This window comes from Argopecten irradians, chromosome 5 (genome assembly GCF_041381155.1).
Source record: "Argopecten irradians isolate NY chromosome 5, Ai_NY, whole genome shotgun sequence".
Classification (NCBI taxonomy): domain Eukaryota; kingdom Metazoa; phylum Mollusca; class Bivalvia; order Pectinida; family Pectinidae; genus Argopecten; species Argopecten irradians.
Window position 1 is genome coordinate 28799147 of NC_091138.1, and position 139008 is coordinate 28938154.

The 139008-nt window shown below is 37.0% G+C and overlaps 1 protein-coding gene across 1 annotated transcript; it reads left to right on the forward strand.

Annotated features, from left to right (window-relative positions):
* Positions 1-34759: 34759 nt before the first annotated feature.
* Positions 34760-118869, forward strand: LOC138323446 (voltage-dependent calcium channel gamma-5 subunit-like). The gene is made up of 4 exons (XM_069268071.1): positions 34760-35808; positions 107228-107320; positions 110417-110557; positions 112765-118869. The coding sequence occupies exons 1-4, from the start codon at positions 35616-35618 to the stop codon at positions 113421-113423; spliced, it is 1086 nt and encodes a 361-aa protein (XP_069124172.1). The 5' UTR covers positions 34760-35615; the 3' UTR covers positions 113424-118869.
* Positions 118870-139008: the final 20139 nt, after the last annotated feature.

The window sequence follows — 139008 nt, forward strand, 5'->3', positions numbered from 1 at the left end:
TTTCGGATAGTTTTTATACACAATATCGCTCATTGTTTCTGATGTTTTTTATACAAATATCGTTTATTGTTTAGGATAGTTTTTTGTACAAATATCGCTCATTGTGTCGGACAATTTTTATACACAATATCGCTATTGTTTCGGATAGTTTTTATACACAATATCGCTCATCGTTTCGGATAGTGTTTATACACAATATCACTCATTGTTTCGGATAGTTTTTATACAAAATATCACTGATTGTTTCGGATAGTTTTTATACACAATATCACTCATTGTTTCGGATAGTTTTTATACACAATATCGCTCATCGTTTCGGACAGTTTTTATACACAATATCGCTCATTGTGTCGGACAATTTTTATACACAATATCACTCATTGTTTCGGATAGTTTTTATACACAATATCGCTCATTGTTTCGGATAGTTTTTATACACAATATCGCTCATTGTTTCGGACAGTTTTTATACACAATATCACTCATTGTTTCGGAAAGTTTTTATACACAATATCACTCATTGTTTCGGATAATTTTTATACACAATATCGCTCATTGTTTCGGTCACTCATTGTTTCTGATGGTTTTTATACACAATATCACTCATTGTTATCCCCCGCCAAACGAAGTTGGCGGGGGTATACAAATGGGTTCCGTCCGTCCGTCCTTCCGTCCTCACGAATGGTTTCCGGAGCATAACTCTAAAACCAGTAGAGATATTTCCACGAAACTTCATACACACATTGGTCTTATGGTCTAGTAGTGCCTTTTGCTATTTTTAGGTTTTCATTTTTTGGATTTTTTCCGTAACCATGGAAACATTGCTGAAAATATCATATTTTTGTACCAGATTCGTTTCCGCAGCATAACTGGAAAACCGGTTGAGATATATGCATAGGCACATTAGTCTTATGGTCTAGTAGTGCCTTTTGCTATTTTAAGGTTTTCACTTTTTGTAATTTTTTCTGTAACCATGGAAACATTGCTGAAAATGGCAGATTTTTGTGTAAGAATCGTTTCCGGAGCACAACTCTAAAACCAGAAGGGATAGTTCCATGAAACTTCATAGACACATTGTTCTTATGGTCTAGTAGTGCCTTTTGCCATTTTTTAGGTTTTCACTTTTTGTGCTTTTTTCCTGTAAACATAGAAACATGGAAATATCATATTTTTGTAACAGGTTCATTTCCGGAGCATAACTCTAAAACCAGCAGATATATTTCCACGAAACTTCATAGACACATTCTTTTTATGGTCTAGTAGTACCTTTTGCTATTTTTAGGTTTTCACTTTTTGTATTTTTTTCTGTAACCATGGAAACATTGCTGAAAATGGCAGATTTTTGTGTAAGAATCGTTTCCGGAGCACAACTCTAAAACCAGAAGAGATAGTTCCATGAAACTTCATAGACACACTTGCACTTTTTCCGTTACCATGGAAACATTGCTGAAAATATCATGGTAAATGGGAAATGTTACTTTGCAAAACTCCATCCATCTTTGTGTATATAGTCTAATATAAATGTCAAGGCTGTATACCTGATTCAACAATTGCAGCCCCGCTCTACTTGAATTATACTCCATCTTTCTTTAGCTCAACTTACTTTTTCCTGTTTTTTTCCATACACATAAGTCTCCACAATCAAACTTACTTCAGCTTTGATATCTCCATTGGCGGGGGATCTGAATGACTATGTCCTTGTTTCGGATAGTTTTTTAAACACAATATCGCTCAATGTTTCGGATAGTTTTCATACACAATATCGCTCATTGTTTCGGATAGTTTTTATACAAATATCGTTGATTGTTTAGGATAGTTTTTTTGTACAAATATCGCCTATTGTTTCGGATAGTTTTTATACACAATATCGCTCATTGTTTCTGATGGTTTTTATACAAATATCGTTGATTGTTTAGAATAGTTTTTAGAGGATTATACGTTATACTTGATCATGTATGTGTCCATGTATGCGTCAGTATGTCACCAATTATCATTGTCTAGATCTTATTACTTTGTGTGTCTTTTCAGACCGTGTTCATTGCTGAATAAACACCTTATGAAGTAAACGGTCTTGGGTCCTATTTATGAACACGGTGAGATCTCGACAGTTCATCCTACCACATCGCCACAATGCCAGCTGTTGCCTGCCCTATCCCCGACTGCGACTTTGTCACGGAGGACCTGAACGTCACTATCGTTGCGGCACTCATCACGGCTCACTCCGCTGTACACAACTCGGGACAAACAGCAAAAGTTGAGAAAGTCACACGACAAATGCTCAGCGCTACAGGAACTAGTGAAGAGTGGGCCTACTTTGAATCACGCTGGTCTGATTACGTTAGTGCCAAAAAAATAACCACTCCGCAAGGATTTAACTCGATCTGCTGGTGGTAGTCTCGCGGACAAACCTGTTGAAGAGGTTTTAACCGCATTAAAAAGCTAGCAGTGTGCGAGGAAAACACAATGGTCGCAAGAGTAGCGTTATATAACATGCGACAGGATCGCGTTGAAACCGTCCGAAGCTATGGTGCCCGTCTTAAAGGACAAGCCGGTGTCTGCAAGTTTGTAATGAAATGTCCTGGATGTGCGAACGACGTCAATTACACTGATGCTATGATACGCGATGTACTAACACGCGGGATTTCTAACCCGGAAATACAACTTGATCTGCTCGGACACAAGAATCAGGACATGACTCTCGGGGAAGTATTCCGATTCGTTGAGGCAAAGGAAGCCGGTAAACATTCTGCTTCTAGACTATCCGACTCCCACCCGGCTGAGGCTGCCAACAGTTCATACAGGAGAGGCAAGTTTGACAGATCAACACCAAAGGATTCATCTAACAAGACAGATCCATGTGCGTATAGTGGAAAGAAGGGTCACGGCAAATCGGCCCCTGCTCGAATTCGCAAAACTGAGTGTACAGTGTACGAACACACGTGAGAGCATTGTCATCGACAACATCATTTTGAAATTGTGTGCAGAAGTAAGTATAATCCAAAACCATCTGATCGAGGCGAGATTTCTGGAAGTGCATTATTTGACGCTCTGTGTACTGCTCAAGACTACCATTGTACCGTTAGCGAGTCCGGCATGGAACGTTCTATACGTATTGATCATCACATCTACGATGAACTGACAAATTCCTGGGTGAAAAAAAGATCACAACCACAACCATTCGTGAATGTCAAGGCTCGTGTTACACGTGAAGATTATGCGGCTTTAGGCTTCAAGCTACAACGTGCTATCCACACCATGCCATTACAGGCTATGGCCGACACTGGATGCCAGAGTTGCCTAGCTGGCCTCAAAGTCATCCGCCGTATTGGTTTACGTGAATCTGAACTCATACCGGTTACAATGCAGATGCACACTGCTACATACAGTGGCATCAAAATTCTCGGAGCAACAATTCTTCGTTTGGCGTCCGAAGACAAAACAGGCAATATCAAGGAGAGGAGACAAATGACTTACGTTACAGACTCCATAGACAAGCTCTTCCTCAGTCGCGAAGCCTGCGTCGTCTTAGGTATCATTCCAGAATCCTTTCCGCATGTTGACACTCATACACCTCTGCATACATCAATGCTACTTCGTCTCCCGTTAATCGCCAGGATGCACCATGCGATTGTCCTACACGTGAACAACCTCCACCGCCTCCGACGAAACTTCCTTTCCCAGCTACAACGAACACTGTCGGCCGGCTAAAAGATTACCTCCTCGAGTATTACAAGTCGAGCACATTTAATACGTGTGAACATCAGACCTTACCTCTAATGAACGGACCACCCATGAAACTCATGGTAGATCCCGACGCGAAACCGGTTGCCCATCACACACCTGTACCCGTTCTGATTCACTGGCAAGATGCAGTGAAGGCTGGATTAGATCAGGACGTCCGTCCATCCAAGGATTTCCAACCCTTGAACGCGCACGCCACTCGCGAGACTCCCCACACTCCATCGCCATTCCACCAAGCGCGATCTATTCCACACGGAAAGAAGAAGACCTTATTTGATGCTTGGAACGGTTATCACAGTGTACAAATTCGCGAGGAGGACAGACACCTGACTACATTCATCACACATTGGGGAGGGTACCGCTACAGAACTGCGCTCCAAGGCTACATCGCTTCAGGCGACGGGTATACTAGACGTTATGACGAACTTGTCTCGGATATCCCTAACAACACCAAGTGTGTCGACGATGTGCTCTTGTGGTCAGACACTGTTGAGGAGAGTTTCTTTCAGGCTGTACAGTGGCTTGACATATGCGGCCGTAACGGGATAACCCTCAATCCTGAGAAGTTCCTATTCGCAGAAGACACTGTAGAATTTGCGGGATTTGAAATCACCAGCGATAGTGTTCGACCATCACAGAAATATTTACGTGCTATCTTGGACTTCCCTACGCCGAAGAATATCACGGATGTGCGATCATGGTTCGGACTAGTCAATCAGGTATCATATGCCTTTAGCATGGCCGAGAACATGCATCCATTTCGTGAACTACTCAAGCCTGATCAACCATTTAAGTGGACTGAAGATCTCCAACGAATATTCGAGGAATCTAAAATCGTCATCGCAAACGAAATTGAAATGGGTGTTCGAATTTTCGATCCAAGTAAACCAATGTGCCTCGCGACGGATTGGTCGAAGTCTGGAATAGGATTTTGGTTGCTGCAATAACACTGTGCGTGTACCAATGAGAGTCCCCTGTGCTGTCGCGATGGATGGAAAGTGACACTTGTCGGAAGTCGGTTCACGCACGCCGCGGAAATGCGCTACGCGCCAGTTGAGGGAGAAGCTTTAGCCGTAGCGGATGCTCTAGATAAGGCTCGACAATTCGTTCTCGGGTGTGACAACTTGATCATAGCGGTCGACCACAAACCGCTTTTGAAGCTATTTGGAGATAGATCTTTGGAAGATATTCCGAACAATAGACTTCGCAACCTCAAGGAAAAGACACTACGTTATCGGTTTAGCATGCTACACATACCTGGCATACAACATCGCGCTGCTGATTGCAACTCAAGACATCCTATTGGCGATCCCGATAAACTCGTTTTCGAAGATGACATTGCAACTGTGTTCTCATCAACCACTGACTTCAGTGTACTACATGGTTTACGCACACCGTCCTCCGGATTGGCTTTTGTCGAGGAGCATGTCATAGCGGCAGCTTCTACAACACTGAATGTCATCGATTTAAGTTCCTTAACATGGGGTCGTGTCAAAACAGCCACCACAAGCGATGACAACATGCAGGCGTTACTCACGTTGATAGAATCCGGTATGCCGAACACTCGGCATGAACTTCCGAAGTCACTACAGGAATATTTCACACTCCGTGACGACCTTCATACAGTAGATGGGGTGGTTCTTTACAAGGAGAGAATAGTCATTCCACCATCACTTCGACAGGAAATATTGGCCTCTCTACATTCAGCACACCAGGGGGTTATATCTATGACTTCAAGAGCTGAGGCTTCAATATTCTGGCCTGGGATCACACATGCCATCGCGTTGGTTCGGGCATCATGTAATCACTGCAATCGTAACGCCCCGTCCAACCCGAGTGCATCACCAATGCCTTTGACCACGCCTAACTATCCGTTCCAATGTGTATGCGCCGACTACTTTCATTACATGGGATGTAACTATCTCGTAATCGTCGATCGTTATTCTAACTGGCCAATAGTGGAGAAAGCGTCCGATGGTTCTAGCGACTTGATAGAAAGCCTCTGAAGGACATTTGTTACTTTTGGCATTCCAGATGAACTAGCCTCAGATGGAGGTCCCGAGTTCACTGCCATTAGCACACGACGATTCCTCGAAAACTGGGGCGTTCACCATCGACTATCATCAGTCGCCTTTCCCCACAGTAACTGTCGCGCTGAAGTGGGAGTCAAAACAGTGAAGCGATTGATTATCGGCAATACAAGCACCAGTGGCTATCTTGATACTGATGCGTTTCAACGTGCTATTTTCCAGTATCGTAATACACCTGACAGGGACACAAAACTTTCCCCTGCTATGTGTGTGTTCAGTCATCCTATACGGGACTTCATCCCTATACCATCAGGTCGGTATATTCCACATACCACATGGATTGAAACACTAGCAGCCCGCGAAGAAGCCTTAAGGAACCGACATATGCGTGATAGCGAACGTTGGTCTGAACATACTAAACGTCTTTCGCTACTGGTAGTTGGAGATCATGTGCGTATAAAAAACCAAGTCGAACCCCATCCCCTCAAATGGGACAAGACCGGTGTTATCATCGAGGTTCGCCAATTTGACCAATATGTAGTTCGGGTTGATGGGTCTGGACGTGTTACCCTGCGCAACAGGAAATTCCTCCGAAAATACATCCCTGTTATTACCCCTCCAGCGCGTCTGACGATCGATAAAGACGTTGCCATTGGCTTTCCTCATCGTGTATCGCTAACTACCTCAAATGTTCCATAAACTGCAATTGTTGAGAAAGGGAAAGCTTTTAGTAAAAACACAATCGCGAGTCCTACTCCTTTTACACCGATGGTCGCTAGAAATGAAGAACACTTATTTCGCTCACCATCTGATGTAAATCACGATACTCCGCGATCCGTAACACGCGATACCCAAAGTCGTCGTCATATAGAATTCAACTCTCCATCAAGCCAAAGGGACAATCGTAACCGAACTCCGCTCACAGTGCTCCCTAGTCCTATACCTATACCACAGACTCCATCACTCACACCAGTCCGTAAATCTGGTCGTACAACAACAACACCGGCGTGGCACTTGGACTATGATATGTCTGGATGATTTGACATTCCACTACTCAGGACATTTGTGTTGTACTTTTTACAGACTTTATGTTCATTTTATGTTCACTTAGACAAGTAGTCTGACATGTTAGTGATCATTGTATATCAGTCTTTGCCAATAGTACCCATATCATTGACACTTCACCGCCAAAGACTTGGGGTGGAGATACAGGATTATACGTTATACTTGATCATGTATGTGTCCAAGTATGCGTCAGTATGTCACCAATTATCATTGTCTAGATCTAATTTACTTTTTGTGTCTTTTCAGACCGTGTTCATTGCTGAATAAACACCTTAGGACGTAAAAGTACTTGAGTTCCATTTAGTTTTTTTGTACAAATATCGCCTGTTGTTTCGGATAGTTTTTATACACAATATCGCTCATTGTTTCGGATCGTTTTTATACACAATATCATTCATTGTTTCGGATCGTTTTTATACACACAATATCACTCATTGATTCGGAAAGCTTTTATACAAATATCGCTCATTGTTTCGGATAGCTTTTATGCATATATCGCTAAATGTTTCGGATGATTTTAATGAAAATATTACTCATTGTCTTGGATAGTTTTTATACTCATTTTTTGGGTAGTTTTTATACACAATATCACTCATTGTTTCGGATAGTTTTTATACAAATATCGCTCATTGTTTCGGGTAGTTTCTATACACAATATCGCTCATTATTTCGGGTTGTTTTTATACACAATATCGCTCATTGTTCCGGATAGTTTTCATACACATTATCACTTATTGTTTCGGATAGTTTTTATACATAATATCACTCATTGTTTCGGATAGCTTTTATACAAATACCCCTCATTGTTTCGGATAGTTTTGATGCATATATCGTTATTGTTTCGGATGATTATTATGAAAATATCACTCATTGTCTTGGATAGTTTTTATACACAATATCGCTCATTGTTTCGGATAGTTTTTATACACAATATCGCTCATTGTTTCAGATAGTTTTTATTCACAATATCGCTTATTGTTTTCAAAGGTTTTCATGCACAATATCACTCAAAGTTTCGTTTTTTATACACAATATCACTCATTGTTCCGGATAGTTTTTATACACAATATCGCTCATAGTTCTGGATAGTTTTTATACACAATATCGCTCATTGTTCCGGATAGTTTTTATACACAATATCGCTCATAGTTCATGATAGATTTTATACACAATGTCGCTCATTGTTCCGGATAGTTTTTATACACAATATCGCTCATAGTTCCGGATAGATTTTATACACAATATCGCTCATTGTTCCGGATAGCTTTTATACACAATACGGCTCATTGTTTCGAATAGTTTTTATACACAATATCACTCTTTGTTTCTGATAGTTTTTATACACAATATCGCTCATTGTTTTGGATAATTTCTAAACACAATATCACTCATTTTTTGGGATAGTTTTTATGCAAATATCGGTTATTGTTTTTAATAGTTTTTATACACAATATCACGCATTGTTTTTTATAGTTTTTATACACAATATCACGCATTGTTTTTTATAGTTTTTATACACAATATCACGCATTGTTTTTTATAGTTTTTATACACAATATCACTCATTGTTTCGTTGGTTTTTATGCACAATATCACTCATTAATTTGGATAATATTTATACATACTATCACTCATTGTTTCGGGTAGTTTTTATACACAATATCACTCATTAATTTGGATAATATTTATACATACTATCAATCATTGTTTCGGGTAGTTTTTTTTCACAATATCACTCATTGTTCTGGATAGTTTTTATACACAATATCACTCATTGTCCTGGATAGTTTTTATACACAATATCGCTCATTAATTTGGATAATATTTATACATACTATCACTCATTGTTTCGGGTAGTTTTTATACACAATATCACTCATTGTTCTGGATAGTTTTTATACACAATATCGCTCATTAATTTGGATAATATTTATACATAATATCACTCATTGTTTCTGATTGTTTTTATACACAATACACTCATTGTCTTGGATAGTTTTTATACATAATATCGCTCATTAATTTGGATAATATTTATACATAATATCGCTCATTGTTTCCGACAGTTTTTATACACAATATCGCTCATTGTTTCAGATAGTTTTTATACAAATATCGCTGATTGTTTAGGATAGTTTTTTGTACAAATATTGCCCATTGTTTCGGACAGTTTTTATACACAATATTGCTATTGTTTCGGAAAGTTTTATACACAATATTGCTCATTGTTTCGGATAGTTTTTATACACAATATCATTCATTGTTTCGGATAGCTTTTATACACAATATCGCTCATTGATTCAGATAGTTTTTATACATAATATCGCTTATTCTTTCGGATATTTTTTATGAAAATATCGCTTATTGTTTCGGATAGTTTTTATGCACAATATCACTCATTGTTTCGGGTAGTTTTTATTCACAATATCACTCATTGTTTTCAATGGTTTTTATGCACAATATCAATCAATGTTTCAGGTATTTTTATACACAATATCACTCATTGTTCCGGATAGTTTTTATACACAATATCACTCATTGTTCCGGATAGCTTTTAAACATAATATCGCCCATTGTTCCGGATAGTTTTTATACACAATATCACTCATTGTTCCGGATAGTTTTTATACACAATATCGCTCATTGTTTTGAATAGTTTTTTTTACACAATATCACTCATTGTTTCGGAAAGTCTTTTATACACAATATCGCTCATTGTTCCGGATAGTTTTTATACACAATATCACTCATTGTTCCGGATAGTTTTTATACACAATATCACTCATTGTTTCGGATAGTTTTTATACACAATATCACTCATTGTTTCGGATAGTTTTTATACACAATATCGCTAATTGTTTTGGATAGTTTTTATGCATATATCGCTTAATGTTTCGGATAATTTTAATGAAAATATCGCTCATTGTTCCGGATAGTTTTTATACACAATATCACTAATTGTTTCGGATAGCTTTTATACACAATATCGCTCATTGTTTCGGATAGTTTTTATGCATATATCGCTTATTGTCTCGGATAATTTTTATGAAAATATCACTCATTGTTTTGGATAGTTTTTATACAAATATCGCTGATTGTTTTGGATAGTTTTTATACATAATATCACTCATTGTTTCGGATAGTTTTTATACACAATATCACTCATTGTTCCGGATAGTTTTTATACACAATATCACTCATTGTTTTGTAGGGTTTTTATACACAATATCGCTCAATGTTTTGGATAATTTTATACATGATATCGCTCATTGTTTCGCACGGTTTTTATACACAATATCGCTCATTGTTTCGGATAGTTTTTATATACAATATTACTCATTGTTTCCGATACATGTGGTTTTTATACACAATATCGCTAATTGTTTCGGGTAGTTTTTATACAAATATCGCTGATTGTTTTGGATATTTTTTTATGCAATATTACTCATTGTTTCCGCTACATGTAGTTTTTATACAAATATCGCTCATTGTTTCTGATAGTTTTTATTCACAATATCACTCATTGTTTTCAATGGTTATTATGCACAATACCACTCAATGTTTCAGATAGTTTTCATACACAACGAATACATGACTATAACGAATATAACATATGAAAATTATTAGATCTGCCGTGCATGAAGGGCCTTACATATATTTTTTCTCAAAATCGTGGTTATTTGGTAACTTCGAAAGTTACAGCAAATAATATCTAACGGAGTTTTTAAAATATTTCTAATATTCATTTTATTGAGGGTTATCAAAAATGTCATAGAAAGAAGAAAGTCATTTAAGGGGACGATTTGTTAACGTGATTTAAGTATAATAACATCGGTCGAAATATTCTGTTCTCGCGGCCCTGCAGGTAGGGCGTTAGAATTGTACCTGTAGATCCCTTTGCATGATCGTAAAAGGCGACTAAATTTAGTATATTTCTTTTAATTATACTAATACATGTAATTCTAACGAACTTTCCTCTTCCTTACATATCGCATCGACACCGCCTCAATTGTGGCCTTCAGTTGAATTTTGCACCTCCACGGTGAGGAAGGCTCAGAGTTCTGTTCCATCGCCGACACACACCATATTTTGTAAAAAGAGGTCGTTTTTGCTTCTGCGTAGCGTTAAGCATAAAAAGAGTGGGACGACTAGTTTGACCATTGCCAGTGTAATGTGAGGTTCCTAACACGAGACAAAAATATGGAGCTTGCCAATATATATAGACATCCGCGAGACAAAAATTTGGAGCTTGCCAATATATACAGACATACGCGAGACAAAAATATGGAGCTTGCCAATATATACAGACATCCGCGAGACAAAAATATGGAGCTTGCCAATATATACAGACATCCGCGAGACAAAAATATGAAGCTTGCCAATGTATACAGACATCCGCGAGACAAAAATGTGAAGCTTGCCAATATATACAGACATCCGCGAGACAAAAATATGCAGCTTGCCAATATATACAGACATCCGCAAAAAAAAATATGGAGCTTGCCAATATATACAAACATCCGGACAGCCAATACACTGCACACAAGGGAGGCCATGCGTAGCTGTTAGAACGACGTTTGTCCTAGCAAGCATACTACAGGGTTATTATTACTTAATACTGTAACAATAAAACTGCCTAAGCTACAACCTCTGTAGAAAGGTCACCTGAATAATAAGACCACTTTTAAGGTCCTAGATAACCAATTTCAAATCACAGATACATTACAGCAGGGGTATTACAGATATTTTACACATTTAACATATTTTACAAAAGGGTGATTTTAGATATCTAACAATGTTAGATGGTTATCAAATATGCTTTGAAAGCAACTTTTAAAAGATTACTCGCATGGGGATTATTGCAGAATCTTTACAGAGAGTAAAATATCTTACAAGAAGGTTATATATCTTTCATGAGAGCTATTATATATCTTATAAAGGAGTTATTATGTTCATTTTGCATTAGGGTTCTTACAGCAAAATATCTCACAGAAAGGGATTTTAGATATTTTTTAAACGGCTTTACTACAAATATCTTGCTGGTGGTATATCTCTTACACCTGGCGTTATTACAGTTATCTTGCAGGATCACAGATATCACAGATAAAATGTACAGAATGGTCATCACATGGGACTTCACTTACAGGAAGTAGACATCTTTTAGTGGAAGATATTTAGACAACACTTAGAAAGTTAGTACTGTAAGCCCTTTATTTTTGCGTACACTACATTTCGCGTCTTCGTTAGTTGACGAAAACTTTAATTCGCTATCAAGTGTTGTTTTATACATTTAAATTTTTATATTACATTTTATTCAATTATTCGCTTTAAATTTGAATTCGCGTTTGAGCTCTCTCGTAAAATTACGCAAAAATTTGCGTCTCGCGCAAATGAAGTAAATGACAGTATCTTGTCCATACTAGTGGATAGACGTATGTATGTTGATGTCGGTACTTCTGTTCATTGTAAATGTTTTCTTGTAACTGTTCTGATGTAATTGAAGCCAGACGATAAAATTTAATTGTCATTTGCTTAGATATGTAATGAAATCAGTCTTCTGTAGGACAACAAGGGTGAGACAGAAGAGGGGCACAGGTTGTCACCTACTGGATAAGAGTGTGATGTCCCCTTCCACTGAGTCAAAGGTTAACAGTGAACACGTGTTATTTATAAAGCTGTGCCTTCTCATCGGGATAATGTTAACTACATCTGAGCACATTCTGATATTAGGAATTTGTTGACATCAGTGATTTCATTTCCCCCCTCTCTACAAATACACAAGGCGATTTCGTCAATCTCTTCAAAATAGTCGCGCCATAATTGTGTGCTCACTAGCCCGCACGCTCAACAGTGTTCATTGTGATGCTGGCACATAGGGGAGCTACGATCACGTGATGTAAGAGAGAGTATCTGGAGGCTCTTGGAAGTTTTCAGAGAGAGTGTATTAGGAGACATAGGCGCCAGAGAAAATGCTTTTTTGAACGGATGTACAACACAAAATAATGTTAATATATATACAAGATAAAATGATAAATGCAGAGATTTTGTGTTTCAAATAATGTCCAGTTCAGTTAGAGATTCGGTTTAGGTAACATAAACAGGAAACAATTACAGGACAATCTCTGGATTTAGAATACACTTTAATTTACCAAAAATGAAGGTTATACATTTCATTCGATTTGTATTTGATAAAAAGTAAACTTTTATGGAATTCAAATTATATCCCAATTATTCTTTAACAGATACCCTAATCGACGTTTTCTTCTGTTGTCATTCAAAACCACAGCATTGATGAGCAACCTACACCGTTTATTCCAGTCAAACTAGGTTTCAACGTCAAACTAATTACAACAGAAATTACTTTTGTTTTTAGATTTCGACTATAAGTAACTACAGTAGTCTGATAAAGATGGATCCGGTAAAGATTCCTGTGTCGATGTGCTTTGACAAAATGAAACTATTGTCCAAAAACTTCGAAATTCGCTTCATAGAACCCTAGAACATATGCAAGAAACGGTTTAAACAAAGCTTAGGACTCGAATTAACATCTGACTGTGTTAGTGTAATTCTGTTGTGTTGAATTCTTAAAATAATAATTGAAAATCACGGGAAGCGCATCGCTTATACAATGTTAAGTATTTACTACATCTAACCTTTCGGTAAATTGTTCTGATCAACAAGAAATCTAGGAATCAAACTACCACCATGGTAACCAAATCCATAGAAACGATTTCCTGTCGAGATTAAAGATGCTACACCGCTGACAAATGGTATATTTTCACTATCAAAAACAGGAGCAGACGAATTTCGTATTTTTCCTCAGTTACAAATGTTACTTACTTTTCACCATTATCACCATTGAAAAGTTTGAGCTTCTAAATTTACAAGTTAAAAATATAAAAAAAAAATAATTGCATCCCGAAAAAAATCCGTGGAACTATATCCTATTTGGAATGAAGTACTAATTCCGCATGCACAAAAACCAAAATAAATTATTTGATATTATTTCTGTGTCAATAAGACATACATATACACGATAAAACACCAATTATTGTTCAAATGATGGGCATCATTTATGCTCTGTCGGCGGTAGAGCATCTTTAAGACTTACCATAACTCAAAATATCTGATTTGGTTTCAGAACATGATTTCTCCCATAATTCACAGGGATATCCCGCGGTTGCTAGGGAAAAGATTAATAGAATCTTACATGGGTTTGTGAAGTGGACAGGGATGTATATCTCAACCCTCGTGAAAGATTTTGGCCGGTCAACCCGAGGCTTGCCAAGGGTTGACGGCCAAAATCTTTCACGAGGGTTGAGATATACCTGTCCACTTCACAGACCCATGTTTGATTCTTTTTCTCCCATACGTAGTAGAAAAAAATGTCGAAATTCCAATTGGTTTGTAGCTTTTTCATAGCGCCATTATCGTCGTTATGCGTCAAAATTGATGACGTTATCTACAATGCGCGCCGCAGTTACGCCGCATGTATTGATGACGTCACGTGATTGTCTAGCGCGTGTGAGCTGTCTTACACCTGTGTAAGATAGAGATATCTTTTCCTAGCAATCATGGGATATCCCTGTGAAGTATGGGAGAAAACTCTATCTTACACAGGGGGGTGTAAGACAGCTCACACGCGCTGGACAATAACATGACGTCATAAATACATGCGGCGTAACTGCGCCGTGCATTGTAGATGACGTCATCAATTTTGACGCATAACGACGTTTCTGCGATAATGGCGCTATGAAAAAGCTGGAAACCAAGTGGAATCTCATCATTTTTCTACTAAGTATGGGAGAAAAAGAATCAAACATGGGTCTGTGAATTGGAAGATTTTGGCTGTCAACCCTCGGCAAGCCTCGGATTGACCGTCCAAAATCTTTCACTCGGGTTGAGATATCCCTGTCTACTTCACATACCCATGTAAGATTCTATTAATCCATTGAGTGTGAGAAGCTATAAGAGCGCAACACTGAGGTAAAGACACACATACTGACACTATGGCACGGACAATACTGGATGAGGGAATCATTGATAACCATTTTATTGTATGGAAAATGACTGAATAAATAAAAGGACGCTTTATGACCTGTGTCACCATGTCAGTCCTGTTTATAGCATATGACGGTAATATCTGCTTTAGCTGTGTTTTTCTGGTGACATATAGTGAAGACCACTTTCATTTAAGCGAGATGCAATTCTTTTTTGTGTAGTTTTGCGAGAAATCTTGAAAGCGAATGCCAAGGGTTGACGGCCAAAATCTTTCACGAGGGTTGAGATATACCTGTCCACTTCACAGACCCATGTTTGATTCTTTTTCTCCCATACGTAGTAGAAAAAAATGTCGAAATTCCAATTGGTTTGCAGCTTTTTCATAGCGCCATTATCGTCGTTATGCGTCAAAATTGATGACGTTTTCTCACATAGCTAGCCATGTAAGATAGAGTTGTCCCATGAAAGACAGCTATGTAAGATAAATCTATCTTACATAGCTGTGACGTCACAATTGAAAAACAATGAGATGACGTCATATCAGCCAAAGTTGACGTCATTTTTTTCTATTTCGACTGATTTGCCGGATTCATTTACCATTTCATTAGTTTAATTTGCATTTCAAACCGTTTTACCTAAAATTTCTTGTTTATATTTACAATATAAACCAATCTTTGATGAGCTCTTTCGAATGGCGTTCTTATTTTTAAAATCGATCAATTATTTAAGAAGTTAAGATTTTGTCACCAAAATGGCTGCCTCACTTTTCGTGCAAATAATTAGACAAACAATGTGAGAAAATAACTCTTTCATATGTAAATTATGTAGGATAGAACTATTCCACCCTCGGGTACAGAATTTTGGGTCAGAAACCTCGGCAAGCCTCGGTTCTGACCCAAAATTCTGTACCCTCGGGTGGAAAAGTTCTATCCTACATATGTACATATGAAAGAGTCATATAATCTACAATGCGCGCCGCAGTTACGCCGCATGTATTGATGACGTCACGTGATTGTCTAGCGCGTGTGAGCTGTCTTACACCTGTGTAAGATAGAGATATCTTTTCCTAGCAATCATGGGATATCCCTGTGAAGTATGGGAGAAAACTCTATCTTACACAGGGGGGTGTAAGACAGCTCACACGCGCTAGACAATAACATGACGTCATAAATACATGCGGCGTAACTGCGCCGTGCATTGTAGATGACGTCATCAATTTTGACGCATAACGACGTTTCTGCGATAATGGCGCTATGAAAAAGCTGGAAACCAAGTGGAATCTCATCATTTTTCTACTAAGTATGGGAGAAAAAGAATCAAACATGGGTCTGTGAAGTGGAAGATTTTGGCTGTCAACCCTCGGCAAGCCTCGGATTGACCGTCCAAAATCTTTCACTCGGGTTGAGATATCCCTGTCTACTTCACATACCCATGTAAGATTCTATTAATCCATTGAGTGTGAGAAGCTATAAGAGCGCAACACTGAGGTAAAGACACACATACTGACACTATGGCACGGACAATACTGGACGAGGGAATCATTGATAACCATTTTATTGTATGGAAAATGACTGAATAAATAAAAGGACGCTTTATGACCTGTGTCACCATGTCAGTCCTGTTTATAGCATATGACGGTAATATCTGCTTTAGCTGTGTTTTTCTGGTGACATATAGTGAAGACCACTTTCATTTAAGCGAGATACAATTCTTTTTTGTGTAGTTTTGCGAGAAATCTTGAAAGCGAATTCAAATATTCCGCGAATAATTGTGTAAATGTATATATAAGAAGTGCGCGAATGTTTCTAAAGCCAATGATAATAAATTTACGTATTCGGAAATATTGTAAAAATGACGAAAACGCGAAAAAAAGTGCTTCAACATACAGGGAATGGAACGACTGGTTCGCCCTTTGTCAGAATAATGTGACCAGGTGGGTGTGCTGCTTGGTGTCTTTGGTGACATACTGCAGGGATATATCACTTTTAAAAGGGCAATTGTACATATACAAAAAGAAACAACATGTATATACCGCAGTCTCCCAAAACTCGCACTTCGCAATTCACACACGGTACACACCCCCTGCATGGGAGGCCACCCTTACATGATCATAGGCTGTTAATATGACGTAAATTTTAATCAGTCAAACAAACAAACAGTTTCACAGAACCGGTACCAGTAGTGACATTCACGAAGTTCATTTTGCTGTTTTTTTTTCTTCAACATGTGCATGGTTGTTATGGTATCTTAGTTTACACACGGTGAGATGAACATCTTATGTGGAATTGAAAGACATTTTCATGTGGATATGAAGGATAGCCCTGCAAGTAGGGCGTTTGAATTGTACATGTTGCACTTATTACATGATCTTTAAAGGCGACTAAATTTAGGATATTATCTTTTCTCTTCTCCCTACCTAACTTTGTTCTGCCTAACGTCTCCTTTGTCACCGCATTTTAGCCTTCTGTTGGGCGCTCGCCCATATCTGGTAGGCTCTTGCTTACGTCCACTGGCCGAGACACACCAAAGTCTATAATAGAGGTAGTTATTGCTCCTGCATAGCACTCATCATACAGGGATTAGGACGAGTGGTTCGCCCGTTGTCATTATGATGTGACCGGGTGGGGTGTGTTGTTTGGTGTCTTCGGCAGCATGCTTCAGTGATATAGCACTATACAAATTCACGCACAACACACTACATACACGCTACACACCGCATACATTGGAGGCCGTCCTTTTCGCAGGTAATTCGCAGGTTTTCGGCCTCATTGGAAGTCAGGAGACTTATGGAGAGGCATTGATGGGCTCCGTGATTGCGGTGACTGATAGGGGTTTTTTAACCCCTCCCTACACCGACTAGAAATTGAGTTCCGGTTGCGCGCGCAATTAAAACGTAGTATTTACAGTTCATATAATACAAGTTAGAAATGCTAGTATAGCATATTAAGTGGACACACTTTAACTTAAATTCTAGATTAATATGTATGAAAGATAGGGATATTCTACCAGTGCCGCATAAGAAAAACTGCATTATATATATGTATAACGCATATCCCATTATTTGTATCTTTTTATAGTAAAACAAGCCTAGTTTCTGATTTTTATAAAAATTGATCTACCAAGAAAATATTAATTTTGTTGACGCAGTGACGTCACGAGGATGGATAGCATGTGTAGCCATATGATACAGCCTCAGACGACAAGGATATATTGCATGTATGTAACAACACGTGAACTGACTGTGTTAGTGTATATCAGAAGACTCTTTCATATGTGGATATGAAGGATAGGGATATTCTACCCGAAGGTCACAAAATGTAGTAAAACCCGAGGCTTGCCGAGGGTTTTGCAACATTTTGTGATCCCGAGGGTAGAATATCACTATCCTTCATATCAACTTATGAAAAACTATTTTTCTTTCATACCTCGACGTTTTATTGCAATTTTACAACTATAATGTCCATTTTGAAATAAATTCGAAGAAATCCACGGCTGAAAGTCACTTTTTCATACATGAAAAATTACGTGATATTTTCAACAAAAAAAAAATTGTTGTTTGCATCTTTATTAGTAAAACCAGTCAAGTTTGTGAAAAAAAATGTTAAAATTTTGACGAGGAAATAGAAATTTTGTTGACGACGTGACGTCATGAGGATTTAGTGCATGGGGTAGCCATGCAATACAGCCTCAGGCGGCATGACTGTGTATTATACCCTAGACCAGCTAGTACTACATACCCGTAGGTATTAAGGAAAACAGTGTATTGACTGTGTTAGTGTAATACACAACCACAGTTACACCGTTGTTATATACACTAACACAGTCAGTACACCTGTTGTTATATACACTAATACAGTCAGTACACCTGTTGTTATATACACTAACACAGTCAGTACACCTGTTGTTATATACACTAACACAGTCAGTACACCTGTTGTTATATACACTAACACATCAGTACACCTGTTATATACACTAACACAGTCAGTACACCTGTTATTATATACACTAACACAGTCAGTACACCAGTTGTTATATACACTAACACAGTCAGTACACCTGTTGTTATATACACTCACACAGTACACCTGTTGTGATATACACTAACACAGTCAGTACACCTGATGTTATATACACTAACACAGTCAGTACAGCTGTTGTTATATACACTAACACAGTCAGTACACCTGTTGTTATATACACTAACACAGTCAGTACACCTGTTGTTATATACACTAACACAGTCAGTACACCTGTTGTTATATACACTAACACAGTCAGTACACCTGTTGTTATATACACTAACACAGTCAGTACACGTGTTATATACACTAACACAGTCAGTACACCTGATGTTATATACACTAACACAGTCAGTACACCTGTTGTTATATACACTAACACAGTCAGTACACCTGATGTTATATACACTAACACAGTCAGTACACTGTTGTTATATACACTAACACAGTCAGTACACCTGTTGTTATATACACTAACACAGTCAGTACACCTGTTGTTATATACACTAACACAGTCAGTACACCTGTTGTTATATACACTAACACAGTCAGTACACCTGTTGTTATATACACTAACACAGTCAGTACACCTGTTGTTATATACACTAACACAGTCAGTACACCTGTTGTTATATACACTAACACAGTCAGTACACCTGTTGTTATATACACTAACACAGTCAGTACACCTGTTGTTATATACACTAACACACAGTACACCTGTTATATATATACTAACACAGTACACCTGTTGTTATATACACTAACACAGTCAGTACACCTGTTGTTATATACACTAACACAGTCAGTACACCTGTTGTTATATACACTAACACAGTCAGTACACCTGTTATATACACTAACACAGTCAGTACACCTGTTGTTATATACACTAACACAGTCAGTACACCTGTTGTTATATACACTAACACAGTCAGTACACCTGTTGTTATATACACTAACACAGTCAGTACACCTGTGTATATACAACACAGTCAGTACACCTGTTGTTATATACACTAACACAGTCAGTACACTGTTGTTATATACACTAACACAGTCAGTACACCTGTTGTTATATACACTAACACAGTCAGTACACCTGTTGTTATATACACATAACACAGTCAGTACACCTGTTGTTATATACACTAACACAGTCAGTACACCTGTTGTTATATACACTAACACAGTCAGTACACTTGTTGTTATATACACTAACACAGTCAGTACACCTGTTGTTATATACACTAACACAGTACACCTGTTGTTATATACACTAAACAGTCAGTACACCTGTTGTTATATACACTAACACAGTCAGTACACCTGTTGTTATATACACTAACACAGTCAGTACACCTGTTGTTATATACACTAAACAGTCAGTACACCTGTTGTTATATACACTAAACAGTCAGTACACCTGTTGTTATATACACTAACACAGTCAGTACACCTGTTGTTATATACACTAACACAGTCAGTACACCTGTTGTTATATACACTAACACAGCTCACCTGTTGTTATAACACAGTCAGTACACCTGTTGTTATATACACTAACACAGTCAGTACACCTGTTGTTATATACACTAACACAGTCAGTACACCTGTTGTTATATACACTAACACAGTCAGTACACCTGTTATATACACTAACACAGTCAGTACACCTGTTGTTATATACACTAACACAGTCAGTACACCTGTTGTTATATACACTAACACAGTCAGTACACCTGTTGTTATATACACTAACACAGTCAGTACACCTGTTGTTATATACACTAACACAGTCAGTACACCTGTTGTTATATACACTAACACAGTCAGTACACCTGTTGTTATATACACTAACACAGTCAGTACACCTGTTGTTATATACACTAACACAGTCAGTACACCCGTTGTTATATACACTAACACAGTCAGTACACCTGTTGTTATATACACTAACACAGTCAGTACACCTGTTGTTATATACACTAACACAGTCAGTACACCTGTTGTTATATACACTAACACAGTCAGTACACCTGTTGTTATATACACTAACACAGTCAGTACACCTGTTGTTATATACACTAACACAGTCAGTAATGTACACAACCTGTTGTTATATACACTAACACAGTCAGTACACCTGTTGTTATATACACTAACACAGTCAGTACACCTGTTGTTATATACACTAACACAGTCAGTACACCTGTTGTTATATACACTAACACAGTCAGTACACCTGTTGTTATATACACTAACACAGTCAGTACACCTGTTGTTATATACACTAACACAGTCAGTACACCTGTTGTTATATACACTAACACAGTCAGTACACCTGTTGTTATATACACTAACACAGTCAGTACACCTGTTGTTATATACACTAACACAGTCAGTACACCTGTTGTTATATACACTAACACAGTCAGTACACCTGTTGTTATATACACTAACACAGTCAGTACACCTGTTGTTATATACACTAACACAGTCAGTACACCTGTTGTTATATACACTAACACAGTCAGTACACCTGTTGTTATATATACACTAACACAGTCAGTACACGTTGTTATTACACTAAACAGTCAGTACACGTTGTTATATACACTAACACAGTCAGTACACCTGTTGTTATATACACTAACACAGTCAGTACACCTGTTGTTTATCAAACACTAACACAGTCAGTACACCTGTTGTTATATACACTAACACAGTCAGTACACCTGTTGTTATATACACTAACACAGTCAGTACACCTGTTGTTATATACACTAACACAGTCAGTACACCTGTTGTTATATACACTAACACAGTCAGTACACCTGTTGTTATATACACTAACACAGTCAGTACACCTGTTGTTATATACACTAACACAGTCAGTACACCTGTTGTTATATACACTAACACAGTCAGTACACCTGTTGTTATATACACTAACACAGTCAGTACACCTGTTGTTATATACACTAACACAGTCAGTACACCTGTTGTTATATACACTAACACAGTCAGTACACCTGTTGTTATATACACTAACACAGTCAGTACACCTGTTGTTATATACACTAACACAGTCAGTACACCTGTTGTTATATACACTAACACAGTCAGTACACCTGTTGTTATATACACTAACACAGTCAGTACACCTGTTGTTATATACACTAACACAGTCAGTACACCTGTTGTTATATACACTAACACAGTCAGTACACCTGTTGTTATATACACTAACACAGTCAGTAAACCTGTTGTTATATACACTAACACAGTCAGTACACCTGTTGTTATATACACTAACACAGTCAGTACACCTGTTGTTATATACACTAACACAGTCAGTACACCTGTTGTTATATACACTAACACAGTACACCTGTTGTTATATACACTAACACAGTCAGTACACCTGTTGTTATATACACTAACACAGTCAGTACACCTGTTGTTATATACACTAACACAGTCAGTACACCTGTTGTTATATACACTAACACAGTCAGTACACCTGTTGTTATATACACTAACACAGTCAGTACACCTGTTGTTATATACACTAACACAGTCAGTACACCTGTTGTTATATACACTAACACAGTCAGTACACCTGTTGTTATATACACTAACACAGTCAGTACACCTCATGTTGTTATATACACTAACACAGTCAGTACACCTGTTGTTATATACACTAACACAGTCAGTACACCTGTTGTTATATACACTAACACAGTCAGTACACCTGTTGTTATATACACTAACACAGTCAGTACACCTGTTGTTATATACACTAACACAGTCAGTACATCTGTTGTTATATACACTAACACAGTCAGTACACCTGTTATATACACTAACACAGTCAGTACACCTGTTGTTATATACACTAACACAGTCAGTACACCTGTTGTTATATACACTAACACAGTCAGTACACCTGTTATATACACTAACACAGTCAGTACACCTGTTGTTATATACACTAACACAGTCAGTACACCTGTTGTTATATACACTAACACAGTCAGTACACCTGTTGTTATATACACTAACACACAGTCAGTAAACTACACTGTCACCGTTGTTATATACACTAACACAGTCAGTACACCTGTTGTTATATACACTAACACAGTCAGTACACCTGTTGTTATATACACTAACACAGTCAGTACACCTGTTGTTATATACACTAACACAGTCAGTACACCTGTTGTTATATACACTAACACAGTCAGTACACCTGTTGTTATATACACTAACACAGTCAGTACACCTGTTGTTATATACACTAACACAGTCAGTACACCTGTTGTTATATACACTAACACAGTCAGTACACCTGTTGTTTATATACACTAACACAGTCAGTACACCTGTTGTTATATACACTAACACAGTCAGTACACCTGTTGTTATATACACTAACACAGTCAGTACACCTGTTGTTATATACACTAACACAGTCAGTACACCTGTTGTTATATACACTAACACAGTCAGTACACCTGTTGTTATATACACTAACACAGTCAGTACACCTGTTGTTATATACACTAACACAGTCAGTACACCTGTTGTTATATACACTAACACAGTCAGTACACCTGTTGTTTATATACACTAACACAGTCAGTACACCTGTTGTTATATACACTAACACAGTCAGTACACCTGTTGTTATATACACTAACACAGTCAGTACACCTGTTGTTATATACACTAACACAGTCAGTACACCTGTTGTTATATACACTAACACAGTCAGTACACTGTTGTTATATACACTAACACAGTCAGTACACCTGTTGTTATATACACTAACACAGTCAGTACACCTGTTGTTATATACACTAACACAGTCAGTACACCTGTTGTTATATACACTAACACAGTCAGTACACCTGTTGTTATATACACTAACACAGTCAGTACACCTGTTGTTATATACACTAACACAGTCAGTACACCTGTTGTTATATACACTAACACAGTCAGTACACCTGTTGTTATATACACTAACACAGTCAGTACACCTGTTGTTATATACACTAACACTGTCAGTACACCTGTTGTTATATACACTAACACAGTCAGTACACAGTACAAAGTACAGTTGTTATATACACTAACACAGTCAGTACACCTGTTGTTATATACACTAACACAGTCAGTACACCTGTTGTATATATACACTAACACCAGTCAGTACACCTGTTGTTATATACACTAACACAGTCAGTACACCTGTTGTTATATACACTAACACAGTCAGTACACCTGTTGTTATATACACTAACACAGTCAGTACACCTGTTGTTATATACACTAACACAGTCAGTACACCTGTTGTTATATACACTAACACAGTCAGTACACCTGTTGTTATATACACTAACACAGTCAGTACACCTGTTGTTATATACACTAACACAGTCAGTACACCTGTTGTTATATACACTAACACAGTCAGTACACCTGTTGTTATATACACTAACACAGTCAGTACACCTGTTGTTATATACACTAACACAGTCAGTACACCTGTTGTTATATACACTAACACAGTCAGTACACCTGTTGTTATATACACTAACACAGTCAGTACACCTGTTGTTATATACACTAACACAGTCAGTACACCTGTTGTTATATACACTAACACAGTCAGTACACCTGTTGTTATATACACTAACACAGTCAGTACACCTGTTGTTATATACACTAACACAGTCAGTACACCTGTTGTTTATATACACTAAACACAGTCAGTACACCTGTTGTTATATACACTAACACAGTCAGTACACCTGTTGTTATATACACTAACACAGTCAGTACAACTGTTGTTATATACACTAACACAGTCAGTACACCTGTTATATACACTAACACAGTCAGTACACCTGTTGTTATATACACTAACACAGTCAGTACACCTGTTGTTATATACACTAACACAGTCAGTACACCTGTTGTTATATACACTAACACAGTCAGTACACCTGTTGTTATATACACTAACACAGTCACAGTCAGTACTGTTATTCACAACAGTACCTGTTGTTATATACACTAACACAGTCAGTACACCTGTTGTTATATACACTAACACAGTCAGTACACCTGTTGTTATATACACTAACACAGTCAGTACACCTGTTGTTATATACACTAACACAGTCAGTACACCTGTTGTTATATACACTAACACAGTCAGTACACTGTTGTTATATACACTAACACAGTCAGTACACCTGTTGTTATATACACTAACACAGTCAGTACACCTGTTGTTATATACACTAACACAGTCAGTACACCTGTTGTTATATACACTAACACAGTCAGTACACCTGTTGTTATATACACTAACACAGTCAGTACACCTGTTGTTATATACACTAACACAGTCAGTACACCTGTTGTTATATACACTAACACAGTCAGTACACCTGTTGTTATATACACTAACACAGTCAGTACACCTGTTGTTATATACACTAACACAGTCAGTACACCTGTTGTTATATACACTAACACAGTCAGTACACCTGTTGTTATATACACTAACACAGTCAGTACACCTGTTGTTATATACACTAACACAGTCAGTACACCTGTTGTTATATACACTAACACAGTCAGTACACCTGTTGTTATATACTACACAGTATGTTATATACACTAAACAGTCAGTACACCTGTTGTTATATACACTAACACAGTCAGTACACCTGTTGTTATATACACTAACACAGTCAGTACACCTGTTGTTATATACACTAACACAGTCAGTACACCTGTTGTTATATACACTAACACAGTCAGTACACCTGTTGTTATATACACTAACACAGTCAGTACACCTGTTGTTATATACACTAACACAGTCAGTACACCTGTTGTTATATACACTAACACAGTCAGTACACCTGTTGTTATATACACTAACACAGTCAGTACACCTGTTGTTATATACACTAACACAGTCAGTACACCTGTTGTTATATACACTAACACAGTCAGTACACCTGTTGTTATATACACTAAACACAGTCAGTACACCTGTTGTTATATACACTAACACAGTCAGTACACCTGTTGTTATATACACTAACACAGTCAGTACACCTGTTGTTATATACACTAACACAGTCAGTACACCTGTTGTTATATACACTAACACAGTCAGTACACCTGTTGTTATATACACTAACACAGTCAGTACACCTGTTGTTATATACACTAACACAGTCAGTACACCTGTTGTTATATACACTAACACAGTCAGTACACCTGTTGTTATATACACTAACACAGTCAGTACACCTGTTGTTATATACACTAACACAGTCAGTACACCTGTTGTTATATACACTAACACAGTCAGTACACCTGTTGTTATATACACTAACACAGTCAGTACACCTGTTGTTATATACACTAACACAGTCAGTACACCCGTTGTTATATACACTAACACAGTCAGTACACATGTTGTTATATACACTAACACAGTCAGTACACCTGTTGTTATATACACTAACACAGTCAGTACACCTGTTGTTATATACACTAACACAGTCAGTACACCTGTTGTTATATACACTAACACAGTCAGTACACCTGTTGTTATATACACTAACACAGTCAGTACACCTGTTGTTATATACACTAACACAGTCAGTACACCTGTTGTTATATACACTAACACAGTCAGTACACCTGTTGTTATATACACTAACACAGTCAGTACACCTGTTGTTATATACACTAACACAGTCAGTACACCTGTTGTTATATACACTAACACAGTCAGTACACCTGTTGTTATATACACTAACACAGTCAGTACACCTGTTGTTATATACATAAACACAGTCAGTACACCTGTTGTTATATACACTAACACAGTCAGTACACCTGTTGTTATATACACTAACACAGTCAGTACACCTGTTGTTATATACACTAACACAGTCAGTACACCTGTTGTTATATACACTAACACAGTCAGTACACCTGTTGTTATATACACTAACACAGTCAGTACACCTGTTGTTATATACACTAACACAGTCAGTACACCTGTTGTTATATACAATAACACTGTCAGTACACCTGTTGTTATATACACTAACACAGTCAGTACACCTGTTGTTATATACACTAACACAGTCAGTACACCTGTTGTTATATACACTAACACAGTCAGTACACCTGTTGTTATATACACTAACACAGTCAGTACACTGTTGTTTATATACACTAACACAGTCAGTACACCTGTTGTTATATACACTAACACAGTCAGTACACCTGTTGTTATATACACTAACACAGTACACCTGTTGTTATATACACTAACACAGTCAGTACACCTGTTGTTATATACACTAACACAGTCAGTACACCTGTTGTTATATACACTAACACAGTCAGTACACCTGTTGTTATATACACTAACACAGTCAGTACACCTGTTGTTATATACACTAACACAGTCAGTACACCTGTTGTTATATACACTAATACAGTCAGTACACCTGTTGTTATATACACTAACACAGTCAGTACACCTGTTGTTATATACACTAACACAGTCAGTACACCTGTTGTTATATACACTAACACAGTCAGTACACCTGTTGTTATATACACTAACACAGTCAGTACACCTGTTGTTATATACACTAACACTGTCAGTACACCTGTTGTTATATACACTAACACAGTCAGTACACCTGTTGTTATATACACTAACACAGTCAGTACACCTGTTGTTATATACACTAACACAGTCAGTACACCTGTTGTTATATACACTAACACAGTCAGTACACCTGTTGTTATATACACTAACACAGTCAGTACACCTGTTGTTATATACACTAACACAGTCAGTACACCTGTTGTTATATACACTAACACAGTCAGTACACCTGTTGTTATATACACTAACACAGTCAGTACACCTGTTGTTATATACACTAACACAGTCAGTACACCTGTTGTTATATACACTAACACAGTCAGTACACCTGTTGTTATATACACTAACACAGTCAGTACACCTGTTGTTATATACACTAACACAGTCAGTACACCTGTTGTTATATACACTAACACAGTCAGTACACCTGTTGTTTATATACACTAACACAGTCAGTACACCTGTTGTTATATACACTAACACAGTCAGTACACCTGTTGTTATATACACACACAGTACACTTGTATAAACTACACAGTACATACCTGTTGTTATATACACTAACACAGTCAGTACACCTGTTGTTATATACACTAACACAGTCAGTACACCTGTTGTTATATACACTAACACAGTCAGTACACCTGTTGTTATATACACTAACACAGTCAGTACACCTGTTGTTATATACACTAACACAGTCAGTACACCTGTTGTTATATACACTAACACAGTCAGTACACCTGTTGTTATATACACTAACACAGTCAGTACACCTGTTGTTATATACACTAACACAGTCAGTACACTGTTGTTATATACACTAACACAGTCAGTACACCTGTTGTTATATACACAACACACAGTACACTGTTGTTAGTACACTAACACATGTACACTGTTATATACACTAACACAGTCAGTACACCTGTTGTTATATACACTAACACACAGTACACTGTTATAACATAAACAGTCAGTACACCTGTTGTTATATACACTAAACAATCAGTACACCTGTTGTTATATACACTAACACTGTCAGTACACCTGTTGTTATATACACTAACACAGTCAGTACACCTGTTGTTATATACACTAACACAGTCAGTACACCTGTTGTTATATACACTAACACAGTCAGTACACCTGTTGTTATATACACTAACACAGTCAGTACACCTGTTGTTATATACACTAACACAGTCAGTACACCTGTTGTTATATACACTAACACAGTCAGTACACCTGTTGTTATATACACTAACACAGTCAGTACACCTGTTGTTATATATACACTAACACAGTCAGTACACCTGTTGTTATATACACTAACACAGTCAGTACACCTGTTGTTATATACACTAACACAGTCAGTACAACTGTTGTTATATACACTAACACAGTCAGTACACCTGTTGTTATATACACTAACACAGTCAGTACACCTGTTGTTATATACACTAACACAGTCAGTACACCTGTTGTTATATACACTAACACAGTCAGTACACCTGTTGTTATATACACTAACACAGTCAGTACACCTGTTGTTATATACACTAACACAGTCAGTACACCTGTTGTTATATACACTAACACAGTCAGTACACCTGTTGTTATATACACTAACACAGTCAGTACACCTGTTGTTATATACACTAACACAGTCAGTACACCTGTTGTTATATACACTAACACAGTCAGTACACCTGTTGTTATATACACTAACACAGTCAGTACACCTGTTGTTATATACACTAACACAGTCAGTACACTGTGTACCTGTTACACTGTTGTTATATACACTAACACAGTCAGTACACCTGTTGTTATATACACTAACACAGTCAGTACACCTGTTGTTATATACACTAACACAGTCAGTACACCTGTTGTTATATACACTAACACAGTCAGTACACCTGTTGTTATATACACTAACACAGTCAGTACACCTGTTGTTATATACACTAACACAGTCAGTACACCTGTTGTTATATACACTAACACAGTCAGTACACCTGTTGTTTATATACACTAACACAGTCAGTACACCTGTTGTTATATACACTAACACAGTCAGTACACCTGTTGTTATATACACTAACACAGTCAGTACACCTGTTGTTATATACACTAACACAGTCAGTACACCTGTTGTTATATACACTAACACAGTCAGTACACCTGTTGTTATATACACTAACACAGTCAGTACACCTGTTGTTATATACACTAACACAGTCAGTACACCTGTTGTTATATACACTAACACAGTCAGTACACCTGTTGTTATATACACTAACACAGTCAGTACACCTGTTGTTATATACACTAACACAGTCAGTACACCTGTTGTTATATACACTAACACAGTCAGTACACCTGTTGTTATATACACTAACACAGTCAGTACACCTGTTGTTATATACACTAACACAGTCAGTACACCTGTTGTTATATACACTAACACAGTCAGTACACCTGTTGTTATATACACTAACACAAGTCAGTACACCTGTTGTTATATACACTAACACAGTCAGTACACCTGTTGTTATATACACAAACACAGTCAGTACACCTGTTGTTATATACACTAACACAGTCAGTACACCTGTTGTTATATACACTAACACAGTCAGTACACCTGTGTTGTTATATACACTAACACAGTCAGTACACCTGTTGTTATATACACTAACACAGTCAGTACACCTGTTGTTATATACACTAACACAGTCAGTACACCTGTTGTTATATACACTAACACAGTCAGTACACCTGTTGTTATATACACTAACACAGTCAGTACACCTGTTGTTATATACACTAACACAGTCAGTACACCTGTTGTTATATACACTAACACAGTCAGTACACCTGTTGTTATATACACTAACACAGTCAGTACACCTGTTGTTATATACACTAACACAGTCAGTACACCTGTTGTTATATACACTAACACAGTCAGTACACCTGTTGTTATATACACTAACACAGTCAGTACACCTGTTGTTATATACACTAACACAGTCAGTACACCTGTTGTTATATACACTAACACACACCTGTTGTCAGTCAGTACACCTGTTGTTATATACACTAACACAGTCAGTACACCTGTTGTTATATACACTAACACAGTCAGTACACCTGTTGTTATATACACTAACACAGTCAGTACACCTGTTGTTATATACACTAACAGTCAGTACACCTGTTGTTATATACACTAACACAGTCAGTACACCTGATGTTATATACACTAACACAGTCAGTACACCTGTTGTTATATACACTAACACAGTCAGTACACCTGTTGTTATATACACTAACACAGTCAGTACACCTGTTGTTATATACACTAACACAGTCAGTACACCTGTTGTTATATACACTAACACAGTCAGTACACCTGTTGTTATATACACTAACACAGTCAGTACACCTGTTGTTATATACACTAACACAGTCAGTACACCTGTTGTTATATACACTAACACAGTCAGTACACCTGTTGTTATATACACTAACACAGTCAGTACACCTGTTGTTATATACACTAACACAGTCAGTACACCTGTTGTTATATACACTAACACAGTCAGTACACCTGTTGTTATATACACTAACACAGTCAGTACACCTGTTGTTATATACACTAACACAGTCAGTACACCTGTTGTTATATACACTAACACAGTCAGTACACCTGTTGTTATATACACTAACACAGTCAGTACACCTGTTGTTATATACACTAACACAGTCAGTACACCTGTTGTTATATACACTAACACAGTCAGTACACCTGTTGTTATATACACTAACACAGTCAGTACACCTGTTGTTATATACACTAACACAGTCAGTACACCTGTTGTTATATACACTAAACAGTCAGTACACACTGTTATATACACAACAGTCAGTACACCTGTTGTTATATACACTAACACAGTCAGTACACCTGTTGTTATATACACTAAAACAGTCAGTACACCTGTTATATACAATAACACAGTCAGTACACCTGTTGTTATATACACTAACACAGTCAGTACACCCGTTGTTATATACACTAACACAGTCAGTACACCTGTTGTTATATACACTAACACAGTCAGTACACCTGTTATATACACTAACACAGTCAGTACACCTGTTGTTATATACACTAACACAGTCAGTACACCTGTTGTTATATACACTAACACAGTCAGTACACCTGTTGTTATATACACTAACACAGTCAGTACACCTGTTGTTATATACACTAACACAGTCAGTACACCTGTTGTTATATACACTAACACAGTCAGTACACCTGTTGTTATATACACTAACACAGTCAGTACACCTGTTGTTATATACACTAACACAGTCAGTACACTTGTTATATACACTAACACAGTCAGTACATCTGTTGTTATATACACTAACACAGTACACTGTTGTATATACACTAACACAGTCAGTACACCTGTTGTTATATACACTAACACAGTCAGTACACCTGTTGTTATATACAATAACACAGTCAGTACACCTGTTGTTATATACACTAACACAGTCAGTACACCTGTTGTTATATACACTAACACAGTCAGTACACCTGCTATATAGAATGTTGTTGTTATATACACTAACACAGTCAGTACACCTGTTGTTATATACACTAACACAGTCAGTACACCTGTTGTTATATACACTAACACAGTCAGTACACCTGTTGTTATATACACTAACACAGTCAGTACACCTGTTGTTATATACACTAACACAGTCAGTACACCTGTTGTTATATACACTAACACAGTCAGTACACCTGCTGTTATATACACTAACACAGTCAGTACACCTGTTGTTATATACACTAACACAGTCAGTACACCTGTTGTTATATACACTAACACAGTCAGTACACTGTTGTTATATACACTAACACAGTCAGTACACCTGTTGTTATATACACTAACACAGTCAGTACACCTGTTGTTATATACACTAACACAGTCAGTACACCTGATGTTATATACACTAACACAGTCAGTACACCTGATGTTATATACACTAACACAGTCAGTACAGCTGTTGTATATACACTAAACAGTCAGTACACCTGTTGTTATATACACTAACACAGTCAGTACACCTGTTGTTATATACACTAACACAGTCAGTACACCTGTTGTTATATACACTAACACAGTCAGTACACCTGTTGTTATATACACTAACACAGTCAGTACACCTGTTGTTATATACACTAACACAGTCAGTACACCTGTTGTTATATACACTAACACAGTCAGTACACCTGTTGTTATATACACTAACACAGTCAGTACACCTGTTGTTATATACACTAACACAGTCAGTACACCTGTTGTTATATACACTAACACAGTCAGTACACCTGTTTACAGTCAGTACACCTGTTGTTATATACACTAACACAGTCAGTACACCTGTTGTTATATACACTAACACAGTCAGTACACCTGTTGTTATATACACTAACACAGTCAGTACACCTGTTGTTATATACACTAACACAGTCAGTACACCTGTTGTTATATACACTAACACAGTCAGTACACCTGTTGTTATATACACTAACACAGTCAGTACACCTGTTGTTATATACACTAACACAGTCAGTACACCTGTTGTTATATACACTAACACAGTCAGTACACCTGTTGTTATATACACTAACACAGTCAGTACACCTGTTGTTATATACACTAACACAGTCAGTACACCTGTTGTTATATACACTAACACAGTCAGTACACCTGTTGTTATATACACTAACACAGTACACCTGTTGTTATATACACTAACACAGTCAGTACACCTGTTGTTATATACACTAACACAGTCAGTACACCTGTTGTTATATACACTAACACAGTCAGTACACCTGTTGTTATATACACTAACACAGTCAGTACACCTGTTGTTATATACACTAACACAGTACACCTGTTGTTATACACCTGTTATATACACTAACACAGTCAGTACATCCGTTGTTATATACACTAACACAGTCAGTACAGCTGTTTTTAATATACACTAACACAGTCAGTACACCTGTTGTTATATACACTAACACAGTCAGTACACCTGTTGTTATATACACTAACACAGTCAGTACACCTGTTGTTATATACACTAACACAGTCAGTACACCTGTTGTTATATACACTAATACAGTCAGTACACCTGTTGTTATATACACTAGCACAGTCATTACACCTTTTGTTATATACACTAACACAGTCAGTACACCTGTTGTTATATACACTAACACAGTCAGTACAGCTGTTGTTATATTTACTAACACAGTTCATATACTTGTATTTAATACATAATAGCTATTAATAGAAATACATAATTGCTATATTGTTTAATAATCTATCGTTTTCTTCATTAGCACTACGTGTTAAATTATCGGCATAAATGAACGGCATTTTCTTCTCCATTAATGTTCCTGTGACGGGTTAATTTCTCAGCAATTGAGAATTTCTCATGGCTTCCTATATGTGCGAAGTTACATATTCATATTGATAGACAATCGGTTCAGCTATTGTTTCAGTTTTAATAAAGACACAATAGGTTATCTGTCTGGGCGCCTTTTGTTGAAATTGAAACATAAGCAAGGTTGCAGCCAATTAAGAAAGGTTTTCCAGTCCATATTTCTCGGAGACATATCTGAAAGTAATCAGAGGCATTGGTGTACACAGTAGAGCAACACATTTTTACAGCCGTGTCCCATGTTTTCAATTGAAAGAAACACTACATGCAATTAAGAAGCATTTTTATTTCAAAATTACACAGCCCTTTTCGTGTGAAATCGACGAAGTATGGCTCGGCTAATTACATTATCGCTATTTCGCCGTGCGTATAATCGCTATGTGATGATTTGTTTTTCTTTCCAACTGTCAGTTCTGTAAACCAAAAAAAACCAGCCAAGGTGATAAAAGGTTCAGTTTTGCAAATCTACAAACCTGAATGTTCATTTTCAGACAACCAAGCTTACGTATGCGGTGAAAGTTTTGTTGAGCTATGACTTTGTCACGGCGTCCAGGCAAGATTAACACCCTCGACAATAAACCCGAGCAGTACCGGAGAATTACCAGCGGGGAAGCCATTGCCCATCTAACGGAATATTCGATCGATTCTTTTATTTCTCAATGATTCCACCGAATTCTGCAATGTGCGCATGCCAAAATCAACAATATTACATGTCAAATGACAGTACGAGCACTGTAAAAGCACACGGAAAGACAGAAATCCTGGCACGTGTGTAAACTGATGTGACACGCGTGCACACGTACGTAAGGAGGGTGTGTGACGCCGGAGGAACCGTGTGTGCATGCCTCCGCCGAGCTCTATCTTTCCCGACTGTTTCCGATGGCCAAGGCACGACTGAGCTATCGATTTTTGGGGGAAAGACGCGTTATGGAGATAAAACGTCGAAAGCATTCTTCATGTGATTTGCTTTAGGGAACGAGTCCATTCAAGCGGTTCATTGCAATGGTCTTCAAATAGTGAAAATGACCACTCTCTTCTCACAGTGAACTACTTGTTTGTGACAGGGTACATCAGCCTCGCCCCCTCCGTTTAACGGCTACTTACAGGAGAAATGGCTCTCTTTGCGCTATGTGTGTTTTTGAAAATATCGTCAGCAGCATTCAAACGTGGGTATGAAACAGATTTGAGTTGATTGAGAAAGGCTCGGAGTACCTACAAGCAGTGCTACATGAAAGTAAGGGTTCTTGAGTTGGAATCTGGAGGAAGGAGCTCTACCTCGCAGTTATAAGTATCTGGCGGGCCCCGGCGAATGGAAGGGAGGTTTACCTCGTGTCGTTCGCGGTGTGTGTATGGTCTCTTAGCTTCGCTCATGTTCAGAGGAAGGGAGAAGGACCGGTCTCAAGGAGTTGTTGTTTCTTGCTTTTGTTACATGCACGTAGTCATACTGGATTCCCGTAAGTGTTTACCATGGATTGCTGTAGTAAGAAACGGTTGTTGATGATAATGACCAGTGCTTGTGCATGTGCCGCCTTTGGCTTGCTGTCTATCGCCGTTTCTACTGATTACTGGCTCTTTACAATGGATAAACAGAAAGATACCAGTAATGGATCAGTGTATGATCGCTTCTGGTCGGGCCTTTGGCGGAAGTGCAGAATAACAGGTAAGAATCCCTATTCTCTTACATTGATGTTTTACAGAAACAACTATGGCGCACACTCTTTCCAGCGCCAACCCGACAGCACAGCCTAATGCTCGCCGGTCTACTTCGCTACTTAAAAGCCACAACTGCCTAAAATCTGCTCTGTCTACCAATGTAATCTGTGTACTGTTTGTTGGCTATTGCTCTTGGCAGAGATTGTATGTAGTCATCAAATAATCACGAAATTAATATGGCCTTTCATACTGGCCAGCCAGCTAAGTCCCTAGTGGGAAGACGGGCGTCAAGGAGCAGCATTACGGTACCACGTGGGTCGGTCTCTGGTCGTATTTTGTACGGCAACCGAAAACCCCCGAAGGGGCTTGAACAAGGGTTCCAGCTCAAACCCAATTACGTACAGGCATATCGATTTGAAACGACACCAGCAGTAAACTGTATGTAAACTAACGCTTCATGTTACTCATTATTTGATTCCTATGCCTTCCCTTAAAATATTCAGTTTCCTACCAGTGACACCGTGTGTTAAACACCATGCGTGTCCCCGGTATGTCCCCAGCTGACCACCTTGAATATTTATATATATTGTGTCTCTTCACCACAAATGGGTTGTGTGTCCTTCCCTCACTGCTTAAATGACGTACCTCCCAGCGGACCTCAGCCGTGTGCCTTCTGATTATATCGACACAAGTCTCATCGTCCCTCTCTTACTCATTATTCAACCTTTGTTATCATATGATGATTCAGATTGTAATCATTTCTCATCAAACTGTACCTCCCTTCACTGATTTTATAAACATGTCCGACATAAATTAAAGATTTCTTTCACATAAATTATACTTATATGCACTGAATCCTTCTGAAGCAAGTTGGACATGTAGTGTCACCGAATAATCACTATCATATATTCCTTACAGGTGTTAATGGTTAATAACATGACCTGTGGTCCATAAAAATTATATAGGCCGTGTCCCTTAGTGATTATAGACTGTGTCATCGACTGATTATATAGACTGTGTCCCTGACGGATTATCCCTGACTGATTATAGACTGTGTCCCTGACTGATTATATAGACTGTGTCCCCGAGTGATTATATAGACTGTGTCCCAGAGTGATTATATAGACTGTGTCCTTGACTGACTATAAAGACTGTGTCCTTGACTGATTATATAGACTGTGTCCTTGGCTGATTATATAGACAGTGTCCCCGAGTGATTATATAGACTGTGTCCCCGACTGATTATATAGACTGTGTCCCTGACTGATAATATAGACTGTGTCCTTGACTGACTATATAGACTGTGTCCCTGACTGATTATATAGACTGTGTCCCCGACTGACTATATAGACTGTGTCCCCGACTGATTATATAGACTGTCTCCCCGACTGATTATATAGACTGTGTCCCTGACTGATTATATAGACTATGTCCTTGACTGACTATATAGACTGTGTAACTGACTGATTATATAGACTGTGTCCCCGACTGATTATATAGACTGTGTCCCCGACTGATTATATAGACTGTGTCCCCGACTGATTATATATAGACTGTGTCCCTGACTGATTATATAGACTGTGTCCTTGACTGACTATATAGACTGTGTCCCCGACTGATTATATAGACTGTGTCCCCGACTGATTATATAGACTGTGTCCCCGACTGATTATATAGACTGTGTCCCTGACTGATTATATAGACTGTGTCCTTGACTGATTATATACACTGTGTCCTTGACTGATTATATAGACTATGTCCCCGACTGATTATATAGAATGTCCCCGACTGACTATATAGACTGTGTCCCTGACTGACTATATATACTGTGTCCCAGAATGACTATATAGACTGTGTCCCCGACTGATTATATAGACTGTGTCCCTGACTGATTATATAAACTGTGTCCCCGACTGATTATATAGACTGTGTCCCCGACTGATTATATAGACTGTGTCCCCGACTGATTATATAGACTGTGTCCCTGACTGATTATATAGACTGTGTCCTTGACTGACTATATAGACTGTGTCCCTGACTGATTATATAGACTGTGTCCCCGACTGACTATATAGACTGTGTCCCCGACTGATTATATAGACTGTTTTCCCGACTGATTAGAAAGAATGTCCCCGACTGATTATATAGACTGTGTCCCCGACTGATTATATAGACTGTGTCCCCGACTGATTATATAGACTGTGTCCCCGACTGATTATATAGACTGTGTCCCCGACTGATTATATAGACTGTGTCCCCGACTGATTATATAGACTGTGTCCCCGACTGATTATATAGACTGTGTCCCCGACTGATTATATAGACTGTGTCCCTGACTGATTATATAGACTATGTCCCCGACTGATTATATAGAATGTCCTCGACTGACTATATAGACTGTGTCCCCGACTGATTATATACATTGTGTCCCCGACTGATTATATAGAATGTGTCCCCGATTGACTATATAGACTGTGTCCCTGACTGATTATATAAACTGTGTCCCCGACTGATTATATAGACTGTGTCCCCGACTGATTATATAGACTGTGTCCCCGACTGATTATATAGACTGTGTCCCTGACTGATTATATAGACTGTGTCCTTGACTGACTGTATAGACTGTGTCTCTGACTGATTATATAGACTGTGTCCCCGACTGACTATATAGACTGTGTCCCCGACTGATTATATAGACTGTTTTCCCGACTGATTAGAAAGAATGTCCCCGACTGATTATATAGACTGTGTCCCCGACTGATTATATAGACTGTGTCCCCGACTGATTATATAGACTGTGTCCTTGACTGACTATATAGACTGTGTCCCCGACTGATTATATAGACTGTGTCCCCGACTGATTATATAGACTGTGTCCCCGACTTATTATATAGACTGTGTCCCCGACTGATTATATAGACTGTGTCCCCGACTGATTATATAGACTGTGTCCCCGACTGATTATATAGACTGTGTCCCTGACTGATTATATAGACTGTGTCCCCGACTGATTATATAGACTGTGTCCTCGACTGATTATATAGACTGTGTCCCCGACTGATTATATACATTGTGTCCCCGACTGATTATATAGAATGTGTCCCCGATTGACTATATAGACTGTGTCCCAGACTAATTATATAGACTGTGTTCCCGAGTAACTATATAGACTAAGTCCCTGACTGATTATATAGACAGTGTGACTGACTGATTATATAGAATGTTCCCGACTGATTATAAAGACTGTGTCCCTGACATATCATTTAGACTGTGTCCTTGACTGATTATATAGACTGTGTCCCAGAATGATTATATAGACTGTATCCCCGACTGACTATATAGACTGTGTCCCAGACTAATTATACAGACTGTGTTCCCGAGTGACTATATAGACTTTGTCCCCGAGTGATTATATAGACTCTGACCCCAACTGATTATATAGACTGCGTCCCCAAATGATCGTGTAGACTGTGTCCCTGACTGATTATTTAGACTGTGTCCCCGAGTGATTATATAAACTGTGTCCACGATTGATTAAATAGACTATATCCCTAACTGATAATATATAGGCTGTGTCCCCGACTGTTTTATAGAATGTGTCCCTGACATATCATTTAGACTGTGTCCTTGACTGATTATAAAGACTGTTTCCCCGACTGATTATATAGACTGTGTCCTTGACTGATTATATAGACTGTGTCCCCGATTGATTATATAGACTGTGTCCCCGACTGACTATATAGACTGTGTCCCTGAGTGATTATATAGACTGTGTCCCCGAGTGATTATATAGACTGTATCCCCGACTGATTATATAGACTGTGTCCCCGACTGACTATATAGACTGTGTCCCTGAGTGATTATATAGACTGTGTCCCCGATTGATTATATAGACTGTGTCCCCGACTGACTATATAGACTGTGTCCCTGAGTGATTATATAGACTGTGTCCCCGAATGATTATATAGACTGTTTCACCGACTGACTATATAGACTGTGTCCCTGAGTGATTATATAGACTGTGTCCCCGAATGATTATATAGACTGTTTCCCCGACTGATTATATAGAATGTGTCCCCGACTGACTATATAGACTGTGTCCCTGAGTGATTATATAGACTGTGTCCCCAAGTGATGATATAGACTGTGTGTCCGACTAATTATATAGACTATGTTCCCTTCTGATTATATATACATTTCCTCTGATTGATTATGTAGACTGTGTCTTTTTCAGATTGCTTTATGGTGAAACTTTAGCTCGTGACCTACCCAGACTCACAAATTATAGTTAATTGTGAGAGTTAAGTTAGTGTTCAACCCGGTCTCACAAGCTATAGTTAATGGTGAGAGTTTACCCCGTATCCTACCCAGACTCACAAGCTCTAGTTGATGGTGAAACGTTATCTCGTGTCCCACTCAGACTCACACGCTATATAGTTAATGGTGAGAGTTAAGCTTGTATCCTACCCAGACAAACAAACAATTGTTACTAGTGAGAGATTAGCTCATATCTCAATCAGACTAACAAACTATTGTTAATGGTGAGAATTTAGCTCGTGTCTTACCCAAACTCACAATCTATAGTTAATGGTGAGAGATCAGCTCGTGTCCTACCCAAACTCACAATCTATATTTAATGATGGGAGTTTAGCTCGTGTCCTACTTAGAATCACAAGATAAAGTTATTGGGGAAAAATGAGCTCCTATCTCCCCAAACTCACAAGCTATGTTTAATGATGAGAATTTAGTTTCTGTCCTACCCGGACTCACAAGCTATAGTTAATGGTGAGACTTAAGCTCGTATGCTAGCCGGACTCACTAGCTATAGTTAACTGTGAGAGTTTAGCTCGTGTCCTACTCAGACTCACCAGCTATGGTTAATGTCGAGTGTTTTGCTCGTATCGTTAAGTGCGTATCCTACCCAGACTCACCAGCTATGGTTAATGACGAGACTCAAGCTCGTGTCCTATCCAGACTCATAAGCTTTAGTTAATGGTGAGACTTAAGATCGTATCCTACCCGGACTCACAAGCTATAGTTAAGGGTGAGACTTAAGCTCATGTCCCACTCAGACTCACAGGCTATAGTTACTTAAGCTCATGTCCCACTCAGACTCACAGGCTATAGTTAATGGTTAGACTTAAGCTCGTGTCCTACCCACACTCACAAGCTATAATTGAAGGTGATACTTCAGCTCATGTCCCACTCAGACACACAAGCTATAGTAATTGTGAAACTTAAGCTCGTGTCTCACTCAGACTCACAAGCTGTAGCTTATTGTGAGAACTTATCTCGTGTCCCACTCAGACTCACAAGCTCTAGTTAATAGTGAGAGTTTTGCTCGTATCCTAGCCAGACTCATAAGCTATAGATAACGGCGAGACTCAAGCTAGTGTCCCACTCAGACTCACAAGCTATATTTACGTGTGAGATTTTAGCTCGTATCCTAGCTCGACTCATAAGCTATAGTTAATGGTGAGAGATCAGCTCGTGTCCTACCCAAACTCACAATCTATATTTAATGATGGGAGTTTAGCTCGTGTCCTACTAAGAATCACAAGATAAAGTTATAGATGAAAATTTAGCTCGCGCTACCCAAACTCACAAGCTATGTTTAATGATGAGAATTTAGCTTCTATCCTACCCGGACTCACAAGTTATAATTAATGGTGAGACTTAAGCTCGTGTCCCACTCAGACTCACAAGCTATAATTAATGGTGAGCCTTAAGCTCGTATGCTAGCCGGAATCACAAGCTATAGTTAATTGTAAGAGTTAATCTCGTATCATAGCCGAACTCATAAGCTATATTAATTTACTGGGGAGAGTTTAGCTCGTATCCGAGCCAGACTCACAAGCTATTGTTCATGGGGGACTTAAGCTCGTATCCTAGCCAGACTCACAAGCTATATTGTTTATGATGAGAGTTTAGCTCGTGTCCCACTCAGACTCACAAGATATAATTAATGGTAAGACTGAAGCTCGTATCCCACTCCGACTCACAAGGTATAATTAATTGTGAGACTTAAGCTCGTATCCCACTCCGACTCACAAGCTATAATTAATGGTGAGACTTAAGCTCGTGTCCCACTCAGACTCACAAGCTATTGTTAATGGTGGCAGTTTATCCGCAGTTTAGCTCGTATCTTACCCAGACTAGTTTACACCGCCTCCTATCAATCTCACGACCAGTAACTAATGTTGGGAGTGTATTAGCTCGCATTCTACCTAGACTCACGAGCTAGTAGTGCGTGAGCTTAGCTCGCGTGACGTTGTTGTTTTGATATCAGAAACTGAGAACAAAGTAAAGTCATTTTTACACTAACTGGTCGGGTAGGCAATCTCCCAGCACGCCATATCAGACGGCTGGAGGCGATGCCAATGTTAACGTTGCTACAATACACACTCAGTTCGCGCTTCTGGTATACAGAATTTATTTCTGGTCTTTTACATGGTGAAACAAAGATTTGTTTGAGATGCGACTGAACTTGTATCTAAAAAAGGGAAAAGAAATGTTAGCATATGCTTTGGAATCGTGACGTTCTACAGAGATCATCGGCCATACAATAAATGTATATTGAAATTCTACTTATTCTATTTGTGATGAAACATTATTTTAAGAGCCTCTGTTTTAGTCATGCCGTTAAATGTTATCGGAGTTGACATTAATATGGTCCTATAACCAAGTATATTGATTAAATAAATCAAAACAGTTTGTGCTGTACATTTCATAGCTGTATAAATCGCTGCATATGGCACAGTACAGTTCGTTGTAATATGAATTGCTATTTATATTTTGATGTTTCGTGGAGGTCCATAGATGCTTGGTTTTCATAGTCGTAAACATCACATGGTATTATACATTAAAGTATATGTCAACTATTCGACTGTGACTTTGACGTTTACAACATTATACGGAACATTTCTTTCCATATCGTCTGGTTACTGCCGGTGTAACGTTGAAAATGGACCTCCGTTGAAAATTGACCTCGGGTCAGTTTTCAACGTTGAAAACGGACCCCGAATGCCGTTGAAAATTGAACATGCCGTTGAAAATTGACAGTGCGTAGGGTCAATTCTCAACGGCAGGTCTGTTGAAAAATGACCGTTGAAAAATGACCTTGGCAAACTGTCAACGGATGGTCTGTTGAAATATGACCCAAGTACATTCACATATATAACTGTTGCACAAACATAATTCTCGAATTCTGTTATCGCCATTCCTAATATAAGCGACCCTTCTGTGCTGGTATTTACATTACGTAATCACCTCGATTTGAATTGAAATTTGGTATTGTTATCATCGTAACAAATACCTCATTTAAATATTTTAGGTGCTTGTATGTTTATTATGGAGAATACGGCACTACAAAACTTTCATTTTTTCTATAGTCATTTTGTTCGTCCGTGTAGATAATGTTAATTTAATTGTTCTCAAACTGAGGAATTGCTATATAACACTGAGGTAACGTAGTAAATAAAAAGGAATTGTTGTTATCAACTGCATGCAAAGTTTGTACTATGTGGTGTTCACTTCCGAGTACCAGTGGATAGTGTTACAAAACTATGATTATGGGATTTTTATGATTATATTTTAGACGATTTTACGTTTGCCAGATATTCAGTAATTGTTAATATATATTTATTCCCTGCAATACAAAAATGGATGTATTACATATCTGCTTATGGATCAGTTATGTTGTGTTCTGCGTATGGTTATGTTGTAATGTGTTGTTGTGTTGTTTTATATTTTTGTGTTGTTTGTTGTGTGGTGTTGTTGTGTGTTGTTTTGTTGTTTTGTTGTTGTGTGATGTTGTGTTGTTATGTGATGTTGTGTTGTGAGATGTGTTGTGTTTTTGTGGTGTTGTGTGTTGTTGTTGGGTGGTGTTGTGTTGTTGTTGCGTGTTTGTGTGATGTGTATTTGTTTTGTGTGTGTGATGTGATGTTGTGTTATGTTGTGTTGTGTGATGTTGTGTTGTGTGATGTTGTGTTGTGTGATGTTGTGTTGTGTAGTGTTGTTGAGTGTTGTTGTGTTGTTGGATGTTAATGTATTGTTGTTGCGTGGTTGTGTGTTGTGGTGTGGTTGTGTTGTGTGGTGTTGTGTTGTGTGATGTTTTGTTATGATGTTGTGTCGTGTTGTTGTGTAATGTTGTCTTGTGTTGTGTGGTTGTGTGTTGTGTGATGTTGTGTTTAGTGTGATGCGTTGTTGTGTTGTGTGATGTTATGTTTTGTGATGTTGTGTGATGTTGTGTTTTTTTTTGTTGTGTTTTGTTTTTTAGTGTGATGTGTTGTTGTGTGGTGCTGTGTAGTGTTGTTGTGTTGTTGGTGTGTTGCTGTGCTGTGTGATGCTGTGTGATTTTGTGGTGTTGTGGTGTCGTGTTTTGTTGTTGTGTAAAAACGAGTTCTTATGGGGTCACTTTTCAACGGGGTCAATTTCCAACGGGTCGATGTAAAAAGTGCGCTGAAAGTTCAGTTTTCAACGGTTTTCGGGGTCATTGTTCAACGTTGAAAAATGACCCGAGGTCAGTTTTCAACGGGGGTCCATTTTCAACGTTACACCGGCACCTCCCATAGCAATGTACCGTTCATTGCAACAAAAAACAGAAGTGTACGACATCTTACTACAAAACACATTTGACGTTTTGTGTATAAATCACTCTAAGCGGTAATGCACACTATATTGCAGCATAATGATTACTGTGATGTAAATTATTATCGCAATATAAGGTTTATTATAATATGAACTACATAAAATGACAACATATTGTCTATTGTAACAAGAATAACATTATATAGTACTTATATAATACATAATGGTTTATTACAGTATACACCATTGGATATTTATTGTAAAAATTGAATCTGTACAGTAAATTGTATATAAACTTATTCAGATTGTATATAGTAAAATTACCGTTTATGGTACTACTGAACGGTTGGAGTTTGTTAGGCTATTTAAGGTTCATTTAAGAATGAAATATCATTTATATGGTGCTGAACGGTTAATTTGAATATAAACCATAATACATGCTAGTGTTTAATGCTTACTCTGAGGGATTTACGATACCATGAATGGTGTTTAGTGATAAATTTGAATAGTCACGTGTGTGTGTTGATACAGAGTGTGACAGCACTGATCACTCGTGTAAAACGATAATTACGAGCACATGTGCAGTGACTCCATAATCCGTCTATCGATCGCAGACTCAGATGAAAAGACAGCCGCGCTTTGTCACCTGACCTGGTATTCCGTCAAAAGACAGTCGTATCTAGGGTGATCGTATATAGGACAAAGTCACGTGGAATGAGACAAGACGGCTTCATGACGTAATGGGCTCGACCATGACGACATAACACATGGATTACTGTCAATTGATACAGGATGTAAATCAGAGATCAAACAGGCAAATCATAGTATTAGCAATACAGCATACAAATCTATACATAATGGATTACTGACAGCATACAAACCAAACAAATCATTATATAGACATAATGGATTACTGACAGCATACAAACCAAACAAATCATTATATAGACATAACGGATTACTGACAATACAAACCAAACAAATCATTATATAGACATAACGGATTACTGACAATACAAACCAAACAAATCATTATATAGACATAACGGATTACTGACAATACAAACCAAACAAATCATTATATAGACATAACGGATTACTGACAATACAAACCAAACAAATCATTATATAGACATAACGGATTACTGACAATACAAACCAAACACATCATTATATAGACATAACGGACTACTGACAATACAAACCAAACAAATCATTATATAGACATAACGGACTACTGACAATACAAACCAAACAAATCATTATATAGACATAACGGACTACTGACAATACAAACCAAACAAATCATTATATAGACATAACGGACTACTGACAATACAAACCAAACAAATCATTATATAGACATAACGGATTACTGACAATACAAACCAAACAAATCATTATATAAACATAACGGATTACTGACAGCATACAAACCAAACAAATCATTATATTGACATAACGGATTACTGACAGCATACAAACCAAACAAATCATTATATAGACATAACGGATTACTGACAGCATACAAACCAAACAAATCATTATATAAACATAACGGATTACTGACAGCATACAAACCAAACAAATCATTATATAGACATAACGGATTACTGACAGCATACAAACCAAACAAATCATTATATAGACATAACGGACTACTGACAATACAAACCAAACAAATCATTATATAGACATAACGGATTACTGACAATACAAATCATTATATAGACATAACGGATTACTGACAATACAAACCAAACAAATCATTATATAGACATAACGGATTACTGACAATACAAACCAAACAAATCATTATATAGACATAACGGATTACTGACAATACAAACCAAACAAATCATTATATAGACATAACGGATTACTGACAGCATACAAACCAAACAAATCATTATATAGACATAACGGATTACTGACAATACAAACCAAACAAATCATTATATAGACATAACGGATTACTGACAATACAAACCAAACAAATCATTATATAGACATAACGGATTACTGACAATACAAACCAAACAAATCATTATATAGACATAACGGACTACTGACAATACAAACCAAACAAATCATTATATAGACATAACGGACTACTGACAATACAAACCAAACACATCATTATATAGACATAACGGACTACTGACAATACAAACCAAACAAATCATTATATAGACATAACGGACTACTGACAATACAAACCAAACAAATCATTATATAGACATAACGGACTACTGACAATACAAACCAAACAAATCATTATATAGACATAACGGATTACTGACAATACAAACCAAACAAATCATTATATAGACATAACGGATTACTGACAATACAAACCAAACAAATCATTATATAGACATAACGGACTACTGACAATACAAATCATTATATAGACATAACGGATTACTGACAATACAAACCAAACAAATCATTATACAAATTAGACATAACGGATTACTGACAATACAAACCAAACAAATCATTCATTGCACAGTCTCTAGAAACACAAACAAATCATTACACAGTCTCTAGAAACACAAACAAATCATTGCACAGTCTCTAGAAACACAAACAAATCATTGCACAGTCTCTAGAAACACAAACAAATCATTGCACAGTATCTAGAAACACAAAAACACAAACAAAACATTGCAAATCAGTCTCTAGAAAACACAAACAAATCATTGCACAGTCTCTAGAAACACAAACAAATCATTGCACAGTCAGTCTAGAAACACAAACAAATCATTGCACAGTCTCTAGAAACACAAACAAATCATTACACAGTCTCTTGAAACACAAACAAATCATTGCACAGTTCCTCTAGAAACACAAACAAATCATTGCACAGTCTCTCTAGAAACACAAACAAATCATCATTGCACAGTCTCTAGAAACACAAACAAATCATTGCACAGTCTCTAGAAAACACAAACAAATCATTGCACAGTCTCTAGAAACAACAAACAAATCAAATCATTGCACAGTCTCAAAGAAACACAAACAAATCATCATTGCACAGTCTCTAGAAAACACAAACAAATCATTGCACAGTCTCTAGAAACACAAACAAATCATTGCACAGTCTCCAAAACCACAAACAAATCATTGCACAGTCTCTAGAAACACAAACAAATTATTACACAGTCTCTAGAAACACACAAACAAATCATTGCACAGTCTCCCAACCACAAACAAATCATTGCACATTCTCTAGAAAACACAAAACAAAATCATTGCACAGTCTCTAGAAACACAAACAAATCATTGCACAGTCTCTAGAAACACAAAACAAATTCACAGTCTAAAAACACAAACAAATCATTGCACAGTCTCCCAAACCACAAACAAATTATTACACAGTCTCTAGAAACACAAACAAATCATTGCACAGTCTCAGAAAACCACAAACAAAACATTGCACAGTCTCTAGAAACAAAACAAATCATTACACAGTCCAGTCTCCAGAAACACAAACAAATCATTGCACAGTCTCTAGAAACACAAACAAATCATTACAACAGTCTCTAGAAACACAAACAAATCATTGCACAGTCTCTCTAGAAACAAACAAACACAAAAGAAACACAAAACAAAATCATTGCACAGTCTCTAGAAAACACAAAACAAATCATTGCACAGTCTCTAGAAAACACAAACAAATCATTGCACAGTCTCTAAAAACACAAACAAATCATTGCACAGTCTCCAGAAACACAAACAAATCATTGCACAGTCTCTCTTCCACAAACAAATCATTACACACTCTAGAAACACAAATTGCACAGTCACTAGTCTCAAGAAAAACAAAAATCATTGCAACAGTCTCTAGAAAACACAAACAAATCATTGCACAGTCTCTAGAAACACAAACAAATCATTACACAGTCTCTTGAAACACAAACAAATCATTTGCACAGTCTAGAAACACAAACAAATCATTGCACACAGTCTCTAGAGAAACACAAACAAATCATTGCACAGTCTCCCAAAACACAAACAAATCATTGCACAGTCTCTAGAAACACAAACAAATCATTGCACAGTCTCTAAAAACACAAACAAATCATTGCACAGTCTCTAGAAACACAAACAAATCATTGCACAGTCTCTAGAAACACAAACAAATCAATCATTGCACAAAGTCATTCAGTTCTCCTAAAAACACAAACAAATCATTGCACAGTCTCTAGAAAACACAAACAAATCATTGCACAGTCTTCAAAACACAAACAAATCATTGCACAGTCTCTAGAAACACAAACAAATCATTGCACAGTCTCTAGAAACACAAACAAATCATTGCACAGTCTCCAGAAACACAAACAAATCATTGCACAGTCTCTAGAAACACAAACAAATCATTGCACAGTCTCAGAAAACACAAACAAATCATTGCACAGTCTCTTGAAACACAAACAAAACATTGCACAGTCTCCAGAAACACAAACAAATCATTACACAGTCTTCCGAAACACAAACAAATCATTGCACAGTCTCTAGAAACACAAACAAATCATTGCACAGTCTCTAGAAACACAAACAAATCATTGCACAGTCTCTAGAAACACAAACAAATCATTTGCACAGTCTCTAGAAAACACAAACAAATCATTGCACAGTCTCTAGAAACACAAACAAATCATTGCACAGTCTCTAGAAACACAAACAAATCATTGCACAGAGTCCCTAGAAAGAACAAACACAAACATTGCACAGTCTCTAGAAACACAAAAAATCATTGCACAGTCTCTAGAAACACAAACAAATCATTGCACAGTCTCTAGAAACACAAACAAATCATTGCACAGTCTCTAGAAACACAAACAAACCAAATCATTGCACAGTCTTCTAGAAACACAAACAAATCATTGCACAGTCTCTTCCGACACAAACAAATCATTGCACAGTCTCTAGAAACACAAACAAATCATTGCACAGTCTCCAGAAACACAAACAAATCATTGCACAGTCTCTAGAAACACAAACAAATCATTGCACAGTCTCTAGAAACAGAAACACAAACACAAATCACAAACACAGTCTTCTCATTGCAAAAAAAACCACAAACAAATCATTGCACAGTCTCTAGAAACACAAACAAATCATTGCACAGTCTCTAGAAACACAAACAAATCATTGCACAGTCTCTTGAAACACAAACAAAACATTGCACAGTCTCCAGAAACACAAACAAATCATTGCACAGTCTCTAGAAACACAAACAAATCATTGCATAGTCTCTAGAAAAACAAACAAATCATTACACAGTCTCTACAAACTCAAACAAATCATTGCACAGTCTCTAGAAACACAAACAAATCATTGCACAGTCTCCCGAACCACAAACAAATCATTGCACAGTCTCTAGAAACACAAACAAATCATTGCACAGTCTCTAAAAACACAAACAAATCATTGCACAGTCTCTAGAAACACAAACAAATCATTGCACAGTCTCTAGAAACACAAACAAATCATTGCACAGTCTCTAGAAACACAAACAAATCATTGCACAGTCTCTAGAAACACAAACAAATCATTGCACAGTCTTTCGAAACACAAACAAATCCTTGCACAGTCTCTAGAAACACAAACAAATCATTGCACAGTCTCTTGAAACACAAACAAATCATTGCACAGTCTCCCGAGAAACACAAACAAAATCATTGCACAGTCTCTAGAAACACAAACAAATCAAATCATTGCACAGTCCTAGAAACACACAAAAAATCATTGCACAGTCTTCGAAAACACAAACAAATCATTGCACAGTCTCTAGAAACAACAAACAAATTATTACACAGTCTCTAGAAACACAAACAAATCATTGCACAGTCTCTAAAAACACAAACAAATCATTGCACAGTCTTTCGAAACACAAACAAATCATTGCACAGTCTCTAGAAACACAAACAAATCATTGCACAGTCTCTTGAAACACAAACAAAACATTGCACAGTCTCTAGAAACACAAAACAAATCATTGCACAGTCTCTAGAAACACAAACAAAAATTCATTGCACATGCAACAGTCTCATTGCAGAAAAAACAAACAAATCATTGCACAGTCTCCTAAAAACACAAACAAATCATTGCACAGTCTCTAGAAACACAAAACAAATCATTGCACAGTCTCTCCAGAAACACAAACAAATCATTGCACAGTCTCTCTCTAGAAAACAAACAAAATCATTGCACAAGTCTTAGAAACACAAACAAATCATTGCACAGTCTCTAGAAAACACAAACAAATCATTGCACAGTCTCTAGAAACACAAACAAATCATGCACAGTCTCTAGAAACACAAACAAATCATTGCACAGTCTCTAGAAACACAAGCAAATCATTGCACAGTCGCTAGAAACACAAACAAAACATTGCACAGTCTCTAGAAACACAAACAAATCTTTGCAAAGTCTCTAAAAACACAAACAAATCATTGCACAGTCTCTAGAAACACAAACAAATCATTGCACAGTCTCTAGAAACACAAACAAATCATTGCACAGTCTCTAGAAACACAAACAAATCATTGCACAGTCCTCAAGAAACACAAACAAATCATTGCACAGTTCTCTTGAGAAACACAAACAAATCATTGCAACCGTCTCTCCAAAACACTAGAAACACAAACAAAACATCATTGCACAGTCTCTAGAAACACATACAAATCATTGCAGCAGTCTCCTAAAAACACAAACAAATCATTACACAGTCTTCCGAAAAACAACCAAATCATTGCACAGTCTCTAGAAACACAAACAAATCATTGCACAGTCTCTAGAAACACAAACAAATCATTGCATAGTCTCTAGAAACACAAACAAATCATTGCACAGTCTCTAGAAACACAAACAAATCATTGCACAGTCTCTAGAAACACAAACAAATCATTGCACAGTCTCTAGAAACACAAACAAATCATTGCACAGTCTCTAGAAACACAAACAAATCCATTGCACAGTCTCTAGAAACACAAACAAATCATTGCACAGTCTCTAGAAACACTCAAACAAATCGATTTTGCTACAGTCTCTAAAAACACAAACAAATCATTGCACAGTCTCTAGAAACAACAGAACAAATCATTGCACAGTCTCCAGAAACACAAACAAATCATTGCACAGTCCCTAGAGAAACAAAGAACAAATCATTAACACAGTCTCTAGAAAACACAAACAAATCATTGCACAGTCTCTAGAAACACAAACAAATCATTGCACAGTCTCTAGAAACACAAACAAATCATTGCACAGTCTCAGACAAATCACACAAACAAATCATTGCACAGTCAGTCTCTAGAAACACAAACAAAATCATTACACAGTCTCCAGAGACACGAACAAATCATTGCTCAGTCTCCAAAACACAAACAAATCAATTACACAGTCTCTAGAAACACAAACAAATCATTGCACAGTCTCTAGAAACACAAACAAAACATTGCACAGTCTCTTGAAACACAAAACTCATTGCACAGTCTCCCAAAAACACAAACAAATCATTGCACAGTCTTCCGAAAAAAACAACCAAATCATTGCACAGTCTCTAGAAACACAAACAAATCAATGCACAGTCTCTAAAAACTCAAACAAATCATTGCACAGTCTCTAGAAACACAAACAAATCATTGCACAGTCTCTAGAAACACAAACAAATCATTGCACAGTCTCTAGAAACACAAACAAATCATTGCACAGTCTCTAAAACCACAAACAAATCATTGCACAGTTTCTAGAAACACAAACAAATTATTACACAGTCTCTAGAAACACAAACAAATCATTGCACAGTCTTCTCTAGAAACACAAACAAACAAACATTGCACAGTCTCTAGAAACACAAACAAATCATTGCACAGTCTCTCACAAAAACACAAACAAAATCATTGCACAGTCAAATCATTGCACAGTCTCTAAAAACACAAACAAATCATTGCACAGTCTCTAGAAAACACAAACAAATCAATTGCACACACTCTAAAACACTACACACAAACAAAATCATTGCACAGTCTCTAGAAAAAAAACAAACAAATCATTACACAGTCTCTAGAAAACACAAACAAATCATTGCACAGTCTCCAAAACACAAACAAATCATTGCACAGTCTCTACTAGAAACACACAAACAAATCATTGCACAGTCTCTAGAAACACAAACAAATCATTGCACAGTCTCTTGAAACACAAACAAAACATTGCACAGTCTCCAGAAACACAAACAAATCATTACACAGTCTTCCGAAAAACAACCAAATCATTGCACAGTCTCCAGAAACACAAACAAATCATTACACAGTCTTCCGAAAAACAACCAAATCATTGCACAGTCTAAAGAAACACAAACAATTCATTGTACAGTCTCTAGAAACTCAAACAAATCATTGCATAGTCTCTAGAAACACAAACAAATCATTACACAGTCTCTACAAACACAAACAAATCTATAAACACAACAGGTTGCAAAATCATCATTGCACAGTCTCTAGAAACACAAACAAAATCATTGCACAGTCTCCTGAAACACAAACAAATCATTGCACAGTCTTACGAAACAAAAACAAATCATTGCACAGTCTCTAGAAACACAAACAAATCATTGCACAGTCTCAAAAAACAAACAAAACAAATGCACATTACACAGTCTCTAGAAACACAAACAAATCATTGCACAGTTCTCTCCTCTAGAAACACAAACAAATCATTGCACAGTCTCTAGAAACACAAACAAATCATTGCACAGTCTCTAGAAAAACACGAAACAAATCATTGCACAGTCTCTAGAGAAACACAAACAAATCATTGCACAGTCTCTAGAAACACAAACAAATCATTGCACAGTCTCTAGAAAACACAAACAAATCATTGCACAGTCTCTAGAAACACAAACAAATCATTGCACAGTCTCTAGAAACACAAACAAATCATTGCACAGTCTCTAGAAACACAAAAACAAATCATTGCACAGTCTCTCAGAAACACAAACAAATCATCATTGCACAGTCTCTCCGAAACACAAACAAATCATTGCACAGTCTCTAGAAACACAAACAAATCATTGCACAGTCTCTAGAAACACAAACAAATCATTGCACAGTCTCTAGAAACACACATGTCTCTAGGAAACACAAACAAATCATTGCACAGTCTCTAGAAACACAAACAAATCATTGCACAGTCTCTAGAAACACAAACAAATCTTTACAAAGTCTCTAAAAACACAAACAAATCATTGCACAGTCTACCGAAACACAAACAAATCATTGCACAGTCTCTAGAAACACAAACAAATCATTGCACAGTCTCTAAAAACACAAACAAATCATTGCACAGTCTTCCGAAACACAAACAAATCCTTGCACAGTCTCTAGAAACACAAACAAATCATTGCACAGTCTCTTGAAACACAAACAAAACATTGCACAGTCTCCAGAAACACACAAACAAATCATTACACAGTCTTCCGAAACACAAACAAATCATTGCACAGTCTCTAGAAACACAAACAAATCATTGCACAGTCTCTAGAAACACAAACAAATCATTGCACAGTCTCTAGAAACACAAACAAATCATTGCACAGTCTCTAGAAACACAAACAAATCATTGCACAGTCTCTAGAAACACAAACAAATCATTGCACAGTCTCTAGAAACACAAACAAATCATTGCACAGTCTCTAGACACAAACAAATCATTGCACAAATCTCCGAAACCACAAACAGTCTGCACAAGAGAAACACAAACAAATCATTGCACAGTCTCTCTAAAACACAAACAAATCATTGCACAGTCTCTAGAAACACAAACAAATCATTGCACAGTCTCTCTAAAACCACAAACAAATCATTGCACAGTCTCTAGAAACACAAACAAATCATTGCACAGTCTCTAGAAACACAAACAAATCATTGCACAGTCTCTAGAAACACAAACAAATCATTGCACAGTCTCTAGAAACACAAACAAATCATTGCACAGTCTCTAGAAACACAAACAAATCATTGCACAGTCTCTTGAAACACAAACAAAACATTGCACAGTCTCCAGAAACACAAACAAATCATTACACAGTCTTCCGAAAAACAACCAAATCATTGCACAGTCTCTAGAAACACAAACAAATCATTGCACAGTCTCTAGAAACACAAACAAATCATTGCACAGTCTCCCGAAACACAAGAAACACAAACAAATCATTGCACAGTCTCTACAAAACACAGTCTCTAGAAACAAACAAATCATTGCACAGTTTTTAAAAACACAAACAAATCATTGCACAGTCTCTAGAAACACAAACAAATCATTGCACAGTCTCTAGAAACACAAACAAATCATTGCACAGTCTCTAGAAACACAAACAAAACATTGCACAGTCTCTAGAAACACAAACAAATCATTGCACAGTCTCTAAAAACACAAACAAATCATTGCACAGTCTACCGAAACACAAACAAATCCTTGCACAGTCTCTAGAAACACAAACAAATCATTGCACAGTCTCTTGAAACACAAACAAAACATTGCACAGTCTCCAGAAACACAAACAAATCATTGCACAGTCTCTAGAAACACAAACAAATCATTGCACAGTCTCTAGAAACACAAACAAATCATTGCACAGTCTCTAGAAACACAAACAAATCATTACACAGTCTCTAGAAACTCAAACAAATCATTGCATAGTCTCTAGAAACACAAACAAATCATTGCACAGTCTCTACAAACACAAACAAATCATTGCACAGTCTCTAGAAACACAAACAAATCATTGCACAGTCTACCGAAAAACACAAACAAATCATTACACAAGTCTCTAGAAACACAAACAAATCATTGCACAGTCTCCCAAACCACAAACAAATCATTACACAGTCTCTAGAAACACAAACAAATCATTGCACAGTCTCTAGAAACACAAACAAATCATTGCACAGTCTCTAGAAACACAAACAAATCATTGCACAGTCTCTAGAAACACAAACAAATCATTGCACAGTCTCTAGTCTCTAAACACAAACAAATCATTACACAGTCTCTTGAAACACAAAACAAATCATTGCACAGTCTCTAGAAACACAAACAAATCATTGCACATGTCTCTAGAAACACAAACAAATCATTGCACAGTCTCTAGAAACACACAAACAAATCATTGCACAGTCTTAATCACAAACACCAAAACAACCAAATCATTGCACAGTCTCTAGAACACAAACAAATCATTGCACAGTCTCTAGAAAAACAAACAAATCATTGCACAGTCTCTAGAAACACAAACAAATCATTGCACAGTCTCTAGAAACACAAACAAATCATTGCACAGTCTCTAGAAACACAAACAAATCATTGCACAGTCTCTAAAAACACAAACAAATCATTGCACAGTCTTCCGAAACACAAACAAATCATTGCACAGTCTCTAGAAACACAAACAAATCATTGCACAGTCTCTTGAAACACAAACAAAACATTGCACAGTCTCCAGAAACACAAACAAATCATTGCACAGTCTCTAGAAACACAAACAAATCATTGCACAGTCTCTAGAAACACAAACAAATCATTGCACAGTCTCTAGAAACACAAACAAATCATTGCACAGTCTCCCGAAACACAAACAAATCATTGCACAGTCTCTAGAAACACAAACAAATCATTGCACAGTCTCTAGAAACACAAACAAATCATTGCACAGTCGCTAGAAACACAAACAAAACATTGCACAGTCTCTAGAAACACAAACAAATCATTGCACAGTCTCTAGAAACACAAACAAATCATTGCACAAACAGAAAATCATTGCACAGTCACAGTCTCTAGAAACACAAACAAATCATTACACAGTCTCTAGAAACACAAACAAATCATTGCACAGTCTCTCCAAACACACAAACAAATCTAAAATCACACAGTCTCCAGAAACACAAACAAATCATTGCACAGTCTCTAGAAACACAAACAAATCATTGCACACAGTCTCTAGAAAACACAAACAAAATCATTGCACAGTCTCTAGAAACACAAACAAATCATTGCACAGTCTCTAGAAACACAAACAAAACAAATCATTGCCACAGTCTCTCTAAAACACAAACAAATCATTGCACAGTCTCTAGAAACACAAACAAATCATTGCACAGTCTCTAGAAACACAAACAAATCATTACACAGTCTCTACAAACTCAAACAAATCATTGCATAGTCTCTAGAAACACAAACAAATCATTGCACAGTCTCTGGAAACACAAACAAATCATTGCACAGTCTCCTGAAACACAAACAAATCATTGCACAGTCTCCCAAACTACAAACAAATCATTGCACAGTCTCTAGAAACACAAACAAATCATTGCACAGTCTCTAGAAACACAAACAAATCATTGCACAGTCTCTAGAAACACAAACAAATCATTGCACAGTCTCTAGAAACACAAACAAATCATTGCACAGTCTCTAGAAACACAAACAAATCATTGCACAGTCTCTAGAAACACAAACAAATCATTGCACAGTCTCTAGAAACACAAACAAATCATTGCACAGTCTCTAGAAACACAAACAAATCATTGCACAGTCTCTAGAAACACAAACAAATCATTGCACAGTCTCTAGAAACACAAACAAATCATTACACAGTCTCTAAAAACACAAACAAATCATTGCACAGTCTCTAGAAACACAAACAAATCATTGCACAGTCTCTAGAAACACAAACAAATCATTGCACAGTCTCTAGAAACACAAACAAATCATTACACAGTCTCTAGAAACAAATCAAAATCATTCACAACAGTCTCCCAAACCACAAACAAATCATTGCACAGTCTCTAAGAACACACAAACAAATCATTACACAGTCTCTAGAAAAACAAACAAACAAATCATTGCACAGTCTCTAGAAACACAAACAAATCATTGCACAGTCTCTAGAAAACACAAACAAATCATTGCACAGTCTCTAGAAACACAAACAAATCATTGCACAGTCTCTAGAAACACAAACAAATCATTGCACAGTCTCTAGAAACACAAACAAATCATTGCACAGTCTCTAGAAACACAAACAAATCATTGCACAGTCGCTAGAAACACAAACAAAACATTGCACAGTCTCTAGAAACACAAACAAATCTTTGCAAAGTCTCTAAAAACACAAACAAATCATTGCACAGTCTACCGAAACACAAACAAATCCTTGCACTGTCTCTAGAAACACAAACAAATCATTGCACAGTCTCTAGAAACACAAACAAATCATTGCACAGTCTCTAGAAACACAAACAAATCATTGCACAGTCTCTAGAAACACAAACAAATCATTGCACAGTCTCTAGAAACACAAACAAGTCATTGCACAGTCTCCCAAACCACAAACAAATCATTGCACAGTCTCTAGAAAACACAAACAAATCATTGCACAGTCTCTAGAAAACACAAACATTGCAAATCATAGAAACACAAAGTCTCATTGCAGAAACACACAAACAAATCATTGCACAGTCTCTAGAAACACAAACAAATCATTGCACAGTCTCTAGAAACACAAACAAATCATTGCACAGTCTCTAGAAACACAAACAAATCATTGCACAGTCTCTAGAAACACAAACAAATCATTGCACAGTCGTTTCTAGAAACACAAACAAATTCATTGTGCACAGTCTCTAGAAACACAAACAAAACATTGCACAGTCTCTAGAAAACACATAACAAATCATTGCACAGTGTCTCTAGAAACACAAACAAATCATTGCACAGTCTCTTAGAAACACAAACAAATCATTGCACCAGTCTCTAAAACACAACCAAATCATTGCACAGTCTCTAGAAACACAAACAAATCATTGCACATTGCACAGTCTCTAGAAACACAAACAAATCATTGCACAGTCTCCGAAACACGAACAAATCATTGCACAGTCTCTAGAAACACAAACAAAATCATTGCCAACAACAGTCTCTTAGAAAACAAAACAAATCATTGCACAGTCTCTAGAAACACAAAACAAATCATTGCACAGTCTCTAGAAAAACTACCAAATCATTGCACAGTCTCTAGAAACACTGTCAAATCATTGTACAACTAGAAACACAAAACAAATCATTGGCACAGTCTCTAGAAACACAAACAAATCATTACACAGTCTCCTAAAAACTCAAACAAATCATTGCACAGTCTCTAGAAAAACAAACAAATCATTACACAGTTTTTCGTATTCTAGAACACAATCCAAATCATTACACAAGTCTCCAGAGACCACGAACAAATCATCGCTCTGACTCTAAAAAACACAAACAAATCATTGCACAGTACTCTAGAAACACAAACAAATCATTGCACAGTCTCTAGAAACCATAAAGCAAATCATTGCACAGTCTTTCGAAACACAAACAAATCATTGCACAGTCTCTAGAAACACAAACAAATCATTGCACAGTCTCTAGAAACACAAACAAATCATTGCACAGTCTCTAGAAACACAAACAAATCATTGCACAGTCTCTAGAAACACAAACAAATCATTGCACAGTCTCTAGAAACACAAACAAGCACAATGCACATCTCTAGAAAAACAAACAAATCATTGCACAGTCTCTAGAAACACAAACAAATCATTACCCAGTCTCTAGAAACACCAAACAAAATCATTGCACAGTCTCTAGAAACACAAACAAATCATTGCACAGTCTCTAGAAACACAAACAAATCATTGCACAGTCTCTAGAAACACAAACAAATCATTGCACAGTCTCTAGAAACACAAACAAATCATTGCACAGTCTCTAAAAACACAAACAAATCATTGCACAGTCTTCCGAAACACAAACAAATCATTGCACAGTCTCTAGAAACACAAACAAATCATTGCACAGTCTTCCGAAACACAAACAAATCATTGCACAGTCTCTAGAAACACAAACAAATCATTGCACAGTCTCTAGAAACACAAACAAATCATTGCACAGTCTCTAGAAACACAAACAAATCATTGCACAGTCTCTAGAAACACAAACAAATCATTGCACAGTCTCTAGAAAAACACAAACAAATCATTGAGCACAGTCTCTAAAAACACAAACAAATCATTGCATAGTCTCTAGAAATAACAAACAAAATCATTGCACAGTCTCTAGAAACACAAACAAATCATTGCACAGTCTCTTGAAACACAAACAAAACATTGCACATTCTCCAGAAACACAAACAAAACATTGCACAGTCTCTAGAAACACATACAAATCATTGCACAGTCTCTAAAAACACAAACAAATCATTGCACAGTCTTCCGAAAAACAACCAAATCATTGCACAGTCTCTAGAAACACAAACAAATCATTGCACAGTCTCTAAAAACACAAACAAATCATTGCACAGTCTCTAGAAACACAAACAAATCATTGCACAGTCTCTAGAAACACAAACAAATCATTGCACAGTCTCCCAAACCACAAACAAATCATTGCACAGTCTCTAGAAACACAAACAAATCATTGCACAGTCTCTAGAAACACAAACAAATCATTGCACAGTCTCTAGAAACACAAACAAATCATTGCACAGTCTCTAGAAACACAAAACAAATCATTGCACAGTCTCTAAAAACACAAACAAATCATTGCACAGTCTCTACCAAAACACAAACAAACAAATCATTGCACAGTCTCTAGAAACACAAACAAATCATTGCACAGTCGCTAGAAACACAAACAAAACATTGCACAGTCTCTAGAAACACAAACAAATCATTGCACAGTCTCTAGAAACACAAACAAATCATTGCACAGTCTTCCGAAACACAAACAAATCCTTGCACAGTCTCAAGAAACACAAAAAAAATCACTGCACAGTCTCCCAAACCACAAACAAATTATTGCACAGTCTCTAGAGAACAAACACAAACAAATCATTGCACAGTCTCTAGAAACACAAACAAATCATTGCACAGTCTCTAGAAACACAAACAAATCATTGCACAGTCTCTAGAAACACAAACAAATCATTACACAGTCTCTAGAAACACAAACAAATCATTGCACAGTCTCTAGAAACACAAACAAATCATTGCACAGTCTCTACAAACACAAACAAATCATTGCACAGTCTCCCGAAACACAAACAAATTATTACACAGTCTCTAGAAACACAAACAAATCATTGCACAGTCTCTTGAAACACAAACAAAACATTGCACAGTCTCTAGAAACACAAACAAATCATTGCACAGTCTCTAAAAACACAAACAAATCATTGCACAGTCTCTAGAAACACAAACAAATCATTGCACAGTCTCTAGAAACACAAACAAATCATTGCACAGTCTCTAGAAACACAAACAAATCATTGCACAGTCTCTAGAAACACAAACAAATCATTGCACAGTCTCTAGAAACACAAACAAATCATTGCACAGTCTCTAGAAACACAAACAAATCATTGCACAGTCTCTAGAAACACAAACAAATCATTGCACAGTCTCTAGAAACACAAACAAATCATTGCACAGTCTCTAGAAACACAAACAAATCATTGCACAGTCTCTAGAAACACAAACAAATCCATTGCACATGTCTCTAGAAACACAAACAAATCATTGCACAGTCTCTAGAAACCAAAAACAAATCAATTGCCACAGTCTCTAGAAAACAAACAAATCATTGCACAGTCTTCCAGAAACACAAACAAATCATTACACAGTCTTCCGAAACCACAACACAAATTCATTGCACAGTCTCTAGAAACACAAAACAAATCATTGTACAGTCTCTAGAAACTCAAACAAATCATTAGCACTAGTCTCTAGAAACACAAACAAATCATTGCACAGTCTCTAGAAACACAAACAAATCATTGCACAGTCTCTAGAAACACAAACAAATCATTGCACAGTCTCTAGAACGGACACAAAAACAAATCATTGCACAGTCTCTAGAAAACACAAACAAATCATTGCACAGTCTCTACAAAACAGAAACAAATCATTGCACAGTCTCTAGAAACACAAACAAATCATTGCACAGTCTCTTGAAACACAAACAAATCATTGCACAGTCTCCAAAACCACAAACAAATCATTATACAGTCTCTAGAAACACAAACAAATCATTGCACAGTCTCTAGAAAACTACAAACAAATCATTGCACAGTCTCCGAAAACAACACACAAATCATTGCACATGTTCTAGAAAACACAAACAAATCATTGCACAGTCTCTTTGAAACACAAACAAAATCATTGCACAGTTCTCCTAGAAACCACAAACAAATCATTGCCACAGTCTCTTGAAACACAAACAAATCATTGCCACAGTCATCTAAGAAAACACAAACAAATCATTACACAGTCTCTACAAACTCAAACAAATCATTGCATAGTCTCTAGAAAAACAAACAAATCATTACACAGTTTCGTTTCTAACAAACCAAACAAATCATTATATAGACATAACGGACTACTGACACAGGAAACGTTTTCTTCAATGCATACACGGAAAGGCATGTGTTAAAATCTAAACAAACCAAACACATCATTATATAGACATAACGGATTACTGACACAGGAAACGTTTTCTTCTATGCATACACGGAAAGGCATGTGTTAAAATCTAAACAAACCAAACACATCATTATATAGACATAACGGATTACTGACACAGGAAACGTTTTCTTCAATGCATACACGGAAAGGCATGTGTTAAAATCTAAACAAACCAAACACATCATTATATAGACATAACGGATTACTGACACAGGAAACGTTTTCTTCAATGCATACACGGAAAGGCATGTGTTAAAATCTAAACAGCGCTTGGTTTTATTGTTACTGGACAATGCCCATGCTTTGTTGTCCAACGCATCAATACTCGATTGTATGCATTTGAAAAAGCAAATACAAAAAAGCTTAAAACAGTTTCCCCACTCCTCTTATGCTGAGCGATAGAAAACTACCACTCTGTAAGACTATGTTGTGTCTCGCCCTGGAAACATAACCAAGAGCAACGGAAGGTAAAACAATGAAGTGGTGTCAAGGTTGAAGTATGAAGAAGGAAATAATTCAATTAAGATGAGAAGAAAGTTGATATACCAAATTTTGTCGCCTTCTATGGTTATGCAATGTGTGGACAGCAGGTAGAATTTACTTTAACGTAATAGAACAATTCACGAAAAGGCGCTTTATTTAATGGGTATGTTCGACAAGCCGCCCGCTTAAATCTAAACACAGCGATGCGTGACAAGGAACATATATTAATCACATACAAAGCGACATACAGCGAGCGCATGTTTTGACTGATAAACTACGAGACATATGCTTTGACGGATAAACGATGAGACGCATGTTTCGACGGATAAACGATGAGACGCACGTATTTGCGGATAAGCAACGAGAAACATGCTTTTACGGATAAACAATGAGGAACATGCTTTGACGGATAAACGACGAGACGCATGCTTTGACGGATAAACGACGAGACGCATGCTTTGACGGATAAACGATTAGACGTATGCTTTTACAGAACGACGAGACGCATGCTTTGACGGATAAACGATTAGACGCATGCTTTGACGGATAAACGACGAGACGCATGCTTTGACACATAACCGACGAGACGCATGCTTTGAAAAATAACCGACGAGGAGCATGTTTTAACGGATAAACGACGATACGCATGCTTTAATGCATAAAACGGCAAGACGCATGCTTTGACGGATAAATGAAGAGTCGCATTCTTTGACGGATAAACGACGAGACGCATGCTTTGACGGATAAATGGCGAGACTCTTGGTTTGACGGATAAATGCCGAGGCGCATGACTGGATGATGATACACATGCTTTGACGGATGAACGACGGGACGCATGCTTTGACGGATTAATGACGAGACAGATACTTTGACGGATTAACGACGGGACTGTATATTTAGCCACGTGCATGCTTAAACCAAAGATAATATAAATATGGAGCCTTTTATGTTCAATAAAGTGATCCTTTGCCGCGACCCAAGGCAGTTTGTTTTGGGACATTAGATCATTTAACGATGGCTTCCCATATGCGGTTTGCAAATGTCGGTTGTTTTGGGGAGCTATGGTATATTCGTGTTGTGGTTTCTTGTAATAGTGGAACTTGTTTTTATAGTGCAATCTCACTGAAGCATGCCGCAAAAGACACCAAACAAGCACACTCAACCAGGTCACATTACAATGGACGAACCATTCGTCATTCTCCCTATATGCTGAGCGCTTATCAGGAGACGAAACTACCACTTTTATAGTCTCCGGTGTGTCTCGGCAAGGAGACAGAACCCAAAACCTAACCCACAGGAGCAAAAGCTCAACAGAAGGCAAAATGTGAGGCGGAGTCAAGGTAGACGTTAAGAAGAATAGAGTTAGTTAAACAGAAAAAGAGCAAAGATAAGATCCTAAATTTAGTCGCCTTTTACTATCATGCAATAAGTGCAACAGATATAATTACAACGTCCTATCTACAGGGCTGCATAGGTATTAAACAACGCGATAGCTAGGACAAGACTTGGACTTGACCTAAAACGAAATGATGCAAGAAAATACGTAAGAGTTGATGTTGATGTAAAACACGTCATTGCAATTTAGAAAATACTTTGATGTAAATGCAGCGGTAGTGGAAAGACGCATAAGCTACTCAATGCATGTATCCACAATTTAGTGGGTAATGCTCATACAATATACATTAGGTTTGTCATTATGCAGTCGGTACAGCTCACATGACATATCTAGGACTGCCCATGATACAGTTGGAACTGTCAAACAATAGACTAAGGTGTTAGGTTCTGACCACTAGCCGAGACTCCTCATAGCTTATATTGTGACAGTGTCTTATCATGCTTACATTTCCGCAAAAATGGAGTGAAGTGATCGGATGGGGATATGCTGCTAGTGTCTTTGAAGTTTTGTCCCGGTTAATGTATCACTATAAAATAGATATTAACATATGGGACACATCTCGAACATACCGCAGCCTCCCGAGCTCAAGCAAACTTAACATGCAATATATTGCTTGCAGGAGAGGTCAAATAAATTAGCTGATTATAAGACGATATGCATCAGTCTTTGATATAGTCTGCAATGTTCAAACGATTTCTTTTGGACTGTGCGGGATATCACAGTCAACCCTGTTCCGTTTCGTTATTTTCTTCTTCAGTGTTGTTTATGATGCAAACACTGTTTGCTTTTCACTCGACCTCTGTAGGACTGGTAATGTAGGTTTGTTGTTATACTGTTCAAATGGTTAGTCCACAATGCAGCCAGTTCGGTTAACACCATTGGTATGGGATAGATGATTCACGTAATCTTGAAGCTTTTTTATCTAATACATAGTTGCTTTTAACACCAAGTTACAGTTTTGTCACTTGATTTTATTTATAGATCATTAAACTCATTATACCCGTTGCCACAAAAGCCATAGCACATTACAGGTTATGTGACGTACATCGCCCGCGGCTTTGCCGGATAAAGTCGGCACTGCCTTATTTGGTTACAGAGAGGGGCGTGGGAGGGAGGCACGACCTGTGACGTAGTATCTGTGTGTTACCACAGTTACCAATGCACGTGGGGCCACACTTTAGGTATTTGATAACTACCCCTGATAACGGAGGTCCCCGTAAAACACTGCTCGGTGGGATGTGACGCCCGGTTTGTGGCACTATAGGGGCGGTGACAGAACGACAAACATTTATTCTATTGCTAAAAATACAGAAAATAGAAATTTTACTGACTTATGCTACCATGAATAGGTGACATTGTGGAATACGACACAGATATTAATATCCATAAAAATATACTGTTCCCGTTATAGAATTTAGCAAGGGTATCATACATGGGCGACTGAATTATAGACAACTAACACACTCTTTTAAGCTTGCGGCTCTATATATGATAGACTGTTGCATAACGAGACAATATTCCAATGTTGAATGATAACAATAGTCAGATACAATGTTTTGTTGTTAACTTAACATTTTCCTATCATATTTCATTATTGTACAGCAAGACAATGTTTCATTATTGTGCGACGATGCAATGTTTTCAAGGTTTATTATGATACATTGTCCATCACGTTCCATTGTTTTATGGTGAGACAAATATACCATTATTGTAATGAGACACTGGTACATAAGTTTGTTTGGAGAAACATTTTGCTAGAGCACGACGATCTCAATGTGGAGTAGGTAAATGTGGAGAAATTGGGCGATATCGATCCAATCCACTGCTCTTGTCGCCAGCCGTTCAGAACGAGATACAAGTAGGCAAATCACTTATTTTTTTATATAAACGTGTATGGAGTAATATCCATTATAACTATTTTCAAATAATTACTGCAACAAACATGAGTGTTATTCGAAGCTCCTTTCCCCCACATACTTGACTATAAAACCTTCTGTAGTTGCCAGTCCTGTTCTTGCAGCATCGGTTTTTAAACGGTTGTAAAGCCAGGTTTATTCCGTGAGCGTTTAGTGGAGGGTAAATGTAGGTATTGATCCCAGTCGTGTGTAGGGTTACCCCATATGGTGTAGATATCGTACAGCGGGGCCTCAGACATCCCAGTCATGTGTAGGGTTACCCAATGTGGTGTAGATATCATACAGTGGGGCCTCGGACATCCCAGTCATGTGTAGGGTTACCCCACGCGGTGTAGATATCGTACAGCGGGGCCTCAGACATTCCAGTCGTGTGTAGGGTTACCCCACGTGGTGTAGATATCGTACAGCGGAGCCTCAGACATCCCAGTCGTGTGTAGGGTTACCCCATGTAGTGTAGATATCGTACAGTGGGGCCTCAGACATCCCAGTCGTGTGTATGGTTACCCCACGTGGTGTATATATCGTAAAGTGGGGACTCGGAGATCCCAGTGTGTGTAGGGTTACCACATGTGGAGTAGATACCGCATAGTGTGGCCTCAGACATCTCAGTCGTGTGTAGGGTTATCCCACATGTGGAGTAGATACCGCATAGTGTGGCCTCAGACATCTCAGTCGTGTGTATGGTTACCCCACGTGTTGAGTAGATACCGCATAGTGTGGCCTCAGACATCCCAGTCGTGTGTATGGTTACCCCACGTGGTGTATATATCGTAAAGTGGGGACTCGGAGATCCCAGTGTGTGTAGGGTTACCACATGTGGAGTAGATACCGCATAGTGTGGCCTCAGACATCTCAGTCGTGTGTAGGGTTATCCCACATGTTGAGTAGATACCGCATAGTGTGGCCTCAGACATCCCAGTCGTGTGTAGGGTTATCCCACGTGGTGTTGATATCGTACAGTTGGGCCTCAGCCACAGGTCCACTTACAGCCCAATAGTGACGAAGTACAAATTTTTTATTTTATTTTATTTAAGTGTTATGTAAGTGTTATTATAAATGTATAGATTCCTGCTATGGCCATGGATTTATTATTAACTTCTACAATTTAATGCCACTATCATTACAGATGCAGACTCTAAAAGAAACATGGGAATGTTTACAGATGTTCTGAGTTTGGGCATAGCGATAAGGTGCAATAGGCATTATGGTACCCTTTTGATAAAGTATATGTATATTCAGTGGCGGATCCAGACAATATATATCTGGTGGAGTTTCCAAATGTCCTTGGGGCGAGGGAATGAGAACAATGGTGAAAACACATATGTTTTATGAAAACTATCAGGATTATTTTTTCTGAAGAACGCAATCCCACCAAAAAAGGTAAAGACCCCTCCGATATTGTATATTGGTTGGTCAGTTGGACGCCTGCTATGGACGAAACATAAAACAGAGAATAGAAAATAATAGGATCATACAGGTGAAGTAGATCAGTTACCATATATTATAAAATTGAATAAGTATTTAATATTGATGATTAAACCAAAGGTATTGATTCTAACAATACATAGGATAGTTGACTATCATTTCTACAGGAGACTTTCTGAATACCCAATATGCTACTTAGAAAATAAAAGCATGTGCTATCTTACAACACTATGTGAACAATAAGAAATCATCTTTCTGTTGTTATCTCTGTCCAACATAATACACATATTGCTGTCAGAATATCAATTATCTTCTGAAGTAGAAACATTTTGCACAAACAAACACATCAACATATAGTTTTTATTGCATTTTTTGTCAATATCCCCCCTTTCAAAACATTCAAAAGAAATTTTTTTTGACCTCTCAGCAAAATAAATCCTTAATTATGAAACATACAAGGAAAGTACCACTACACTTATTTAACACATACATAAATATTCACTTTACTACGCAATATAAATCTCACTACAACGACAAATTCAGATTGAAAATGACAACTCTAAAGTCAATAATACAAAGTTGGAATTCGATGTAACAATTTGTGTGTAACAGTAATGAATTTCATATGAAAAGGTTTTGTTAGTACGAATTTTAAATCGTCTAAATAAGGTAAATATATTCTTTGTAATGTAAGTTTTTTTTCTTTTCGTTGTAGTCTTATTTGGACTCCAAAGATAGTGTATCATCAATGTCCGTTAGTGAATCAATTCAGTTCTAAAAAAATGATTTTCTTGTTATAATATTACACCATCGGATGTTAACGATAAGTGTGAAAAAAAATCCCCCAAAAACATATTCTGTAATTGACAAATATTTTTAAGAGAGTACAGAAATGAAACTGGGTGAAAAAGATAAATAAACCGAGCAAAGGTGATAGAATATACTCTAGTTGATGAAAAGTACATACATATTTTTGTGAAATGTCGTTGCTATCAACTGTACGGTTTTGACCATTCTTGCAAACACAATGTAGTTTCAATTGATTTCATATCACATGCACTTGCTGTGCGTATTGCTCTAATAATGGATTTTTTCTTTATTGAAATGGATGCGAAAGTAATTATTTGTTATAACTTCATATAGTGGAAAATGGCCTACATTCTCGTTTTCATAATAAGGCTAATATCATTAAGTTGAAATCAAGACAAGCGTCGAATATGATAATGTCAAATATGAGCCATTGTAAAATATAGAATTATTTCATCATATTTATCTCACAGTCCAACATATCTTTTATATTTCCATAACAACACTGGCATACTTTATGCGATTGGCTTGATAATATGAATAGAAAATAACAAAATGTCATATATAAATTGGTTAAATAATAAGAAATAGTAAGAAATGTTCTGTTTAAGTTCTGCACATTGGTTTATGTCTATGACAGATTACACGCATTTGTCTATGACGTCTTCAAAAGCTGTGCTGTCATTAGCTACACAGAAAAACACTAAATTATCATAAGCTTTTATGATGAATTGAGATATATTTCTAAGAAATGGGGATAAATCGATATCTCCTATATCTTTAGTTCGATAAGACAGTGAATGGGGACAGTAACCCTGTACTGGACTCGCTGGTTACCGTTCTATCGTCTTCGTCAGACTAATGGGTTATCATCATTAGGCTATCATATATTTAGCTTACAATCGCTGGCTGGCTGAACAAATAAAACACACTGTATCATAAATGATTGGCGAAGTATGATAATCAAGCGCAGTCGATACTAAACATTTTATTTAATAAAAATCTTCATCTCATTACTCGTTTAAGCTGTGTGTGTGGTCTTGTGGCGGAGATCCATTATCTTCCCCGTGCGACAGTCTATCGATCGGAGTGTGGGAGTCGGTCCCTGTACACTGATCAGCGCCCAAATCAAACTGTATCTGTTTCATCGGCTTACAGACATAAATATGTAACCCATGAAGTTCAATTTCTTCGGTATAATGATATGTTTGTTATGCAAGCAAATGTAGCTCGAGTTTTCAATTTTCCCTGGTGGGTTCCTCAGATATCGTAATCTGTAAAAAAATTTATTGTTAGAAAATAACCGCATCATTTTCTTTCTTGTGTGTTGTAATGTGTCTGTAAGTTTTGCGACAAATTTTGGAAAGTACAATTTTATAGGTGTTGCTACATTAAAATTAGATTAAATTCTAAAGATCATCAGATATTCAAACGATGAATGAAAGAATATTGTTCAATGCTATCATTGCCTTACGACACTACATAACATAAACTATTTGCTGATGTTTCTTTCATGGCGTGGAGCTTTAATATTATTTTGTGTGTATAAATAGTCTTGCTTAGTCTCTGTAGGAATATAAACAGTAATATATGAAACAACTTTCGCTTTTATATACATGGTTTCATAGCAAACACAAAAACAATGATATGTTCTACACAACTAACATTTGTTTATACCTTATGATATACAGTTTTCAACATTTTTATTCAACTAACAGCATAGTAGAATAATGTAAATATAAAATATTGATTTTTGAGTCGATGCTTAACAACCCGGATGTTCTTGTGTGTAGTTTTCTTTTACGAAACGCACACTATCTATGAATATTTTAATAATCTTACAATATCATCATGAAGATGGAAGACAAGGGTTTGGTCAAAACGCCTATTTTATATGTCAGTGCAAAATGTCCTTATTACAGTGTAAACAAAATAGGTCTCCCTTGTAAATCATATCAAATTGCTCTATACAATAAGTGTATTGCTTTTTTTGCCTAGATGCTTCATGTATTGGCAACGGAGCAATTCATCTTTGTCATTCAAACGTCCTTTTACGAATTCCTGTTGGTGTGTTATTTTGAACTGCCACCATTTCACTTCCCCTGTCCTGAAATCGCTATTCTATAATGCTTTGATAGATTGACCTTTCTCTTACCATCAATCTTCATTACTGATCTGTTTTAGTCCCTTCTCCTTCGTTCTTACCGATATACTTTGTAATTTGGCCTATTTTCTCTACGTCTTCTATGTATCATATTCTTGAGGTTTCTGTTTGGTGCCTTTCCCGTCCTAGGTCTCTACCCATACGTCCTCAGACAAAGATATCCGTTATCGGGTATGCTCCTACAGCCAATAATATTAAATGACATCGTATTTACCAGTCCGCGTACACAAGACACGACGCTTTAAATAACATGTCTCTATTTTCTTATAAATGATAATTTTCTCCATTGTGCATTGTGATGGGGCTCCTTCCATTAATGGTGAACTAGCCATACTATAATCAAATGAACACACGCTTAGCTGGGTGTAAGAAAAGGTAATTGTTTGCTTGGCATTACCAACATTCTCTGACAGTTCCGCAGGATCGGAGTGGCTGTTCGATAGTCTTCAATACTCTTCTACAGTAATCGGATGGCATTGTTACCCTAAACACGGGCATCTTTACATGATCTTACGAGTAAATAAATATGTACAGAATAAGTCTGTATGAAGACGGACAAGGCATGTATGGAGACAATCAGTAGACGTTCGTGTGCAACTCAGATAATGAATCTAAACAAATACTTACCACATCTCGACATTAGACCGTGGCGGCGGACTCGTTCAGCAGCCAGGCCCATTAAGGAGGTATCGATCGGCCATATCACAAAGCGTTTCTATACACGTTAAAGCACCAACAATCAAGATACCCCTACCAATCCCTGGCATCATTAAACAGATTCGCAAAGATGTATTTTGGTTTAAGATTTTTCCACATTGTTTTCGCCTGGTATCTCCTTTCAAAGCGAGTAATCACTTGGGCAGTTTTTTTTAAACATTTTGGTACGTTATCATTCATAATATCAGTCTTGATTCTATCTTCAGCATTCATATACCTTTGTTAGCAAATGTTGTTTTCAGGAAGTGTTTGCCATTTTCATTTAAAAACACTGGAGACTTTTGTTTTTTTTCAACTACTCTTAAAATCAAAATCTTATGCATATACCATAATGTGATGAACCAGGTGAGAGACCAATTGAGCTAATGTTAAAGTATTGACTTTATACAGTCAAAACTGCATTAGCGACCTCCTCTGTATAAAAAACTACCTGCTCATAAAGACCACGTTCATAATGTCTCGAATGTTCAATTTCAACACACTTTTTCTGTGTCTGATCTTTCTAGACAGGGTTGACTGTATACGACATAAAACTTTTTATATCTAATATCTTATGTGCTGATACTTTCATGGTAACAATATCGGGTTTAACATGAGTCTTACGTCATTTCCGCCTGCCATGACATGAAAATATTGTTCAAAACATGTGGTCAGAAAGTCGTGTTGTTCAAGAACTTTGTCCGCCGATACAGTTGGGAATCTCCTCTGGTGGAAATACATATTAGCACATTTTGCACACGAATGCTTTTCATTAAATATTACCTAAAACCAATGCAAGCACATACATGTATTACTCAAGGACAGTCATAGAAAAAATACTATTGAAAGATGTTGCATGCTACGTTGTCCACTGTCTTTTTTCAGCCAATTTTGCTCTAGTCTTCCGTTTGTAAATGCTAGGACCACTAAGGAATTAGTCGATGCCGTACATATTAACCAAATCAATATCGTCTCAGCATATCATCCATCAACTGTAAACGTATCGATGACAAGAACATGCTATTCACTTTATGTTTTGAAAGAGAAGACGATAGCATCAATTAATTTTATTTGAGAGAGATGTATAAGATTTATGACATATGATAGTAAATGCGTGGATTCTCATTTATAACATTTCAATAAGCTCTAGATGTGTATTGGATCCACTTTCAAACGGAATGACGGATTTCAGTAATCAAAATATACATGGAATTTTTCTGGGCAATATGTTGACAATGTACATGACTAGGGATGCATATAAATGGAAAATACCTTATGTAAAGTATTAAAAAAGAATCTTATTTATATATTACTCCAGAACCCTTCATTATCCCTCCTTTTTCATAACGTCATAACCAGAGACATATAAATATGATGCCGCTTTATGATATCAAATTTCCTGACATGTGTTACTAAATAGTGATTTACGCGTCTCAGTATATTCCTTTTTAAGTGTTCTTTGTTTACACATTTCCTTATTTGTTCACGACTGGAAAGAAATACGTAAACCTCTGGAAATCCATATTCTTACTAACAATGCCATGACGTCACAGCGGTAATTCAATGACGCCAGTTCATCAATACGATTATTTCAATATCCGATCCAGATACGTCACAGATATTCAATCTTATAAACAATTGCACATTGGCAATTTATAGAATCGACCAGGAGAAATATTCCAATATTCAAGTATGTAGCCGAGACTTCTCTAGGCCTTGTAGTGATGATGCTGAAGACTATCATTGATGTTCTCGGAGTTTTCCTATTTTGTCAACACAGTTGTTGATGATTATACGCATAATCGTTTCTTCTGAAAAAAAACTCTTTGCAAATACCGAGTATGCAGATCCCGTATAGTAATTATATTTTAACGCACCATATTTTAACAATTAATGGTTTAATTTCTTAATATAATGATGCGTTCAATTTTTCAACAAACGCAAGTAATGCTGTTTGTCCGAAATCTCGAGATTAGAAAAGCAAATAGAGCAAAAATCCATACACAGTACTGATGTAGAAGGTTCCTTATCTTTTGTAAAATGTCCCATGACATATTTATTCCTGGCTACTATGCAATTGAAAACGATAAGTATCGCGACATGAAATATACATATTTCGGTGAGGTGCATCTATCTAAGGTTTTTGTATTATGTATGACTAAATGTTGATTGATTGATTAAACTTTACCTACAATTCAACAACTAAGGCTATTTAATGTCGGTCGCCCCTGTATGTAAGTAAAGTGAATAAAGTATTGCATGTGTAAATGTCTGAATGCTTTGGGAGGCTGCGGTATATTCGTGTTGTGTGTCCTTGTTAAAGTTGAACTTTTGTGTGGATGTATATATGTTTTAGGAGGCTGCGGTATATACGTTTTGTGACCCCTTATAATAGTGGAACTCTTGCCCTTTTATGGCTTTTCCACTGAAGCATGCAGTCAAAGACATCACATCGCATTGTATAACCTTATACTGACAACATGCAAATCAGTTATCCCATCTGTTAATACCAGGCGCTAAGCAGGAGCAGGCATTACCTTTATAGATCATGGTGTGTTTCGGGCAGAGGACGAAACACAAAGACGTCGTTAATCTCCACAAAGGCCGAGCGCCCCATTCAAGGCCAAGAGAGGCGAGGTCAAGGGAGGGGTTCGGAAGAAAAGAGAAGAGAAAAGATAACATCCCAAATTTAGTCGCCTTGAATAAAATTGAAATAATTTCATATCTCGCAATTAGGATTTCTGCTTATCATTACTATTCAATTTCCGTTAAGGAAACCATTATCACTTCAGTAACAAATATAGTCTAATAGGTATATACATGTTAGCGTTTTAAAGTAAATATGATGTCACAACACGATCTATTGAAAAGCTTTTGGATTCGTCTTCTCCTCCAACCCTCGTTGTTCGGTAAATGAGGCTGATTTTAGCTTAGCAAAGATATGTCACCGATATACGGTAATAGATCCACGTGTGTCGCCATACCCTTGGTCTACTCTCATTGATCTTCCGTAGAAGACAGGAAGCTGTGTTATAACGGAATGATACGCGGGTCCTAGTCATTGAGACATGTGTGTTAGTCCAACTCTCCACCTTCATGTCGTTTGTCTGCTTTACTTTTGAGATATGATGTTATATCGGTGCATTCCGTTACTTCATTAACGTATATATGCATAGATAAAGATATGTCGATATGAAAGCAGTGGATGATATGTAATTACAGTTTCTTTAATCTAACAAACGATGTGAGGCTATTGTGGCCAATAGTTCAATGTGTTTTGACATAAAACAAGTCTTGGCAACGAGTTCGAAACCTAAAGCAATTTTCATTTACTGACCGTGGGTCAGTGACTTTTCGATCCTTAATCTGTCTTGAAATGACCATGGGAGTAAGTAGGGCATACGTAACAATAAACCAAACCAGTATTCATCAGTATGTTACATACAAAAAATGGTTATATTATTGGCAAATTGAAATTAATATCGTTGTCATGGCAATAACCAGCACAGTAATTGAGATGTAAATAAGGAATAGAAGAAAGAAGAATTTTCTGAAGAACGTTACAGCAGCTCCAGATGTGAGTGGGTTTATTGTGTCTTTAATGACTGAACCACATCCATAGCTTAATCTATCAAAAAATATTGATTTCATTACAATCGTTACATGCTTGATTATTACGAAACACCTTCAACAAGACATTAATAGTTACTAAAAAAATTATTTTACAGCCAAACACTAGTGATGCTAAAATCCATTTTTCTAGAACAGAAACTTGAAACAATACACCTGATCGTTAATTTATGAATTTAGGAGAAACTATTGATAAACTGGATAACTTTCTGGTGAAATGAAATAAATCCTTAGAATTACAGAGTTTGCGAAAAGAATGGAGGGCAGTCAACTCTTATTTCTCAGTCTGAAGCTCTGAACGTAATTTGTTTATGTATCCGGAGCTTGAATCGGAAGCAAACGATCATTTATTCAAGAATTAGGCAGACAATATTGATAAATTGGATAACTTTGTAACTTTGTTCGAATTTTCTGTTATTTTTGAATGATACGGATTTTAAAAATTGATTTTCGAAAGAACCTTAGTACATGTGTTTGTCATGAACTCAATCACTATTAGAATGAACATATGATAAAACCAACAAAAATCGTAATTATAGACTATTATTTGAGTCCGAGATCATGACTATATACACATTGACATTAATACTAATTGATGTAATCAAAACAGGTCTAACTAGCACGTTCTTTCAGACTAAGTTATAACCACTTTATCATAAAAAGACAGTTGACCAATGTGCTTCATACTCGTATTTGAGTTAACGACGACTCTCCAAAATCCTAGTTGTAGGGTTAAATCGAGACAATTCAATAATTTAGTACCTGCACATACTTTTCATCGCTTGTGTGTTAGACTATTATATTGGATATCCCTTTTATCCCAGCGTCATACAGTCCCTTATGCTCGTATTCTACTTAATATCAATGCTTTACTCTGTGAAATATCAATAACGTGATATCTACATGATATATATTCGCAACAGACAAAAATTACACACAGATCAGTTTATTTTATTTTGTTAAACATTACTAACTTCAGGTTTCGTACAAACAACTGGGCGTCATTAGAACAATGAAACAATGAATGTGTTTACAAAGTGCATATCTATATGTTTATTTCGGTGGGGAGGGGGGAACTGTTTTTACGATGAAACCTATTTCTTTAAAGGATGAAATAAACATTACCATCCTTGGAGTTAAATAGTACCAGAGTGACTGTCCACACAATCCTTCAGCTGAACTTCTCAGTCAAATACAGAGTGACTGTCCAAACAACACTTCAGTTTAACTTCTCATCAGTCAAATACAGATTGACTGTCCACACAACCCTTCAGGTTACCTTCTCAGTCAAATACAGAGTGACTGTCCACACAACCCTTCAGGTTACCTTCTCAGTCAAATACAGAGTGACTGTCCACACAACCCTTCAGGTTACCTTCTCAGTCAAATACAGAGTGACTGTCCACACAACCCTTCAGGTTACCTTTTCAGTCAAATACAGAGTGACTGTCCACACAACCCTTTAGGTTATTTTCTCAGTCAAATACAGAGTGACTGTCCACACAACCCTTCAGTTTACCTTCTCAGTCAAATACACAGTGACTGTCCACACAACCCTTTAGGCTATTTTCTCAGTCAAATACAGAGTGACTGTCCACACAACCCTTCAGTTTACCTTCTCAGTCAAATAAAGAGTGACTGTGAACACAACCCTTCAGGTTACCCTATTAGTCAAATATACAGAGTGACTGGCCACACAACCCTTCAGTTTACCTTCTCAGTCAAATACAGAGTGACTGTCCAAACAACACTTCAGTTTAACTTCTCATCAGTCAAATACACAGTGACTGTCCACACAACCCTTCAGGTTACCTTCTCAGTCAAATACAGAGTGACTGTCCACACAACCCTTCAGGTTACCTTCTCAGTCAAATACACAGTGACTGTCCACACAACTCTTCAGGTTACCTTCTCATCAGTCAAAGGTATGAACGTAGTTTTCTATGTTTATGTTGTATATCAGCTCCTATAGCGTTATACACCTTTTTGTGATGATTGTGTTAAAGTGGTGGTATTAAGCAGGTGGTATTTTTATAGAGATATGGTTCATAATGTCGGTTTGTTAGCTATACCAACTTACAGCCAGATTTTCTTATATTGATTTTAAACCCACGCCTTGATGTGTAACCAATGGACTGTTTTGTAAGTAAGTCATACTATCTCCCAATCTTATGTCCTTAAATTTCCGACCCGTCGTCGCTGATTGTTTAATATATAGGAGAAAAATGAGTTTAGGAAGGCGTCCACTTTGGTGACGCCAAGCCGGGGTGCCAATCGCGAACTAGTCATATCCAGGTGCACTATCAGATATTGGTTATATTCCTTATTTCGTTTCTCATCGGCACAAATAAATGTGATATACATATAGTCACTGTTAGCCTGAGGCAGATACGGCGCCAACACTTTCTTTTCTATGATTGATACCAATGATAGCCTTCCTCGCTCGCGACCCGAGCTACAATTCCCAGTAATACACTGGCGTTCCAAGATGTCTTGAGTTAGTCCATGTCTTTGGAAAAGGTCTGTCAATCATGCATTTGTAGTGATCGAATAAATAATTGATGTGAACGGCGTTAATAGGCTGGTCTGTACAATCCGTCTGTTTTCTGGCGCCCAACCGGTCAATGTTCTCAAGTCTCGTACTTTGCCGCTCCATCGGTCATAGTTGCCAAGCCTCATCCTTTCGTACCCATAGGGCTATTTATGCCAAAACTCGATCTGGTGCCCAGATGGCACTGTTGCCCACGTCCACCATCTTCCACTGCTACCCTGATAGCCTAAATACATCTTGTGCCCACACTGCAATGTTGGACCCATCATCTTTTCCATTGACACACTGTACCTCTTCTCATTATTTCCGTACACAACCGTCTCCTTCTAGCTAATATAGCGTAGCCTAATCGTATATGCCCCCTAATGGGTACGTTACTCAGACTATTCCTCTGCAGTTCTACCTGGAATTAGCGGCCATTACAATACATCCCGTCCCACTGGTCAATAGTATCCCCCCACATAAAGGTGGTCGAAGCCCTCCGGTTACCGCCAGCCAGTATTATGCCCCCACATAAAGGTGGTCGAAGCCCTCCGGTTACCGCCAGCCAGACGTTTCATTATCTCATTCCAAATGTCAGTGACCTACATGACAGTAATCAGTCTGTTTTAATAAGGTATTCTGGAAGCAGATGATTGCACAATTTTGTTTACCTGATGATATAATTATCTTCTCGCCGTATTAGTATTTGAGAATATTTACCACAATAGTGGAAACAATTTTCAGCTCACATACAAACTTTTCTATTTGCAACTCTTAAGCACGATTATTTGTTTTTCATTTGTTTTCCAGGACGTAGTAAAAAGCTTTTAGAAGACGATTTATACTGTTAAATACCAAACGACATTTGGGAATTAATACATCTCCCGATAAACCAACGTGTTGTTATTGGTGCCTATTGTTGATGCAATGTGTATTTTTTTCTAGCAGAATATACACCTTTTAGAAGTTTAGAATTTCATTTATACTATATAATACCCGATTCTAAGATGAAAGTTCATGCATAGTAGCATGCTGCATTGGCCTAGTGGTGAAGGTTTTCCGACACATTATCATCAGCCCTCTACTTCTTCGAGTTCGTATTAAAGGTGATGCAGTTGCCATATGCTGACTGTGGGTCGGTGGATTTTCTCATTGTACACTTGTTTGCTTTCTAGCTCTAGCTAGTTCATAAATGACCATGACTGTTAATATGACATAAAGCACATGCAAACAAATAAATCACATGATATTAGATGAATTCAGGGACATCGTTATAGACCCAATCTACCAAACTGGTGTAACCAGTCATGTAGGGTGGTGTACTTATCTTGAAGGTTTATGTATCATAAAACTGTTATTTACAGTTTACCTCTCCGATAGATATTAATTATCTGACCAATGTGACCCACAAATATATCAAACATATCTATATCCATATATAAAAAGTAATACATGAAGCTACCATTCAGTATTGAAATGTTATCTACACCTAGAAATCACGGCGTCTTAGATTTAGCGTCCGATCACATCCCATCAAGTCGTGGCCTGAACGATATGTCGGACAGGGTGTGCATTAATATCTTGCATGTTGAAGCCGAGACAGAATTAATGTTTCTCTGCAATAACTGTCCCGACCTTTCTGCATAATTATATATTTAAGGATGCATGGAAATAGAAGAGGTTTCGGAATGGTAGTCTGTCACAAATACCCTACCATTTACCAAGGATAACACAGAAAGAGAAACAGAAATGGAGAGTGAGTGTGGACACAACAGCGAGGAATACTGACAGTATTTATTTTATAGACTAAAAACGGGTAACATGAAGACTAATTAACTGTATCGAAAGATTACTTATGACAATAAACCATTAAGAAGGACATTATGTTGAACAGAAAATTCATTTCATCGACTTCCACCGTGCATATCAATTATAGGCCAGGTCTCAGGTCTTGATAAAAACAAATATAATATATGTTGATAAGCATTGCAAAATTATCTGAAGAATTAGGAAGCATTCATTGAAGGTTTGTTTGTGGCTAAAGGTCACAGTTATACCATGTATGAGTTACAACGATCAGACACGGCTGTGTTGGCATACCATTTACAGTTTTTAGTTTAATGCATGAATTCGTTTGGATTTTGCAAAATAGTTTTAGCCTATTTTCTGTATTTACATTTACAAAATGTGACATAAACTGGTCAGTTATAGTTTTTGCCTGGTTCTACCAATCGGAAGAGTTGGATAGAAAAGGAACGGCCAATCATTCATCAAACTACAGCTTTTAAAGTCATATCGCAATATGCACAAGCGTTCTGATGAAAAACCATAGTTCATCGCGACCTGAAAAAGATACGCATGAATAGCTTTACTCTATGACCGATAGATGGCGTATTGTCTCGCAACCAGGAGAAACAAAGTACACCGCATGTCCTGCTCATTCATGTCAGCCACTCAAACACAAAAAACATTCTCTGAACACTGTAATGTTTCTAGTCCGGCATACAAGCGGTACAATAATCACCGGCTTTGACAATAGATCCAAACGAATGCAGTCCATTAATTCTAAAAGGATCGGGGCTGCTGACAAATTAGGCCTTTTTAACAAGTGCAGTTTGTAGTTGAATTTGCTTTGCGTTTTTATCTGTAACTAGATATTAGTAGAGAGCAAATCTATTAAGCATCACACTAAAGTACACACGCGGGAGGGTTTTAGAGCGGGGTCAATACTTCTGGTAAAGTGGCCCATCAGTGGGGGATTCAAGTCCAAATTATTTACGATAAGGAAACGAGTAAAATTCTTGATATTACTATTTGTACTTCGATGGAAACTTGTTTAAATTAAAACACAAGCAACCGTCAAAATAAAATTGTAATAGTTGCTATCTACAATATTCATATTGATTTTCAAGGATGATTTATACCTGTAACTTTTGAAATATTAATATTTTATTGGGGACGTCAAAAATAACATATGGACCTTCAAGGTCGAGGATAAACTACAAGACAGAACAACGGTAGTTATACCTAGACATAGCTACATGGATGTCCACTTACTTGTTTCCTAAAGTAAGACACAAGACCTTATTTTTCATGACCAAATTACTCAATGCAAGTATAATTTAAGAACCATCTGTATCATGCTTAGTGTTGGAGTACACAAACCTACAACTGTCGTTCAACGTCATCAAAGTCTTTGTCGCTCACAAGGGTTAGATATGGTGGGTGCCTTGTCCTTCCCTTGTTCCTGTGGTATTGGACCTTTGGTGACCTGCGACTGCTCTACGGCATTAATGTTATATACTGAAATTGACACTGCGCGTGTGATTACTATTTATAAACGGTTGAGTGAAGAACCTCGTTACTGTTCTGTTTCTAGAAATAATTACAATGTCTTATTTAAGATTAGATTAGCTGTTCCGATCATGGCGAATGTACTCGTACATGTATGGTACAGGGAAAGTACGCATGTTCCTCATTTGGTACGAGGACACAACACATGTTCGATTCAGAAAGAGTACACGTTTGGTAATGAAAAATATACCATGTATCATAAGAAGTGCTTTGATTGTTTAATATGGTGCATTGGTAGTTATAAAGGTTCTTTGGTCCAGATTCCCTACACGTATTCTTCAGTTCTATGACAGTACATGTGCTTGTTTGGTCTAGAAACATTTGTTTAGCCAAAGGAAATTACGTTTGTATATATTTATGATCAGTTATGTTGGTCTGCTTGGTTCAAGTGAAGTCCTTTTGAGCCAAATGAATGACATTTGATTGCTGAAAGACAATAGTTCTTGCGTAGCTGCATTTAAGCAGATATACTTATTCTGCTTTACATTTTGCCTTATATTTGTATATAACAGGTGTGTTAGGTTTTATCCACTTTTGTAATCGATCAAGACCATTTTTTGTTTCCTTTCTTTTCGGGGAGTACATTTGTCCCGATTCCATGCCCTGCATGTGGCTGTCGGCTTTTGACCTTTTCAAAAATACTTGGCTTTCCTTAACCATCATTTCCGGAAGTATTCTAAAATCATCCTTGCTGTTAAAAGGGAATATCATTCAAATCAATGAGCATAGGTTATATTTGTGTCTGTTGTGTAAAGGTATTGTATGTTTTCTTATGGTCCTGTTATTCAAAGGGTAATCAGCCTAATTAAAGTTTAACGACAATTTCCAAATAAAGTTGAAATAATATCTTCTAAAACAAACTTCAATTTTTTTTACCAGATTCTTAAAAGAATGGTATTCTTTATCTACTTTCTTATTTAGTGAAGATAGAATGACAGGTTTGCAGTAAATGAGAAATGGAAAATTCACTAATCAATTGATTAAGCTAAATACCCTTTTGAACAACCAGACTCAGAGGGATAGTCTACCTGAGGGTCACAAAATGTTGTAAAACCCGAGGCTTGCCGAGGGTTTTATAACATTTTGTGATCCCGAGTGTAGAATATCCCTATCCTTAATATTCACGTATGAAAGAGTATTTTTCTCTCATACCTCGACGTTTCATTGCAATGTTTACTACAATGATTACCCGCCATTTTGAAATAAACTCGGGGAAAAAACGCGACTGTAAGTTACTTCTCCATACATATATAAATTGCATGATATTTTCAACGCAAATCCTGTTGTTTGTATCTTTTAAAATAAATCCAGCCTAGTTTCTGAAAAAATGTTATAATTGTACATAGAAAATAGTGATTTTGTTGATGCTGTGGCGTCACGAGGCTTTATTGCATGGGTAGCCATGCAATACAGCCTCAAACGACATGAGTGTATTGCCCTAGACCAGCAAGTAAAACATGTGTAGTATGAGAGAAATTGTTGTATTGTTTTTTCTTTCTCATCCAAGAAAAGTTATAATCTGCCGTCATCTTTGGAAGTAATATTTTGTTTCCTGAAATAATCTTACCCAGCCGATCGTGTCGGTAAGACTCGGCGGCGGTACCAGACAGGGTACGTTAATCGGTTGTAACACAACGCCGAAGTAACTACCCTGATGGCCGGAGTCTGGACCATGTAGATAACACGTGTTTCCAAATCTTTTCGGATTCAAATCGTTATAATGGCCATAGATTGAGCTGTAAATAGGCATTAGTCACATTTCTCACCGGGATACATTACCACAGAAGCAGTGGGCTAATGTGTGCGCTTACGTGATATGCCTCCATTTGTACCAAGCCGGCCAGTTTATCCTAGACAAGGATAAAAACGCATGATAAACTTTCATCACCGAAACACTAAAGTGGGAATGTCGCCTTGATCGTTTTCTGTAGCACAGAATCACATTATAAGTGATGTTTGTATAATCAATTGATAATGCGTTTTACCACGTTGATCTATGTCACTCACGGAGCCTGTAACACGGGCCAAACTTTCACTGTAAGTAGTGTACCAGCCCTAATCACAACTATGGACTGCTATTGTTGGCGACAAACACAAAGGCAATCTTTTCTGTGTTTTTTACATTATAACTTTCTGTAAAATTAAATTCATGCATTTTGCATTTATAAGATCTTAATTCTATATAGTGTTAAGTGCATTCTTTAAGACTTATCTAGAATTATGGTCTGTTGTCTAACCCCGCTAAAAGTTAATATATATGTATAGTAACTAGGCGGATATTTTGACTTGTTATTTTCTCTTCGATAGTCTATTGAAAACCATAAAGTTTGATGAATAAAATTAAAAAAAATATTCAAAGGCACAGACAACAAATGTACCATGCCTTATAAACATTAGTTACGACACAGATAGTTTCTTTTTTATGCTTTATGTGTTCATATAAAATATATCCCCATTATGTACATCACGTGACAGAATACCGGATTCTGATTGGCTACAAACATGGGTACTATTTGCAATAGTGCCCGGGCAAGCGGGCACAATTGAAGCAGCACGAAATTAAACGTGAATGTATTGCCTTCGGCTCGGGCACTATTCCATCCCTCGACAATACTATAAGGCAATAGTGTCCTCTCAACCAGGCCATGATAGATGAAATACCTCCAGAAGTTACTTCGCAATTACTTATAACACTGTAAAGATATGTAATGAAATTGTAGACCACAACATGGGTTCCTGATCTGACCGTATGTACCTAGTTTACTGAACTGTAGACGTAAATATTATGATTTTTGGCAGTACTATCAAAAGTCATTTTGAGCTCTTATTTGTCATTATAAAATCAAAACCTATACATACCTAATAAATTGTAATTATTGTTATACTCAAAATGTTTTGGTTGGTGAATTTGGGTGGTGAATACCATATCATAAGCTCTTCTTGATTGGTCAGTATTGAAATTACAGCACATATAATACATATATGTAATATATATTGCAGCTTCAGGTAGTTCAGTAACTTTACGTGTGTATTATACAAAATAACAGAATATATTAAAATATCAAACATTTGGAAAAAAAATTCTTAATTGATTTCCTGAACAGATTTTCCGTAAGTGTCCACTTGTATCGCTTAACATTACGAAGTGAACACAACTCATGATCACCTACAATGTATCTTCATACACAAGTCTCTTTTCATGTATATGTCAAATGTCATCACGTTTTATATGAAATGATAATTCTTCATTTCAATCCTCCACGTTTTATTACTTCATTTTCTTTCTCAAAAGTTAACAGATGATAAATACATGTAGGTTAGTTTGTTTACCAACGTTACACACTGTATTGTCGTTTATCGATCGATACACGTCATTGTCTGTCATCATATCCTCTGTGCTCTGTACGGCACCTCTCACATCGACGAGATCTTCGTGTCAGTGGTATAGTCTTTCAGACCTACTCGCATCAATGAGACACGAACTGGTCATTCTTCATCTTTTCAATTATAAGCAGTGAACCATGAGGGTGTATGGGATAGAATAGGGATTTATTGAACCTTCACGTCAAATAAAGCACGTGTCCGTCAGACTCTGGTATACACGCAAACTTTGTATTCTCATAAACACGTTGTTGTGTACACACGATGATACCGACTATTGTAGACATTTTACAAACAAACACCAGAAACAGTAAATACAGTGATGTACATGTTCTATCCAAACATCATGCTCACTATGCAATCGATAATCGTACACATTGCACAAAACTCATCTTATACACGTTCTAGGAATTCAACTGTATTTTGGTAAATTTTATACTTATGAATAAAAATTTATTTTGAAAAAACCCCAAAACAAAACAAAACAAACAAAGAAACACTTCCAATATACTGCAAACTTGTCATTACTAGATTTCAGTGCAAATGTTATTTTGAACAGGTTAGCGGAGTGATGACTTTGCACAAACGTTGTAGATGCTATAATTACTAGGTTCAGAAAATGCAATAAGTGTAATCACATATATTAGCGTAGCATGTTTGGTGCGAGAATAAGTACATTTACAGTACTCATAATACCGAATTCCACCAATAAGTGGTCATGTACCTATAAGCGCCCTTCCCTTTTTGGGGCATTATTTCAATTGCCCGAGCATAAGACCAAAACTATCAAAACTGCATTTAATATTAAGTACCTTTTCATTTTTTCAAGTATCTAAACACCCTAGGCGCTTATTGGGTCGACTACGGTATATCAACTCAGTTTAACCAACCAACAAATGTACACAATATACATGTACAACCAATCAAAACGCTTTCTAGGCAGTCACCTTACTCATCACAAAAGAAAACCCTAAACAATCAAGGCAGTATACACTCAGTCAGAATATACACTTTCTAATTAAGTTTCGGATCGGAACCAAAATATCGTTCACAAACGTATAACTATTTGTAATTGATGCTCAGACTCATTTTATATTGAATGAAATTATACAAACGTTATCACAAACATTAATGAAGAATTTATACTGGAAAGAATGGCTGATATCCAAATAATTGTTTCAATGTTCTTTTTGTTTTATAACGAAATAAAGTCTGAAAGCCATTTTGTTTTATCGATATGGGAATTCTAACTTAAGATTAAATATATATTAAATTCCCGTATATCTGGCTTTAAAACATACTGCACGATGCATTTATACAACGTATACATATGGAGAATGCAAAGCTGCAGTCAACCCTCTAGCGTTAGAAGGCATAATATAGAAAATTGTGTAATATAAAAACGTTGTTTAGTAAGAGGCGCGAACCGTGTAAATAAAGGTCAGTATGTTTAGAAGTGTTCTACCGAAGCAGAAACCTTCAAGTCGAACCTGTGTGTCCTTGAGTAATTTGCATGTAATAGATGATTTTCTTGTTTTGTGAATCTCTCTGTAATGTGAGGTTTGCCGCAGCTCTTCGTCCCAAATACCGTGTAATCACACCACTAATTGACAGATATTCCAGCACCTTTAAACAGGCGTAAATTATTCATCGCATTTTCCTTCAATCATTTCATCAACCAGGTGCCGATACAGGGGGTTTCTACACCGCCTGTGAGGGGCAGACGGTACCAAATACATGGCAAGTAGCGCTTCTGTCGCACGATTTTGCAAGTATTACTTCCAGTTTAAGTTTTTATCGTCTAAGTTTCCAAGCATTTCCAATATAAAAGGTAGACTTGATTTCCCCACCCAATCCAATATTAATGGACGACACCAGTACGTACAGTTGTAGCAGCATTTCGGGAAGGCAAAAAAGTACCTCTATTCAATTTAGACACATCGAACAATCCTGGTTGCCTAGTAACGACAAATGGTGACGTATGGTGCGCTAGGGTCTATGGACGGTTACTAAGGCGATGTATACGTTTCAGTTGCTATCGTTACTTATTGGAATCACAGCGCGTGTCGAGTGCCGAAATAGAATTCCTGTGTCACATTGCCCTATAAATAGCCACATAAGATCTCTCACGTAATTACCGGTTCCCGTTTTGGTACATACTAGAAGTCGACTAGCCGCGGGACGATTACGCAAATTGATTATTTGCGCTTGCAACATTTTAGGTCGATCGCCTTTCCTAACTCCTTCTATAGCAGGACTGAGCACGAAAGGGCGTTCTAGGGGTAAAGTTTGTCGCCATTCCGAGTGGAGTTAATGATTCCGGCACTTGTAAGGGCAAGGCGGGACACTTATGAACTAAATCTGTTACAAATAAGATTAGCTGAGACTATTACACGAATACAGCAAAAGGACCAGGTTGATGGGCTCAGTAGGAGTAAATCGAGGACCTCCATCACAAAGGATAGATAAACCTCCCTAAGACTAAAATTAGGACTCGTCCTCCACGTTACCTTGGAACAATTTTGTATGCTGAATTCTGCTAATCTAAACAGGATTTTACAGCACAATGTATATTAGGATTTACCTAAACACATTAACAACCATGTAGCTGATTTTGGTGTCATTATTACCAGTTTTTGAAGATATAACCATATGGCTACCAATGATCCATTCTTGTTAAATCGGTCAAGCCCCTTTTCAATTTATGAAATGTTCGTTGGTAATTTAAAACAAAGCGACGATGGAAATTAAAATAGGGGGACATCTTTATTTTGTTAGAGCAAAAGGCTAAAACGCCTGTATGCAAACATGACAATGATATTCAAACAGAATCTAAAGTATCTTGAAAAAGGCTGAAAAAGGAAGCACATACCTTGTGACAGGAGACTAAACTTTAACAACAAGAATTTTAAGACAAAAGTAAAATCAGCGAAAGTATGCTAGCTATGTAAAACCTTTCGGTTTAGATATTTTACTATGTCACTGTATGAACGCTCTTATAGCTGTATATAATTATACATCTGATGGTAAGGACACGTTAAAACAGCCCTAACCAACACATTTAGAAATCACTCTTTGACAATTTACTGAGTCTACATTGATCATAATGTCAATAAAGTTGCTAATGGCGTTATGCTGATAATATAACTCCATTTCTTATAGCGGTCTCTCTTTCTCTTTATCATCCTACCATATACCCATTATTTCGGTTCATCGGCCATTCACCTTCGTGGTGATCACGTGACTACATTTCCGGTCCATCAACATACACAACATATAAACATGCATTTATTGTTGGAATTGTGACTGGTATGTTTGTTATAATAAAGGATAGCACTGCTATTGACCGGCTTGTCCATTTAATTTGATTATTGATGGTCGTAGGCTGTCGATGGTGATGCCGTCCAAGACAAGAACCACGTCGCTCGCACTGACACGAAGGTGTTAAATCAACTATTGGAAGCGACATGACACTGGCCTCTAGGGACGCTACTGAGTAGTGGTGGCGAGCTAGTTAGGAGTAAGAGCAGAACAACGTTATGGCTATTTGATGGGTGAGACCAGGGAACATCAGAGCTACTTAATGGGTGAGACCAGGGAACAACAGAGCTATTTAATGGGTGAGACCAGGGAACAACAGAGCTATTTAATGGGTGAGACTAAAGAACATCAGAGCTACTTAATGGGTGAGACAAGGGAACATTAGGGATATTTCATGGGTGAGACCAGGGAACATTAGTGGTATTTGATGGGTGAGACCAGGGAACATTAGGGATATTTCATGGGTGAGACTAAAGAACATCAGAGCTATTTAATGGGTGAGACAAGGGAACATTAGGGATATTTCATGGGTGAGACTAAAGAACATCAGAGCTATTTAATGGGTGAGACAAGGGAACATTAGGGATATTTCATGGGTGAGACCAGAGAACATTAGTGGTATTTGATGGGTGAGACCAGGGAACATTAGGGATATTTCATGGGTGAGACTAAAGAACATCAGAGCTATTTAATGGGTGAGACAAGGGAACATTAGGGATATTTCATGGGTGAGACCAGGGAACATTAGTGGTATTTAATGGGTGAGACCAGGGAACATTAGGGATATTTCATGGGTGAGACCAGGGAACATTAGTGGTATTTGATGGGTGAGACCAGGGAACAACAGAGCTATTTAATGGGTGAGACCGGGGAACATTAGTAGTATTTGATGGGTGAGACCAGGGAACATTAGGGATATTTCATGGGTGAGACCGGGGAACATTAGTGGTATTTGATGGGTGAGACCAGGGAACATTAGGGATATTTCATGGGTGAGACCAGGGAACATTAGTAGTATTTGATGGGTGAGACCAGGGAACAACAGAGCTATTTAATGGGTGAGACCGGGGAACATTAGTAGTATTTGATGGGTGAGACCAGGGAACATTAGGGATATTTCATGGGTGAGACCAGGGAACATTAGTAGTATTTGATGGGTGAGACCAGGGAACAACAGAGCTATTTAATGGGTGAGACCAGGGAACATTAGGGATATTTCATGGGTGAGACCAGGGAACATTAGTGGTATTTAATGGGTGAGACCGGGGAACATTAGGAGTATTTGATAGGTGAGATCAGAGAGCATTAGTGGTATTTGATGGGTGAGACCAGGGAACATCAGGGCTATTCCATGGATGAGACTGGGGAACAATAGTGGTATTTGATGGGTGAGACCACGGAACATTAGGTCTGTTTGATGGGTGAGACCTGGGAACATTAGGGCTATTTGATAGGAGAGACCAGGGAACATTAGGGCTATTTGATGGATGAGACCTGGGAACAAACATAAGGGTTATTTGCTGGGTCAGCCCAGGGAACATTGGGGCTATTTGATAGAAGAGACCGGGGAATATTAGGGAATTTGATAGGGGAGACCAGGGAACATTATGGCTATTTGATGGGTGAGACCAAGGAACAATATGGGTATTTGAAGGGAGCAATGGAACAAAAGTTCCACTCAGGTAAAAAAAAGTTGAGGCAATGTTTATCGGGTGATCAGATGACACCAGTTTAAAATATTTGTTTAGGGTTGATGTAGAATTGTACAGCAGTAGGCTCTTTGAAGAATGAGTGAAAGCTAGACAACATCAAGATCTTTTAATGGAGGGGTTAGAGCAGTGTATATGGAGAGTGACTAGATACCAATTTAATGAAGTAGTAATTCTTTACCTTAAAAGATAGGTTTTTTTCCATTATAGAAGTTAAGGGAGATTCAATGCCGTAAGCCATTTCTTAGATACTGTTATGTTTGTTGGGAATTTTAATGCGGGTTTTATCACATAATGAGGCCTTGGTAACGCTGATTTCTTGAGAGGGAGAGACGATATTATGATGCATTGATTTGTAAGTATGAGTAACAAGATCCATTCATTCGTGAATAAAACACGATCATAAGTAAGAGTCATTGTAAGGACGAATAAGACAGAGTTTAGGCCTATTACTGATCTGTTGTCATCTAGACAACATGAGAGCTAACGGATGGATACATAACATAGGTATGGGGTAATTTGACACTGCTAAGTACGATCAATGACTGATGGAGGATTCAATCGTAGGCTATAATTAATATCATGTTTGGTCAATATTCGAAGGCCTTTTTTCTTATTTTTCTTTCAACGTAATATAAATATATTATGAAAGATCATAATATCATACAGCAAGGTCCCTGTCCTTCGCAGATCTTTAATGTTTATGTCTGTAAGCCGTACCTCAAACATCTGTCGGATTAATAGTATCTTCTCTGGATTATTATTCACCATAATTGTTCCATCCAATCCGTTCTGTGGTTTTCTCGGTTGCAAATGTATTCGCCAAATTGAAGCCATGGTTACGATTTCTGGATATGGATGTTTTTTCATTCATATACGGGAAATCATTTATAACTATAACTATACCATTATTTTTCATTGTTCATCTTTTATATTGTTCATCTTGATTTGTTTTCTTTTACTTATTGACACGTCGTCTTTACTTTTACAGTTATGTAAATAATATTAAATAACAAGTTAACAACTTTCGTTGTCTAAATAAAGAAGTAGTGTAACTGAAAATAAAGGCAGTTGACCACTGCTATAGAACAGCGAATGGTAGATGTAGTACATGCTTAGCGATTGGATACCACACCAAATGGTCAATTTCAGGAGGATTTGACCATTTATATCCCATCATCATCATCTCATCAGCAATTTATACAGAGACGAATTAATGTCGGGTTAGTTCCTTTGGGAAATAGACTACAGGGTTCACTGAACTAGGAGAGAGATGTTCACTTGTCACTCTTACTGTCTCCCGCGAATGTGATGGCATACGAGTGTTGGGAGTGAACGTTTCCGTGAATGGGTCAATACACTCCTCCTCATAGGGGAGAGATGGACTATTCTATTTTTGGTGAGGTTTCCTCACTTGGGTTACACTTGCTATCATACCCTCTTATCATGCAATCCTTTTTATTTGGGTAGGAAACAAAGATTGTCTATTTAGGTCAAGATATTTTGGATAACCATATTGACCTCGTGTAAAATGTATAACACAGAATGATGATATAAGGAAATAATAAATTGTACTTGTATATATGACTTGACCGTGAATCAATCAGTATGATACCCTTATTTCATCACCCATACACATGTGTGAAATATTAATTTGTTGATAACATGTATGGATTTCCGGAATTGAGATTGGTTTAATTCAGCCGTTATTATACCGAGTAGCTCTTGCATCGATCTGGAAAAACACATGCTTTATAACTCTCAAGTTATACAAAAGCGATACATAATATAAATCCATAGCAATAAAGCGTTTTGATTTTATCACCTCGTGGGAATGGGCGTTTGAGCACACACTAACAAATCCGATTTCTAAGCCTCTCAAACACTCCACGGAATGGACCAAACTACAGGAGAATTCACTCCACATTTCTTTTATAATATTCTATCAATTTCATAAGCACTTATATAATTTATTTCATATGCTACAAATACAACAAATATTGGAAATGAAAAGGCAGTGATATTTTCTAATTAGGGGAGTGTATGTTGCAGTCACCCGTGTGATCAATGGTTATATAGCTGTAACAGGCTCTAATCTCATTACTCATATCCTGGTACGGCGAGATTGATCACTCAAATATCTATAGGATTTAATCAATAGTTTTGGAGGCAGGTCTGTTGATTTTTTGTTTATTTTCAAAAAATAAAATAATTTTCCAAAAGTATTTTCAACATATATTTGTTGACAGAAAGTATATTTTTGCTATATAACCATGGTAACTTTGCATAAATTATGCAAATTTTTAAATTCGGTCAATTTTGGCATTTTTTTGATAGTTTTTCTTTTAAAAGCAAAAGAGCACAACCTAGAACAAACTTAATATTTTAAGGGAATTAGCGGACACGAAGAATTTGAAAAAATATAAAGTTTGTTCTAGAATGCGCTTTATGTAAACTAGATGAAAAACTGCATAAAAAAAAGATCAATTTTGATGAAATTTTCATATTTTGCATAATTTATGCATAATAAAATGGTTGCCATGGCAACTAGAACTGCTATATTACCTAATAAGACTATCAAATATGTCAGGTATACTTTGTAGTTAATATTTGAAATGCAAGATTCACTTCTTAAAATAACAGACTTTGAAAAATAGCTGATTTGGGAGCCAAAAAAACCCCTTACTACACCTAGTCCTTTTGTGGTCGTTTTATTTGGTTTGTTGTTTGATAAAAAGTTGCCCTTTATAATGACTATACTGCCGTTAAAGTTAATAGATTTCTTTGAACAGATATTATATTTCATTGCCTTCAGTGCCTGTATGACTGATTCAAGTGTGTGGTGTGGGGATGACTGTGGCACATGCTTTTATAGTCGGCTAAACCTGCCTATTTTATTAGGCTTCTTTTTGCCTAAGATATATATATTGGGGAGGGGGTGGGGGTGGGATAATGATGTAGGCAGTTTTAGCGAACTAATGCTTTTCGTCCCACCATTGTGTTGCTCTGACCCATCTACAATGAGGCAGACTCAACTCCGTCGGCACAGAATTTAACCCCTTACAATACCAACAAGGATATGATTCATACAAGGACTTTACAAAATATAAAACAGTAAATCAAGCCCCAAATTACGTCGACTATCAAGGTTATACCTTAGGGCCAACATGTAAATTTTGTGCCTTTCTCGCAAGGTTTATGAGGATAGGCTTTGCTATAGTAGGTATTGTGGTTCGTAGAGTGGGGATGCTAAATGGAAAAAGATGCAAAATGCTCACTAACAGAGATTTCTGATTAAAAGTATTGAAATTAGTGAGAGACATTCTTAATAAGAGACAGGGCTCACTACAATATGTAACAGAGAAAGACTATAACCCGGACTACATCCGTATTCATGTTATCGCCTAGACCCGTTTATCCGTCCTAAGATAGTCAAACATTTCTATGATGTTCAGTGTGATGGACGCCAGATGATCCGTTGACAGGTGGGTGTATTCCTGGTCATCTTGTAGAATTAACATCACTCTGTGTAGAACTTGTGTAATGTTACAGTCGGGAGCACTAGTTTAAGGTATAGGTGGTGAACAGAGGTAATTGCTTTTACCGACGCTGAGATCGATACCCGTGTCTACATACTCGTGAAAGCCTTGCCACCATTCTCGAGTAATCTAACCTGCCGACTCGCGGTCATGGCGAGATAGCCTCGATACGACGTTAGCTCGGTGTCATATAGCGTCGATATGATGCATCATAGCCTCAGTGTGATGTAGACTCAATATGGCGTCACTTCGGTGTGATATACCCTCGATATGAAGTAGTCTCTCTATGGTGTAGCCTCTATATGGCTTAGCATTCATGTTATAAAGGCTTGATACGACGTGACCTCGATGTGACGTTACCTCGACACAACATTTGAAAGTTCAAGATAGCCTCAATGTGATATAATATAATATAGCTTTAAGTAGTCGTTGGCCGGCGGATCCCTTAATTAATCATATGTATATTAGAACGTGATATAAAATGAAACTACTACAGATTACACTATGTAAGGACGGTTTCAGATTCCGATATGATATATTCTACAATGATATTGCTTTACATTTACAAGTCCTTTATTTGTATGTGAGGAGTTCGGTAGTACGTTAAGTACTTATGTACTTGTTATCTGATGCCATGCTGTGCCAGTGCATTGGTACTTCTATCACAGTGTCCCTCACCCCGTATATGTCAGCATTATTCTTTATGAAATCATAACTGATTCTACAAAGTCTACGTATTTATATCTAAGACAAACAAAACATTTTATGTATGCTCGAGAAAACTACAACAAGTCAGACACTTATTGTGTTATTGGCTTAGAATGTCTAGAGTAGTAAGCGGCATGTTAATATTCATATAACGACACAAACGTCAAAAGCTTAAACGTATTATCATTCCTAGCACGAGTTTGATTAAAACATCATTCTATTTTTGGATTTCATACAAATGGATTTTATTGGAAAAAAGTCGAATATTCTTTTTCACTAAATGTGTTCCGTGAAAATAATTTTCCTTTGTCAAACCAACATAAACAGACTAAAATCAAATTTCCTATAAGTATGGAAAACGGAATGACTAAATTATGTCAGTCATCCTTTTGAATACATAATGGATATGTTTTTCAGTGTTTTGTAAATGGCGACTAAATGGGATATTATTATCGTTTCACTTTCTAACTATTTTTTTCTAACTACTCTCTCAAATAACACCTCCCGTTTGTACCTTGAGTTGAGTGTTCGCTCCCCATGAACGGAATGGGACGACTGGTTTACTGGAGATCAGTATATTACCCGATTGTGTCTGGTGTCTTTGCCAGTATGCATCATTGTGTTTATACTATGAAATGACAAAGAGTTTCCAATATTACAAATAAATGAACCACAACAGTAATATACCACAATCTCTGAAACACACGGAACACATCGCACCAGTATAGGGCATTTTGAGTGAGTCCTAAACTGATAATATGGCGTTATCATTACGAGGCTTGAGATCGGACACGCTCTGTAAGGTATAACCTTTAATAATGGACATTACTGAGGTGATGCTATTTCGAGTATTACGAGGCTTGTGATCGGACACGCTCTGTAAGGTTAACCTTTAATAATGGACAATTACGAGGCTTGTGATCGGACAGGCTCTGTAAGATATAATCTTTAATATTTCGAGTATTACGAGGCTTATGATCGGACACGCTCTATAAGGTTAACCTTTCATAATGGACATTACTGAGGTGATGCTATTTTGAGTATTACGAGGCTTGTGATCGGACAGGCTCTGTAAGATATAATCTTTAATGTTTCGAGTATTACGAGGCTTGTGATCGGACACGCTCTGTAAGGTATAACCTTCAATAATGGACATCACAGAGACAACACTCTACTAGATGTTACATTACAGAATACAGTAATACGCCAGATTTGTACCCTGATTCAATCAATACTTTTAGCATGTCCAATTGATTTAGATTTCAACATTATGGCATTAAGTCAAGCTTCATGTTACACGATGGGTATCCAACCGAGTGGACCTCTCCTGGATCGATTAGACATGATCTGTAGTGTGTTAATATCTAATACCGACGAGTAACGTCTGATATTGTTATACAGCATGTTAATCCCGTGTTTTTTAACATCCATTCAGGCATTAAATTGGATCCATAGTCAGTATTGATACCGATACAATATGTTGTGAGAAGTGGATCATCCCTACTGGGTAAATCTAGATTATTTGTCCTTACTCTAATGAACTTGGTTATCTGTGTACATATCACATCGTCCCTTTGATTGAACAAATTTGAACAAAAAACAAAACTATTGACTGGTAAAGGCTCCGATTCCATATGAAATTAAAAATCAAATACACAACTTAAAATATTTTTTTTTTTTAATTTTTATATATCAAGTTTTTAACATTGTTATGGTAATTGTGTATCAAGAAGAAGTAATGAGAGATCATCCAATTAATTCAAATTATTTGTTTCAAAATTCGTTTAGAATTATATTTGTGAATATATATACTGTTAAAACACATATTGTAGCATGTTTTATGATCGGGCTTTCCCTAGTATGTTGTCATGTAATACTCTAATAGCATAAAAAGCCTATGTTATCTTGTAAATTAAATAGTCTCTATCAGAAGCACAGATAATCAGCAGATAGTAAATGTCTCTATGTGGATAAAATCATTTTTTGACTTGATGTCTGTGAATGTTTACAAAGATTTGTATCGATATTGAATAAAGTGATGACATATGAAAAACAATGAGTGTGCTACAATTTCGATTGGGATAGGATAACAGCATACAGTATCCACATGGTTAACTGGAAATAGTATGCACTCAAAAAATAAACAAACCACTAACAAATAGTTGATTTTCTTGAATAATAAATGGATTGACACAAATACGTGGATAGTAAAAGGTGATACATTTTTTATATGGATACCGAATATCGTTAGAAACATACATTTTTGACAAAGGTTGAGCTATTTAACTCCATCCATTACAATAGTGAAGTATTGCGATGTTACGATAATTTTCTGCTTAGATGTGACATTCATCGTCATCTTGCTCTTCTATGTTGATTAAAACGGCTGTGATTTAAATGTATTAATGTGTTATTGTATGTCCTTACACAAATATTACACAGATCAATTATTGCCTTAGTAAATCCAGAAATAGTGCACCTTACATTCATTATTACCCTGCTGGGAGATTTTTATTAACGGGGGATAAGTAATCCTAACAACTATACCTGTCTTTTCGAGGGCTTGACAGCATATCCAACCATTGCTACCTCGTCTGTCTATCAGACATGCTAGGACGAGTCGGACTAATTTACTCAAATCAATCTCTTACCAACAAAAAGTATGATAACACGTGTGTTATACACTAAACATAGTTTCCTCTAGGGAGAGTTCCATCAGGATACATAATTAACTTCGGAGTAGTATGAAGTGGCAGTGTAATAGTTGGATGACCTATAAATATCTTAATATATAAATGGATGATGATCGGCAAAATTATCTTTGACTCTATAAGTGTGTGCTTTCAAAAATATACGTAACAACATGAGTATCATTCAGATTGGATTAAAATGGTTAGGCTCATAAATTTAAAACAATGAAATCAAAATTCAAGAAAATGTTTTTGGTTTTCAGTATTGGAGCTTGATGAAGTGGTTAGGTTAGATGTTTGATCTATACAGCGGTTGTTAAAAATATTGATTTATATTGAATTCATCAAATTGCTTTGGCAAGAAATTCCCAGAACTATCATAGTTAACAAAGTCCATGCCACAAGTTGGTAACATGATCACATTCACTCCGATATCAAATTAAGTACAAACAATATATTATACTCTTTATGGTGTCTTTCCATATTTCATGCATGAAGTTAATTTGAATGACCTATATAAAATGTCCACGAAACTTGAGCTATGAAATAAGGAATAACCAACACTGAATACATTTTATTCAATCCGCATAATCACTGCGAAACAGTTTACAACTTACAAACAGAAAAATTATCACTTTTCTATCTCTGTATAGCAATGTCCAATCTTTAGTGGTATGTGTTGTAGATGATGCGCTTACCAAGAGCGTTCTTTTCTACTATTTCTGCGGCGATATTAACTACAAATAAATATGATAAAAATGCATTGGTTTCACAACATTATGGAGAATGCAGTAAAAAGCTAGTGTAGCCGTTATGGTTTCATTGAAAAAAATCGATTTCGGTTTGTTACTAAAGTGAGTGATATAAAAGTTAGCATCGCTTTGTTATATGATATATAAACAAATGTGTTCGGAATTTGATGACAAACCAAAAAGCTTTTTTTTCATCTCTCGATTACCCAGATCGTATTGGCTTCTGTAGGTAAGAATGTCTGATCTACCTGAGTATCTAGTCATATTAATATTGCACCTTAGGTGTTCCTATGCAATGTAATATAGGCTTTATCTTACAGTTGTCACATGGATATTGATAACTGATCAGCCGTTAGCCGTCATATTGGTAACACCTGATATATGATATATTCGCTTTTGAAATTTTGATATTATCTATAGTCATAACATAGATTTACTGTATACAGTGTTGTTGATATATTTGTTAGGAGTTACATTTTCTTCTTTTCTACATTCGCGGTCAAATTATCTTCATGAACTTAAATACCTTCGATTTATACGGAGTGAATTATATGAAAACAATAAAGTTTGTTTGTTTGTTTGTTTGAGTTTTACGGCCCATCGACAACTAAGGTCATTTAGGGCCAAACTACAAGTCATGCATTAATATCAGGATAAAAGATCACGGTAAGAAAAGGCAAGTAAGGACTAAAACACATATTGTAAACGTTTATTTGATAAAAAAAAAAAAAAACAGTTTTGCATGGGATAAAATAGTTTTGGCTAAAACACATGAGAAAACTCATGCACAATGTTGATGAAACGATGAAATATTGAGTTGATACGATGTATGATGATGAGAAAACGTTCATATTTTGCTTAAAATACCAATCTCTTTGAGATAATTAAAAATACGATTATGTCTCACGGCATGAAACAAAGTGTACATGTCGGAGACATCGTAGTATTTATCTCGTATGTGTTTAAAATCAATACAATGCAATAAAATATGCTCCACTGTGAGAGGAGTATCACATGCATGGCATGTAGGAGGATCCTCCCCTCTCAATAGATAGGAATGTGTAAAATATGTGTGTCCAGTTCGGAGCCGAGAGAGAACAACTTCCTCTCTGCGGTCTCTCCGACTGGACAGTTTAGGATTAAGTGTAGGTTGAATTTTAAACAGTTTATTGTTTGTTTCGGTAGACCACCTTTGTTGCCAATGGTGTTTGATGGCTGACTGAATTGAAGGTTTGATGTCCGTGTATGGTAGTTTCAAATGTGTTTGTGCTAGGCGAAGAGCAGTCTTAGCTGCTTTATCAGCGTGTTCATTCCCCTTTATGCCCACATGACTGGGAATCCAGAGATAAGTAATTTGAGTTTTAGAAGATAATCGAAATGTTCGGATTAAAAGATTTTGGATTAGAGTATTTCTAGGGCTTCTTGATTTCAAAGCCTGAAGAACCGAAAGAGAGTCTGAACAGATGATTGCCTTTTCAATGCGGTGTTCTTCGATGTGGTCAAGAGCCAGACCGATAGCACAAGCTTCCGCAGAGAAAATGGAGGCAACATCTGGAAGTCGGATAGAGGAACAGTGATTAGATGTACAGCATGCTGCCGCAACTTTATCACCATCTTTTGAGCCGTCAGTATATATCTTAATATGATCAGGGAAAGTCCTGATGCACTCCCGAAAGGAGGATTTATGTTCTTCGGGTAATGCACTGGACTTTGCCCTCTCATGCAAAGATAAATTGATATCAGGTGTTTGAATGAGCCATGGTGGTACATCCGATATGGTGTACTCGTCAATGGTGTCGAAATTTATATTTAGTTCCTGCAAAAACTTTGAAATTCTGATGCCAAATGTTGGTATGAGCTTTTGATTTTGTCTGAATATGTCCTGGTGTTGTGGATTAAATACAAGATCGAATGCGGGGTTTTTGGGATTGGATTTCAGTTGAGCAGCATACTGTAAGGATAATTTCTTTCGTCGATCGTCTAGAGATGGCTCATTAGCTTCCACATGGAGACTCTTCACAGGTGTTGTTCGAAAAGCTCCAAGTGCGAGACGCAGTCCCTGATTCTGTATAGGGTCAAGCATCTGTAGATAGGAGCTGCGAGCCGATCCATAGACAATAGAGCCGTAGTCAAGTTTTGATCTAATAAGTGCCCGATAGATACGTAGAAGCATTTCACGGTCTGCACCCCAATCAGAATGGGAAAGAACTCGTAGAATGTTCAGCGCCTTCGAGCACTTATCCTTCAGATGTTTGATATGTGGAACAAAGGACAGTTTCGAATCAAATATTAGTCCAAGAAATTTAGTTTGTTCAACTACTGGAATTTTAATTCCATCGAGTGTGAGGTCAGGATCATTGTGCGGTTTTCGTTTTTGACAGAAGTGCATACAGACAGTTTTTGATCTTGAAAATCTAAAGCCATTTTCGTCAGCCCAATTTTGTAATTTGCCTAAACATTGTTGTAGTTGTCGTTCTATAGTGTGCATGTTTTTTTTATCTGTAACAGATCAAGAAATCATCCACAAATAGAGACCCTTCCGTAGATTGGCCAAGACATTTAGTTATGCTGTTAATTTTTAATCCAAAAAGTGTGACGGACAGGATACCACCCTGAGGGACGCCCATCTCCTGTGTTTCTGTTTCTGAATAAGTTGAACCCGTTCGAACTTTGAAATGCCTGTCAGATATAAAATTTGAAATAAACTTTGGCAAATTACCACGTATACCGATATTAAGGAGATCGTTCATGATTCCATATTGCCAAGTTGTGTCGTATGCCTTTTCAAGGTCAAAGAATACGGCCACAAGATGTTCTTTCTTGGCAAATGCTTCTCGTATAAATGTTTCTAGTCTAACTAAGTGGTCTACCGTTCCCCTGCGGTTTCTAAAGCCGCTTTGCAGAGGACTTAAAATATTGTTTGATTCCAGGAACCAAACTAATCTCGTATTTATCATACGTTCTAAAGTTTTACAAATACAATGAAATAGGACGATAGTTATTGGCATCAGTAGCATCTTTCCCGGGCTTCGGAAGGGGTATAATAGTAGATTCCTTCCAAGACTCGGGAATTTTGCCAGAAGAGTAAACTTGATTAAATATAGTTAAAAGACATTTTAGTGAAGATTCTGGTAATTGTTTTAAAAACATATATGGAATTTCGTCTGGTCCAGCTGCCGAGTCCTTTGATTTCTCAAGGGACTCGAGCAATTCTGGTATCTCGAAAGGCCTATTGTAACTTTCACTATTGGAGGATTTAAAATTAAGACGTCTCTTTTCCTTTTCTTTTTTAAATTTTTGAAATTTTTTGGAATGATTTTTGCTGGATGAATTTTTAGCAAAATTTTTGGCAAAGGCGTCAGCTATTTCGGATTTTGAAGAAAATATTTTATTTTTGTTAATGAGGTGGGAGGATGGTGTCGCTTTTCTTTTCCCACTGATTTTACCAATCATTTCCCAAACTTTCTTCGAGGATGTATTGGAATTAATTTTTGAGACGTACTCTTTCCAAGTACTTTTCTTGTCGGATTTGATAGACCTTCGAGCTTTTGCTCTCCAAATTTTAAAATTGTTATAGTTTGAGACGGTTGGCGAAGCCAAGTACCGCCTCAGAGCGGAATTTCTACCAGATCTATTGATAAATGAATCATTTGAGAGACGAAACTTTGTAGGTTTTGGCACGGATTTTGGTATGGTTTTTGTAGCGATAGAAGTGAGCGCTTCTGTGAAAATTTTAATGGGGTCATCGAGGTTCAAAAAATTATCCGCGATGAGCTCCTCGGCGCATAAGGTTTTAAACTGAGCCCAATCCGCTTTATGTAAATTCCAACGAGGAACCGGCTCCTCAAGTTTTGGTGACCCTATGTTTTTTAATATAATTGGAAAGTGATCGCTTCCACAAAGGTCATCGTTGACCCTCCAATCATAATCCAGAAGAATTGATGGATGGCATAACGATAGATCAATGTGTGTAAGCGAGCCAGAGGCAGGGTGTAAATATGTTGGGGCATTGGTGTTATAAAGACATAAGCTGTTTTTATCAATAAACTCTTCGATACGTCTACCTCTATCATCAGTACCTGGGGAGCCCCAGAGGCTATTATGACCGTTAAAGTCACCCATGATAATATAAGGCACTGGTAGTTGCGATACGAGATTACTTAGTTCATCACAACTAAATGGATTATTTGGAGGTAAATATATAGAACAGATTGTTATTTTTCTGTGAAGAGTTGCACTTACGGCAACAGCTTGTAGGGTGGTATTTAGCTGGATGTGTCTGTGGGGGACGTTTTTATGCACCGCCACCGCCACACCACCTGATGCCCGGCCGCCTGTTGTTGGAGTGTTGGTGTATAATGTAAATTGTCTGAGATTGATGGTGTCTTTCAGCATTATTTCTTGAAGGCAGAATATGGATGGGTTTTTTGTTTGTATAAGATGTTTTAATTCTTCTATGTTCGCTTTAAATCCGCGTATGTTCCATTGTATGATAGTGTTTGTCTCTATGTTGGTCCCTGAGGATAGTTTGTCGGACCGACAGGACTACTTGAAGTAGGTTGTTTGGTGGCGATAAATGTGTTGTCACCAAACTCGCTGTCGTCCGATAGAACATCATAGATGTTACGTCCAAGGATAGGGTCATCTGATCCCTTACTGGGTTTGTTGTTTAGTGCAGGGAGCCTCGCCAGCTTTACCTTGGTGGTTTTTGTCTGGCGTTGCTCCTGCGGTGGTGTATTTGCTGGTCGCTTGGCTTTCTCAGGGAGTTTTTTTACGTCAATAGACGGTGAAGATATAGCACGTCTATGACGAGCGGCGGTAACTTTTTTTCTAATGTTCGGTGTTTGGTGTTGTGTAAGTCCTGGAGAGGCCGGTTGGATTGGCGTTTTAGCTCCAGGTGGTTTTTGTTGTGGTCTTTGTTGTGGTTTGTGTTGTGGCTTAGATGGACCAGACTTGAACCTGTTCGGGTCCCCCATGATTATTTTGCAGGTCTTAGCATCAGCCATATCTGGGACATCATTGTCCCAGTTAGGCTTGTCAACCAAGGCCTGGACCGACGCATGTTTGACGGTGACACTGTCAACAGGCGTCTTTGCGCGGGTGATCTGAGCATAGGTTGCCACATTCAGGTCTGATCGCTCGACTATCCTCCTAGCCTCGGGGAAAGAGACACCTTGGGTATATTTGACCCGTAATATCTCCCTCTCCCGAGTCCAGGCAGGACAGGTGCGAGCAGACGCAGCATGGTCACCCCCGCAATTGACGCAGTGACGGTTGACAATGTCACATTCGTCTTTTTCATCGTGACCCTCACGGCCACAGTACTGACATACCATTTTCCGTCTACAATTGTTCTCATGATGGCCGTACCTCTGGCAGTTACGGCACCTCAATGGATTGGGAATGTAGACGGTAACAGCATAACGCTGGTAACCAACAGTTACGCTCTGCGGTAACGTTGGTGTTGCGAACGTCAATATGAAAGTGTGTGTTGGGACCAAGTTCCCACTCTTTCTGGTCATGATTCTCTTCACGTTCGTGACCGGAATGCACTCCTCTTGGAAGTATGACAGTATGTCGGCCTCATTGTCATTGCGCAAGGCTGGGCACCTGATTACCCCCTTGCTGCAATTTAATGATGAGTGTGGTTTTACACACACAGTGAGGCCGGCAAAACTGGTGGTTCCAAGGAGGTTCTCCGCTTGTTGCTTGCGGAAAACCTCTATTAGGAGATCACCCGATCCCAAAGGCTTGACAGATTTGACATCGCCGGCAATGCCTTTGATGCCCTTTCGCAATATTAAGGGTGATAAACCTGCAGTGGTCTTGCCGCTCTGTGTAGAGGACATGACCAGAAACTGTGGGAATGTGTTTGTTGTACCGCTTTTTGTTTGTTGATTTGTGGTTGATTCCTTTTGGGGAGATTTTGGATGTAGTTCATTTTGTTTGTTTTGGGAAGCCATCTTTAAGAGTTTATACTATTCGCTAGCTGTGCCCCCACCCACCTCGGAGCCCAACAGGGGGACACTCATGATGACATGGATATCCAGTGTCAAAGTGCCAGGGTTACACAGATAGTATACTCGGAAGTATATTTCGAACGAACATAATTCAAATCAAGCTTGCGACAGCACGCTCGCAAGATTGTACACCCACAAGCTCGATCAGAATCAGGACAATCCAAATTAAACTCACGATTGACCCTAAGCCACCGCCTTCTTGGAAATCTACGAACCAAGGGCTCGGCATGACCAGCCGATTGATAATACAGGGCCCATATTACCTCTCGTCTAACCGGAGTCTGAAGCCAAAGTAGTGTGTAGCAGTAAAAAAAAGGAAGAAAAAAGAGCAAAACCTATTCAACCACCAGGACCTTCTTCCCCCGGATACGAGATGCAACCCACGGCAAACAGGTTGGCTCAAATTGGAGCTACTGTGAAAGCCTTCAGCTACACTGATATCACGCGGACGCACATCACACCCCCAAAAGTGGTGTGCATCCGCAAGAGACCAGTGCACCCAGTCTCGGGACGTGGACCCAGCTTTCATGGAGACCAAAAAAAACAATAAAGTGTATTATTTTTAACTGTTTAATGTCGACAGTGTATGATAACTTTTTCCTCAAATTAATGTCTTAAAATCTCGAAATTAAACAACTATTCATAACATTTCAGTTCTCAATAAAATTCAGCTTATAAATTGTTTTGTCTAATACGGAGGCAATAAACAATCTATCGAGGTGTGTAGCATCATATTGAATTGAAGCAGGATTGTCCTTGTGGATGAACAGATACGTTAAATGTGTCGTAATGTGATTGTCACGTCCTTCTGAAGATAGCCGAAGAGGGGACCGTAACTTCTCCCACACATTTCTGGAAAGGGGCACATTTAATCCTACACAGAATCAGTCAGTTGTCAGAAGTTTGGTGTAAGTAGAGCCTCCATATTGTTTGCCGGAATCAATAAGTATAAAACTTTGGTAGGGTTTGTCTTAGGGGACTTGTGTGAAGACGTTTGGTCGTAGGTACAATAGCATTGCCTACAACACGCACAACTTTACGGCCTCTTAACAACCTCGACTGTCATGGCTCCCTCGACCCAACGACTCCCGGTGTCGTCGTTAACACGAGTTGTCGTTATTGTGGATGACGTCAGAGACTACTGCGTGACTAGGTGTAACATGTAATGCCGATTTTTAAAGACATATATGGGTTAGAAACACATGTCACGTCTCTGAGAAGTCGTGTCTTGTTTTGTAGAAGTGGGGAGAAATGGTGGCTGTAGTGGAGAGAAAACACGATCAATTCACCTATTCAACCGCACAATGTGCTCTCGCTCGCGAAACACCATTTTATCTTTGAAGCACTCAGTTTCATTTAAGAAAATCATAGTAAATCAGGAAAGAATCTTGCTCGCTCACGCTTCATCCAGTATAGATTGATGGTCGTATTAACTACACGGTAACAGGAATGGCAGCCGTAATTCTGACAAACAGCTCCTAGGTAGTTTGGGGTCAATATGCCTCACGAGAAAGGTCATTGAAGATAGTGCAGGCCTCACGCTAGCCCAAGGGAGACGCGGAGGGAGAGCAAACACTAGTTTTATAATGCATCCGTATGTTTTGCTTGTCTGAGGAGAATGGTTGGCAGTTAATGTCCTCTGTATAGCTCTGTAAGGAGAGATAAAGTACGGTCTACATAGGTACGTCTCGCGTAATGACCTCACCAATATTCATGGTCCTTCTGATGGTCAGGGATCACGATGTTTCCTGTTCTGCAGTCGACACGCTAGCCAACGTACATCTAAAGCGATTCGTGTCTCGGGCTAATGTAGCTAAACGCAATGTCATCTATACCAGTCGTCGGATGTTCTTGTTAAAATACTATAATACCGACTCGGATTGAATTACCAGACATCATTTGTATTGGTCGTTTACTCTGTACCAAACGCATTTCCTTCTATTTCTTAAGCATATTCTATTTAGATGGAAGTTTTATGTTAGATTTACAGTATTCTCTGAAGAGGCTTGTGGTTTTTGAATGATGACGTTGTGAATCCGGAGACTGGAGAGCCAGATCTATCTGTTTAGATATGTAAATGACACGCCACTCACTAAGTACAATCTTTTGCACTGACTACAAGGTCAAAACCAGTCTAGTAGACAAATATGTTCTACACAAAGTATAAATTTACTTCATAGTACGTACTTCATGATGATTTATGAGACTTGTGACCGAATGTTTTATTACTATTTTTTTTCATTTCTATATATACGGACCTGGTAACCATAAATAAATAGCTAATAGGAATTTCATAGATGTCGAAAGAATGACAGTTTGGATATGATACAGGCACTACGGCGCATTACATATCAAGACAAAATATTGACAGTCAGAAATTGCCCCCCTCCGTTATCAATATCACACACCACTCCATTGTCTTAACAATGACGTCACAGTCAATATTCGTGTCATAATATCATTATCCTAGTGTTATTATGAACAAATGTCATATACATTTTTTTTTATTGATAATACATTTTTTCTTCTTTTTCTTTTTTTCTGTTCTGTACCTATCACATGTGTACCATTTCAATGCCAAACAAGGCTACTGGAAAGATAAAACATGTTTACGGGTCTGTACACAGAAGGCAGTGAATTACAACAGTAATTTAATTACAACGCCTTTAGATATAATATGTGCCAAATTGATACATTCTATTACATACTGTTACACGTTTCTCCTGAGTGCCCTATGACGAGATATTGAATCATGTACTTCTATCTGATACATTCTAGGGATTGTCGCTCGGGGAGTAAATCTCAATAACAATTATATTCACTACTGCATGTGATTATACGCACATTCTACTACGATACTAATATTGGAAATACATTCACATAAAATGTCCATATACTATTTTATTAAATAACTAGTGAGGGTATCTGTGAAAAATTATTTTTTGTATTAAATTGTTTTCCTCATATAACAACTTACCTGGATGTCAATTTGAAATACTTTTTCCTAACAATAATGTATGTATTTCTTTTCTCTTCATAACGTTACAACAAGTTTGAGTATCTTTATTACATTAATAGTTAAGACATAAGGTTTTGTATGATTTATAAAATGTTTAAGTAAGACACATTCATAATGATACTGAAATCTGTAAATGACAAATCCGGAAGTATGATAACTAGTTCTGAACTATTTATCTATGGACTTGTTTGTTTGATTGATTAAGTTTAACATTCTCTTAAAAGCCAAGGTCATTTAAGGACGGCCTACCCTGCAAGCAATCCGATGCGTGCTAGAATGCCTTTGTTTTGGGAGGCTGCGGCATATTGGTTTTGTGTCTCCTTGTTATAGGGGAACTCTTGCTTTTTCACTGAACAACATACACTCGTGATCCCATTATACTGACAACATACAAATCAGCCGTACCAGTGAAAAGCATACTATACGTCTAGGTTGATGTGATTTGAGACTCGATTTTATTTGTGGAGTCTTTACCAACTACACGTTATATTTTCTCACCGACTTTAAGCTCAAGTCATAAACGTAGACACAGATGACTCTGATGCCACAGAATAACCAGGCGGATCGATAGGCGAGCTGCAATACATACTTAACACACATTCTACCGTATACCTCTATATACGTCGCGTATGTAAACACACGTATAACAAAATTCTGGAGTTTTGAATCTTGTCTTCATAGTACCAAATATATCTTAGATAGTTGATTTATAACGATGTTAATTTTCGTTGATATTATTACATCCTCATCCAGTCCATTTTCGTCAATGTTTCTTAGTTTCATGAAATCTCTTACCTTGAAATTGCAATGCGAATGCATTGCAAATAGTATTGTTGTCTTTTAATCTTCAGGTTTGCACCTAAATTGTGCTTGGCTTTCGATTGGTCGTTAATCATAAACAAACAAGCAACATTACAAAGAAGTCGAGGAAATAATTCTTTACGTAATGTTTTGTTATGAACACGTTTAAGTGATAAAATGTTCTTAAGAATAAGGGCTATTGGCGAAACCGAACCCTGATATGGTCTAGAATGTCGTTCAACTTCGTCATTAATACTCATACTTCTCATTTGTCACACGACTATCCCTGAGTAGAAATTCAAACCATTCAAGTTAAAATCCCTCTGTTTCTTAAAGACATACATTCTTAGATTTTTGCTTTATTCAATTGGGAAAAAATTGAAAAATATTGGCTTAGTACTAGACAGCGAAGTTGGAATACCATTGCATCTCAAGATGTCTTAACACGTTATAGTCAATATGAGGAGAATATGAGTAAATGTGTCGTCTTTTAAATGACATTCAATTGTATTCTAGTAAGATAATTAAACGAAAATACGACCCTATACTTTAATTTGGTTATTCATAATGTCTTTCTAACACACAGCATTTTCAGATTCCTGTGCAGTCAAAGCAATGTACATTCAATACCATATTCTACTATATAATGTACTCTGATGTTCTAAAATGTATGACTTAGATTATTAATTCTTAAAAAAGGTTTCATACCATAAACTGCTTTCAATATTCTTGTCTACAAAATCAGTAAAAAAATGTATTTGCTTTTGCACAGTAGTAAAATCAAGTGTTATATGATGACAACTTTAATTTTATGAAGAATTTTGTAAGTCTATTTACTAATAGTTGGGTGGAATCTAATTATGACGTAAATTCTTTGAAAATGTTGTAGACCTCTTGTTAATAACCATTATTTAACTATTTTACAGATCGGCCGATAAGCCATATGAACTGTGAGTATATCCGTTATTTCACAATGAACGACGATAGAGACGGATTGCCACAAACAGACGCTATATTATGTAAGTATTGAGCAATGATCAGTAGAATATATTACAGATAATCAGATAACTAAGTTACGTATTGTTTGTTACTTAGGCTTAATGTCGCACGAACAGCTGGTTACAATTACGACAGCTGAAGTCATGTAATGTCTCCCCTATATTCTATGTACAGCGTGTGTGAATGTATGTTTTTGGAGGCTGCGGTATATTCGTATAGTGTATCTGTAAATGTGGGATTTTTATCCAATCATTCTACATGCATAGTATGTTGGAAGGTTGAAGTATTTTCTTAAAAGTATCTATATTCTAATAATGTATTATAATGCTTTGGCTTGTCTTTTTATGCCGTAACTTAAAGAATGTATCGTATGGTACCAATCCAAATATATTATACTGTAAAACCTTCCTTAGTCACTAACTCTACATAACGACCACTTTCTTAGTGTTCCAAATGGACTTTTAATAACACAACTTGAACAATGCCCTTTGGATTGTCTTTATAGACAGGTTTAACTATAACTGCATATATGATGTAAACCAACTTATTATGAGTTAATTTAATTAAGTGTTTTAATTATGCCTAATGTCTTTACCAAGGCGACTGTATAGCGAAACGTACAATAAAAATATCCTTCTGTACCTATAAGTGAGGCTTTTCGTGAAAAGTAATTTTTGCGACTTCAAATCGCCAGGAAAACACGCCAAATTATATCGCTCTCAAAATGAAGTGGTCATTGTATTATGGTAACGGTCCCTTGGTATATACTGTATAACATGTTCGTTGTAAATTTCTTTCGTGGTTCGAAGTTTGCATAGTACTTTACAGGTAGAAATATTCGCGGTTAGCATATGGGATGCGATTCCAATAATAAATAAAAATCAATTTTGTTGTTTTAAATATCCGTGGTTCTACACTATACGTAACTATCAACAAAATTTCAAGTTAAATTCGACTCCGATATTGTTAGTATTTGTAGATGTAGTTGAAATTAAGATATATTAAAGAATATTTGTAATGATTTTTTTAATAACTTTAGTACAGCAGTTGCTGAAAGTCGATACATGTAAACATGCCTTCATTTTAAACTGGTCGCCATAGAAGTTACGATTATTACCGAACGGAAGTCGGAAAGTTCATGACCCGTTTTCGGAAGAGTTCGGACAGACGTTACGTAGTAACGGTAGTCACATGACGTTCTCGGCAACGACGTTACAATGTCGGCTAACTTCGGCTTGTTTGACTAAGTGGGACCCACCTAGCGATGTTTAATATTTATTTGATTTTTTATCAAAGTATTCCGAATCATAATCGCTCATCTTGACTTCGATTTAGTCCTGTCTCTGCATGATTTACAACAGGATTTTTTTTCAACATTCTCCTAAATCATGAAAAAAATAAGAAAGATGCGGATATTGGGCCTTTAAATATCCGTGGTTCCATAGTAATCACAAAACCAACAAATGTTTCTGTACAATGCGATTTAATGTTATACAGTTACTTTATTAAACAAACTCATATAATAACATTTCAAAGTGATTTATTTGATAAATGTTTTCAAAGTATTTCACGGTCAGAAATATTCGCGGTTAGCGTTTTGATGTATTCCAATAATGCATAAAACAAATGTTGTTGTTTAATATCCGTGGTTCCAGAGTAATCACAAAACATGTTTCTGTACAATGAACATTAAATGTTATATAGTAGTATACTATTTGGGAGAAGCACCTTATATAATAGCACTTCAAAGTAATCTATTCCATAAACAATATATTTCAAAGTATTCTATGGGCAAACATATTCGCGAATGCATAAAACAAATTTTGTTGTTTTAAATATTCGTAGTTCCATAGAAACCACATAACCACAACGAACATCTCATGTAATACTGGATAGTATAGAATGTATGGGGAAACCCTCATATAGTAGCACTTCAAAGTGATTTATTTTATAAACAATATATTGTATATCTTACAGCAACACTCCCCAGTAATCTTACATTAACTCAATATTGTATCTTACGTAAACGTTCCCGTTCCCCCATAAACGTATTTGTACAACACTCCCCAAGACTATCTTTTGAGATGGCATACAGTAATTGAATTTGTAGGAATTGATATAACTGTCGTGTTTATCAAATTAGATAAAGCCAGGACGTTTGGGAAAACCACATTACAAAAGCGAAACAAACAAACAGACAGACGTACACAAATGTGAAAACAATGAAATACATGTAGTCACTTTCAAATATATGAATGGGTATTTTTAAAATTTAGGGTTTTAACAGATATAGAAAAAGGAAAATGAAAGAAACTTTAATGAAATATAAAAACAAAATATCTGTTAATCACGACAGTATGGATCGATATAAGAACAAAATAATTACAAACACAAAATAAGGAATTATAATGAAGTATGTATTTATTACAAATCGTCTGTATTATATTATGCAATTGAATTATGGGATAGTTGAAGTAGGTGTAAAGGGTATTTATTAAAAATGGTCTTCGATACAATGCCAATAACACTCCTTATTCTTTGAAGTGATAAACCATAATAAATATTAGAATACCAATTTTTATATTTATCGTGCACTATTTCAGTAAAAGTCATAAACATGCCATGTTGCTGGGACTACATACACATGTATTATAAATTAATCAATTGATTTACATTGGAAAATGAATGAGCTTTTTCGAATATATCAAACCAGGAGATAGATATTTATCATTATTGTAATTCTGAACAGCTCTAATTCATCCATATACGATAACAAAGCTTATACCACCAGTACATATATCGATGGTTCCACAAAATAAACTCAACCAATATTACTTTTGGTGACTAAATCAAAGATATATTGGTTGCAATATCGATAATCTAACAAATGATTTTTTATTAACGTTTCCTACAGTTTTAAAGTATTTGTACATTTTATACTATCTGTACTCTGTTTTAATTGTTTCTCTCAGATCATGAACTCTAATAAAGGGTTGGTAAGAATTCCTCTAAAACACAAATTATTGGCAAAACATCAATCACCTTGTTGACTGAATCATATTCTTTGAAATAAAGTTTAAGTTTACAAGACTAATTCATGATATTTTCTTTTTCAGTAACAATGAGAAGATCCACGTGGTTTCCTTTAGCAAGTCTTCTTATACTTTTAATAGGAACAATTATATGTTTCGTTGGTCATTGCAATTCAGGAAGAAAAAATCTTACTTTTGTGTGTGGGATTTTATTTGTATTAGCAGGTAAGCATACTATTACAACATTTTGAACATGCAATTTATTACTAAAATTTAATTTCAACGCACCATAACTGATTGGTATCTCAACAAGTGTATTCTTATACATATTTCTTATTATTTCACGGTTATTTTTTTTTTGCGGCCACTCCATTATCCCACGAAAAAACGCTTGAAGGGTTATGCTAATCCTACACGGTATGAAATGCTATGATTTGTTCTGTTTAATTAATTAGCTGGACAGTATCCAAACAAAAGTATTATATAAATGTTACTCATTGAATCAAGTTCATTCATTAACGGTACACTTCAGGTTGCGTGTAGCCTATGTGTGCTTTACAATTCACAGTAAGAGAAACAAAACGTGAATAAAACAGGCAGCGGTGAACCGGATTACGCTAAATTAATATTGATTAGTTTAAAATAGCACGTTTCATCCTACAAAGGATGTTTTTTTCATTGTGTACACTTTAAAGCAATAGATAATCAGTTGTGCTCAAAATTTCAACAGCGGAAATGAATTCTTTCAAATATGCTTAAGATTATATCCAATTATACTCTTTCGATCTTGATAAATGTCAGAAAGGACAGCATTTTCCAGTGTATCATCTATTACTGCCGTAGTAGCAGACGAAAATAACGTAGTCATTGTCTTCTCAGCCGAAGCATAATAACAGGAATATTATATAATACTTGTTATTTATGTCGGTTTAGCTCAACAGGTACCAGAATGCATCGTATATGTAGTTAAACAGATATAATTGTTTCTAACTGCAATAACATTATTTCAACACTGTATGACATCAATACTAGAAGCTGTTTAAAAACGGAACGGTTACACAAGTGGAGATATCTGCATATTTAACCCGCTGTTATCTCCGAGACTGTCATTGAGTCTGAAACACGTGCCTTGTGGCCGCGTCTTCTTGTGTCAAGTCTTCAAACCACTGTACCAAGGTGACCTCTCCCCCGCACTCCGCCGATCTTCGCCGCGGCAAACAGTTCTAGCTATCTCCGAAATCCGCAAAAGCTGTTAATTTATTCATTGATTTTTGCTTGAGCGCAAGCCCCTTTTCTTCCAAATCGAACAAGAAAACTATTTATGAAAGACTATATTAAGAAAGATGTTTTAAACGTTTGATGTTGGATGATGGCGCTGAATGTTAAGTATCCCTGCAGCATCAGACTTGAATACACACGCGTCTGCTAGTGCAGGGACATATGTCGGAGAGCTAGGCAAATATGAGCGCGACTCCATTGCATAGTTGTGACACATTTTGGAGGGTATGGATACGCAAGCGCAGCTCAATTTTTTTATTGCTGTGATATAGACGGAGGATAATATAAACAATGATGGGTTATCTATTGTCATGTTATTGAAAACAAAGATGGGCTATCGTTATGTTATTGAAAACAAAGATGGGCTATCTATTGTCATGTTATTGAAAACAAAGATGGGCTATCTATTGTCATGTTATTGAAAACAAACATGGGCTATCTATTGTCATGTTATTGAAAACAAACATGGGCTATATATTGTCATGTTATTGAAAACAAAGATGGTCTATCTATTGTCATGTTATTGCAAACAAAGATGGGCTATCTATTGTCATGTTATTGAAAACAAAGATGGGCTATCTATTGTCATGTTATTGCAAACAAAAATGGGCTATCTATTGTCATGTTATTGAAAACAAAGATGGGCTATCTATTGTCATGTTATTGAAAACAAACATGGGCTATCTATTGTCATGTTATTGAGTACGTTACATATAAAATGAAGATGTTTTCAAAGCAATTTGCAATTGATACCAATAAACCTGTGCCAGTTTTTTTAAAATGAAAATATTTACTTTCACGCTTTATCAACATAATATTGTTAGTTCCTATTCGTGTTGGTTCAGATAACTCTTCACAAGACAAGTTCCGTTATATATTGCTAAAGTAGACTAGTATATTAATAGTAGATATGCTTTATCTAATATGTATCATTGTCAGGTGTTTAGTTAAGTTGTTTACCTTCATCTTTATGTGTAATAAGATAATTGTTCTCTTCATTTTCGTAAATAAAATAGGGCCTTCTCAGACTGACAATATTGCGATAATAACCATCCAGGTATACTACTAACTTTCATAAAAATATATTGTCATGTTTCCTTTTCATACTGAACGTCAGTAAAAATTGACTCATTTTCAATTTTCTACCGTTGCAGGTTTGTGTACGCTCGTCGGAATAATACTTTACATAGGCAGCATTACGGAAGAGGTTGGAAATAAAGGCAAAGGCAATTCCATGGAGGATCCAAAATTTAAATATTATTACGGATCGTCATTTATGATGGCAGTTTCGTCGTTTGCTTTGACAGAGTTATCGGGTGTGTTTTCTGTGTACCTATATATAACACGCTATAAACACTCACAACGAAAGAAACTGCAGCAAATGTTAAAGAGCGAACAAAACGATAGAGGAAATAGGTGGCGCTATAGGAAGTCCCCGTCTCAGTCACGTGACAGATCCCAGTCCCGGGACCGCTCCGGTGACCCTTCTCTCAGTCGCTCCGAGAGCTATTACACCTACACACCTATATCGGAAACTACTTCTCATGAACTTTCTAATTATACATTTCCTAGAGAGGTTTCCGGCAATACCATATCAACGACTGTAGATACCCATGCTCCACGTGACCATGCATCACGTGACCATGCACAACGTGATCATATACCACGAGATCACATACCACGTGACTATCTACCACGTGATCACCTACCACGTGACCATCTACCACGTGATCATTATCCACGAGACCACAACCAGCGCGACCATATACCTGTGCCAACAGATACGTTTTTGCGACGAACAACTCCTGTATAACGTTTCGCGGGTATTATTTGAACCCCGTGTTTAATGCTTGAAGGGTAATGTTAATCATACTCCTTGTTATAAGCTTTAGGGGCGACATGAGCTATACTCCGTATATGTAACGTTTACGGAGAAAGTTTGTGCTTAAAGTGATCTATAGGCAAAGAAGATAGTGGAAGTATAAAATTGAGAATACATTAATTTATAATCCATTCATCAAATCATACATGTCTACGGCCTTACTGGATAAGTAGCGAGTGGTCTTAAATGTGTGTGATTGCATGAAAAGGTTGTTTATGTGTTATACAGTCGGCTGTATTCAATTTTTAGTATGCAATTCATAGTGGTATGGATTGTACACGTGCGCTGGCAGACATTCGAGAAATTGTGGCTGTTTAGTATACGTAGACCTAGATAAAATCCTTCTTTGCCAGGAGTGATGCGACAACAGAAAAGGGTTGGATTTATCCCGAAAGATGTGACGTATTATGTCGGAAGTGATGACGTAATTACTATTGAGGGTACGTACGGTTTGTTGGCATGGACTGCCCTTGGAACACATATGAGGTTTGATGATATGGATTGTACCACACACTCAGTCGCTTTAGGTAACGGATATCCGCAGGACGGCCCGATACCGAAGACACGGTGCAAAAGATAAAATAGCTGTGAAGATGTTGAATTGGTTTAGCAAGACGGATAGACAGAATACATTTGAAGCAGGGTTTTTGTTGTTGTTGTATGGCGATCCTGTACCATGAACAAAATATGTCTCATAGAGAATGTTTGTTGAAAGGCCGGTCCGTCATCATGGGCAGACTACATTTTGTAGTATAAGAAATTGTTATCTGGTCGGTTTCATCCTAAGAGTAGTCTTGGATGTTGTCTTGATCAAACAAGTCGTCATGGCATTAATGGTTTGGCAGATATAGTGTTAAAGGCATAGGTTTTCGGATGTGTTATAAATTAATTTAAGATACAGATAGCAAAATTGTATATAATGAGTGTGTGCTAGAAAGGTTGCCTAAGTGTCAGGCACTCATCAGGGGCGCCAACATTGTTGACCATTTTTGGGGATCAGCGATTATTATAGATAGTTATGTATATTGGATGGGTGTCCTGGTATGGTAAGGTTTTGTGGGAAGAGGTGTTGTAGACGTTTCCTTGGTAAACAGACGTATCATAAGGATTCTATTAGAATCAGGAATCGATTTGTTTGTAAGTGGGATAAAAACAGAACGGGACTTCTATCGGTCCACGGCAAAATGAAAAAAAAATATGAATCGTATTTATTTTGAATATATTGATATTGTATATATAGATACAGGTAAACCTAAAGGACATATACATATGATAAAGTGATTTTATTTTGTATAGCAATCAGGAGATCATGTTGAAATCATACAGCATAAAAAGCTGCCAATCCCATTCATGTTTATTAGTCGAATATATTAGTCACAAGTTTTAACTAATTTTGATTATACATTGATTTCTTCAATTCATGATTTTCTGCCCATCTTTGAATTAGTCATTTTCCATCAGAACGTCTGAACGTCTACGTGTGGAATACAAGTTTAGAATCAGTTATTCCTGCATGTTGCAAAATAAAAAGGAAAAATGTGGTTGTACACTGCAAGATATGGAATATGTTACAACCCTACGGTATAGCAAAAGGAAATTATTGATATTGTTGTATGATAATGATAACTGAATTTCTACTGAATTTCTACTTGACTGATTCTCCTTTTCTTGCCACTATGACAAATCTAAATCTGATAATGTTGTTAACAAGTGACGTTTTCGTGACGTCACAATATATAACTTAAAGCAACGCATTAATTTGGAAAAAAGAATTATCCCTTGATAATTCAACAAAATTATACTTCAAAACGTGTTTTATTTTGTCAAGTATCATGAACGATTTATAACAAACATCAATGTCAGTATTATTTAATTTCATATGGTTATGAACACAAATTGTTTGCAAACTTTTATGAGAATCCGCTATGTGATTCCCTACAGTTTGCAAACATTCAAAACAATAGTGACACCATTTTTGAATTGTAGAAATTTGGAGTTAGATGTTATTTTCCTACGCTGCAGACATTGGACTTTTTCTCTGTCCTCTTCTAAAGAAAATGTGTCAGTCTCTCGCCTCGGTGATTATTTATGAATATGCTACTATTATCCAATGTAAAACGTTTATCGTACATCACTGTCCAACACTAAAGACATCAAGAGTATGGTATGTTCTACAATGTATAGACATTTGGAGTTTGTCACTGTCCTACACTGAATAACATTAGAGAATGTACTGTGTTACAATCTATACATTGTGATTATGATGCTTTCCTGTAATGGTGTGGTCTGTTGATGTCCTGTAATTCATATGTTTGGGGTTACTTTTGCTCTATCACTGTCGGAGTACATAAATGTCTTCCATTGTCGAGTATATATCCCTGTCCAACTAGAATACAACTAGGAATGTTTCTACCTTGGTTTTGAAAACAAATACCTGCATTTTCGAGACATAATTTAATCTATTAACCACTGGGTTTTTTTCTAAACAGTGAAGAAAGATTACCACATACTGTATACATAGATACGTCAAACAAGCATAAAAAGCCTGCAGGAGATATCCGTTCAGCAAATATACAATATATAATGTCTTGCAGTGTACAACTTAGGATGAGATTGTCAGTTGTTGTCTTAACTGAATGATTGTGGAAATGGACGCATGAACTTCATCAGCTAAGGCACACAATCGTTTATCTGAAACATCGAACTGGTCCCTGGTCCACATGGTTGTTTATGTCATTTTGTCATACACTCATGTTGTTTTTCATAATTATGGGATGATATAGTGTTCCGTAACCAAACACATATACATATATTGTTAATAAATAAATATGATATATATATATGTATATATTTAAAATATGTAATATAGTTATTGAAATGAATACTTTATACGTATATTTTTCACGCTTAACTAGACCGTGGTTTAGTAGTACGTATAGTAGTTAACTGTGTTGTCACGTGATTTATGTTAGACTCGGACTCAGTGGGAGCCGTGCTTCTGATTGGTGTATTTTAAGTGTAATTTTATTTGTATAAATTAGACCTTTTTTCCGTACATTATAATAGCGAATTTGATAGAGACGTCAGATTTACGTTATGACGTTACTCAGTAATGCCTATAACGTGATTGTGAGCGGTCGAATTTTGGCGTAATACGCCGGCAAGTGAATTGTCTGTTGCATTTTAAATGTAGTTTTGGGAGTAATGGCAACTCAATTGAATGTTGAATTATATCTAGGTTAATGTAGTCATTCATGTAGGCGTCCTATACACATATCAAATAGTTCAAAGTGTAGCGTTTGCTTGTATTCTTCAATGCTACCACCATGGTTTATAGTTTGTTTACATGATATGTTGAGTTGTTCCGAGTCAAATCATCTATATATCATCGATTGTCAGGGTGTCATGTTGTGTCATATAATACTGCAAATTACATCAGCATTAGTATCATATATACGAATTTGTCATTTCGATGTAAGATATGGCTCTTTTCTGTCATAACTGCTGTACATTGGGATCTATTTCATTGTTTGTTCGTCATACATCAATGAGCATGACCATTGATTACTCATTTAGATTGCTCATGGTTGTTACATTTTAACCATGTTGACCAGGGATTCTTGTATATACCATAACTTTCGTCTCAAATGGGTACTCACGTAAATTTCACATTGACTCATAACCACGAGGCCGTATTATGTCCTCTCTAACCATTTCGAAAAAACCCAACGTATGTATAAACAAAGATGAAATAATCATCTATTGGGGATAAATTTGTATATTTTTTACTTTTGTTTGGTGTTGTGAGACGGACCGATGAGAGAATGCAGGTAAAATTGAACACTACTTTGGGCTTTGAAATGACTCGTCTGTGGACTATCTATTAGTGTTTGTTCGTCATGCTGGACAACACCATACGGTCCTATCATGTAGGATTCAACGCACGCATCTCGCTACAACTCAACAGACTTGCACGTTTGTCATTCAATGACAAAAGAGAGCATTCACTTATATACTATCCTTTTTCAGGCTTAAACAGCCGTCGGAAGTCAGCACATGTGTCACAATCGTCGGAACTTTGGAACTTGTATTATCATTATGTCTATCAATAAGTGGACTTGCATGGTTCCAGAAATTGAACAATTGATTATTGGACGCGTCTGAAGTTTTCCTCTAGTTTCAATGAGTTATATATATATACGCCGTCGTGAAACTGCGGTCAATGTAATTTGTGTTATGCAGATCATGTTTTAATAGATAATAGTTTCCTCTCCTTGTTCTGTACTATTCCGCCATTCTACGCTACACTCATTTGGTAGCACACATGGAAGGGAGGTAACTGTGAAAGCCACCAGTATACATGTGGCATACAAGGTATACAAGGACACGCGTATACGTATGTAGGTTATATGTATTTATTTAAAGACGGACATGGATCAAATAATGTTTTGACTTCACGATTTGGATCACTTCCTTGTCCCATGTAAATACGCCGCGGCACATGGGCTTCGGAAGGGGTTCTGTACGGATCAGAATTTGGCAAACTTAATCCATTTTGTTTATGTATATGAACGGTATGGCACGTACATGAGGTATTTAGAATTACCTGTGTATAGGTTTATCTGGTTCAGTGAAATGACGGTACCACACACTGTGTAAAAGTATATGGTACAAAAGTGTGCAGGTAAATAGCGTACATGTATATGGTACATAGCATACAGGTATATGGTAAATAGCGTACAGGTACATGGTCAATGTTCGACACATTGCACTCAGGTGTATGATATATATGGTGTACTGGAGCATGGTATGTGGTGTTTCGTTTAGTGCTCATATGCTTGTATTCTGCAGATACTGTCTTTATTTACGGATGCCACGGTATTTCTGGAGGACCGCTAGAAAATTTACCTATACTTAGCCTTTATTATCAGTTTTCTATTACATTTTGGATAATGAAGTCAAAGTTTACAATTTTGCTGCATATTCTAATTTGCATATCTTTTACTTTGTCCTCATTGACTGTATCTGCCCCGGTGTCACTTTGGAAGACAGTCACATTTACCTTTGAAGGTGGATGTACTACTTTGAAGGCAGTTTTACATGTATTATCTCCCCTTAACGAACTCTTTCATGTTTTATCTCCCCCCGAAGGCAGTTGATTTCCCGAAGAAAGGATTTCTTTGATTATTACAGGTAGTGTCTGCCACTATTTTTACACAGTGTAACGTGATCGTGACCCTTCTTATACCTTTGGTAAGGCAGATTACTGCCAGTAAAAACCTGTACTGGTATAGCCCAGTACCAACGGCACCCACTCCTAACATTGTATGTAGATTTGAAAACAAAATCCACAATATTATATTCTGTCGACTTTTGTACGTGCTTTTGTATGGTAATATATATACATTTATTTCTACTATTTTGTGTCGCTTATTTTTTGAAATAAGAAACAAAATTTGTTTCTAGCAAAATCGTTTTGCATTTGACTGAGGGTATACATCATCGAAGAACAGGAAAGAATATTTATCAGGGATATCAATGGTACATCATCTGTAAAACCCCAGTACATACCTTGTTCTCCATCAATGGAAACACTCAAACATTCTCTTTTCCGCAATGACTGGTACATGTTCATCATTTCAGTCTGACGATTTTCAGCACCTTGATATGAAAATGTACCATTGAACGTGATTTAAATATAAGCGTATGTATAAAGTCCATATGTGTGATTATCCTCAAAGGATATAAGCAGCAAGCATCAGAGCTAATTTGGCGACTGGCATATGTACCATCCGCATCTGAGGTCCGACTTATATGGAGGTTACTGCGAATTTCTACTGCGATTGCAAATATCGTGGCTTAATTACATCTACTATGGTCATAAGGGTCAAAGAAGTAATATCAACAGGATTTTCCAGATGACACAGGATCCAATCAAACGTAAGTCTGTTGGATACGAATCACTTCAAATGGTAAATATGGGACGAGGAAGTTATTCCAACCGTGTGGACAAAGAAAATTGTCAAATTTTCGAGGCGATCTGTCCCTTTATCAAGACATACAAAACGAACAAGATAACGAAGTATACAAAGTAGACAAATATTTAACTATACAGCACAATAAAATTGTTCATTTTGTATGTCTTGATATAGGGACAGATCGCCTCGAAAATTTGACAATTTTCTTTGTCCACACGGTTGGATTTACTTTCTTGTCCCATACTATGGTCATAGTAACAATCACAAACAATACCAACTATATATATCAACATAATTTATTGTTTGATTCAAATGGATTAGGGATAACGACCTGTTACCATCCATTTTTAAATGATATCCCTTAAGTAACGTATTCTCCGTGGTTACTGATGACTGCGGTAATGCATTCTTGCCTTTGTTATAGTAGCACTGTGACCCTTTTCTACTGATATCATATTGAAGCATACGACTGTCAAGCACACCAGATGTCACATTTTATCCGAACACACGACGAGCAATTTTGTTTAGCGTTTAGACGAAACAGAACCCAGATTCAAACTATCATGGTTGAACGCTAACATTTAGGCCGAAAGTGAAACGGCGTCAACAAAAAACTATTGGACTTCATCATTTAGGAAGAACAGAAATTAAATCTCTTAAGTTTAGTTGACTTTCATGCAACTGGAGCGTCAGGTGTAAATTATATCTGTTTCTTTTTCCTAACGTTAACGTCTCACCAGACATCGCCTCATGACAAGTCATGTTTCGCATTGAATTAAGCGCTTGGCCATTTGAGGAAGACTGGAATTTGTTCTCTGGCTGAGACAAAACATAGCCTTTTTGTTCCTGTTTAGTGCTCAATTTCAAGAGTGTGGGGTGACTTGTTTGCCCGTTGACAATAAAATGTGGGGTTGTTGTTCGGTTTATTTCGTGGCAAGCTTCAGTGAGATATTACCCTAGAAATGGCAAGAGTCGTACTATTACAAAACAAACACACAGTCACACACGAAATACATCGCATGTGAAGAACGTCGTCGGTACATACCTTTACCTGTTTACACGATACTAAGGCTAATCAACCAACCAACCACTCTTTTAGCCAAAAAAACTCACTTTTGTAGACTGGTGAGCAGAACATCCCTAATTGGTACGAGTGCTCGGCTAAAGGCCAAGGGTATGTGAGGCGGTGTCAACGGATACGTTAGGAAGGAAAAAGTAGGTTAGGATGCCGATAAAAAATGATATCCCATTTAGTAAACTTTTAGACGGTAGAAGGACTTGGTGTCCCCCTTTGATAGCGGTTTGGTTTAATATGTTTTATATGTGTTGCGTTGTGGAAATGTTATTATCGCTTCATTTCTTATTCTTTCTTCCAAATCAGCCTTTAAGTGTTAACTCCTGCCCAACTTGTTTTTCAGAAATTTTCCCAACATAATATTCTTCATCATAACGTCTCCCTTGGTACTAAATATGCACTGCCTTATTTGATGCCTTGAGTTGGCCGTTCGTGTCTAATGAAGGCGCCGGTCTCTGCCACATACCGTGCTATCTTATGCGTAGATTCTGCACCTTCTGAACCATCGAGGCAACTGAATTTTAGTATATAATGTGACAGAATGGGGATTACTGCTTTTGTCATCATGCTTCAATGAGATGTCACCACAAAATGGTCTAGGAATCCATTATTACAATCATACAACATGGACATACCACAGTCTCCCAACACATTGGACCAAAATCATCCAACCATCATCCAAAGACATGATAAGGTAATCACATCCGGTCACAAACGGACATACGTGGGAATCAGGATATTATTTTCTCTTCTCCCTAACCGTCTGTCTTCATAACGAATACATTGATACCACCTCACTTTGACCATCGGTTGATCGCTCGTCCCTTTGAAAAAAGTCTCTCGGTTCTGTTACTTAGCCGAAATACCACATAGTCTTTAAAGTGGTAGTTTCTGCTCCTAGTTAGCACTCAGCATGAATGAAGCGGGACGACTGGTTCGCATGTTGTCAGTATGTGACTGAGTGTGGTGTGCATGTTTGTTGTCTTCAGCGACATGCTTCAGTAATATAGCACTTAAAGAAATGAAAGAGTGTCACACCGCACCCTCCCAAAACATACAGACATTCGCACATCGAAACACATTGTGCACATGAGACGACGTATCTAAAATGACACTTGACTGTTGATAGGACGTTAAACATAAGAACATAAATCTACCTAGTGTTAAACTGAATAATCATCGTTTTAGTATTCCTAATACATTATATGTAGGTATGAACCTAATGTTTACCAGACAAGGCAGTCATTGAGTTTATTGAAAAGAAAAATCTGTAAAGGGATGTTAACGGTACTGGCATCTTATTCAATTCTGTCATCAATTGTCATTGGATGTACAGGATACAGATGACGTTTCACACCAGCCAATAGTTGATATGACGTCACTAAAATTGCTATAGGGTAGTAGTAATCCCGTGCCAGTCAATTTCAGTCCAGCCTAATACTTGCCGTATATCATAATTATGGTAGAACATTACACCATTCATCATACGTGGATAACGACTACGGAGTCCTCATCAGCTCAACACCTTTGGTGGCACGTATTTAATATACCAGACGAAACTATACAAAAACATCCTTATTTCTAAGATCGTGACGTCCAATAAACGTCTAATGGTGGTTTGCCTAACAACAGAGTCCCAGACAAGCTCCACACTAGCGATACTAATAAACAGTCTGGATAGTGGGTACAAGATGGAGATTCATTTGATCACATACATCAGACATTATTTCTGTTTCACCATCATTTATATTCAAGCCAGAGATAAACAGATCACGTTATTACTGGTGTGACATTACCATAGAAACGCGGATATATAAACTCATTACCATAGACAAGCGGGTATCGAAACTCACTACCATAGATACGCGGGTATATAAACTCATTACCATAGATACTCGGGTATATAAACTCACTACCATAGATATGTGGATATATATATATAAACTCACTTCCATAGATACGCGGGTATATAACTCACTACCCTAGATACGTGGATATATATATATAAACTCACTACCATAGATACGCGGGTATGTTAACTCACTACCATAGATACGAGGATATATATATAAACTCACTTCCATAGATACGCGGGTATATAAACCCATTACCATAGATACGTGGATATATATATAAACTCACTACCATAGATACGCGGGTATGTTAACTCACTACCATAGATACGAGGATATATATATAAACTCACTATCATAGATACGCGGGTATATATACCCATTACCATAGATACGTGGATATATATATAAACTCACTTCCATAGATACGCGGGTATATAACTCACTACCCTAGATACGTGGATATATATATATATAAACTCACTACCATAGATACGCGGGTATGTTAACTCACTACCATAGATACGAGGATATATATATATACTCACTTCCATAGATACGCGGGTATATTAACTCATTACCATAGATACGTGGATATATATATTAACTCACTACCATAGATACGCGGGTATATTAAGTCAATACCATAGATACGTGGATATATATATATACTCACTACCATACCACTACCATATATACGCGGGTATATTAATTCATTACCATAGATATGTGGATATATATATATAAACTCACTTCCATAGATACGCGGGTATATAAACTCACTACCATAGATACGTGGATATATATATATAAACTCACTACCATAGATACGCGGGTATATTAACTCACTACCATAGATACGTGGATATATATATAAACTCACTTCCATAGATACGCGGGTATATAAACTCACTACCATAGATACGTGGATATATATATATAAACTCACTACCATAGATACGCGAGTATATTAACTCACTACCATATATACGTGGATATATATATAAACTCACTACCATAGATACGCGGGTATATATATAAACTCACTTCCATAGATACGCGGGTATATAACTCACTACCATAGATACGTGGATATATATATAAACTCACTTCCATAGATACGCGGGTATATATATATAAACTCACTACCATAGATACGCGGGTATATTAACTTATTCCCATAGATACGTGGATATATATATATATACTCACTACCATATATACGCGGGTATATTAACTCATTACCATAGATACGTGGATATATATATTAACTCACTACCATAGATACGCGGGTATATATATAAACTCACTACCATAGATACGCGGGTATATAACTCACAACCATAGATACGTGGATATATATATAAACTCACTACCATAGATACGCGGGTATATTAACTCACCACCATAGATACGTGGATATATATATATAAACTCACTACCATAGATACGTGGGTATATTAACTCACTACCATAGATACGTGGATATATATATAAACTCACTACCATAGATACGTGGATATATATATAAACTCACTACCATAGATACTCGGGTATATAAACTCACTACCACAGATACTTGGATATATATATATAAAAACTCACTACCATAGATACGCGGGTATATAACTCACAACCATAGATACGTGGATATATATATAAACTCACTACCATATATACGCGGGTATATTAACTCACTACCATAGATACGTGGATATATATATATAAACTCACTACCATAGATACGTGGGTAAATAAACTCATTACCATAGATACGTGGATATATATATATATAAACTCACTACCATAGATACGTAGATATATATATATAAACTCACTACCATAGATACGTGGGTATATAAACATACTACCATAGATACGTGGGTAAATAAACTCATTACCATAGATACGTGGATGTATAAACACACTTCCATAGATACGTGGATATATAAACTCACTATAAACTCGTATCAACAGGTAAGGTCATTTTATGAATGCTATAATGGATGATGCGGTGAGTGTGTATGTTTTTGGAGGCTAAGATATATCTTATTTCGACCCTATGAGGACGTTTTTAGACACAACGTAAACACTACTCAATCCTTCACTATTTTGCACCAATCCTGGCGAAAATGAGCATTATCTACATATTAACAGCTAGTGTCTACGGGACGCTCTACCATGTTTTAGTTATTTTGATAACTTTGATTTACTATAGTCGTCAGTTTTGCTTGACCTCTAAACGGATGTCTTTTGCGATAATGTCATTAGTAACAATAAGCGATTCGTTTCCTTTGTTCCCCGATATGAATGTGTCACATGCAGATACGATGAAATTGCTTTAAAAGGGCGTAAGAATCATACAAAGTAAAAGGCGACTAATTTTAGGATAGCTTCCTAACTTACTTATTTCTTCATATGTCTCCCTTGACACAACCTGAGATTTGGACTTCGGTTGAGCATCGCTCCTGTGAGGTAGGCTCTGGGTTCTGTCCCCTGGTTGCGACACACCATTGTCTAAGAAATTTTGCTACTACATAGCGCTCAGCGTGAATGGAGTGGGACGACTGGTTTGCCCCTTGGCAGTATAATGTGACCGAGTAGGGTGTGTTACTTGTTGTCTTGAGCGGCATACTTCAGTGATATAGCACTACAAAAAGGGCAAGGGTACCATTATACAAGAAGACACAGTACGAATATATCGCAGTCTCTCATAACACGCAACTCGCACTTCACAGACGCAAGACGACCCGTGTTTTAATAGGACGTCAACATGATAAATAGAACTAAAAACAAAGATAAGACTTTAAAACGGACAAGAGTTTCACTATTCGTGAAAGCAGTCGAGAAAGACGTTTTTATCTACATCAAACTACTGACCAAGCATTATGGCACGCATCAGGCATATATACATTGCAGTCGATTGAGTTTGCTATCATCTCAAAAGTCGTTTATAAAAGCAATATTTCCATAAGTGTGATACGGACTATGTTTGACGGGCGAATCGTGTACCCCGATTGTACATACATCACAAGTAAGGGAGCCGCTAATAGACCTCGGCCCTGAGACAGATTCACTCTAGACCTGACTTCCGGTAAGCAGTAGACTAAGCGCGATCTACCTATCACTCCTATTCACACGTAATGGCTCCAAATGGTTTTCCAGCTGTAAATCACCCAGAGCCAATTAGGCCAACCAAGCTGGGATACATAGAGGATCGGGTAGTTGACGGGTCTGTAGTCGTGCCTTTATGTCGTTAGGTCATGAATCTTCCCTCCCATACAAGGTAATGGACACACTCATGTCAAAATGGTCTACCACACTAACATCAAAATGGTCTTCCACATTCATATCAAAAAGATACCCCATATTCAGTATAAAAATGATACCCCATATTCAGTATAAAAATGATACCCCATATTCAGTATAAAAATGATACCCCAAACGCATATCGAAATGGTTTACCACACTCATATCAAAATGGTCTACCACACTAACATCAAAATGGTCTTCCACACTCATATCAAAACGATATCCCATATTCAGTATAAAAATGATACCCCAAATTCAGTATAAAAATGATACCCCAAACGCATATCAAAATGGTTTACCACACTCATATCAAAAAGGTCTTCCACACTCATATGAAAATGTTCTACCACACTCATATCAAAAAGATACCCCATATTCAGTATAAAAATGGTTTACCACACTCAATTCAAAATGGTCTGCCACACTCATATCAAAATGGTTTACCACACTCAATTCAAAATGGTTTACCACACTCAATTCAAAATGGTTTACCACACTCAATTCAAAATGGTTTACCACACTCAATTCAAAATGGTTTACCACACTCAATTCAAAATGGTTTACCACACTCAATTCAAAATGGTTTACCACACTCAATTCAAAATGGTTTACCACACTCATATGGTCTTCCACACACTCACAAAATGACACCACATATATGCATATTCAGTATGAAAATGATACCCTACACACATATCAAAATGGTACTCCACACTCATATTACAATGACATCCGAAATTTGTCGTATCAAAATGACCAATAGCAACCAGTGTTTTTTTTCGGTCAATGATTTGGCAGAAGTTGGAAGTTAGAACACCAATGTGTTTGGTGGTTCGTTCTCACTGTCCTCATTGCTAATTGAAACACTAATTACTAGAATCACTAATGAGTTTTCCCATCGCATGCTGTCCTTTTCGCAAGGTTCGCAATGAGTGAAGTGCCTTTTGTCCGGTTGCAGTTATTAAGCAAGTAGAAAACTGCTAATGACGTCATAATGACTGATGGTATTGCATTTGCATGCCTTCCCAATTAAAGATAAACAAAAGTATGAATTATGCATGCGCCAGAGATAACGTGTGAGCTATAATTGCCGCATGGTAATGTTCATGTATTGTGGTGGGAGTGAAATTCTCTAAGAAACACTATGCATGCTACGCGACTGTTTAATGCCGTCTTCCATGCGAATGGTACCTGACATGGCTATGCCTAGAACGAACTCCTGGAAATTAATACCTTAAAAAGCATTTTCCTAAAGGTACAACATAAATAATGAACTCGTTACTTGATCATATAGGCGATTTAATTTATGATGAGGTAAAAACGGTATAAAGCTAGTATATTAATATTCTGAAATAAAAGGCCAAAAATAAATTCAAAGTAAAATCAAAATCATTTCTATGGAATATATACTCAGCCACTATAGGGCCTTCTTCAGTCCGAAATAACACTAACACAACGTGTTCGTCTACATGTTTGTTTACATACATCTATTGTGCGCAAGCATGAAATGTCTCGGCCCGTTTGATATATACGGCGGGTAATTTCGACCCGATTCTATGTGCACTAAATCTACCCCAGTCTGTTTATGCAACGGTTATAACCCCAAGATACTTTATCAGATAGACTCCTGTAGTCATGAACATAACACCGACTATCAAAAAGGGATATTATATGCAATCACTCGCACGGTCGAAACGTGGTGGCAATCAAAATTGCGGTCGAAATCGACAAAGGGTATGTTATTGTTTTGAGACAACTCGTACCTCGCACTATGCTGTAAACATAGTGCCTATCACATTAATATCTAATTTATGTTTCACTCATTTCTGTACAACCATTGCTTTCCTTATACCGTCTTTTCAACGACGACCTAAGATCTGGCCCTGAATAGGCATTAACTTATATAAGAAAGATTCCGGGTTATATGATTACCGAGACTAGAGTCTGAAGAAAAAAAGCGATCACTGCGATATCTGTGTAATCATGAATCAGGAATTTGAGTATATAAATTGTCCTAAACGAAATTTTACAACACTAACCTTAATAAAACTAAACCTAAGTTATTGTATGATAACAGTTAGATAACGAATTTTCCTTTGTATGACACTGCTAGTTGTTTTACAATCAGAGAAGGCTATGAGAGTCAAGTCCTAAACAAGCATTACTAGACACCAGCATCGTTTAATATACCACCCACCCATATTTTGACTGACAACATTAACGGACATATCATCAAACGTTCTCCAAATTGCCGAATTAGCATCAAGCCTACATAGAAAACACAAGTTTCAGAGACAATAATTATAGATACAAAAGCTTTCTCCACCACTACACATGTAAATACCCTCTTCTGAAAGACAGACGAGTGTATGATTACAAATGTACTGGTAGATGATATCAATGGTATTGATCAGTACGAAATGAAAAGAATCTAACGGGTTATACTGTTATACTTATCCGACATAGTACAACCTTTTCTAAGAACTTAAAGTCGTGGACATATATCAAGTACATAATGATACACAAGGACATGAACAATACGACAGAATATACAATTCGGTTCACTATTTATACATAATAGAATAGTATCAGACATTTGGACTCCGTGCCAGACCGAAGGTATCGTTCAAGTGAAAACATACTGAAAATGCCATGTGCTCATAAATAAACAAAAGCTATCATTTAAATGGACGGACACAGACTTTGTAGTTTAATGTAGAAATGTTTCGGATATCATGACAGTTGATAGGACAGCGTCTTAGGATGTCGGAGCGATTTTCCCTAAAATGTATTCCCGTTGGTTGCATAAGATTAATCCGCATACTTTTCAAGGTTCCTGTTCATCAGTGACAGGTTTTAGTATGTAAACTTACTTAATAGATGGCTTCATCAGCTGTTATGTCTGTCAGTTTTTCTTTTTTTTTCGGGGATAGTTTCAATTCGTAGCAGCTCGTGTCGAAGACTTGGCAAAGAGACATAGAAACCCGACGAGTCATATTCAGTCTTTGCATATTACAGAGTTGGCATCCTTACGGGTAGGTATCCATTTTGACGGCAATATATTGTGGACGCAATTCACGTCGTTTCCCAAAAAATTTGACTATATGGTTGCTAGGGAATAGATAGTTCGGTCTTTTACGGGATAAGAAAACGACAGCTCACTCGCGCTTGTCATAACGTCATTGATACATACGGAAACTACTGACGAGGACGATATTATTTTTTCTGAATTTTTCTATGGGAGGAAAATAATCAAACATGGGTCTGTAAAGTAGACAGGGATATCTTCATCCTCGTGAAAAGTTTTGGCTGTCAACCCTCGGATTGACCAGCCAAAATATTTCACTCGGGTTGCGATACCCCTGTCCACTTGACAAATCTAGAGCTTACCATAATGTCCTGCGTATAACACGCACCGGGGTATAGCTAGAACGAATAATCATACCCTGCCTCCACTCCGTTCTCGGCAGGGTATGAATTCCATCCCGTTGCCGATAGTGTTGTAAGCGCCGGTGTGTCCACACCGGGCACTGTGAGACTGACTGATAAAAATATATTTTCGGGTAATATCCTTATGTAACTGAATTGTTCTGACAACTATGATCAATATTAATTTTACAAATCTTTCGATTATAATGTTTCATCAACTATTAGTGGTCAAATCCAAGGCAAACACAACACATGTATAATCCTGTTCAAATACTTCGACATGTTTGATTTAACGGAAACCGTGACGAAATGAAACACTCAAAAGGTAAAATATGTTTAAAAGTTTTAAAAAGCCAACAAACTGAAATAAACATGGTGAAACTGGACAAATGTAAGCATTATTTAGAATTTAGCGATTGTTTTTTTGAAAGTTCATGTTAACAACTTTGTGAAATTATATTTCATTCCTAGTGAAAATGTATAGGTCATTCCATATATGGTACTAGTTGCCATTTCGTCCGTCGTTCAGAGCTACGTCATCGCAGCTAGGGAAGCAAATTAGGCATTAGTTATGCTATGGTAAAATGCTTTAAAAAACAGTATCTAAGTATTGATGCAAGGGTAATCATATCCTTAAGAAAAGTGTTGAAGGCAAATATAAAAAGACACAAATCCCCGTAAACTGCTAACATTAAAGCGGCGGTTATCAATGTTAGTTCTTTGTTATATTTCTATGCACATATTTTGAGTATTGTTGTAATTCTATGTTGCATCTAAATCATCAATCACCTGAAAACTCAATGTTGATAGATATGTAACTGATGAGTCTTAACCATGGAATGATAAGCAGTTTTTGGAAAACTGCAAGAGGTGGACACCAATTCAAATAAGACTTGTAATTCCGCTCCACCACGATGCTCTTTGTGCTCGAGACGCAGCCCTCGATAATCTGAACAACGCCAATCCGTCCGGATTGTGAATTTTCCGTTCTGTCGGATTTCATTTACTTAGACAATAATCAAATAGACTCTCTGTACTTGTATTGCACTGTAGCGTATCATAGAGCACCGTGGAGCATCATAGCGGAATTTCAATTAGAGCGGATTTTTATTGCAATTATCATTTGTTTTGGAATGAAATAAAGCATTATATACCAGATATACCAGATTTCTGTCTATTTTAAGCAAAGCTTCTTGACCACCTAAATCTATAGTCTGTACATAATCATAATTATATTTGCGCAATAATTCAAAAACTTGAACTAATGAAATATTGAGCACATCCAGTTATATACCTTATATACAATATTTACACTATATGTCCCTTGTTTTAGCCTGCTTATAGTAATGTCTTCAATAAGAGCTAGGGTAAAACTTAATGTCGTAGTTCTTCCAATAAGTGTTTATGAGGGTCTTGAATCTGTTCACCGACTCGGCATTCACAATTTCTGAAGGTAGGGAGTTCCAGTCGTTGATCACTCTTATTGCAAATGAATGTTTCCGAATGTTGAGTCTCGTATGAGATTTCAGTAATCTTTTATTGTGTCCCCTTGTTCTGTAATGGTTTTGTTTGGTCATCATGCTTCGGCCTCTATCACTGGTTATGTCAATTTCATTAATAATTCTGAATACTTATAAAACATCAGCTCTTTTACGTCTGTACTCTAGAGATGGTAATCCAAATTGTCGTAATCGGTTTGAATAGGGTAAGTAGGAAAGTTTTACTAGTTTAGTGGCCCGACGTTGCACATTTTCTAGTTGCTGAATATCCTTAAGTAGCAGTGGACTCCAAACTGCAGTAGCATATTCTAACTGTGGCCGAATGAGAGATTTATATAATGGCAGAAACATGTCTTTGTCGAGTGGACCAAACGTTCTCCTAATCATCCCCAGAAGTCGATTTGCTTTCTTGACACACATTACAAGAAAGATAACTCGAGTAAAAGTGCGACACAGTGATAAGCAAATTACGTGGAGGATCATCATATTTTCCCGAACACAATTTTATAACGGCATTGTAATAAAAGTACTTCTACTCGAGTAGGCATCATTTAATAAACATATTGTTCGTACAGTATTTGTGTATTTATTGTGCTTGACTCCGAAGGAAATAGATATTTATAAACAAAAGATTATATACACAATGTAATGACATGATGTTTGACATGACATTCTTTTTGTTGATATTAAGTATTAGAGATGATTGTATCAAAGTGTCAAAGGAGCCTATGACTAATTATCTTGTCATATTTTTTACCCGAGATATTTAACATTGACCAGTTTGTATGTAATTCCTGTAGGAACCTGATGTATGTACCCCTGAGTAAAATTTAGCAGGGATAATTGATATAGCAGTGTATATGTATCTGGAATTTGAAATGATATTGCGTTGTAACTTTATTTGTAATTACGCAGTTTTTTTTTTGTACTAATTTGGTAAGAGAGACTTGCACAACATGTTTTGAATGGGCACTTACCACACATACTGTTTCTGACTGGTATTATGCTTTTTGGGTATTAATAGTACCGATTCAGTACAGATGTTTTCCATAATGACTTCCAATTGAAAAATTTCGCTTAAGCCCATCTTTATAATTATAATGTGTATTTAGTAGTAGGTTAATTAATTTGTACAGGGCACATGTCTGCTCAGTGACAGATAGATAGATAGATATTCTTTATTTCCTCATTTTTTATGAGATTACAACAGCAAGGAACATAGAAAAAAAATTGCAGTGTAGAATCAGTTCATGTAAAATACTTGAACGTTAATATTTACAAGTTCGAGCAACGTTGCTACGTTATGTCTGGTTTAGTTATTGTTCATATTCTAGTTGTTTCTTAGATTCGTCACTGTCTTTTATAAATATTCATCAATTTTTGCATACATTTTTGGTATCAATTTTGAGATGTATTTCATCATTTCTGTCCAGTTTTCGTCTGACAAATCGATATCTTGTGATCGTCTGCCAAGGATAAATTTTGTTTCACTCATGTTCGTAAATGTAACATAGTCATTAACATGAAGAAAATTAACAATGATTTCCAGGATTAGATTCCTCTCAGCAAACAGAATATGGCATTCCATCAGAAAATGTACTACTATATCAGTTACCGTTTTACCACATAATTTGCAAATAACAGGAACAACTTCCCAGACAAGGGATAAGTGTATAAGGTCACTCATTTGCCATGTATCCTTCACACTTAATTTAGAGATCTTCCACAGTGGATGTGTATCCAGCTTAGTATGTATGCTAGCAAAAATGTGTAGACTTTCTTTAGCAGCCAAAGATTATTTCCTTTTCTCCCCCTCGCGATTTTGTACTATCCGTTTTATGAACTGTTTCCAACGTCCCTTTGAAGGAATATCGTCGTCAGGGTTGTTCAATCCAAAGAAAATCTCGATATTGTAATTTTTCATAATATTGTGCACATCCGGTATAAATCCCAAGGAATTGATGTTGTTTGTCGTATATGTTTTCAGTATGACATCAAATAATTGCTTCCATAGAAAGACGCCATCCCCTGTATAAAGCTTATTCTAGAAGAAGAGCTTGTACTTCTGAATTTCTGCATTTATCTCGCTAAGGCCTAATGATGATATAATTACAGCTTTCGGAGAGCGGGTGTCGAATCCTTGTATTCTGTGCGCGGCTTGACGCTGAAATATTTCCATATCGTTTAACGTGGTGTTGGAAAAATTACTCCACAGTTCACATCCGAATAAGAGAGATGGTAAAATCACTTTTTTCCATATTGAAACACTTGAGATAGGGTTCATTCCATTTTTGTGAAATCCTATCGAAATGAAGCTGTTCAATTTCCTCCTATTCTTGGCAGTCGACTCATACATAGCGAGGTCGCTTTTGAGGTTTTCGTTGAAAGTAATGCCCGCGTATATTTTTTATCTTCCCATAGGAAGTTGTTCTTCACCAATTGATACTTTACATTTTCCTAAATCGACTCTTCTTCTCTATGTACGAAATATTACTGCTGCACTTTTAGTAGAATTGTAGTTGAGCCTCCATTTCCGTGAGTAGTTGTATACGATATCGAGGAGTCGTTGCAGTGTGGTATTGCTTCCAGATATGACACAAGTATCGTCCGCAAGAAGTATACATGGAATATGTATATTTTCCACAACTATTCCATTTCGAGAGACGTCCAATTCATGCGCTAAGCTGTCAATCATGACGAGAAACATCCAGGCAGATATGATGCGGCCTTGACCGACGCCTTGTTTGACGAAGTAGGTTTCCGACATTTTCCCGCCATATAGTACCATAGCTTTCATATTTTGAAAGGAGTTATACAAAAGTCTCCATGTTTTCGAGTTAACCCTGAGCTGGTATATTTTGTAGAAGAGGCCTGCTATCCAAACACTGTTAAAGGCTTTTTGATTGTCTAAAAATGCTACACATACCGGAGATGACGTTTCCATATAGCTAGATATACTTTCATTTAGAATGAATCCTGCCGTAATACTACCACATCCCCGGCGAAATCCTTGTTGGAATTTAGAGGGAAAATTGTTAATCTCCGAAAATATAAGTAAACGTCTGTAAATTATTTTCTCGAAAAGCTTTTGAATTACCGACATTAAGGTTATATCCCTATAACTGTTGACGTCAAGTCTGTCTTTATTGTTTCCTTTATATAGCGTTATAACTATTCCTAACTTGAAATGATCCGGGCAGACTTCGGTTCGTATAATGTTGTTAAATATTTTTGCCAATAATTCCACAATAATGTCTGACAAACATTGAAGATGTTCAACAGATATCTTGTCATGTCCAGCCGCTTTTCCTCTTTTCATTGATTTCAGTTCAAACAAAATGTCTTCACTAGTAATTGGTGTATCCAAGATTGTATCAACATTATCAAATGACTGCACATGAAGATTTGCCACTTCTGATTCAATATGGGTTTTAAACTCTTCATCAAAGTGAGCCCTGCTTATAGGACTACTTAAATGCTTATAGTGTTGGTACCAGATATCTCTGAGTGTATCAGGATCTCGTACTATCTCGCCATTAACACGCAGCTCGTTACATGATTCTTTTCGGATATTCTTTGAGCGCACTACCTTGAAAAATGTTCCGACGTCTAGTTCTGCGGCCGCCTTAGGTCTTCATATTGCTTGTTTAAGTAAGCTTCTCTTGCCTTATTCATCTCTTTCCTAAAGTTTCGTTTTGCTTCTTTATATTTAGCGTATGATGCATAGCAGAATCCGCGCGGTTGACCATGTGCGATCCATATGATACGTTGTTCTCGCATAAGCTTGTGTGCTGATTTTACACTACCGTCTTTCCAATATGGTTTCAAATAAGGTCTATGCGTCTTTTGCGGTAATCACTCCTTCGCAGCCTTATCATTTTGTTTACAAAACCTTTTCAGAAGCATATTATTGTCACTGAGATCAGCCGATATAGCGTCGTCTAGCGCTTTGACTTCTTGTTGCACTTGTAGACGAAAAGTGTCGAGTTGGTCATTGGAAACTCGTTTCCAGTTAACAACAAAACTGTCTGATCGGTAAGGGATCGCGTTTGCTCTATAATGCGGAAGAGTAAGTGTCAAGCCAATCGGCAAATGATCGGACGTATTTAGAACACACTCATCGATTACTCCACTTCTGTTAACCATATCCATTTCGTACTTTGGAAACAAGGGGTGGTCGATAATTGCTCTATAAATTCCATTTTCTGTCATATATGTGTAATCAGGTCCGAAAGACCATGTTTGACTATTTATTGAACACAGTTGTCTTTGTTGTATGAATGATTGTAATAAAATTCCTTTTCCGTTTGCACTTTTATGATTTTTTGTCAACGTGGGCGTTGAAATCTCCTATTATGAATACGGTACCGTCATTTGTGTATTTGTCGTAGCGACATTCTAGCGTTTCGAGAGCATTGATGTAATCGGTTTTACTACAGTTTGATGACGGCATCAACACACCAATTATATATATATTCGTTTGGTTACATGGAATCACAGCACATATTATCCGGGAAGTACAGTCTATGGAGATCACTGAGAGACCTAGAGTTTTTCTCCACATTATGCCAATGCCACCGTAACCCGTCACTCGCGTCCGTTCTTCGATATCAGTAGGTATTCGGCTATCTGTCATATTGTAACTGCTAAATCGGTTATCTATGGTATCAAGGAAGTCGGATTGTTCAGGTAGTAGCCATGTTTCTGTGATTATCACGATGTCATTGGAATTTAAGAGTTCGCTCAAATACGGAGCACCATACATAACACCGCGTGCGTTCCAACCAACTATGTTGATACTTGTAGCAGTGGCCATCACTAACAACATCAATAAGAACATGGTAGTTGTGTTATCCATATCACGCAAATCCATCACTTTGCCTACTCGACGTTGTTTCCCAAACTCGGGCCTTTATGTCAGAAGGCCAAAAGTTTTCTGCCATGGATCTATCATAACAGTCTGCGCGAATATTCAGACGCAGAGTGTAGTTCGGCGGAACCCAACGATTACCTTCCCACTTCTTTAGCACACGAACAAATGTCACAATAAGTCCACGAGATAAGGCATACTCTTTTATGGTTTTGGTGACTGATTCGGGTGATGCGTCACCCTTTACACGCGATAATACGATACGCTTTATTCGCGGTCCCGTCTTGACGCCGCAAAATTCATATTGAGACGTAATTTTCGTTGGTATAGCTTGTCCATACTCTTGATCGTCCTGATGATTTTGCGAAACAACTTTTAAGTACGATTGCGCTGTCTCATCGTATTTATCGTAGACTACTTGTCCTTGGTGCATAAGACGTCGGATAAGAATCCTTCTCCTTGGACAAAGAAAACCTTTCTGGTCTTTGCGATGATGTCGAACATTCGGGGTTCGGAGTATCATTGTTTTGTAGACGTATCCCGCCTGAAGTAGTAGTGTTTATTACCAATAAAAGATGGTGTTCATCCTGTCCCTCAGTACCTTCACTCATTTGATTCTGTATAACGTGACTGTCGGAGGCATTTGATACGTCATCTGGACGTCGGTTGTTTTTGTTAACTTCTTCATCATTACATTGCCTGTGTTTTTTCTTGGCCTCCATTCCATTGAGTTTTTTGTTTATTTTTTCAAGAGTGAGCATTAGTTTTTCATTAGAGACCTCTGTGGAATGTTCAATCATTTTATTGTGTTCACGAATCATTCGTATTTCATTTCTTAACATTACCTTTTCATTTTTCTCTCTGTCGTTTTCTATTTGAAGTAAACTGATTGTCGTGTCTTTTTCCATTAAATCATGCTTGTAACGTTTTATTTCTCTTTCCAACTTATTAGTTTGTTTTAACATTTCCGCTTTGATTTCCTCCATCTTTTTATCAAGCGCTTATTGAATATTCTTCAGAAATTCAAGTGTTTCCTTGTTATTACACATACACCTACAGTTGTTTACGCCTATGTCATTGCACGAGCCGTCTGTATTGTTTACCTGTGCGCTCACCTGTACTTGGTCCTCGATATCTGAGGCTCCCGAGGAGGGGACTCCACAGATTGATTTAGCGCGGTCTTTCATCCGAAGGAGATTGTTAATATCCATACTGTTTACTGCTGTACATTCAATGTAGTGAAATAACACGTATATATCATCGAGCAACTTATCACTAGCTTGTGAATTACCACCATTTCTTCTGCGTATCAATTGCCCTTTCGGTGTATCGCGTCTTCTCTCAAGTGCGAGTTCATATAAGCCCGATCGTATACCACAAAGTTCAGTGATATTGCCATTGTAAATTTCGTTCAATTTTTCTTTAAATTTCAAGCGGTCGTTATTTCCGATAATGTCAGATAGATGACTGAAAGTTTCACTGTTACTCTGTGAGAATACAAGTTCATCATCACTGTTTTTGACTGCGTATTGCGCAATATTGCGTTGTAACTTTAATTGTAATTACGCAGTCATTTTTTTGTACTAATTTGGTAAGAGAGACTTGCACAACATGTTTTAAATGGGCACTTACCACACATACTGTTTCTGACTGGTATTGTGCTTTTTGGGTATTAATAGTACCGATTCAGTACAGATGTTTTCCATAATGACTTCCAATTGAAAAAGTTTCGCTTAAACCCATCTTTATAATTATAATGTGTATTTAGTAGTAGGTTAATTAATTTTTTATCTAATCGAACGAATTGATTGTCATTGAAGTATTGTTTATAATGACGGTATCAGTAAGGATCTTCTTCTTCCTTATCACATAGTTCTTCACATCCTTATTCAAGAATTGGCGACTATTAGCTTAGGTTTGTGTTGGTCTCTCCTCGGTATTCTGTGAATAGCTTGAATGTCTCCAGAAGTCAGCAGCCAAATTCCATTTGTTTTCCTCTTCTGATGTATTCAACTCCTTCATTTTCATGATATTGTTTCTGTGACTGTACTGTTCGTTATAGTTGCCCATATCTCTTACCTACGATCTCCAATTAATTAGTATGTATTCTGACCATAGGTAAAGGGTTTGTCTCGGAGTGCTCCGTTTTGCCTCCACCCTTTTAACATTATAACAAGATACGTTTAATATGATGTGTACGTCAAAATTGGTAAGCAAAAACAGCTGGGCGGTCATTATGTCAGCCGTCCTTCTCATACGTATCTTGGTTAACAACTTGATCATACAGACAATGAATGTATTCTGGGAGTTGTCCTTCATTTCTTGTCCATCAAATGTTTGGGCAAGCCCAGTACTGAAATGTTATGATTATTGCCATAATTATTTATGTGTATCGAATTTACATGATGTATTTGTTTGTTAACCTAGGACCCGGGGTGGTTTCCATGACCTATCCGTAAGCTTTAGCACATTTTCCTATCCCCAATGTGTGGACAGTGCTGTTTTTCTTGATGATGATTACAGTAGGGTTGGATAATCAGGTAAGAATACCATTTTACCTACAAGTCATGTAACGGCCAGTAAGAAAGTCAAAACTACCGACATCCTCGGTATTCCAGGGGTTACTATTACTGTCGTAGTATCCACTCCTGAATTTTGCTATAAGTATATATCTCTTATTTCAATTTGTTTTATTGACGTAGCTGTAGTTCGTGGAGACTATCCTGTCAGCTATACCACTACCCTGTTCTCCGTCGGAGACGTTTCCTTGTCCAGGTTGTTTCATGTGTCATATGGTTTCACCCCGAACTGATCCCGTGTACGCAGGTAATGTAATGTTTTATTTTTTTACAGATTAATAATTACATGATTACCAATACGTGTTCCATGCTTTCCATGTTTTTCTTTCATACCCACGGGTGTAATACTGGCTGGTCCAGGGCAATACGCTCATGTCGCCTGCATCTGTATTGCATGTCTACCCATACAATGAAGCCTCGTGACGTCACAGCGTTAACAAAATATCTTTTTCCTTGGTAAAAATTTCACATTTTTCACACAAATATGACTGGTTTTACTATAAAAGATGCAAATAACGAAATTTGTGTTGAAAACATCACATTATTTTTCATGTATGAAAAATTGACTTCAAGTAGTGGATTTCGTCGAATTTATTTCAAAATGGCGGGATACTATAGTTGTAAAATTGCAATAAAACGTCGAGGTATGAAAGAAAAATACTCTTTCATAAGTGGATATAAATGATAGGGATATTCTACCCTCTGGATCACAAAAGATTGCAAAACCCTCGGCGAGCCTCGGGTTTTACTACATCCCTATCCTTCATATCCACATATCTATATAAGATAGAGTCTTATAATCTTGCTGGACTGGTATGTGATCATGGTCATCCCTCTTTTCGCATTCTTGGAGTGTATCATTGTGAGCTAGATCTATGGTAAGTCTTAAAAATAGCTCATTCGTGTGGAATAAATTCCATA

Coding starts and splice junctions, on each gene's coding strand:
- LOC138323446 (XM_069268071.1), top strand. CDS start 35,616: ATGGATTGCTGTAGTAAGAAACGGTTGTTGATGATAATGACCAGTGCT. Junction 35,809..107,227: donor GCGGAAGTGCAGAATAACAG/GTAAGAATCCCT, acceptor ACTATTTTACAG/ATCGGCCGATAAGCCATATG. Junction 107,321..110,416: donor ACAAACAGACGCTATATTAT/GTAAGTATTGAG, acceptor TTTCTTTTTCAG/TAACAATGAGAAGATCCACG.